Source organism: Vipera berus, assembly GCF_964194415.1.
Source record: "Vipera berus genome assembly, chromosome: 1".
In the NCBI taxonomy this organism is placed as follows: Eukaryota; Metazoa; Chordata; class Lepidosauria; order Squamata; family Viperidae; genus Vipera; species Vipera berus.
In genome coordinates this window covers 72345103-72486164 of record NC_138202.1, presented here as the reverse complement: position 1 = coordinate 72486164, position 141062 = coordinate 72345103, and the positions used below count along the sequence as shown (strand labels likewise).

The following is a 141062-nucleotide window of genomic DNA, read 5'->3' as shown; positions in this document are numbered from 1 at the left end:
TTCCATTACTACTCTCATGTGTATCACACACACTCCCAAAAGGAGTGACATGTGCTTTTAAGAGGGGCAAGTTGGAAACCATTAATTGGCACACCACGCTACATTTAGTGGTATTTTATGGATTTCAAACCCATGTCTGGTTTGTTTTCCTAGATGCTTTTAATTGTTTTTGAACTTGATCACCTGTGTCACGTTATTAAGATTCCAATGCTTACATCAGAGGAAATGCCGTTGGATAATGGAAAACCTCTGTGTTGATGTAAATCTTTTTTCCAGCTGGTGAGCTGAGGAGCATAGCAGTCAATTTCTGCTGGAAACTTGACTGTTATCCTTCATTTTTCATGGAAGTTCACAGAGTTCAGACCAAACATCCTGTTAGAACAAACATTCAGGCACGCATTTACACTGTAATGCAGATGACAGGCTGTAGGTAGCTGGAGATAACAAAAGAGGAAAACCTGGTTGCCTTCAGTGCTTTTTATTTGTAATCTGAACTGCATCACTAAGGAATTTATTGGAATTTATTTACAGAATGGTACTCGTATATATCTATATCTATATATATATGGTATTTCAAAGATTCTATAATTAATGCTGTGCAGGATGGATCTATATAAGTGTGTGTGTGTGTGTGTGCGCGCGCGCGTGCATGTGTGTGTGTGTATAGATATAGATCCATCCTGTACATTACAGTGGGTGTGATGATAGTATTTTAATATTTGTACAAAATTTAATTTAATTTCAATTCTATGTATATAACTGCATTTCTAAATTAAAATACGTTTTGAAGTGAATTGCCCATGGTGTGTCCTTTTTTCTATTCATGTGCAAGCAGTATTTTGAATAGATGAACTTTGAAGTGATTTCTGGAAAGAATACCTAGATAATGAACATTTTACTGAGATTCATAGCCAGAAAACCTATTGCTCCAATGGACACGTCACATTTTATTTAAGGCAATCATTTAGGTTCAGCGCAACAACTTTTTTTTATTGATTTAATTTGGAGGCTACCCTATTCCAGAATGGTTTTGTATAACTTACAATAGGAGGAGGAGGAAAGAACCACATATGCCTCCAGACAAACCACATGTCAATAATTTTAACACCTTTTGTGAACTCGGCAATTTGAAATTGCCAATACGCACAAAATCTAAAAACATTTTTGTCGCCTGCAGCTTTCCTTTATTACCATACTTCTCTTAATTCAGACAAGAGTTCCTTTAAGTATTCTCTTCTTGGCATTTATTTAGGTTGTAGAAAGCGTAAGAGAAAATGTGACAAAATTCAATTCATGGTGTAGTGGTTAAAATAATGGACTAACCAGGAAGGGCCAGATTTAAGTGCACCTAAGTCATGAGTTACTCATAACCCAATCTTCTTGGGTTTGTGGGTCAAAACTGGAGGAAGTGCTATGTATACCACCTTGAGCTCTTGGTCAAATGACAGTATATAAATCAGTATTTTTAGAAATCTTGAATTGCTTTAGAACAGGAGTGAGCTAATGTTTTTCTACAAATATCTTTCAGAATTCGTGGATGGGGCTGAAACTAGAGGACGCCCCTTCCCTGTGCCAAAACTCTTGGATGCCTTATTTTTTTGTCTGAAGAGGCAAGTGTTTTAAATGGTCAGATGAAATAACCCTGATAGGATACAATCCTGGATATGAATTTAAATGGTGTCCAGGACTTATAACAAGTGGTAAACAGTATTGGTTGGAAATATATCCACAATATAGTCAAAATTAATTTATATGTGAGCAGAAAAATTGCCACAGAAATTGAACAAAATTACATTAGGCTCCAAGTAAGGAGATTTCTTTTTGTAAAGAAAAAAAACTTCATCAAAGAATAAGAAGACAACACATATTAGAATATTTTAGTTTAATGGAACTGCAACTATATCTTCCAAAAGGAAACAGACTATCTGGACCCGTACCAGTCCGGTTTCAGGCCCGGCTACAGCACGGAAACGACATTGGTCGCACTGGTGGATGACCTCTGGTGGGCCCGAGATGGGCTGTTCCTCTGTCCTGGTCCTACTTGACCTCTCAGCGGCTTTTGATACCATCAACCATGGTATCCTGCTGCGATGGCTCAGGGGGCTGGGAGTGGGAGGCACTGTTTTACAGTGGTTCTCCTACCTCTCGGGCCGTTCGCAGTTTGTATTGGCAGGGGGACAGAGATCCACCCCGAGGCCCCTCACTTGTGGGGTGCCCCAGAGGTCAGTTCTCTCCCCCCTCCTGTTTAACATCTATATGAAGCCGCTAGGTGAGATCATTCGCGGCTTTGGGGTGAGGTATCACCAATATGCGGATGATACCCAGTTGTTCATCTCCACCCAGAGCCAACCCAGTGATGCCCTTGATGTGATGTCCCGGTGCCTGGAGGCGGTACAAGTCTGGATGGGTAGGAACAGGCTCAGGCTCAACCCCTCCAAGACCGAGTGGCTGTGGATACAGGCATCTCGTGTTGTTCAACAAGTTCCATCTCTTTTAATGGGGGGGAGGTATTCCCCCTCAGAAAGGGTTCGCAACTTGGGTGTCCTTGATTCACGGATCAACCTGGAAGATTATTTAACGGTCGTGACCAGGGGGGCCTTCGCACAGGTTCACCTAGTCCACAGGTTCACCTAGTCCACAGGTTCACCTAGTTGCGCCCCTTCTTGGACCGAGATGCCCTATGCACGGTTACTCATGCCCTCGTCACCTCTCGTCTGGATTATTGCAATGCTCTTTACATGGGGCTGTCCTTGGAGAGCACCCGGAGGCTTCAACTGGTGCAAAATGCGGCCGCACGGAGTGCTTATGGGAGTATCTCGGTACTCCCATGTTACACCACTCCTGCGTGAGCTGCATTGGCTTCTGGTTGCTCTCTGAGTGCATTTCAAGGTGCTGGTAATAACCTTTAAAGCCCTACATGGCTTAGGGCCAGGGTATTTGTGAGACCACCTGCTGCCATTGTCAACCTCCCATCACCCCGTTCGCTCCCACAGAATAAGCCTCCTCAGGGTGCCATCTGCCAGGCAATGCCGGCTGGCGGCCCCCAGGGGGAGAGCCTTCTCTGTGGGCGTGCCGACCCTTTGGAACGAACTACCTCCGGAGCTGTGGACGGCCCCTGACCTTCGGTCCTTCTGCCGTGACCTGAAGACCTGGTTGTTTCAACAAGCGGGTCTGGACTGACTACGTATTTTAATTAGGTTTTACTGGGTTTTAAATTGTCACGTTATCATTGTATTTACTAGTTTAATTCTTTTTACATTTTCATTCTATGTTTTTTCTTTTTTAATTTTTATTGTTGTGAGCCACCCTGAGTCCTTAGGGAGAAGGGCGGCATATACATTTAAGTAAATAAATAAATAAATAAATAAATGCAGCAAGTCAGGAAACCTGTCACAAGGTCTGAGAAATCATTGTTAATGAACAGTATTAATTCAAGCAGGAAAACCTAAAAAGGACATAAACGTTCCTTGTAAGCAAAATGCAAGACAAAGAATAGGATAGCCATAACAAAGAATGACCCCAACCCTGCTGGCCTTTTATAATGCCATGAAGATTTTGTTGTGTGCCCAACCTAGGGCCCTGAGTGTGTTAAGGAGTTTGTTTCTTGGTTGCATTAACACTTATGGTGCCATATATATTTATTTTGTATTGTTTTGATCGCTTTTAATTTGGTTTTATATTCTACAAAGTATGCTACCCAGCATCACTTGTTCAGCTGGGTAGCTAGAAAAATAAAATAAAAATGTGAAAGTTCAGATCTATAAAGTTAAAAAAAAACTTGGAAAGTGGGCAAAACAAAACACTTCTATGTTATGCCAAGAAAACTAATGGTAATGGTAACCATTTTCATCATCAGAAATTGACTTCAGCTTACAGCTGATTTCACAATAAACAGAATCTGACAAAGTCTTATATATCATTCAAACTTCAATACAGAACGGTGTCTCATATATATGTTAACCAGGGAGGGGATGTTCAGCCGTAGCAGGCAAAAATTCTCTGAAGGATCTGGATTCAGAGATGCTGACCCAGTCTTTAAGTTGTCTGTATACAAGCTTTTCCTCTACATTCACCTCTAAACCTTTCACATGTATGCTTTTGCTTACCCCTCCCTTCCCCCACTCCAACCCACTGATTTCAGCCATGCTGAGCATTCCTTGCAATGCAATGTCTACCCTTAGAGAAGCAAATTAAATGAGAAACGTGAATGCTTTGTGTGTTTTATAAATACCAGATTGACAGGATACAATGTCAACATGGCGTTTAACTTTTGTGAGAATCTAAACATGAGGAAGAAGAATAAATGGCATGCTCTATTTGTACAGAACATTACTGGAGGAAGGAGAAATACGTACTTCAAGGGGTGTCTTCCAGTTCAACTCATTCTTCTGCTGCTGTGGCTCTGCTGTGATTATAGCTGCTATCTGCCCAATGTCAGTGGGGACAAATCATCTTGATTTTGAAAAGATGACTCAGGTATTCCGGTGATGAAATGCTAATGGACCTTTATAAAGCCCAATACTTTATTGGCTAGCATCAGATATTTAGAAAAACCACTGCAAAATAATGATGATTGGGTTCATACTATGTTAATTGCAATATTCAAGCAACATTGAATCAAGGTGCCCTATTTTTACAACTTAAAGTAAGCTAAACCACCTACCCAAGTAGGCCCTAAAACAGGTGCAACTTGAAAGACAAGACAATAAAACACGAAGTCTGGATACTTAAGCTTTCACCTTTTCCTTCCCACCCCCCAACCTTCATTTTATAGCTACACACTCATTTCCTTATACATCATTACGGTAATAGTTTCATTCCTAGTTCCCACTGAGAGCTAGCCTTAGTTAAAATGTGGGATTATAACATTATTTCTTTACTAGCCTGTTTGTGCTCAACTAGGATTACACTTTTGAGCACAGTCCTTTAAGACTCCCCAAAAAAGATGAGTCATATCAATTATAATGAGTCTTGGTGGCGCAGTGGTTAGAATGCAGTACTGCAGGCTACTTCTGACTACCAGCTGACTGCAGTTGGGCAGTTCAATTCTCGCTGGTTCAAGGTTGACTCAGCCTTCAGTCCTTCCAAGGTTTGTAAAATGAGGACTGCTCAGAGCTGTAAAGCACTGTGAGGCAGTGTATAAGTCTAAAGTGCTATTGCTATAAATGTCAGTATAGTCAATAAACATAACGAGGAAGACAAAAATATTCTAGGGAATTTTTTAGATATCTGAAGATGCTGCCCCACAGAAAAGGACCAATATCTGTTTTTAGTTGTTTTCAAAGTCAGGATTCTTTCTAAGAAGCTGAGTGTTCCAGGAAGCAGGGTCTGGATGAATAGTGGAAGAGCTTTGTCTATTAAAGCAATTCCTTTAAAGAAATGGTGATGGCTGCCATTTTAGTTTTCAACCAGGTTTTCAAGAGTTGGGGATGTCCAGGCCCAGTTTTCCTGTAAGAAAAAGAGGCTGGAACAAAATGGCTCACCAGGCCCTTGTCTATGATACTAAAGTTCTAAAGCTTGGGGAAATCAAATTTCTTCCCACCTCTGGGAAGGCTAAGAAGAGCCAAAGTCTCTGGGGAGAGCAATGCAGAGCCAGGCAGTTCCAATGGCGAAGACTTATTGCTACATCCTCCCTAATTCAGAAAATAATGTTCGATAGCACAAATCAGCCTTTCCTAACATGGTGTCTTTTAATATTTCCTTCTCTGGGGAGCTGACTTCCCTCACAAGTGTACCTCAAGTAGCTCATATCATCTCTAGCAGCACAGCAAATAGCCAGAATAGGAATTTTGCTCAATATAACTGGAAGGTCATGCTGGATAAAGCTGATTTATTTATAAAGCTGCTATGTCATAGTTTAATATGGTAAACAAAATGCCAAAGTTGCTTTGTCAGTTGTACACGGAGTGCAGAATTCAGTTATCTTTATTGTTCTTTTGTTGGGTCTCTTCCCTGAAACATCTTAAGGTGCTGTGACATCATCTCTGCAGTTAAGCCTGAAAATCTTACAAATAAAGCCAGAGGCTTTTAAGATCCTGTTTCCTCTGTGAGCTTCATGCAGTGTGTGTGTGTGTGTGTGTGTGTGTGTGTATGTGAGAGAGAGGGGGGAGGGCAGTTGTGGGTGGGTGGCGACTGCAACTTCAATTGCTTTGCTTTTTTAAAAATTGTCCTTTGTCACATGTGCAAGGTCAGATTCTCCTGCATCAACTGCTGATTTTTCCCCTCCAGCATTTTCTCTATAAAATCTTGTATTGCAAAGTGACCATCACTTTAGTTTTCATGCCTGAAGGAGGCATTAAAATGCAGTTTGAATTAGCTCGCAGGCAGAAAGTATCAGCATTTCAAGTAAAGCAATTATTACTCTTTGGAAATCAGAGTGGACTGGTTTGGCTTAAGGCAGCCAAGTCAGGACTGGGCCACTAGCATGGTCTCCAGTCTTGTTCTTGGAATAAAGGAAGTAAAAGCCAGGACAGCCTCTCCCCTCCACCACCACCACCCCCCAGCAGTTTGCCAAGCAGCACATTATGCCACAGAAGTGACCTGTTGTGAAAGGCAGGCTTCAAACTGATCAGTCTAAGTGACAGATGGAGAGCAGGGAAGTTTCAATCCACAATGACTCTGAGGTGACATGGACTTTGTTTATACACACAGCATCAAATCCAACACCCCCCCCCCCCCAGCTCTCCTCTCCTTAATAGGAAGAGGCTTTGTTCTTTGGGACACAGCAGGCAGATCTCTAGGGGAATGGAGAGAATGTGTGTGGTGGGGAAGAGGGGGCAAAAAACACACCCTCCAAGGCCTATTCTCCAAAGCCTGTTGATAGAAACATTTCCAGGAAGGAGAGATTTCCTGGTAACTCACCAGAACAAAAAATAGTGTCTTTCCAGCATCACTAATTTTAATACAAGTGAGGGAAAGTTTTAACTTAGAACTTTGTTTATTGACTTGTTTTGCCTGGTGCTGCTCCCTGGATTAAATCGGGAAAGGATGCTTAATGCCAGCTGCTTTTATCTATGCATAAATACAATAATTTGCCTTTAAAATATTTAATTCATAATCTGTGTTATTAAACTGGGGCAGCTCCCATTTTATAAAGCAAGCAATAGCAGATCAGTGCCACCTTGTGGCTTCCCAGAATTTTTTACTTTATTTACTTATATTCTGTAGGATTCATCCTCTCTTCCCCATTCATCTGTAGTTACTGGATCTGCAATCTATCCTTTCCAATTTATCTCCATTTTTGTACTTAAAAGTCCAAAATGATCTTTATAAATTTAATAAAAAAAGGAAAAATAAAAATAATTGATGCAGCAATATACCAATGAGTGGACAAAGAACTTGCTGAGATTACAAAGTTGGTGCTCGGTAAATCATTGATGGAAAATTAACCATAAAAACAATGACTAGGAAGTTAGTTTTGTGGAAAAAAGAGTTTAAAAATATTTTGAATCCCTGAGTAAATACCAAAGTTTGCACTATTTTGTTATTTAGGGGTAGAAAGAAGAAAATCCACTAAAAAAAATCACTGCTAAGTATTTAGTTTCTAATCTCCCCTTTGTTATACTCCAACTGATATATGAAATTTATACATTTTTAAAATTATCGTGCATTTCACATTTCATCTCTTCAGTTAAATTCTTTTTTCCCTTAAAAACCAGGTGCCTGAATGTGCCTTGCTGCATAATACATAATATCAATGGAACAACTTCCGTTGTGAATATGTGCTCTCCACATATGGTACCATGTTGCCAGAGAATAATACTGCAGTGAAAAAGTAATACAGAACCTGGCAGTCTTATTACTCTCATCCAACAGGGTTCAAGCAAGGATGCCAAGGATGCTCCCTGGAGATACAATGGGTAGCGCCAAGAGGAACTATTAAGCTATGACTTCAAGAAGCAGGAGGCAGCGGGAGATCAGAAGGCTTCTGGGAGAAGAGATTTAAGACTTTCACTCTTTTACTCCTTGGGTTCAGCACTGCCACAGCAAAATCATTGTAGTATTCAAAATATATATTCTTTTTATCTGTCTGTCTGTCTTCTCTATCTATCTGGCTAGCTATCTGATTCTTATCCCACCTTTATTACTTTATAAGTAACTTAAAGCAGCAATCATACATAACACTCCTTCTGTCTTCTATTTGTACGTTGTTTAATTACAACTCACTGTGGATGATCAGCAGTAGCTTTATGCTTAACCTCTTCAGACTGCTAAACCCTTAAATGCCCTTAAATATCCTCTAATGAGAATGTTCTAAAACAGCAAAGTGCAAAATAGCAAACATCCCATACTGGAAAGGCGGCAACTGTCTTGGCAGATCTCTATTATGATGGGCACATGACGTGGATTTTGGAATTTGTTAACTGAGAGAGTTATTTTGTACTTTAGTTTGACTTATTTTCTCTCTTAAAATAATGTTCAGGTTCATTACGGATTGGAATGCAGGAAAACTTTTGTCCTATGGATGTATGGCTTAATAGCTTCTAATATTCCTAAACTGAAAAGATAAATTACAGAAGGATGGCTGGATACTATCTCCTGATAAGAAGAATTGCCTTAGTGTCAAAGGGCATCTGGTTATCTAACTCCAAATAAATTTTGTAGTTCATTTCCTGTGCAAGGAGGGGTTACTCTTATCTTGTCCAATCAACTTTCCTCTTTCATTTTTTGTTAACTATAAAAAGGAATGTAAGATGGGTCTTGACAGGTTCTCCTTTTCATAGGGAGATCCCACTTTATCAGGGTACCTTAATGAACTGCTTTTAAATGATCTTCCGACTCAGTTGCTTATTGGGAAGGTAAACTGAGGCAGAACCTAGGGCCAGATTTGGCTATCAGTACGACTAGGACTTGGGCTCCAATGTTCAGAAGGGATGTAAGTTTGGCAACTCTTTGGCTTGTTCTTAATAGATAATTTTCAACTTGTAGATTTTTAGGATATGGACATGATGTGTAGAGAAATGAGGGCTACAATCTACTTGCTTGTCCTTTGCTCCTCCTGGCTGAAAAAGCTACTTCTTGTTCTGGCACATCTCTGCAATTTCCTGCCTATCTGGATCTATAGGCAGTCTACTGGGTCAGGTGATTGGGAAAGTAGTTGCCAGATTCATTTTATCTGGTATATGGTCAGAAACCAAGGTTTCATCAGGTATGTAGTCAGCTTGCTAGATAACCTATGCCAGAAACTAGATGAGTGAAGTACAAACTCCATTAGTTCTCCTAGACCTCTTGGCTGCTTTCACTTTGAACTTCTATGGTTACAGAAAACTATTTGAGTGTTTCTGGACACTGCAAATCTAATTTGAGCAAGGACTAGTAAAGCAACTGTTTGTAACTGCAACATAAAGGTTTTTACAGGAAATACACTGGGGGTGGGGGAATAAGCAAAACCTAGTAATTTGCCTAAAAGGTAAAGGTAAAGGTTCCCCCGCACATGCATGCTAGTCGTTTCCGACTCTAGGGGCCGGTGCTCATCTCCGTTTCATAGCCGAAGAGCCAGCGTTTGTCCGAGGACGTCTCCGTGGTCATGTGGCTGGCATGACTAGACACCAAAGGCGCACGGAACGCTGTTACCTTCCCACCATAGTGGTCCCTATTTTTCTACTTGCATTTTTATGTGCTTTCGAACTGCTAGGTGGACAGAAGCTGGGACGAGTAACAGGCGCTCACTCTGTTATGCGGCACTCGGGATTCGACCCACCAAACTGCCGACCTTCTGATCGACAAGCTCAGCGTCCTAACCCACTGAGCCACCGCGTCCCTGAGTAATTTGCCTACACATACCTTATCAGGCAGACAGCGTTTTTCAAAGCAAAGATAGGAAGGAAGCACTCATCCTACAGAAAAAGAATATGGACTAGAGCAGGGGTAGGCAACCTCGGCTCTTTTATGACTCGTGGACTTCAACTCCCAGAATTCTGACTCAGGAATTCTGGGAGTTGAAGTCCATGAGTCATAAAAGAGCCGAGGTTGCCTACCCCTGGACTAGAGTAAAGGGACAACTAATGGGAAATTCCTAACTTCCTATTTCTAACCCTGTTGCCATTTGTGGGCAGTAGTTTGTGAGATGGTGAGCAGTGCTTTTTTTGTAAAAGAAAAAGGTGCCGGAACTCACACGTCATACAACCCACCTTGCCTACCCTACAATGTTCCATCCAAAAAAGGTGCTGGAACTCCGTTCTGAGCGTTCTATGAGAAAAAAATCCCTGGTGGTGAGAGTTATTGCAACTAAAGTCACACTTCCAACATTCTTCTGGGCTGTTTAGTGGGGTGGGACTCAGATATTTTCTCTGCAGTAATTTTAGTCCTTTCTTTTGGACACGTTCAAAAGGTGGTGATGGGAGCCTTATTGTTTGAACCTAGATCATTCATCTATGGCATCTCATAGGGCTCTTATCGTCCCCTATGCTATATGAAATCTTCATGGAAACTTCCAGGGAAGTATTTGAAACAGGCTATTAACATGATATCGCAGTGATGGCGAATCTATGATACGCACGTCAAAGGTGACACCACATGATGTTTTGGGTGACGGGCGTAGGGTTCACCAACACCTGACAACTATTCTCAAAAGCATGCCCCTTTCCCATGTGATTTTTGAAGGCGGCCGAAACCGCACAAGAATAGGATTGGCTCTCGGGCAGCCTCTGGAAGTTGCATGAAAGGGCCAGGCATCTGTGAGGAAACTCCAAGCCCAAACTTTGTGCAATGTCGCATGGTCGCACAGAGAGACGGACACTTGAGCTGGGTAATACTTCATTTGGATCAGGAATGAAGCTGAAGCAAAGGGGTTACCTGGCGCTTCTTATACCTACCCAGGTGAATGGTGACCAATAGATTTAAACCTGGGCTTCCCGCCAGTGCAGGTGGCCAATGGATTTAAACCCTGGCTTCCCGCCAGAGCTGACCATGCCCTGGGACTGTCAACGACTCGCTCTATTCAGGCTTTACCGCCAAAGCGGTTATAGCCTGGAGCTGTCCATCCCCCTGCTGTGCTGACATTTCCGTGTGTGCTTAACAGCATACACTACACTTTGGAAAATATATTCTAGAGTATTCGAATAGTGAATTAAAAGTATTGAACCAACCATCTATAAAAAAATATTGAATTGCCTTAGGGAAAAGCATAGAGAGAACCCCTCCATGCTTGGACCCTAGAACAATTGTGCCCCTATATAAAAATACCTGTTATCAGTCTCAAAAACTAAAAACAACAACAAAGAGACAGATCAGGAAGTAGGCTGTTAAGGAGGTATTAGTGCTCAAAACAAAAGCACATTGCTGTTTTTCCCTTGTTCTTATTCCCTGTGGCAGTCACTGAGAAGCAAGTTCTTTTGCCAGGCATTTCCTCCAAAAGGGTTCTTGTAGTTCGATAGAAATGATTATTCCAGCCATTCAGATATTCAGATGGCATGAAAAATATAACAGTCTGTTAAGAATAAAATAGAAAAAGTACAGTGGAAAGACTGTGTTTATCAGCAGAGAACAGAGCTTCAGTTTAGTCACTAATATACCAGTTATGGCTGTTGATTACTTGCATCAAAATAATGAACACTCTTAACTTGGTTATGCTGTGTTATGCTTTTTTTTGCTACACCGTGCAATGTTCTGTGTTAGGCAGCCATAGCACTGCTCTTTAACCTTGCTTTTATTTTGCAATTACATTTCTTTACCATGTTGCATTAAAGTGATATTTAAATGCCCATAGGAAGAAAGCAGACAAATTGACTGCAGCTCTAAAAAACCTTGCAAGGAACTGTGAAGAAATGTAGGATTTCATCCTGACCCTGTAACCAAGCAACCCAACATCAGTGTCATAACGGACACATGTAACCTTACTACTACTGCCACCAGTGCTTTTTTTCTAAAAAAAAAAAAAAGGTGCCGGAACTGTCATCTTGGCAGGCGCAGGAGGCGGGGGCGTGGGGGGCGGTGCTGCTGCAGTCACAGGTGCGAAGGGCATTGGCGGCGGGCTCCCTTCCCTGGGGCCGGAGCCGGCACGGCTGGTGCTGTGGGAGCAGCAGAGCCCACTCTATATGGCAGGGCTGCGCAATGCGGGCAGCAGAGGCGGTGCGGGCCAGGCGATGTTTTAATCTTATGATTTTAAATATATATTTTTTCTATTGTAAGTTTCCCCAAACCTCACCATGTGGATTGCATACAAATATTATATAATTGGTAAATAAAGGTAGAACATATGTTAAATATACATCAAATGATAATATGCTTCCCTACAAAGTCAACTCTTGCTCAATGACAGACCAAGGAGTTAACTCGGAAAGGCAAGAGGAAAATCTAGAAGAGGTCTGTGTAGCTCTTCAACATCTTCATCAACAATTTGGATGAGGGGATAGATGGGGAACTCATCAAATTTGCAGACAACACCAAGCTGGCAGGAATAGCCAATACTCCAGAAGATAGGCTTAAGATACAGGAGGATCTGGACAGACTCGAACACTGGGCACTATCTAACAAAATGAAATTCAATTGTGAAAAAAGTAAGGTTCTACATTTAGGCAGGAAAAATCAAATGCACAGGTATAGTATAGGTGGTACCTTGCTCAATAATAGTAACTGTGACAGAGATCTCGAAGTCCTAGTGGACAATCACTTAAATATGAGCCAGCAGTGTGCTGCAGCTGCCAAAAAAGCCAACACAGTGCTAGGCTGCATTAACAGAGGGATAGAATCAAGATCATGTGAAGTATTAATACCACTTCACAAGGCCTTGGTAAGGCCATACTTGGAATACTGCATCCAGTTTTGGTCACCACGATGTAAAAAAGATGTTGAGACTCTAGAAAGGGTACAGAGAAGAGCAACAAAGATGATTGGGAGACTGGAGGCTAAAACATATAGGGAACGGTTGCTGGAATTGGGTATGTGTAGTTTAATGAAGAGAAGGGTGAGTGGTGACATGATAGCAGTGTTCCAATATCTCAGGGGCTGCCACAAAGAAGAGGGAGTCAAGCTATTCTCCAAAGCACTTGAAAACAGGACAAGAAGCAACGGATGGAAACTAGTTAAGGAGAGAAGCAACCTAGAACTAAGGAGAAATTTCCTGACAGAACAACTAACCAGTGGAACAACCTGCCTCCAGAAGTGGTGAATGCTCCAACACTGGAAGTTTTTAAGAAGAGACTGGCCAGCCATTTGTCTGAAATGGTATAGGGTTTCCTGCCTGAGCAGGGGGTTGGACTAGATGACCTCCAAGGTCCCTTCCAACTTATTATTATTATTATTATTACTATTATTATTATTATTATTATTATTATTATTATTATTATTATTATTATTATTATTATTATTAATCTTGTAGAAAGGAAAGGCCCACACTGATAAATTAAAAATCTTTGTGGTCTGCAAAGGAATGCTGGTGGGCTAATCAATGATTTGGTGACTACAGGAGCATCTACAGTGTTGGAGCTTGTGGTCATGGTAAGCCATGGAGGCACTAGGCAACATGACTTTCAGGGCAGTGGTGGTGATTTTATTACTTTAAAAAAAAGTTTGTGCTCTGTCCAAGGGTGCTTGGTAGGCTGCATGTACAGTCCTGGTCTAGAATTTATTTTGGAGCATTCAACTATCTAGAGCAGGCATGTCAAACTCATTTTGTTTGAGGCAACTTTTTATAAAAGAATTGCCATTAATTTGTTTTAATAAAATAATTTAAATCAATTTTTCACTTGATTTCAAATTAAATGAATGAGATTTTTTTTAGTACAATTGCCAAATGCAATAAACTGGTTTTAGGTATATGTTACTGGAAGGAAAAAGCAACCCCTGTTGCGTTACTGATCCCAGAGAAACATTTGCATGTATGCAGGTATCCTTAGGGTGCCATAGTTATGGATGAGAAATATTGGTTGCAAAGTTGGCATTTCTGGATGTAATACAGATATTTTGGACTTATTTTTGTTTCTTTGCATGTTTGATATTTTTAAAAAGGCATATGCTACTGACTACGCTTATGCACATATGTAACATGATCACTGCTTGTCCAAAATTTTACTATACAGATAATACCCCCAGAAATTATTTTAGCCTTTTTAATAAATGTTGTTATTGATGTTAAGCTCACCAGGGAAAACATCATATATTGTTATGTATATACTAGGTTAATTATTTAAAGACTGAAGTGCAACATAACTAGATTCTAAATAATCTATTTTTCAAAACACACAACAGTCCAAACAGTAAAAGTAAAGTCCAAATTAAGAATATTTCATTCTTAAGAATTTTTTAGATTCAAAATAGTTTTCAAGAGTGTACAAAAGATACTATATTTTTTCTAGAATCAGCTAAATTAGACATATTACATTGAGAAAAATGTTTCTCATTTCTTTCCTGTTACCTTTGATTTCATTGCAGAGATGTTAACATAAGAAATAGATTATTTTGTTATCTAATTTTACCTTCCAAAAGACAGAAGCAGATGAAAAATGTGAGGTTCTTTCCTGTTGGCTTTTCTGAATTAGCTGTTTTAGATTCTAAAACTTTAGTTCCTAAAGAAGTAATCCTGTAAATAATTTTAATGTCCTCCTCTAGTGCAGGCTCTTTTATGACTCAAGGACTTCAACTCCCAGAATTCCTGAGCCAGCATGGCTCAGCTTGGAAACCTCTCCCTTTCCCCTCAGCATGGCTGGCTCAGGATTTATGGGAGTTGAAGTCCATGAGTCATAAAAAAGAGCCAAGATTGCTAGCCCTGCAATAGTCTTAGGAAAACCAATAAGGGAGCTGGGTTGTTTTTTTGTTTTTTTGTTTTTTTGCAAAAAAAAGGTTCCGGAACGCCGTTCTGAGCATTCTGTGAGAAAAAAAGCCCTGACCGCCACTGTTAAATACAAATATGAAAAAGAGCACAGATGAGAAGCTTTCACTTTTTTTTCTATTTCCTTTTCTGCCTGAAATCTTCAGTCCCATCTACTAATTTCTGAACTCAGTCTTGAATTTTCATTATGATTTAAGATAGACAAAACAATCTAGTTCTCAAAATTATTATTATTGATATAATTATTTCCAAAAATATTATAGTAAAAAGTCCTAATAATCCAAAATTGTCTCGTCCTTTAATCTGTTTATAATTTTCTTGGCTCAGGGTCTTATCTTTTTTAGTATTTATTTCCAGTTCTTTAAATTCTTAAGCTTATAGTTAACCGTTTATTGAAGAATGAAGGTAGTCTCACCACATGGCTTTTCAAACTTATCATCTGAAAGATCTCTAATAGCTTTCAGGTAGTTAAATAGGTAATTTCTGAAAATGATTGGAAAGTGAGTTTAATAAACCCAGTGTTATTTAAAAAGCTCCACCACAGATGGCTTTCCTTCATCTCCTGGTGTCCTGCTGTCCTGAGGTCTCCTCTCAAAGAGTAGCTGTCTGGAGCACATGTGGGAAATCTCCCATCCTCTCCTCATCTGAAGATGTTTCACAGAACTGGTCTATTTGCTGTTTCTCTAGTTTTTGTCAGGATTGTTGTCTCTGCTTGTTCAGAGATGTGCTAGTTCACCATACTTCCTCCAGAAGTAAACAGTCTTAAATTTTAAGTGTGTCAGCCTACTAAAAGGGCATCTTCTCATGATTTAGTCTTTTGTCTTTGAACACTCATTGGAACTTTGTTCATTAACTTTTAACTTTTTGATCACACAGGAGTCCCATTTAGAAGCATCACAGTTATATATCAAAATTGATGTTTGTTTTTGAAAAGATCTGATAGTCAGAGTTTCCACCAAGGAAACTTGAGGTTTATAGTTTTCTGAAACTAGAGGAAGCAGAGGCCCAGCATCAGGTCTCAGGCAAATTCTAGCCCATGAAACTGATGCTGTTCATTGTAACATCCTATTTTTATTTTTTAACACATTTTATAGGCAGGGTACAGTTGACTGAACATGCACAAAGTAAATTATGTACATTTTATACTAAGATTATAGTTAAAGCTTATTACTCTTCTCTACTGCTATTGCTATCCAAGCAGAGCTAGACTCTTCCCAGTCAGCACATTAGAAAGGCCTTCGTCACACAGGACCTCCCCCTCCACCCCATTCCCAGAAAAGCAGGCCATGCTATTTCACAACACATCACAACATTTTTAAGAACAAAGTCCCCCTAATATAAATTAGAATTGTAATGGTTTCCTAAAGCTCTCCTTTATGCTGATTCAATTCTTTCATCAGCTCATTTATAATATTCAGAGGGTATGGTTCATAAAAATATTAAAATAATAAATGGAAGTGAAAATATTACTTAAGCAGTGCTCTCTTTTAAATATCCAGCCCAGCCATCTTCAAATCGATGGTTTGATGAGTCCCTTAACTATACTACAACTTCCAAAGTTTCCTAGCCAGTTAAGAACATTCCTGGATGGCAGTTAAATATCTTCACAAAGTACAGTAAAAGTTGCACTTTTACTATAGGGCAGACATGTCAAACACAAGGCCCGGGGGCCGGATTCGGCCCGCAAAGTGGTTTCATGTGGCCCGCGAAGCCATCCTAGAAACAGGGAGGGAACGGCCTCCACTGCCTTGGCCCTGGCCCAGAGACCCTCCTTCCGTCAGAGACCCTCAGATCTGTCCCACTCCTGCCCAGGCCCCCATAGGCACCCTTGATGCGAACGATGTAGAGCTGGCCAGGCCCACCCAGTAGGCCACACCCACTCTAGCCACGCCCACCCAGTAGGCCACGCGCAACCTGGCCATAGCCACCTGGCCCACTGAGGGCAACCGCAATGCTGATGCGGCCCTCAATGAAATTGAGTTTGACAGCCCTGCTATAGGGAATCCTATGTCAGCAGTAAAGAGAATAGAGGGGCTTGTTCCTTAAGTATTAACGAAATGTCCCTCAATCATTACTGCATTTGTTGCTACAGTAACGTGATAGGCCAGAGAGCCTATCAGTAAATGAGAGTTTATTGGTAAATGATTGTAAATTTTATCCACCTAAGGAAAAATAAAATAAATGTAGGGTAAATTATTGCATCAACAGTGCTGACTACTGGGTTTTACCATACAGTATGATTTTAGGAAAAGTGGCACATTAAATCCAGTTGGGGAAAAGAAGGAGTTGACTGCTGATTAACCATAGACAGATATCTTTTAATTGCCATTTGATTTGCATTGTGCTTGGGAGCTGAATGGGGCTTGCCAGCATTTCTTTTGTGGCCTACAGAGCCTTCTTCATATAGGCTAAGCCACGGGTAGGCAACCTTGGCTCTTTTATGACTCATGGACTTCAACTCCCAGAATTCCTGAGCCAGCATGGCTAGCTCAGGAATTCTGGGAGTTGAAGTCCACGAGTCATAAAAGAGCCAAGGTTGCCTACCCCTGGACTAAGCCAACAGTTTGGGCACCATTTGCAATTTGATGAGTTTAAGGGATAGAGCAATATGTGGAGTTAGTTCCCTTTATAGTTCTTCCACTATAGGCAGAATCTTGCCAGACTAAAGCAACTGTTTGCATAACTATAGATAAATTCTGGGAACTGCTAAGGAGAAGCCATATTAACCCTCTTCCTGCTGACCAAACTTTCCAAACTTCACTGCCTCTTTGCCCTCTGGAAAGCAGCCCCCCTCCCCTCCCCCCCAATGCAGACTGCATTCCACCACAGATTGAAGATGCTAAAAACGTGCATTTCTCCCCTTCGGTATCCTGCAACTAATTCCCCAAAGGGACCTACTTTTGGAGTTTGCCCCTCAGTGTGCCACACAAATTGTAGTGCAGCATCAAAAGGAATTGTGCACCTCCGATTTAGAAAGTGGGTCTATTTTCCCAAAAACAAAAAGCAAATTGGTGGAGGAGAATGAGAGAAAATAGTTATTTGATTCTGCCACATGAGGATACCTATGACTATTACTTACTAATCCATTTCTGATTTCCTGACAGGAAAAGAGGTAAGTTGTGGCCATGGTAGTGAGGCTGGAAACTAAGTGATAAATTTGCAGAAAACAGATGGGTACTGAGAAAGCTGAGTGAAAGACCATAAACAAAGATATGGGTCTCAGGAGAAAAGAATCAGAATGAAGTCAAGGTTCAGCTGAGAGCATATATAGTAACCAGTGTTTTAAAGGAAAAACACTGAAGATGGGGTTATAGATACCAGAACTATAATCTTCATATTCAGCAACTGGAGAACAAAGGTGCATGCTTTCATTTGCAGGGAGTTTCAGAAATTAGATAAAGGGCAGTAATGAGTTTGTTGTAAAGTTTTCTTTTGTGCATACAGTTATACAACCAAGATTATGAAATCGCTTTTCTAGGTATGAAGGAGCCAGCTAGCTTTCCCGGTTCTTCAGGTATGCAGTTGCCAGGTGAGAATTGCAACTGCTCCTTCTACAAAGGTCAGGCATTCCATTGGGGAAGATAGCATTCAGCTGAGACTGTTTTATTGCAGCACTGAAGAAGAACATCATGGGAAAATACTAGAAATGGATTTTTGTTACTTTAGTTCAAAGGACAGACCCCTGACTGGATGATTTTCTTCTTCTTTTCTGGCTATTTTGTTCATTACTTTTCTAGCATTTTTTTGGAAAAAGGAATTACTCATTTTAATGGTCAAGACCAGGGGTAGGCAACCTTGGCTCTTTTATGACTCGTGGACTTCAATTCCCAGAATTCCTGAGCCACTGTGTAGCTGTTTACAGATTCAAAATTAAAAAATGGTAACAATGGCAAATGCAGACATTTGGAAGTTCTTTCAGTTACCTCTCCTCTAATAGCTGCCAAGCATTTCTTAGCCAGCTAAGTCTTTCTATTTTTGCTTTCATTTTTTTCCCTTACTCCGGAACACTTGTCAGACATTTTAATAATATTTAAACTTGGGACCTGTGACGTCCACTTTAAAATCTATCTTTTTTCCCCTTAGTACTTCATAATTAATTTGGAGGTATAGTTGGATCATTTCTTCCTGAAATACCCAATATTTTTTCAACACATCACTGGCACGTCTCTATTCTTCTTTGGAGTTGTATAATAATCCAAAGTACAGCAATGAGGGCATGGAAAAACAAATTCAACTAATTAACTTTACCTTAGAAGCCAACTTCACAGACAGTGAAGAGTGTAAATGGGTACTTGACTAAAAGAAATTTGAGAAAGGAAAAAGATACACAAATTTTCTACAAATGCCTAAGAATTGAAAGATGAATCAACTCTCCGCAGTTCAGAACTGCAACATTTGTAGTACTGCGATTCTTAGAGACTTCTTTGATCTCTGATACTAAATCACTGCTGGTTTTTCCTGTTTACTTGCAACTAATCTCGTCTAATTGCTTCCCTTTAGTCTTGTTCAAAATTAACTTATTCACAATGCTTAGTTGCATAACTACAGCTTGAAATATGGACATCACAGTATGGTTTGTTTTTCTCATTTCTGGAAGTAAGTGGTGTGATGCCAATAGTGATTTATTACACATAACAGTCCCTAGTATCTGTTCACCTTCTCCAAAAGTAATTACAACAGTCTTGTTATAAGTTTTGGATGCACAAACCTTACCACAAGGCATACAAGCTTGCAGCTGCTATGGCTGTATTTATATTTTAGATATCACTGGAATCCTCTAGCTAAGAACCCTGTGCAGCATATTGTGGCTGATGCATTTATAATCATACCTCTGCAAATATATCAAGGCAACTACAATTAAATATCGCCCTCTCGTGTTGAAAAGTAATACTGCAAGAAGGAAAGTACAGAATCCAGCAAAGCTTTATTTTATTTTTTTGTCAATCAAGAGTTCGAAAGGAACATCTGCAGACCATCCCCAAGAACCAGTCTACTGAAATCCTGAAAGTGAGACTGAAGGCTGTCCAAACCAATGTGAATCTGAGTGTATAGCTCAGGTAACACAAGCAAAAAGTCAAACTGTTTCCCAAATAAAAGCTAATACTGGACAGAACACTGTATATGCACTGCAGATTAATAACTAAAAAAGGTAAAGGTAAAGGTGTGCGTGCTAGTCGTTTCCGACTCTAGGGGCCGGTGCTCATCTCCGTTTCATAGCCGAAGAGCCAGTGTTTGTCCGAGGACGTCTCCGTGGTCATGTGGCCGGCATGACTAGACGCCAAAGGCGCACGGAACGCTGTTACCTTCCCACCGTAGTGGTCCCTATTTTTCTACTTGCATTTTTACATGCTTTCGAACTGCTAGGTGGGCAGAAGCTGGGACAAGTAACAGGCGCTCACTCTGTTACACGGCACTCGGGAATCGACCCGCCAAACTGCCGACCTTCTGATCGACAAGCTCAGCGTCCTAACCCACTGAGCCACCGCGTCCCTCTTAATTAATAACTAAAGCACTGCAAATAAAGAAAGCAATTTTATAAATAGATAAACATGCATTACCACCCCACACTTTCCTTTGGATCTGAGGCAATATAGTGGCTGTTCTGCTCTTCCTACAACTTGCATTTGCAGTAAGACTGAGTGCTGTAAACTTCCTACAGGTTTACCTTTCATACAAATAGGAACTGACCACTACTCTCCTGCCTAATAAGTCATCATAGTGTGGGTTTTAAGGATTTTTCAAACAATCCCATAGATTCTTAAATACTTTGTTTTTGAATTAGAAACTGTTAGAAGCTTGAGGTAGCTAGTTACGGTATGTTTTCCTGACGTGGTCTCAGAGTGTGTAAAATTACTCGTGCTCTGGAGCTAAAATGATTAATTGTATTGCCCTCTATTTCCCACCTACATCAGCTCAGATATTCCCATTAAAAATGCTAATTTAAGAAATCATTATCAATGATGACAAGTAGTCCCTTCAAAAGTCCTAAATCTGGAAAGACTTAAGAGACAAAATCTTCGAACTACTCTAGAAATGGATTATCTGACTGAACCTAAGTATAATATGAATCTAATTTCACATCAATTTCCAATAAAATGTCAAAGTAACCTCATTTAATACCTTGATGTGGTTTTTACATTTTCAGTATCAAAAGGTAATATTTATTTTAAAAAATCAAAAATTAATCTGGCAAACTTTCAATTTATTCATGCTTAAAATATTACAATAATTTTGTCATTCTATTGGACCACGCCCATTCTTCATTTTAGTGCACAAAAAAATTGATACATGACCGAAAAAGCAACGTATGCCCAGTAGTTCCCAATAGCTTCAAGGAAGAATTGTAGATGACAAATGGGGGTTCCCAACTCTCTACCAATTCTTCACTTCAAATTCTAAGACGTCTTGCCCAACTTGGCATTATCCAGGAGTACCTAAGCCTAACTATAATTTCCATACAGGTAGTCCTTAACTTATAAGCCTAGATCATAAATCTCAGTCATGTGACTTTGGGACACTGGAAATGGCGGTAAATAAGAGCCAGTTGCCAAATACCCTAAATACGGTCATATCACTGTGGGAGGGGTGGCTGTCAGAATTTCAGAAGCAGGTCATAAGTACCTTTGGGGAGTTCCATCATAATTTTGAATAGTTGCTAAGCAACTGGTCATAAATCAAGGACTACCTGTAATCCTGATCACTGTGAGAGGGTGACCATGTTCTCAGGAGCCACTACTTCAGCTCTGTGGTCTTGATATGCAGTTGTTCCAACCAGCTCGTCCTTTACTCCTATTTCCACCTCTGATGGCTTACACCAGAAGTGAGCTACTTGCCCTGAGAGCTTCCCCCCTCTCTCAGAGATGGCCATCAGACCTACGCCGCCGTTTCCTTAATGACGGGTCCTGGGACCCCGAGAGGTGGCATGGCGCCAAGAAGAGGCTCTTGGGTTTTCTTTTAAAAAATTTTGAAGGGTTAGGGAGGGGGGAGGGTCAGGCCCAGCAGAATGAGGGGAAGATCCTACCGGACCTGTCTCAGCCTAGGTTGGCCAATGGTCGCGGCAATATGAGGGCCGAGGAGAGTCTTGTAAACCAGGGGGATGGGACAGTGATACCGATCCCCACAGTGATTGGGAATGGCAGCAGATGGAGGAGCAGAGGGCCATATCGTAATCTGAGATCACGCCCACGCTATCTTCTTGCTGTGGCGCGCTCTGACCCTCTGGCTCTCGCCTGCTGCCCTGGGGAAGAGGGAGGACTGACTCCTGAGCTCAGGCTGATCTATTTTAATGCCAGGTCTGTTGTGAATAAAGCTCCCCTCATCCATGACTTGATCGAGGAGGAAGACGCAGACCTGGCATGCATCACGGAAACCTGGCTGGGCCCAGAGGGAGGGGTCCCTCTGACTGATTTATCCCCTCCAGGTTTCTGTGTGCTGCATCAACCTCGAGCTCAGGGTAGGGGAGGTGGCGTGGCGGTCGTTATCAGAGAGACCCTCCATCCGCGGGAGGCCACTGCCCCTCAGATAGACGGATGTGAATCCCTCCTCTTAAGATGGGGTCCTGGTGGTCAGTTGGGCCTACTTCTGGTATACCTCTCTCCAAGCTGCACAGCAACGGTTCTACCCAAGCTACCTGACGCCATCTCAGGATTGGCGGTCGAATTTCCAAAACTTATAGTACTGGGAGACTTTAATCTACCTTCCCTGGGCAGTGCATCAGAAGTGGCCCGAGAGTTCATGGCCTCCATGACGGCCATGGACCTGACTCAAATTACTCAGGACCCAACTCACGAGGGAGGAAACATGCCTGATCTTATTTTTGTCTCTGGGCAGTGGCTAAATGGACTAGGTGGGGTTACTCCAACATCACAACCCCTTTCATGGACAGACCACTACCTCCTGCGGTTGGGCCTCCGTCACGTCACCCCCCCGCTGTCAGGAGGCGGAACCGACCAGGTGGTTCCGCCCCAGGCGCCTGATGGACCCAGATAAATTCCAGATGGCGCTTGGACAGATTCCCACCTCCCTCTCCCACAACCCGGTCGAGTCCTTAGTTAATGCCTGGCAACAGGCTGCTTCGGAGGCGCTCGACCGCGTTGTCCCTTTGCGGCCTCTGACCCGGCGCAAGTCCCGACTCGCTCCTTGGTTCTCCAAGGACCTGCGGGAGATGAAGCGCCAGAGAAGGGGCCTAGAGAGCATTTGGAGAACCAGTTGGTCTGAGTCTGACCGAACACAGTTAAGATCCTTTTCTAGATCCTATCTTGTGGCAATGAGGGTGGCAAAGCGCGCCTACTTCACCACCCTCATTGCGTCCGCAGATAATCGCCCGGCCGCCCTATTTAGAGTGGTCCGCTCCCTTTTAAGTCAAGAAACGGGAGAGGACCCCCTACATAGACGGGCTGAGGAATTTAGTAAATATCTGGTGGACAAAATTGCTCAGATTCGGGCTGGTCTGGACTCTGACTGGGCAGTATCTAACGAGAGGAAAACGATGAAGTTGGCCAAGTACATTTGGGAAGAGTTCGATCCTGTGACTCCGGATGAAGTGGACAAGATCATGGGGAAACTAAGTGCCGCCACATGTTTGTTGGACCCGTGTCCCTCCTGGCTAGTCTATGCATCTCGGGAGGTTACACGAGGCTGGCTCCTAGCAGTTATCAATGCCTCACTGAGTGAAGGGTACTTCCCTGCTGCCTTGAAAGAGGCGGTGGTAAGGCCCCTCCTCAAGAAACCGGCACTGGACCCAGCTGTTTTAAACAACTTCCGTCCTGTCTCCAACCTTCGCTTCCTTGCGAAGGTCGTTGAGAGCGTGGTGGCACGACAGCTCCCTTTGAACCTGGAGGAAGCTGAATATCTAGATCCGTACCAATCGGGTTTCAGACCAGGGCACAGCACGGAGACGGCATTGGTCGCGCTGGTGAACGATCTCTGGCGGGCCCGAGATAGAGGTTATTCCTCTGTCCTGGTCCTATTAGATCTATCAGCGGCTTTTGATACCATCGACCATGGTATCTTACTGCGTCGTCTTGAGGGGCTGGGAGTGGGAGGCACCGTTCTGCGGTGGTTCTCCTCCTACCTCTCGGACCGTTCGCAGACGGTGTTGGCAGGAGGGCAGAGGTCGAGCCCTAGGCCTCTTAATTGTGGAGTCCCTCAGGGTTCGGTGCTCTCGCCCCTCCTGTTCAACATCTATATGAAGCCGCTGGGAGAGATCATCCGTAGCTTCGGGGTGAAATATCATCAATATGCTGATGATACCCAGCTATTCATCTCCACCCCGAACCAACCCAGTGATGCCCTCGATATGATGTCCCGTTGTCTGGAAGCGGTACAGATTTGGATGGGAGAAAACAGGCTTCGACTCAACCCGGCCAAGACTGAGTGGCTGTACATACCGTCATCTCGTTTAGTCCAAGAGGTTCCATCTCTGACTATAGGAGGAGAGATGTTACCTCCCATTGATAGAGCACGCAATCTGGGCGTCCTCCTAGATTCACGACTCAGTTTTGAAGATCACATTGGAGCCGTGGCTAGGGGGGCATTTGCACAGATTCGTCTTATATACCAATTGCGCCCCTTTTTGGACCGAGATGCCCTACGTACAGTCACCCACGCACTCGTTACCTCCCGTATTGATTACTGTAATGCTCTCTACATGGGGCTGCCCTTGAAGACCACCCGGAGGCTTCAGCTGGTGCAGAATGCAGCTGCACGGGTTGTGATGGGAGCTCCCCGATACTTCCATATTACACCCCTCCTGCGTGAGCTGCATTGGCTACCAGTTGCCCTCCGGGTGAGATTTAAGGTGCTGGTACTTACCTTTAAAGCCCTACATGGCTTAGGTCCGGGATACTTGCAGAACCATCTGCTGCCGGGAACAAATTCCCATCGTCCAGTACGCTCACACAGAGAAGGCCTCCTCAGGGTACCGTCAGCTAGGCAATGTCAGCTGGCGACCCCCAGGAGGAGGGCCTTCTCTGTGGGAGCGCCAGCCCTATGGAATCAGCTCCCCCCTGAGCTTCGGATGGCCCAAAACCTCCAATCCTTTCGCCACGGCCTCAAAACACACCTGTTCCACCAGGCTGACCTAGACTGACAGGCATTTTAATTAATTTATATTTAGTATTTTTAATTCATTTTTTAAATTCTCTAATTTTAATTTACTGCACTGATGTTCTCAATTTCATTTTTATCTTGATTTCTGTACTTATTATATGTTTTGTTGTTAGCCACCCTGAGTCCTTCGGGAGATAGGGCGGGATATAAATCCCATCAATAAATAAATAAATAAATAAAATCCCCAAAGAACAGTGTTATTATAGTAATCATTCACTCTGGGTTTGATGGAGCATTTAGTCAAAATATAAGGCACTAGGTAAGGGAAAACTCAATATTATTTATTCAGCTTATACTGCTTAGAACTGAGGATATCTCTGGCTTGTAACTTGGCCTGGGTTGGAAAAGGTCTGCATGCTATTTCTGCATTTATATTTGCTTTCTTTAAAACTGAAGCTTCCAGTTGAAATCTAAAATATTTACCAACTCAATCGGCAATCTGCTTAGAATATTGTGCAGTGAAATTGTCTTGTTTCAAATCTAAACGTGTACGCTCCACTGAATTCAGCCGAGTGCAGCTTTTGAATTTTAGAGGTGAAAATGCCGGTAATATTTCAAATGACTATATTCAGTCTTTTTATTACAATTTGCCAGAAGGCACCAGTATCCTCACAGTTTACTTTTCTTTTTATATCTCTTTTATACTTAGCTTTTATCCAATCTTAAAATATATTATTTCCATGTAAGGTGATAAGTGGTAAATGTGATCAGGTACACAATAATTTCTTCAGTAGCTTTGCGTACAGCAGCTGGTGACACAGCAAGCAAAGAAAGGGATAATAAATTGTGAAGTGTTGCAGTACTGAACTAACCTGATCTTTGAACTCCAGTGAGTGCTCCAGCTGCACATTAATGCCCAGAGCTACCAAGGGAAAAGGAAACTTAAAGGCATCTTTCTGGTTTCAATAACTTTAATGTGGAAGGACCACATGCTCTTTTTCTCCAGCTACAAAATGTTGCAAATTACAATTTCACCACACCATAAATTAGCTCAAAGGAAAATCAGATGTCCTATGAAACTAGCACACATACATTGTGCAATCAATGCACACTGTAGCAAAGCCCTTGGGTGGAGATCTTTTCCAGGCTAGGCCCAGGACCAGCTGGTATTCCAGCTTATCTGAAAATAGTATCCCTCATTTGGAATCCATTTTCAAACCTATTACAAAAAAGGGAATCTTTCCTTAAAGAGGTAGTCAGATGCACTCATAGCCTGTGGACAAACACAACTACAATATATTAGTCATTGTGTCCCTCTAGCTCAGGGGTGTCAAACTGCCGGCCCATGGGCCGGTTTCATCATACCGAAGCCGTGTCCCGCTCCATTGCCGGCATTGCAAAAAGAGTCGCGATACGTTGCAACACGTCACGTAACATGGCGAGTTTGACACCCGTGCTCTAACGCCCAAGGGAACACTGCAACAGTCTCATTGATCCCTTAATAGCACAAACTGTGTGAAAGAGGTTGCAGTATTGTCTGTCAGGACCAAATGTTTTACAGAACAAATAGTTCTTCTTTTGCTAACATTTTTGAGATTACACATCACTCACCTTGCCAAAACATAACATTTATTTCTAGGTATTCTAGTGCAGGGCTTTTCAACCTTTTCACCCATTGTACCACTTTTAGGATATGGCAACATCCGAGTACCACCAGTCGCCTAGCAAGGTGTCAAAAACTTGATGACCAAAAAAAAAGAAAGGAAAAAAGTAATGAAGTACAGGTAGTCCTCGACTTACAACAGTTTGCTTAGTGACTGTTCGAAGTTACAATGGCACTGAAAAAAGCACCCCCCAAGCCACAGCTCAGCAAGACACCTGCCTGCCCGCCCGGTGGCGCTCTTCCTCCTGTCCGAGGTTTTCATTGTTGTGAGCATTTCTGTTGAGGATTGGCAGCGGGGTGGGGTGGGGTGGGTGTTTGGTTTTTATTCCCCTCCCTCTGCTGGGTGGTTGCAGCAGCTTTTGGTCACTTCACATGACCCTGGGACACTGTGACTGTCATAAATATGAATCAGTTGCCCAGCATCTGAATGTAAATCATAAGAACCTGGAGATGTTGCAACATTCCAGCTGATCGGCGCTTCTTCTGGGCTCAGCAGACATGTCGGGATCAGTGCTGAGCTCCAGCTGGAGCCTGGCGTTGATCCTGGCGCTTCCGCTGAGCCCTGACAGCCCCGAAGAAGCGCTGATCCTGGCGCTTCCACTGAGCCCTGACAGCCCTGCAGCTCCAGCCATCTCTTGCTCAGGCTTGTGCGGTGCTGTCACCGGTTCAGCTCATTCCCCTCCCCCGCTACCACTTTTCTAGGATGGTTGCGTACCACCTGCCAGGTGCCAATGTACCACAGGTGGTATCCGTACCACTGGTTGAAAAGCCCTTTTCTAGTGGATTTGCTGCTAGCTGAAAAACCACATCCAAAGGATACTCCTAAATCACCCAGAGTCACTTTGGATAATGATATGGGCAGGATATAGATTTAATAAACAGACATTCAGACAAGTTTTTCTACGGAGAGGTATGGGATCTCCTTTGGCCCAGTGTTATTCAACATGTGAATAAAGAATCTGGAAGAAAGTAACAAATTCACAGATGGTGTTAAACTCAGGAAATTGGGAAATACTTAGGATAAAATCACAAATCACAACGGCCTAAAGACGATTTTGACATTGGGTCGCATTTAGTAGGAGTGATTTAGGGCTGCTGCAACGATGACGGCCTACTTCTGATTTAGAAAAAATCAAATGTACATCTGAAAGACTGGGGAGACCTGGCTTGGTTTTAACGCATGTGAAAGGAGTCTAAGTGGGCTACCAACTGAAAGTGAGCAAGCCTGGTATACAACGTGTTTAAGAGGACCGTGCGTTGTCGGGCTATATCCAGATCAGAGAAGCCAGAGGTCCATTATTCTTTTCATCGCCTAGACTGCGCTTGGAAGGACTCTGCCTACCTTGGGCAATGAAGATTGGACAGCTATCACAATCTAAGAGGACCTGGAAAGCAAGGCCTAAGGTAAGAGGAATGATTGATGACCTGACCATGTTTAGCTTGCAAAAAAGGCAATTATGAGGAATTAGGATAGCAGTTTAAGGCTAGGTGTGCAAGAGGAGGTGGGCCTGTTTTCTTTTGAAACGAGAGGCCTAAAGAGTTGAAATTAAATGAATGGAGATTCAGGCTCAATATTAAGAATTCCCTAATGGTATGAGCTATAAAACAGAGATATACAATAATAGATGCCCTCTATCTGTATGGATATTTCCTCATTTCCCTTAATTAAGATTCAAGCATGTCCTGGTGGCTTCATTTCTCTGCCCCATGTAGAGTACTCCAAATGGGAGCTCATGAGGGCACAACCTCTCAGTTCAGAAGCGGTCACAATCAGTACGCAATCTGAAGTTGTTTTCATAGTTTTAATTGGTATAGAGAGCATCCTCACGTTGGATTCAAAACATCCTTCCTACCTTGAAAGCAAACCGTTTTCAAGTTTGCAATCATAATTTCATCAGAATATGATTATTTCATGATCAATATGTATACTGCTTATAAAATAACGTAAGGAAAAAATATGATTTTGTCCCATTGGGATTAAAATCTAAAGATATTACAAAAGCATTCTCTGACATGGAGGTAATTAGTTCCATGAACTGGATGTCACTGAATTCATAGTACCATTTTTTTTCTTATGCGGGGGAGTTTTTATTCCAACATTCTTGTATTATTTATTTATTTATTTGGTTTATATACTGCCCTATTCCCAAAGGACTCAGGGCGGTTTACAAGGCAAAATTTAAAAACAATCCAATATAAAATTAAAATAAATTAAATTAAGTCTAGCCACAAAAATTAAATCACAATTTAAAAACATTAAACCCCTCAGTCCAGACCAGATAGCTCAAAGAGCCAGGTTTTTAGGTCCCGGCGAAATGAACGAAGGTCGGGGGCAGTCCGGAGTTCCGTTGGCAGTTGATTCCATAGGGCAGGCGCGCCCACAGAGAACGCCCTCCCCCTGTGGATCGCCCGTCGTCAATCCTTGACCGGTGGTACCCTGAGGAGGCCCTCCCTGTGGGAGCGCACAGGACGATGGGAAATTGACGCTGGCAGCAGGTGCTCCCTTAAATAATCCGGGCCCATGCCATTTAGGGCTTTATAGGTCATCACCAGCACCTTGAATTTCACCCGGAGGGCAACTGGAAGCCAATGCAGCTCGCGGAGAAGAGGTGTTACATGGGAGTATCGGGAGACTCCCATCACAACTCGCGCAGCCGCATTCTGCACCAGCTGAAGCCTCCGAGTGGTCCTCAGGGGCAGCCCCATGTAGAGAGCATTGCAGTAGTCTAGCCGGGAGGTCACGAGCGCATGAGTGACTGTGCGTAGGGCATCTCGGTCCAGATAGGGCCGTAACTGGTGCACCAGGCGAACCTGAGCAAAAGCCCCCCTGGCCACGGCTCCTATATGATCTTCCAAACTGAGCCGTGAATCCAGGAAGACACCCAAGTTGCGGGCCCTATCAATGGGGGGGTAACACCTCACCCCCCATAGTTAACGATGGAAAAGACTGGTTAGTCTGAGATGCCGGTATTAGCCAGTACAGATGATCAGGATCACGTAACAGCTGACTTACACAAATCTAATTTGATGCAAATGTCTCCATAATCCGTATCAAAAATTTTCAAGATACATAACAAACTAATATATGTGGGTGAATATTATGAAATGAGTTTGTATTATAAGCTGCATTTCCACAAGGCAAGGCTTTTTCACGCTACCTTGTGAATAGATATTTATGTTGTAATTTTTAGTATTGTTTCTCTCTTAACTGAACTGCAGGGTTTTTTTTGTGGGGGGGGGGGGGAAGAATTAGTCCAATTCCAATTTATGCAAAGTTATATAAGTACCTATATGGAGCAGTTAGATAACTTGGACAGAGTCTGTAATTACTTTAACCAGGTTATAATAAAAATTCAAAGCCTGAAAGGACAAATGTGTAACTAAAATTATGTTTAAAACGTAACTAATCTGCTCAAAGCATCTACCTTTGCTCCTCTGGTGTGTGTGTTTTTTTTAGAGGTTAGAGTAATTTCTCCTTTCTTTGGTCTATTAGCCACTAGACTGCTAAACTTTGATATTCTTTGTCATACGATGGTTATTCTGTTCTTGGTTTGAATATCTTGGTTTGAATATCAAATCAGTCTAATTTACCATTATAGTGGAGTAGTCCACACTTATGAGTCTGCTGTTTGTAATTCTTTTTATACTTAAAAATGACAACTTAAAAAAGCGCCAAATATTTTAACTCCAATTGTTCTTGAAAACTTCTTAGCAACAGGACCCAAACCATTCTTCCTCAGCAAACAACTATTTAAGTGCTTATCACATTCACAAAAAGAGTTTTATCCCAAAAGTTTTATTTATAGCCAGTTTCCAAGCTTCTATTGTGTTATTCTCTTGAAAGCCTAACACAGAGGTCCCCAACCTTTTGGGCACCAGGAACCGGTTAGATGGCAAGAGGTTTTTCCGCAGACTGGAGGGGGTGTGGTTTTGTGTGCTGCCTGCATTCCACGGATGAGGCTTTGCGCGACCCGGTTGTTAAACGCTTTTTATATATGAAAATTATCAGTTTACAACATAAAGCATATGATATATGCAGTACAATGCGAGAAAATTGCAGACCCCCACACTGAAGAAACAAAACAACCACTTAATGAATGCATGGCACAACTAAGAGGACAAACTTATCAGGAAAGATTCAGGAATCCATCTGCATCTAAAACAGGGGTGTCAAACTCAATTTCATTGAGGGCCGCATCAGCATTGAAGTTGCCCTCAAGGGGCCGGGCGGGTATGACCAGGGTGGGCGTGGCCTACTGGGTGGGCGTGGCTAGAGTGCTTATGGCCTAGTGGGTGGGCCTGGCCAGCTCTACATCGTTCGCATCAAGGGTGCCTATGGGGGCCTGGGCAGGAGTGGGACAGATCTGAGGGTCTCTGACGGAAGGAGGGTCTCTGGGCCAGGGCCAAGGCAGTGGGGGCCGTTCCCTCACTGTTTCCAGGATGGCTTTGCGGGCCGCATGAAACCACTTTGCGGGCCGGATCCGGCCCCCGGGACCTTGTGTTTGACATGTCTGATCTAAAAGACAAAAGGCCACTCTTTTGAAAACAGCAATTTTCAAGGTTGACTCAGCCTTCCATCCTTCCGAGGTAGGTAAAATGAGGACCCAGATTGTTGGGGGCAATTAAGCTGACTTTGTAATAATGCCGCTTGGGAGGTGTGTGAAAGCCCTAATAAGCAGGCATATACATAGAATGAAGGCTACTGCTAAGCTTGTAAGCCGCCCTGAGTCTTCGGAGAAGGGCGGGAAGCTTGTAAGCCGCCCTGAGTCTTCGGAGAAGGGCGGGATATAAATGGAATTAAAATGAAATGAAATGAAATATAAATGGAATAAAAAAAAATTCACATTCTGGACAGAGAGGACCACTGGTCTGAAATAGGGGTCAAAGAATGTTAAAATTGAACAGCCCTCTCTCAACAGAGGAGGAGGGATATGATACCACCTATCTCTTGTTTATTGCATACTCCCAAGAAGATTCCTCACCCATTTGCACTCCATTCAGGTGGACTCTCAGAGAACTAATGGCCAGATGACTGCAAAGATTATGAATCCTTCCATTCTCCACTAGGTCAGTTAGAACTAAAGAAGCTTTTTTGATGAGAAGGGAAATGTTTTGAAAACTCCCCCAAGAAACTTCAGTTGTCTTTTGGGGGAAAAAAGTGCCTTTGGGACCATCGTGATCTGGATGAACATAAACATAAAGCATATATAAATACATCAGTCAGAATTATATCTTATACTACGGTATAAAAATGGATTTCCAACTCAAGAGGTTTTTTTTTGGTAGATTTGAGGCTGTAACCTGCAGTTCCCTTGTCTAACTGTGAAACTAGTCAATCCAAAGGCATGCTTTTGATTCTAATTAAATTAGAAAAGCTACCTGGCACCTTTCCCTAGCAGAGTTGTGAAACTGATTATAGAGAAACTTGTCATTTACAGCCCCTACTATAAGTATGGCTTGCAAGCTTCTTTCATTAAGGGTAACAGCCAGAGTATTAGAACGGATTGAAAAAATACTGATTAACAAAAGTTCGGCGAGGAAGGGTGGTATAAAGCAGCGCGGAGTCCCGAGAGTCCCCCAATTTCCCCCTCGACGCTGCCTCCGATCCCGACTACTGAAAAATAAGGCCTGGTTGAGGTGGGAAACCGACGCAGCCCTAACGGCCCCTTGCACTCAACAACCCATAAGGCGAATCCACCTGGCCCCGCGCAGAGAGGCACAGCCTTCCGGCCCTTCTCCGCCTGCAGTTCCAGGTTTTGGGGTTTCCCCCCCCCCCCCAGACCCGGAAAGGTCCGTGGCGCTTTGGCATCCTTCTCCCCCATCCCGCGCAGCTGCGGTTGCTGGAAAGGACGCGGAGCGGTCGAGAGAAGCATCGGAGAAGGGCGGCCAAACAGCCTCCTTGCAGCCCTGGACAGGGGTAGGCAACCTCGGCTCTTTTATGACTCATGGACTTCAACTCCCAGAATTCCTGAGCCAGCTATGCTGGCTCAGGAATTCTGGGAGTTGAAGTCCATGAGTCATAAAAGAGCCGAGGTTGCCTACCCCTGGCCCTGGGAAAAAGGGGTCGCAGACCAGCGGGGCGAAAGATAAGAAAATCTTTATTGTCATATTTTTTTTTTACTGAGGGCACCCTGGCACACAATAAAAATTAAATTCTGTTACCTGCTCTCAAAAGCGTACCCATACACAGACATGCTATATACATACTTTTTTTATATACCTACACTAATTACTTATAAATATTAATCACAGGGAAGGAGAACGAGAGGCTCAGCGCGAACGGGAGCCTTCCGTTTCGGGCTTGTTTGTTCAATTGATGCCGAAAGCAGCCCATCTCACCCTACGTGATTTTTTCTGGAGGGGGGGGGCGACTCCGGCGGACGCCCAGGCAGAAGGCTGCAGCGCCAGACGCTCACCGAGATTAACCCCCCACCCCAGGACAGGTAAAAGACACAATTGTGCCAAAAAAAAGGAGTTACAGAAAAAGTGTTTTGAACGAATGGATTACGCGCTTTCCTCCAGTTTATCTCCCGTCCCCCACTGGGACTACCAGTTTATGAGCTGCAAGAATCCGGACAGCCGCTGCTTTGTTCCCATTCTTGTCCGTTGTAGCCCTGATTTCAGGTACCCTTTAACCTTGTCCCTTACGTAACATGGCCGTCGCTTGTTCTGGGCTTTCCTATCTGCACTCTTTTTCTGCCGGTATGTTTTTTTTTTCCAAAGTGCAAAACAACAACCTGCGAAAAGCCTCACTACCCTCCTTTGCAGGGGGAGAAGGAAGGGGGGGGGGAAGAAAGAAAAATAGATTATTGCGCATGCGCCCAACTACCTCGAAGCATTGGGCTTTTTTTCCTGTCTCAATCCCCCCCCCACCACTGACCTATTTTTTTTCCGCTTTCCACCTATCATTGAACTACAAGTATGTCACGTGCTTCTGCGGTCACGTGGGACGAGGTTCCATTTTGTGGCGTAGTTAACGCTCGACCTGCCCAGTCGAGGGGAGGACGTCGTCGGAGACGGTCGCTAGTCCGTCTTTTGTCGGTTGACACCTTCATTTAAAATTAAAAAAAAAACAAAACAAAACCCGAGAACAGACGATCGTAAGTGCCTGTCTATTCCAATTTAATGGGCGATCTAGGAAGAGCAGCTTGGGGAGAGAGACGTTTGCATTTGATAAGTATGGTTGAGTGGGAGAGAAGCTTAAACTTAGTTTAAACCGTGAGCGTGTGTGAGTGATTACATTTTCTCTTAACAAAAAAAGCCAGGAGACGGCGTGGAATGTTGGGGTGCGGCCGCGCCGCCATTTCGTGCGAGTAATGAAAAAAGGTCTCGGATTGATGGGCGGTCGTGTGCAAGGCGCATGCGCAGGTCCCCGTAACTTCGTGTTGGCTGCTTAGGCTGCCTCGGAGAAAGGCGACACCGAGGTGGCGTTTTCCAATTGGACGAAGGGAAGCGGAACTCGGCGGCGGGTTGGAGCGAGCGGTGGGCGGGGCTTGGGGACCTGGCGTGGCTTCTGCCTTTCCTGATGTCAGACTGCGGCAGCGGAGCGGGCGGAGGAGGAGGAGGAGGGACTGCGGCAATGAATCGAGCGGGCGGTGCCAGCAGCTGCTGATCCTTTTGGGCGGCGGCCATCTTTTTTTTTTTTTAGGGTTGAATTTTTTCGTTGTTTTTTCCCCTTTTAACTTGTTTCTTCTTCTACAGCTGCACTAAAGCGGTACCATGAGCGGTTGTCGTGTATTCATCGGAAGGTTGAATCCAGCCGCCAGAGAGAAGGATGTAGAGAGATTTTTTAAAGGATATGGACGCATCAGAGACATTGATTTGAAGAGAGGGTTTGGATTTGTGGTAAGCAGTAAAAAGATGCTTGTACAAGCAGCACCTGATAGCGATGAAATTGATTACTTCCTATGGGGAAAAAGGGCCTAAGGTAGTTTTGGGCAGCCATTTCAGACCCATTGGTCTTTTTAAGTATATAAGAATTATCTTTGCAGTGGCAATACACTTAGTAATATGTAGAACTGATAGTAAATTTTTTTTTAAAAAAACTTACAATGCAGTTCTTAATTTTTCTCACTTCGGGATTTGGAAATAAATTCAATGGACCAAAACATGCTGCCTGTTCTGTGCCTTTTAAGAAACTTGAAACAGTAACCAGAGATAACATTCAGTAAATTGCTGATGCATTATTTTATTTAACAGGAGTTTGAAGATCCCAGGGATGCTGATGATGCAGTCTATGAATTGGATGGAAAAGAGCTCTGCAGTGAAAGGTAACATTTCATAACCCTTTGATTGCATTTGGATGCTTTGTATATGTTTTATTGTATGCTTGACAATAGCAGTCAGTGCTAAAAAAACAATCTTTGCAAATATATTTGGCTCCAGTATGTTCAGATAGGCCTACGTGGTCTGAAACTGGAATAATTCATTTCCTCATATTACTGTCACATAGGATGTGACATTGTGGTGGACTGTTGTGTTATAACTAGGTATATTATTTTGCTTTCTAGAGTTACAATTGAACATGCTAGAGCCCGCTCTAGAGGTGGAAGAGGCAGAGGGCGTTATTCTGATCGTTTTAGCAGCCGCCGTCCACGAAATGACAGAAGGTAAATATGCAGAGTACATAGCTGATGCTCAATTTTAACTTTGTAGGTATAATTAATGAATTAACATTTTGTTTTTGCTAGAAATGCACCACCTGTAAGAACAGAAAATCGTCTCATTGTAGAAAATTTGTCTTCCCGAGTCAGCTGGCAGGTTTGTTAAACATGATTATCTTAGACTTCGTTTAATGGGTATGTAATATGTAATTTTTTTTATTAAGACGTAATTTTTATCTTAAATTTAAAACATTTATCAAAGTTATTAATTAATGTTTAAATGCATTGTTCAAAAGTAGTTTAATAGTATTTTAATGTAATTTTACCTTGTTTTAAAAATCCATTTTAACCACTTTAAAAATCCATTTTATTTGCCAGCCTATCTGTGTCGTTGGCCTTATGACGAGGAGTGCCTGTGGGTTATCCTAATCGTTCTGTCTTGGTCACTCTTGGTTGGGCCTGGTTGACTTTTCCAGTCAGCTCCTCCAGTGTATCAGTTGGCCACCTCTAGATCTGTGTTTGCCGGTCTAGACGTAATCGATGCACTTCCTTAAAGTGCCGGGTTGCAGCGATCCCCGAAAGTTAACGAGATCTGATTCCTAAGTTGAGAACTGTACCTCCTGTAACGCTTCGAAATAAGAGATCGTGATCGAGCGAGTTGAAAGATACGCATTAGGTGGTCCTTGGAATCCTGATCGCAGTAAAGTGATCCTTGGTGTAACTTCACAAGAGTAGAGAATGTCTGGATCCGTCAGTAGTCTGCTAATAGGGAGGGCTGTGCGATTAAAGGCTTCCATCGACTGGGTAGTTCTCTTCAAATGGTTGGCGAAGAGCCAGTCGGGCATGTACCGTGGTGGTATCTTCGATCGCTTAATGCAGTTTGCAGCTTGGCTAGCCTAGGGAAATGTTAATAAAGGTAAAGTAAACTATATTTTTAATGACATATGGGGCACAAAATAACTGGTTTTTGTTTTGTAAATGTTCTGTTTAGTTGTAAGACATTTCAGAATGCTTTCATACAATAAACTGTCTTGCATTCAGTTGTGTAAAATGTATAGACAAATAACTTACAATTTGAGCATTTTGCTTAAAGTAATATGCTGTTTTCATTTATTTCGTGCCCTGTTATATTCTATCAAATACAAGTGCGGCATCTGCTGCTTTTTAATTGTTAACATCTTTTTTTGCAGTAATAATTTTTATTATTGATAAGCATTTGTCTACCTCCTTTATCTAACGTAATTAATCTTGTGATAGGATCTCAAAGACTTCATGAGACAAGCTGGGGAAGTAACATTTGCGGATGCACACAGGCCCAAACTAAATGAAGGGTAAATATCTTAGAGCAGTCATACTATATTACAAAAGATAATCTGGAGGAAGGAATCTCCAAAGTAGATTTTTTTTAGAAGTTTTAAGTGTTGATAGTTTAATATATAAGCTGTATTTTTTTTAAATTAGGGTGGTTGAGTTTGCCTCTTATAGTGATCTAAAGAATGCCATTGAAAAACTTTCTGGCAAGGAAATCAATGGAAGGAAAATCAAACTAATTGAGGGCAGCAAAAGACACAGGTAAGAACTCAGCTAAGATACTTGCATATGTATATATATATCCACAGTTGTAGTCAGTGTAAACCTAACCTAACATGGATATTTACCTTTCTTAGTAGGTCCAGAAGCAGGTCTCGCTCACGTAGCAGGAGCTCTTCAAGATCACGTAGCCGTTCTCGGTCCAGAAGCCGCAAGTCTTACACCAGATCCAGGAGCAGGAGCCGTAGCAAATCACGATCAGTTAGTCGATCTCCTGCCCCTGAAAAGAGTCAGAAACGTGCTTCCTCCAGTAGATCAAAATCTCCTGCTTCTGTGGATCGCCAGAGATCACGCTCAAGGTCAAGATCTGTAGATAGTGGCAACTGAATTGTGCAGATTGCCTTGGAACTTTTAAATCATACTTGCTAATAAGTTGTGGTAAGTATGTGACTTTGGGAAAGGGACTGAACCAGGGGAGAAGAGGGTTGTAACAACTTTGTAAATGTGGACCATCAGAAAAGTTACTGAACTAATTGTATTCTCTTTTTGATAATTTTTTCTTGCTCACTTCATTAAATCAGAAGTGCATAGCTTTATGTATATTGCTAGAGTTCTTTGAAGAAACTAATTTTTTGTATTTAAAACTTAATTCTGAACATTTTCTCAGTATACTCTAGTAATTAAAATTTGGGATGTTAAATGTTTTAAATTGGTTAATTGAGCTTTACACCAGCTGTAAATAAAGCTTTATTTCAGGTTTTGGGAATAATTCCCAAGTATTAGTTTGCTGCCTTGGCCATATTTCCAAACATACTGGTCAGAACTCACAATAAAACTATTTAAAAAAATCTTGTGTTTTTTCTTTTTAAAGCTGTGGGAGAGCGCTGCATTTTACATGAGCTTACACTTAGATGTTACCTTATCTTTCAGAAATAGGGTTATAAAGCATAAGAGACAAAGCTATGGAGGTCCTTAGCTTACTAGACATGGTATAGTAACGTAAAAACTATTTTCCAAATGTTCCTTTCCTGTGGTGATATATTTCGCAGCATATTCTACTGTAATGCATTCTACAATTTCTACTTACAGTTGATACTTTGCAGTAGAATACAGTAGTGCTTTGCAGGTAATAAAAGGTTTTCGTGAAGTAATGGTATAAAATAGTGAACCATATACATGTAACTGAGATGTTGTCTTGGCTTACTGCAGCCAGCCTTGAAATGAAGATAAGCAGACTAGGTAATTTACTGTTATTTTAGTGTAACTATATTTACATGGAGTACTTGCAAACAACAATAGAACTGTTAAAACAGCCGATTTACAGGACTTAACTAGGATAAAAGTTGTTTTAAGTAGTTTTAAGTGCTCTGTTGTGAAATGAAGATAAAATAGATTATTTCAAGTGACTCAGTTGTGCGAGTAGTGATTACACCAACATTTTAATGTGGCAGAGTTGGCTATGGCAGTAGTTTGCCTGGCTTCTGTTTAATGTGCTTTATGAATATACCTCCAGTCAGAAATACAGCACTTGTGCCAAACTTTTTCAACATTGATATTCATGTAATAAAGTAATTGGCCAAGCATGTACTAAATGCAAATATTTTTACTGGTGAAAAGGAGTGTGAATACCATGACCATATTCTATCTTCCAAACTAGTTTTCCATATCAGAAGAGACACCGTGATCATCAAAGAACCCTTAATGCGAAGCTCACTTTTTTCTAAAGGATATGTTGTATATTTATGAGGCCTGCATTTTATCTTTTATGGTAAAACTAAAGAATTAAATGCAATTTGCATACTTTTAAGGAATTAATACGCTGCTATTAAATCCATTGCAAGGCATGTGCAATCAAAAATAGTTCGTACAGAGTTTCTTACCTCTTGGGTTGGAGGCCCTGAGTGCAAAAGTGATACTGCTATTGGTTCAATCGAGTGATTCAGCAATTCTATGGACCAAGTTTTTCACATTTTCTGATTTTTTTATACAGCTTTCAGAGTATGCTCTGGTTAGTGAAATTTGATGGTGTCTAGTCATTTCTACCTTTCCCAGCAAATTTTGATTGCATGACATGAGATGGGTGAAGGTGGATTTTTTTGATTTTTGCCTTCAGGCAAGCAGTGTCAGGACTCCTTCAAAATCATATTTTGGGGGCTCTGCCATTCTGATGGTAGAGGGAAGTTTGATTCTATTGGGAGGGGGCCCCCAGGGATGTATTCACTTTGTTCTCACTACCTTTGATGTATCACTGGGTGTGAAGAGGGGGAGGAATGTACCAGGAGCCCTTGTAAAAGGAAGACATTTTACAATGGTTTTTTTTCCCCATTTTGCCATCCGTTATTCTGGTTCCCATATCCTCTGTTCTGCTGTTCTTGGGAGTACCAGCTGAGGCAGGACCTTACATTGTATGTCTGGGTTTTGCATGCTCCAGTAATAGTCAAGAAAAGGCAAAGCATTTCTAAAATGGCAAGCTGTTAAAAACAATGTACTTAAAACAGCTTAATAGGTATCTTACAACTTTCCTCCAAATAAATTTTTCACTGGCATTTTTATACAATTTTGCCAACAATCAGCACATGTTCAGAAGTTAAGTTTTTAATAGTGATTTTCAGTGACTGCCTTATCGGTATTTTTATTTGGGCTGGCTGTTTCAGTGGTTTATTGTAGATTTTTATAAGAATGTGCGGTGGCTTAGGACGCTGAGCTTGTCGATCAGAAGGTCAGCAGTTTGACGGGTCGAATCCCGAGTGCCGCGTGAGCGCCTGTTACTTGTCCCAGCTTCTGCCAACCTAGTTCGAAAGCACATAAAAATGCAAGTAGAAAAATAGGGACCACTATGGTGGGAAGGTAACAGCGTTCCGTGCGCCTTTGGCATCTAGTCATGCTGGCCACATGACCACGGAGACGTCCTCGGACAAGTGCTGGCTCTTCGGCTTTGAAACAGAGATGAGCACCGGCCCTAGAGTCGGAAACGACTAGCACGCATGTGCGGTGGAACCTTTACCTAACAGTAAATGGAGCAATATGAGCTTGCAAATATTAGAAAAAGGAAGTACAGGGTTCTATGCATACTTAGTAGTTAATACAAGGAAGCATAAAGAGGGCAGCTGCTGCTTGTATTCGTTATTAACTATGGTGTTAAGATGCAAATGGAAGATGGCAGCGAGGAAAAAAAAAAGGCCAACTGCAGGTTCCATAACAGTTGGGCTCACTCAGCTTCTGTAATTTGTAAGACGTTTTAGTGCATTATCCCAGCCAATTGCAATGTGTCCGGTGAACCACTCCGTTCGCCTGTTGCGAGTGTTTTGGGAACACTTAATGCTTTGGTATTCACCTGATATTTATGATCCGGGCTGCCTGCATGTTCTCTGCTTAGATAAAAAAGTCAGGTACGGTCACGAGCCTAATATATTAGGGTGGATGCTGAAGTATCTTATCATGTATAAGAAAATTAGAACGGGAACCAGCTGTGGAGGATTCGGTAGGATTACAAATTACGCAGGGCAAACATGGCTGGGCAGTCCCGGAAAATCAAATCAAGTGAGGTACTTGAAGAGAAGTTAGGCCAGGGGTAGGCAACCTCGGCTCTTTTATGACTCATGGACTTCAACTCCCAGAATTCCTGAGTCAGCATAGCTGACTCAGGAATTCTGGGAGTTGAAGTCCATGAGTCATAAAAGAGCCGAAGTTGCCTACCTGTGAGTTAGGCAATATCCTTCCGTCTGCTGAGTAAAAGTACAGTATTTGCGACAACTTTTAAGGGTAACGTCGGAGCCGCGCAAATTCAAATGGCTCCTAGAAAGCAAAAAAGAGCGCTGGCGTTTCGGTGTCTGCTGCCATCTAGTGGTCGACTGGTTATTTGCTACCCAAATCTAAACGACTCCATTTTCACAGGACGGGAAACCGAATTCTCTTTTCTAAAGATCGGGGACTCCTCTTGCTCTCTGTATACGCCTCTGCTACGGATGGCATAAGAGGCTGTGTCATGTGAATAGCGAGGAAAAAAAGGCCATCGAGGTGAACGAGAAACCACTTCTCACGCTAAAGGACGAGGTTGTCACTTGTACGCTTTTGATCTATCTCGCCCCGCCTTTTGCGGCTCTTGTTTTGGAGAAACGGGGTGGGGTCATTTTTGTGTCGGCGCAGCCCAGTCCCTTGAAGCTTTTTCCTTCCATACCTTAAAGACATCTAACCTTTTTGTGGATATATAAATGAGAAATATAGGAGCCTCATGTTGTTGCATCAGATGGCCTAATAAAGTTTAAGTGGCAGGTTTATTCAGTTCTTGGTTTGATAAACAGCAAGCAGTAGTTTACTCCTGGCAATAACATTCTAGAAATTGAAGTCCACATGTTGAAAAAGTAGAAAAATACTGGTTTAGGGCAATTTAATATAAGGTAAGTCATTTTTCTTGGCAAAAATATAGAAGTGATTTGTCACTTGTCTTTTATGGATTTTCAGTCTTGTCAGTATTTTGAAATTTCTTAATAGATGTTGATTAAAACCGTGCCCTTTAAAGCTATAGTCGAAATGGATTTTGTTGAGAAGCTTTGAAATTCCTATACCGTATTTTTTTAAAAAAGGAACAAAACATACAAAAATAGCTACAAAGTTGGTATAAACAAAGGAAAAACAGATCTGAAATAAGCAGGATTGTATCATTTGTGCTAGTATTAAGAAACTGTTCTTTCATCACGGCACAATAGGGTAACCTACTTAGTGCTAAGTTGTCCATCCGATTGTCTAAAACTGGTCTCCACATACTTTATGATCTGTAGAATGAAAACATACAAAGAAGCAGAGGTGTTTAGTGTATGAGGACATGTGTGTTTCCCAATAATAATATTGACCTAACATTTGATGCAGGACTGGCAGAGTTCAGCAAAACACAGACATATGATTAACATTGACCAACTGGGTGACTCACTTTCTTCAGCATTCATTGTTAAGACAGAAGGAATTTGTTAAGTTGTAGAAGAACCACGTTTATTGGAATAATCATCGGGTGCCTGCTTTAGAAGAAAGAGGGTCCCTGAACAACAGAAAAGCAAAGTTTTTCACAGAAGCTGAGGGCTAAAGGTGGTAAATCCTAGGGATCTGATTGGCTGGCCAATTTGGGAAAGCTAGCTAGGTCTTTCATTTGTATGTACTTGGAAGGAGTTCTGTTGTTAGGCAAAATGCTCCTTTCAGGAGGGTAGCAGAGCTGGGGAAGCCCTTCAGAGATGGAAAATTGAGGTTTTCAGTTAAGAAAATGGAAGGTTGGGATTTCTCTAGGTTGCAGTTTCTCTATAAAGGTTGCCCTTGGGCTATGCTGGGAGTCGGTGAAGAAGCTTCTATTTTCTGGTCTAGAGGGGATTGCAGGGAGCTTCCTCAGGGACTGAGAAGGGATTAGTTTGGATCTGATGGCAAAGAGTTTAACCTTGTTCATATCCAAAAGATGGTGTGAGAGTGTGTGTGTGTGTGGGGGGGGGAAGAAATGGGTATATTATACATTTTCTTTGTTAGGTTTATTTATTCCCACTACAAGATGGTCTACTACAGTGTTTTTGAGCCTCAGCAGTTTTAAGATGACCTTGAACGCAAATGATTTTGCTTTTATGTCATTAAAGCAATACAACAAGCTCACCACAGATTTTAAAGGAAACTATGATACATGGTTTTAGTTCTTCTGTTTCCTACTTTTCTGGATCAAGTTACGGAGTAGAAGCAAAAACCAAAACAATAAAAGCAGTTTTGGAACAATATCGGGCCAATGTAGACAGAAATTATAATGGAACACACCAGGGAGTAAGGGCACCTCAGTTCTATTGCTTAACCACAAAATCACATGTGTGTGTGTGTGTGTGTGTGTGTATGAGAGAGAGAGAGATTCAATTGAGAAAAAGCAGGTTCCAAATTGTTAAGCAACTTGAGTTGTCAAAATAAACCAAAGTTAAAGTAAACTACCACCTCTCAGTTCTCAGCCCCTACAGCTGTGTTCTTATCAGAAAATTGTCCTACAGATGTGAGCAAATGTTTATTTTACTTATGTCAGACGCTTCACATCAGGTTAGTGTTAAAGCCAGCAGCAGACCCATTTATTTTTCCCATTCCTTAAATTAGACTCAGTGCCATGCCTAACACTGTTCAGTTCTGTGTGATGTTTTCACTGGCGGAATTTATCAGACAGCCTGTGTTCTAATGGCTATATAAACTGAAAAAAGTTCTTGTTATTTGATTTCTTTCATACTTTATTATAGCATATGAGATTCAGAGATGGGAAATAAGAGAGACACAGCATCTTGAGGGTGAAGACCGTCTTCAGAAAGAGAAAGCAGAGCTGTGTCTTTGGGCATTCAGACTTAAGATTGTTGGCAGCATCTATCTTGGAAATGGTTATATCAGCATCACTTTATATTGGGTAGCATTTCAGTGCCTAAACATTTGGCGTACAATTGTTTTTCAGAAATTACCAGTCTGTTCTCATAGCTACAACTTACATGTGCAAGTTGTTTCTTTCATCAAGATAGGTTAAAAAGAGGAGCAAAGCTTTTGTCTTAACCATGTTAAGATTATAGAGAAGTTTATGATGCCTTGTAAGAGCTAAATCTTGGTATAAGGAGATGGTGGGAGATTGCATGTTGGAGACAATTCGCTCAGGAGTCACTAAAGAAAAGATGACAAGGAAAAGGGACGAAACAAAAATGATAATAATGCAGCTGTTGTTTTAGAGGGAAAAATTTCCCTGGGGCAGGGGTTATGTTATGATCACCAGTCATGTTTGTTATTTCCTTAACCATGTTTTCCAAGTAAGTCACATCTGGCTGGGCTTGTCTTAAGCTAGACCAAGCTGTGTGATGGCTGAACACTATTTAAATGCAGTAACTCTGGAAGGTGTACAACGATTACAATAACATATAACCCGTGATGTCCTGGCTAAAGCAACAGGTACACACACAACTCAACAGAGTTCACCCAAACTCCTGGCCGAACCCAAATGCTGGTGGAAATGGAGCTTTATGAAAGGCTAACAGGGTTAGATCATAGATTCAACCACAAAATAAGCTCAGTTGTGGAAAGATTTGGATTGGGTTAAAAGATACATGCGCACCGAGAAAGCTTTACTTGTGCAATAATTGCAGAAACCACTCAGTTTGAGACAATATAAAAAGATATGCTAAATTGCCCCAGTGCTCACATATTTTTACAGTGGCAGCAGCTGGCTGACAACCTGAAAACTGAGCGGGATTAACCTAGCTAGTTGGTCCTTCAGGGGGAAACATCAGGAACTCTCACGGTCATTGATTAGAGTTGGAAATTCATATCATAGGATATACATATGAATATAGTAGAATATAGCAAATTATTTCCATATTGTTCAAGTAGTTCATTTCTTTGAAGGTCCCAGGAATTAAGGTCAACCCAAAGAGGATTTTGCTTTACTTCACACAGACAACAAACATAGGATGCCTCCTTAATGACTTCAGGAAATATTGGTAATGCAAATTTCAACTGCCTTCAGAGCTGAAGAAGCTTCTTGGATGAGAAGCGAAATGTCTTCAAAGAAAAACAAGGAAGTCTAATTGCCTCATGAAAAAGCATCTTTGGGACAACTATGAGCTGGATGACTAAGAATCTCCATTGACATGCAAATGTCTACAGTTTTCTCCTAAAAAAAGATAAAGAAAAATTACATGGTTGCTCTCCATCTAAGCTTTTTCTGAGTGATATTTTTTCACTTACTAGATCTTTGCTTCCCCCTTTAGGTCAGGGGTGTCAAACTGCCGGCCCATGGGCCAGACACGTCATGACAAAACTGTGCCCACCCCATTCATTCCTGGCGATGGGGAAAAAGCTCCGATATTTCGTGCGACGTCACATGACGTGTGAGTTTGACATGTCTGCTTTAAAGGATCTTGATGCATGACTACACTAAATAAAATAAATTCTGGTTATTTGGCTACATAGTTCTTCATTCATTTCAATCCACTTGGATGCTTTTGAATGCTGAGAAACAAATGTCTTGACAACAATGGACAGCTGTCTCCTCTTGACTTGCTGTGGAAATTGACACCTTTTGTAATAATACTTATGTCTTCCAAATGTGAATAGTATCTTACCTATTTGTTTGACAAATCTGTTTTGTAGAAGGGCATCCATTGCAAATCATGGATCAAAACGATTAGCTCAGATTAGTTTTTGTCAGATTCATTTCAGCTGCTGAACTGAATGTCAGTGTTCAAGGGCTGGACCTCAACAGCCACCAGATGGCAGTGCAGGATTATGTTTCTTGATTTTCAAGCACTTGGAAGTTAGATATTCTTGCTTGTCCTTTGGCCAACCAAATGTTTCATGGTTGCACTGCCATTTGAACCAGGGAGTTTCTGCTTCATAACTCATACTCCTGGATATCACAAAGGGTATGAATAATTTGCCAAAATGATTATTTTAACTAAAAATGTTTGTAGTTTTTAACCAGACTGCAATATTTTTAGTATGCCAATGATAATTGTCACTCATGCCTTGGTCACTACTGCAGTGTGCTTTGCATGGGATTGCCCTTGTATCTGACCAAAAGCTACAACTGGTCAAGATGGTCAGTGCCCTTGGTTTGCCCATATTGCATTTCTGCTCCATTGGTGCTCTGTTTTGCTCCAGGTCATTTCAAGACACTGGTTATCACCTTTAAACCCCTCCATGGCATCAGACCAGGCTATTGGTGGGACTGCTTCTCCCTGATGATATCTGCCTGTCCTACCAGATCAAATAAAAATAATAATAATAAATCAGTTTTGGTCACCACATTACAAAAAAGTAGAAACAAGGTTAATGGCAAAGCACATCCACCAATCAAAAAAGAGGGATTTTCAACAACAAACTCATGGAACAGGTGATTGATACTATTGTGGTATGCAATACATGTTCCATGTATGTGCTTATGCCCAAAGAACACCCAAATTATACATGCATTAAATGTAAACTATGTGAATACTAGAGGAAAAAGGGATCTAGAGGCAACTCTAGCCAAACTCCAATCTATGCAAGAAAGCTATACCCAAACCAAAACAAATAATGAACCAATAATTCCCAGAGGATCTGACCCTACTGATAAACCCTTGGAGGAAGACAAATGGAGGTATGTCACACATAGAAGGAAACACAATAATCAAAGAAAGAAGCAGCATATATCTAACAAACCCCTAGTGCCCAATCTAATCCAACCAGAAGCAGCCCCATTAAAACTGAGCAATTGATTTCTCCTCCTAGATGGAAATACACAGACCCACAACCTCCTCTTCAAAGAAAACCTGCAGACACCTAGCAAAGAAATAACACCAAATATCTCTTTAAAAGTTACATCAACAAACACACCTGAGATAAGCAGAAAATCACCTCAGACTGCACCCCTCCAAAAAGGAAGACGAGTGTTGGTGATAGGAGATTCTATCCTCAAAGGAACAGTCAGCCATCTGCAGACCAGACATACAATCCAGGGAGGTATGTTGTCTCCCTGGAGCAAAAATCAAAGACATGGCTGAGAATCTAATCAAAATAATTAGGCCCACAGATTAGTACCCTTTCCTACTCCTTCACATTGGGACAAATGACACAACAAAGAACCTGAGCACAATATGGAAAGTCTATAATCAACTAGGCAATAAAGTTAAGGAGCTAGGAGCACAAGTAGTGTTCTCATCAGTACTCCCAACAAAAGGCCAACACTCATTGAGAGAAAAAAGAATTTTAGAAATAAACCACTTGCTAAAGGGTTGGCGTCGCCAAGAAAACTGGTTTACGCGAAGGACTCCTGGCAAGAGATGGGCTGCACCTCATGAAAACAGGGAAAAATTACTCAGAAAAAGACTGGCCCAACTCATTAGAAGGGCTTTAAGCTAAAATTGAGGGGGAACGGTGACCAATCTTTAGAATCCTTAGAACACAAAACCAATCATAAATCTCAAGAAAACAAATCAAACAATGAGGTAGGGAGTGATGAGAAAAAAATAAAAACTCAAATAACAACTGGGAGATCCAGGAAACATACCTACAGACAGGCATAAAAGTCTTGAATGTTTATATACTAATGCTCAAAGCTTGGGGAACAAACAGGATGAACTAGAAGCAATAGTACACGAAGTCAGGTATGACATAGTTGTCATTACAGAAACCTGATGGGGCGAAACCCATGACTGGAATGTACTGATGGATGGATACAAATTGTTCAAAAGAAACATATCTACAAAAAGAGGAGGGGGAATTACACTATATGTAAGAGAATACTACATACTGTATCTACAGAAATGCACATGGTCAGAGATAAAATCCCTCCAGAATGTACGTACATGGGTCAATATAAAAGAGAAAAAAAGTGACATTACCATAGGTGTATATTACAGGCCACCCAACCAATCAGAAGAAATAGATGAACTCTTTGCCAACCAGTTAACAAATGTATGTAGGAAGCATACCACAGTAGTAATGGAAGACTTAAACTACCCTGATATCGGCTGGGAGACAAACTCTTCAGCGAGCGGGAGATCAAACAGATTCCTAACCAATCTAGCTGACAACTTTGTCATCCAAAAGGTAGAGGAGGAAACTAGAAGTAAAGCTATACTGGACCTAATACTTATTAATAAAGAAGAAGTGATGGAGTTGAAGTTGCTGGAACCTTGGGTGAAAGTGACCACGTCATACTGGAATTTAACATAATGCAAACACAAGCAATAGAAAATAATTCAACCTGTGTCTTAAACTTCAAAAGAGCTGATTTTAACAAACTCAGAGAGAACCTAGGAAACATTCCACGGATGAAAATCCTAAAGGGGAAAACAACTCAAGAAGCGTCGGAAACTCTGTGCAGCCATGCTGGTTTCTTCTTGAATTTTCTTATTTTTCTTTTTCAGTGGTATTGTGCTGGACTGGCCTTTTATGATAGTATTTTTCAAAGACCTCTCTGACAAACTGAAAGAAAAAAAGACAAGTACAAAAAATGGAAAGAAGGACACATAACTAAGGCTGATTATCAGCAGACAGTCAGAACATGCAAAGATGAAGTCAGGGAAGCAAAGGCTCAGAATGAACAAAGACTTGCAACAGAAATCAAGGATAAGAAAAAGGGTTTCTTTCAACATATAAATAACAAGGGATAAAAGTCAAGGAAACTGTAGGTCCACTAAAGAGACAGGTTGGCAAGGAAGTAACAGATAATAGGGAGAAAGCAGTGCTGCTTAACTTATTCTTTGCATCAGTCTTCACCCAAAAAGGAATTACAGCCCAACATACAAAAAAAACCAACCTACTGCAAAAGACAGACTAGAAACAAAAATTAAAATAAGCAAGAAAATAATAAGAGAGCTCCTATCCAACCTTGATGAATATAAATCACCATGACCCAACAGATTACATCCCAGAGTTCTGAAGGAGCTGGCAGATGTTATCTCAGAACCATTGTACCATATCTTTCAAAAATCCTGGAGCACCGGAGAAGTACCTGAGGATTGGAAAAAGGCTGATGTGGTTCCCATCTGCAAGAAAGGAAAAAAACAACAACAACCAAACCCAGGACAATACAGACCAATCAGTCTAACATCAATACCTGGGAAGATCCTGGAAAAGATAATCAAAGAATAGATCTGCGAACAACTAGAAGCAAAGTTTTAACTGGTAGCCAGCACAGGTTTGTTAAGAACAGATTGTGCCAAACCAATCTTATTTCATTCTTCAATAAAGTGACTAAATTAGTGGACCAGCAAAATGCTGTGGACATAGTATACTTAGATTTCAGAAAGGCATTTGACAAAGTAGACTACAATCTACTGCTTGGTAAGCTAGAAGTGGAATAGATAACATCACCACCAGATGGATTTGTAGCTGCCTGACAAAACGTACTCAATGAGTATTCCTCAATAGTACTACATCCACATGGATAGAAGTAAGCAGTGGGGTACCACAAGGCTCCATCTTATGCCCAGTACTCTTCAATATCTTTATTAATGACTTAGATGAAGGAATACAAGGGGAACTCATCAAATTTGCAGATGACACTAAACTGGCAGGAATAGCCAACACCCCAGAAGAAAAGCTCAGGATCCAAAAAGATCTTGACAAAGTTGAACAATGGGCCCTATCCAACAAAATGGGTTTTAATATGGAGAAAAGCAAAGTATTACATTTAAGTCAGGAAAAACCAAAGTTATAAGTACAGATTAGGTGAGACCTGGCTTAAAAACAGTAACCTTGGAGTCCTAGTGGACGATCACTTGACTATGAGCCAGCAGTGTGCAGCAGCAACCAAAAAAAGCTAATACAATCCTGGGTTTTATAAACAGAGGCATAGAATCAAGATCACGCAAAGTATTAGTACTGCTTTATAAAACCCTAGTAAGACCACACCTGGAATATTGCAACCAATATTGGTCACCATACTACAAAACAGATGTTGAGACCTTGGGAAAAAATCAGAGAAGAGCAACTAAGATGATCAAAGGCCTGGAGACTAAAACATACGAAGAACAGCTGCAGGACTTGGGTTTGGCTAGTCTAAAGAAAAGAAGAAATAGGGGTGACATGATAGCAGTATTCCAGTATTTGAGGGGCTGCCACAAAGAAGAGGGGGTCAAATTATTCTCCAAAGCACCAGAGGCAAGACAAGAAACAATGGTTGGAAACTGATCAAAGAGAGAAGCAACCTGGAATTACGGAGAAACTTCCTAACAGTGAAGCCAACTAACCAGTTGAACAGCTTACCTTTAGAAATCATGGGCGCTCCATCGCTGGAGATTTTTAAACAGAGACTGGATAGTCACTTGTCTGAGATGGTATAAGTTCTCCTGCTTGAGCAGGGGGCTGGACTAGAAGACTTCCAAAGTTCCTTCCAGATTCTATTCTATTCTATTCTATTCTATTCTATTCTATTCTATTCTATTCTATTCTATTCTATTCTATTCTATTCTATTCTATTCTATTCTATTCTATTCTATTCTACAGTATTCTATTCTATTCTATTCTATTCTATTCTATTCTATTCTATTCTATTCTATTCTATTCTATTCTATTCTATTCTATTCTATTCTATTCTATTCTATTCTACAGTATTCTATTCTATTCTATTCTATTCTACTCTACTCTACTCTACTCTACTCTACTCTACTCTACTCTACTGTTGAGACTTTGGAAAAAGTGCAGAGAAGAGCAACCAAGATGATTAAAGGCCTGGAGACTAAAACACATGAAGAATGGTTGCAGGATTTGGGTTTGGCTAGTCTAGAGAAAAGAAGGATTTGGGGGAACATGATAGCAGTATTCCAGTATTTAAGAGGTTGCCACAAAGAGGAGTGGGTCAACTTACTTTCCAAAGCACCAGAAGGCAAGACAAGGAACAATGGACGGAAACTACTCAAGGAGAGAAGCAACCTGGAATTAAGGAGAAACTTCCTAACAGTGAGGACAACCAATCAGCGGAACAGCTTGCCATCAGAAGTTGTAAGTGCTTCATCACTGGAGGCTTTTAAGAGGTGACTGGGCAGCCACCTGTCTGAAAATCTATAGGGTCTCCCGTTTGAACAAGGTCCTTCCAGCTCTATTGTGATTGATTGAAATTTATTTATTTATTTATTTATTTATTAAATTTTTAAATACAGTGGGTACACTACAGTTTTTTTTTCTTTTAAATGTTCCCATCTTTTTCTTGGATGCCCCTGACCCCTAGACTACAGCATCCTTCCTCTTGAGATCCACCCCCTTAACTTCCCCAGCCTTTACCCCAAATACTAGGGATAGGGAAAAATTGAAACTGAAACATAGTGCTTTTGGTTGCAGCAAGGTTGTGGCACTAGGATTCTTTATTTCTGTTTTCGTTTCGTTTCGTTTTTGTTTAGCTTTTATCTTTTTAAGTGCTGCTTGGTTTATATAATCTTTGTGAGCAGCCCGGAGTTGTGATTCTAGGATGAGAGACCACACAAGTATTATTTATAAATAAATAAATATAAGCAAGCAAGCAAGCAAACACACACATTTCTCCCTAATTTCATTCCCAGACACATATTTAAGTCATGGGAAGTGAGCAAATTTAATGAGACCAGAGATTGAAGATGGCTAACATAAGGATGCTGTTGAGCTGGGTTCTAGTTCTGCTGATTACTTATATATCACCACAGCGACAATATGGAAGGAATTTGCCATAGCCTTGAAGTGTTAGTATCACTTTATACTTCATGGGTAAGAACACGCTTGGAATGCTGCATCCAGTTTTGGTCAGTATAAAAGGACCCCTGAAAGAGTGCAGAAAAAAACAGAAAGAGTGCAGAAAAGAGCAAGAACAATGATTAAGGGATTGGAGGCCAAAGCATACAATTAACAGTTGTGGGAACTGGATAAATCTGGTCTAATGAAGAGGACTAGGGGGTGACATGATGTTCTGTACCAGCCTGCTACCGGCCCTGCAGAAAAGGCAACCCCTTTACAAACGGCAAGAGGCTGGAAAAACGTCTGCCAAATTTATTACTAACAAAAACAAACAAGACACGAACCAAGATACAGGAGCTTTGAAACACTATCTGAGCGGTTGCTTTCAGCAAACCAGCCCTCCCCCACACATTCCCTTTATAAAGAGTTCAGGGCGTGGCCTCTCTCTGCCTCCTTCCGAGAAGCCCCACAGCCTTCCTCTGTTTACTCCTACTTGACTGCCTCCTGCGTCGGGCGTCCTTGAACAGGGCCAGCTGTGGGTCATCTTCATCCACACTGTCAGGCTCACACAGCTGGGTCTCCATGGTGACCAAGTGGGAGGGGCCTGCCTGAGGGCTATCATCAGCAAGATCTTCAACACCCCCCTCCTCCTCTGAGTCGTCCGACCCAACTGCCGAACCCACAGGCTGACCCTGAATCACAACACATGATAGCAGTCTTCCAATATTTGAAGGGCTGTCATAGAGAAGAGGGGATTGACTATTCTCCAAAACACCTGAGGGCAGGACAAGAACTAACTGATGGAAGCATACTAAAAAGATATGCTATCTAGAATTAAAGAGCAATTTTCTGTCAGTGAGAACAATTAATCAATGAAACTGCTTGCCTTTAGAACAGGCATGTCAAACTGCCAGCCCATGGGCCGCATGCATCGCACCGAAACCACGCCCATCCCATTGCCGGCAATGGGGGAAAAGTCACAATACGTCATACACATGACGTTGCGAGTTTGACATGCCTGCTTTAGAAGTTGTGGATGCTCCATCACTTGAGGTTTTTAAGAAGAGATTAGACAGCCATTTGACTGAAATGATATAGGGTTTCCTGCTTAAGCCGGGGAGGGGGGGGTTGGACTAGAAGATCTCCAAAATCCCTTCCAACTCTATGATTCCAACTCTATTTTTTTTCAACTTCCAAGTCTAGCATACAGTCCAGGAGTTTAAGATTTAAGATTTAAGATTTATTGAGATTTTTATACCGCCCTTCTCCCAAAGGGACTCAGGGCGGTTCACAGGGCATAAATATAAACAACAGTACAAACATTAAAAGATAATTAAATTAATGCCCAAGTTAAAACCAGAATAATAAAACAAACCTATAAAAAACCCAAGTACCCCCATCAGGCCAGACCCGCTAGTTCGAATAAATGGGTCTTCAACCCGCGACGGAAGGATCGGAGGTCTGATGCCATCCGGAGCTCAACCGGCAGTTGGTTCCATAACGCCGGAGCACCCACAGAGAAGGCCCTCCCCCTGGGGGCCACCAGTCGACATTCCTTGACAGGAGGCACCCTGAGGAGGCCCTCTCTGTGGGCGCGCACAGGGCGGAGGGGAGTCGACGCCGGCAGCAGGTGGTCCTCGAGGTATCGCGGACCCATGCCATGTAGGGACTTAAAGATCATAACCAAAACCTTGAACCTTACCCGGAAGACAACTGGTAACCAATGCAGCTCACGGAGCAAAGGTGTAACATGGGAGTACCGGGAAACTCCCAAGACAACTCTCGCGGCCGCATTCTGTACCAGTTGGAGCCTCCGAGTAGTCTTCAAGGGAAGTCCCATGTAGAGAGCGTTACAGTAGTCTAGGCGAGAGGTCACGAGCGCATGAGTGACCGTACACAAGGCCTCCCGGTCCAGATAGGGCCGCAACTGGCGCACCAGGCGAACCTGGGCAAAAGCCCCCCTAGTCACGGCCACTATGTGATCCTCCAAAGTGAGTCGTGAATCTAGGAGGACTCCCAAGTTGCGAGCCCTATCCACAGGGGGTAAAAGCTCACCCCCCATAGAAAGAGGTGGAACATCCCAGGTGTCTCGGGAAGCCGGAATGTACAGCCACTCAGTCTTGTCAGGGTTGAGTTGAAGTCTGTTCCTCCCCATCCAGACCCGAACCGCCTCCAGGCAACGGGACATCACAGCGAGGGCATCACTGGGGTGGTTTGGGGTCGAAATAAAAAGTTGGGTATCATCAGCATATTGATGATACCCAACTCCAAAACCACGAATGATCTCACCCAGCGGTTTCATATAGATGTTGAACAGGAGAGGCGAGAGGACCGACCCCTGAGGAACTCCACAAGCGAGAGTCCTAGGGGTCGACCTCTGCCCCCCTGCCAACACCGACTGCGAGCGTCCCAGGAGATAGGAGGAGAACCACTGAAAAACCGTGCCTCCCACTCCCAATCCCCTGAGACGCTGCAGCAGGATACCATGGTCGATGGTATCGAAAGCCGCCGAGAGGTCTAATAGGACTAGGACAGAGGAATACCCCCTATCCCGAGCCCTCCAGAGATCATTCACCAGAGCGACCAATGCCGTCTCCGTGCTGTGCCCGGGCCTGAAACCCGATTGGTAAGGGTCCAGATAATCCGCTTCATCCAGGACCAGAGGGAGCTGATGCGCCACCACACTCTCAACAACCTTCGCAAGAAAGCGAAGGTTGGAGACTGGACGAAAGTTGTTCAATACAGCTGGGTCCAAGGCAGGCTTCTTGAGGAGAGGTCTCACCACCGCTTCCTTCAAGACGGTGGGGAAATTACCCTCACTCAAAGAAGCAGATATAACCGCCTGGAGCCAGCCTCGTGTCCTCTCCCTAGCTGCATAAACCAGCCAAGAAGGGCACGGGTCCAATAAACATGTGGTGGAACTCAGCTTCCCCATAATCCTGTCCACTTCATCAGGGGTCACAGAATCAAACTCCTCCCAGATAACATTGACAAGACCGCCCGTGTCCTGATCGTCAGACTCTGCCCAGCTGGAGTCCAAACCGGTCCGAATCCGAGCGATTTTATCCGACAGATGTTGACCAAACTCCTCGGCACGACCCTGCAAGGGATCCTCCCTCACCTCCTGATTAAGAAGGGAGCGAGTCACCCTAAACAAGGCGGCCGGGCGATTATCTGCGGACGCGATGAGGGTGGAGAAGTAATTACACCTCGCCTCCCTCATCGCAGCGAGATAAGACCTAATGTAGGTTCTTAACCGCAATCGGTCGGGTTCAGATCGGCTGGACCTCCAGCAGCTCTCTAGGCCCCGTTTCCGACGCTTCATCTCCCGGAGCTCCGCGGAGAACCATGGAGCTCGCTGGGATCTGCGCCGGGTCAGGGGCCGCAAGGGTACAACCCGGTCGAGTGCCTCAGTGGCTGCCCTTTCCCAGGCTTCCACTAAGGCATCCGCCGAGCTGTGAGCAATGGAGGCAGGTGGAGACCCCAGCGCCGCTTGGAATCTCTCAGGATCCATTAGGCGTCTGGGGCGGTACCATCTAGTTGGCTCCGTACCTCCACGGCGGGGGGTGGCAAAATGGAAGACCAGCCGCAGGAGGTGATGATCGGTCCATGACAGGGGCATAATAAATGGAAAGCCCCCACCAAGATCATCCAACCACCGTCCAGATAAGAAAATCAGGTCAAGGGTGTGGCCTCCCTCATGAGTTGGCTCAGAAATTACCTGCGTCAGGTCCATGGCCGTCATGGAAGCCATGAACTCCCGAGCAAGCTCAGATGAACCTCCCAGGGATGGTAGGTTGACGTCTCCCAAAACTATAAGTTTGGGGAACTCAACCACCAACCCTGAGAGGACATCGAGCAGCTCGGGCAGGGCTGCCGCTACGCGACTAGGCGAAATGTACACGAGCAGCAAGCCCAACTGCGCCCCAGAGCCAAATCTCATGAAGAGAGACTCACACCCGACTATCTGAGGAACGGTGGTCTCCCGCGGACATAAGGTCTCCCTAACGATCACCGCCACACCCCCACCCCTACCCTGAGCTCGAGGCTGGTGTAGCACCCGGAAGCCTGGTGGGCAAAGATCAACCAAAGGGACCCCACCCTCTGGGCCCAACCAAGTCTCCGTGATGCAAGCCAGGTCCGCATGCTGCTAGTTCCCTAGCAGTCTTTCATTCAAGTATCATCCAGGCCCATCTGTGGTTAGACAAGATTGGCTGAGTGCTGATACCTGCTGAGGCTTCCTAAAATGGTGACATTAGATTCAAAGCAAGCTCACAAAGCAGAAATAGTTCTGCCAGTATGAAGAAAAAGGTAGCCGCAAACAGAAATTATTGAATGGCCCAAAGCCATTGGTGATTCTCTGGTGAAGGGAAGAAGTTGGTTTTCTGGTGCAGAGGTTGGTTTTAATGATTCTTGTCTATAGAACAGGTGCCATTTTGACTTTTGATAAAAGAACAGTGATTCCACTGGTATGGGAAGTGGATAGAAGATATAAATCTCTCATCTTAAACATTATTGTTAAGGGAAAGAAAGCTCCCAGTTTGATCTGAAGCCAACAGCACTTGGCTTTGCATCAGAATGTATAATTCAGGTTACAGTAACAAGAGAGTAATTATGCCCCAACAGATGCCTGTGGTAGCTTTTTTGCACTTTATTTTTCCATTATGCCCAAGGACATTGCTGAAGTCATACATGCCTCCAAGCCATAATGTGATTCATTTGATTTTCAATTAGTAGGTTATGTGGCTCCAATCACTGTAGTTTGAAAATTAGAGTTTACAGCTGGCTGCTGCATGAACTCAGCCAATTGGGGTTTATTCAGCAAACAGTGCTTAATGCAATGTGTGGATCTAAGGAACAAGTTTATCTTTGAGACAAAGTTTGTTGAGGTAAAATGAGCGATCAAGGTTTGTTGTTGCATGGCTTTCATATCAATTGACAGCTGAACAGGTGAAACTCCTGGAAGGAGGATGGGGGAATGTTTTTTGCAACCTTTTCCAAGATAAGGATTGCACTTAGTCCAAGGGAAATATGCTCCAAAAATGCTGAGTGGTTAGGATAAAAAGAAAATTGGGTATAGTTTACTTTTAAATTGAATTAAAATTAAATACGTACAGTCCATTTGAATACATTTCAGTCATGTGTATACTAATTTCTCTCTATTGTCACATAAAAAACAACAATTAGTGGTAATTTTTAAAGAGGGCTTTCATGAGCTACAATTGGCCTTAGGCCTCAGGTTATAAAGCTCGGCAGTAAACTTAATTCAAAAGAGATTGAGAGAGAGAGAGAGAGGAGAGAGAGAGAGAGAGAGAGAGAGGGAGAGAGAATAGAAACTGTACAGGCAACTGGGGAAAATTCAGGCCTAGGCATTCCATTCCATTCTCCAGAGTGGCTGTCACTTGGGGGAAAATTGACTTGTTTTAATTACACTTGAAGGCCACCATCATTAGAAACAAAAAACGTTTATTGTTTTATACCCATCTGTTCATTTTGACAGCAAGGGGTGACAAAGGAAGTCATTATTTGTTCAAAGGAGTCTTTGGGGAAATGTTATTGTAAACAGAACTAACAAGATTAGTACCAATTGGGGAAAGCATATTCTGTCCACCACAGGGATATGTCTTTTAACCAGTTAAAGCCTTCCTAGTGGCATTATGGAGAATGTATCCTTACAAACAGTTTTTCTCCAGTGATGATTAGAAAAATGCCTCCAAGCTCCCTTCCAACACTATTGTTCTATGTTCTATGTCTACAAACTGGGCAGGGCATTCTTGAGGAATATATAGGAATCAACTTTTATATAGCTTTCTTCAATCTTGACTCTTTGGAGATTCCTGTGTTGGGGGAAATTGCTGTTCTCATCTCAGTTGTTGTGTTCTTTAGTAATGGAAGGAGATAATCCTCAGTAAAGCCCACATTATTTGTTCTGGTTCTAGTTTCTAACAGGCAGTGCAATGACTGTATTGTCATGTGGGATATGAAAGATGGCAGTTCTGTCTTCCCTAAAAGACTTAAACTGGATGCATCCCATGAAAGATGTATCTGCCATGTCCTCTAAAAAGATGAACATTAACAGAAGCTGCTTTTTATACCAAAACGTACCTAGTGGGATTTGTGAATTCCTCTAATCTATGTCTTTCTTTCTTGCACATTACAAAAGCACACCTGAAAGCACGCCTTTCCTACTATATTCGATAATATATCGTATATATCAGGGGTCTTCAACCTTGCCGACTTTAAGACTTGTGGAGTTCAACTGCCAGAATTCCCTTTGCTTTGCTGGCTGAGGAATTCTGGGAGTTGAAGTCCACAAGTCTTAAAGTCGCCAAGGTTGAGGACCCCTGGTATATATAATATCCTGTGTATGCAGGAGAGGATACAGATCAATAATATCTACAACACTTGTCTAAAATCTCCATTAACCATTTTTGGGAAATGAGCCTTGCATCCAGTACCTATAACTGTTAATCAAATCATAATATATTTCTATCAGGGAAAAGGAGGGTTATTTTCAAAGCCATAAAATGTGCATGGCTTCATCCATTTGGTTTGACAGTCTTATCTGAAGAACTAGAAAGCGCTTCCAGGGAGGTGTGGAGAACTAAAAACATCTTTGAAAGAGCAAAGACCGACTGCAGCAAAAACTGAAGAACTGGTGAGCGGACCAGTTATAAACACTTTTAGATTTCAGGCCTCCAGAGTATCAGAGGCAATAGAAATCCTCAATGGCTGGCTGTAGTCCCATCCAGGAGCATTCCCACTCACATTCCTGTATGACAACTAGAGGTTTGTATCTTCCTTCTGCAGACCAAAGCTTATGAAGCCAAAATGCTAGAAGGACAAATTTTAAAAGTCTACATATAAAAATATTCTGGACCTAAATGAGTATTATTAGAAAATGTTAGTTGCGAAGTCATGTCCGACCCATCGCAACCCCACGGACAACATTCCTCCAGGCCTTCCTGTCCTCTACCATCTTCTGAAGTCCACACCTACTGCTTCAGTTTCCATCCAGCCACCTCATTCTCTGTCGTCCCCTTCTTCTCTTGCCCTCAACCTTTCCCAGAATTAATAATAATAATAATAATAATAATAATAATAATAATAATAATAATAATAATAATAATAATAATAATAATAATAATAATAATAATAATAAGTTGGAAGGGACCTTGGAGGTCATCTAGTCCAACCCCCTGCTCAGGCAGGAAACCTTATACCATTTTAGACTCTTCTCCAGTGAGTCCTTGCTTCTCATTAGGTGGCCAAAGTATTTGAGTTTCAACTTCAGGATCTGGCCTTCTAAAGAGCAGTCAGGGTTGATCTCCTCTAGGACTGACCGGTTTGATCGCCTTGCAGTCCAAGGGACTCGCAGGAGTCTTCTCCAGCACCATAGTTCAAAGGCTTCAATTCTTTGGCACTCAGCCTTTCTTATGGTCCAACTTTCACAGCCATACATTGCAACTGGGAAGACCATAGCCTTGACTATATGCACTTTTCTTGACAGGGAGATGTCTCTGCTTTTTAGTGTGCTGTCTAGATTTGCCATGGCTTTCCTCCTGAGGAGCAAGCGTCTTTTAATTTCTTGGCTGCAGTCCCCGTCTGTGGTGATCTTGGAGCCCAGGAAAATAAAATCTGTCACTACCTCCATTTCTTCCCCATCTATTTGCCAGGAATTGAGAGGGCCAGATGCCATGATCTTGGTTTTCTTAATGTTTAGTTTAAACCCAACTTTTGCACTCTCCTTCTTCTTCTTAGAAAATAGGGATTATTTAATAGCAGTAATGACAGAATTACGATTCTCCCTGATCTCAGCTTCCAGTTCCTTTTTAAAAACAAAAACCACGTGGATTACTTTATGGTACAATTGTAGATTTATTATTTCTTTGCTGTTCATTCCCAGGGCTGCTTTTATGCCATAAATATTGATCTTATTGCACTGAATTCCATCCATTATTGTTTGCTAGAAAAACATGAAGGACATGAAATCAGCAGAGCAATATGAGAGTTGTTGTTGTTAGCTGCAAAGTCGTGTCCGACCCATCGCAACCCTATGGACAACGTTCCTCCAGGCCTTCCTGTCCTCTACCATCTTCCGGAGTCCATTTAGGCTCACGCCTACTGCTTCAGTGACTCCATCCAGCCACCTCATTCTCTGTTGTCCCCTTCTTCTCTTGTCCTCAATCTTTCCCAGCATTAGGCTCTTCTCCAGTGAGTCCTTCCTTCTCATTAGGTGGCCAAAGTATTTGAGTTTTAGCTTCAGGATCTGGCCTTCTAAAGAGACTACCATCCTCTATATTTGCTCAGCAGACTCTATGACATCAAAGCCTTGGAATCAGACCAAAGCCATATCCGGTCCAGTCCTCAGTGGCTAACCAGAAGCCCTGTGAAGCCCAAAAATGTAATAGTAACATCTCACTTATGTTCTCTATCAACTGATATTCAGAAGTGGTTGAAGTACCTCTAGTACATTCAGTGAAGTGTCTTTTCTAATATATTTATGTAGAATTGCAGCCTAAAAGTGTTAAACAGAAGTAGTTAATTTATCACCCATATATATATATTGCCTTTTGGACATATATAAGTGATATGGCACCCTGGTGTTCCTCTCATACTCCCTGTCAAGTTACCACTCAAAGTTCAGTAGCCTATTATCAAACTGCTCCCCAAAGGAAAATCAGAATTTCTGTCGTCTTACTATTAATGACATTGAAAACACCATGATCTGCTCTGTTTTTTCTTTGAAAGAAAGGGGTCAAAATAAAATAAAGGTGTATTTGCCGCCAAAGGCAGGGAGACCACAACCATGTTAAATACTGTGTAGATAGATAGATAGATAGATAGATAGATAGATAGATAGATAGATAGATAGATAGATAGATAGATAACCTTTATTGTCATTTTTACTGTGGGCACAATGGCACACATTAAAAATGAAATTTAGTTGCTTGCTCTCAAAGTGTACACACATAACACACATTTAAACATACTATATACAACATATAGAGAGACCTACACCCTTACATATAAGGAGGGCTTTTTTTGTCATAGAACGCTCAGAACGGAGTTCTGGCACCTTTTTTGGATGGAACCTTGTAGGGTAGGCAAGGTGGGTTGTATGACATATGTGAGTTCCAGCACATATTTTCTTTTACAAAAAAAGCACTGCATATAAGTAACGTATAAATATTAATCACTGTCCATCTTGAATACATAACGGAAGGAGGAAACTTTAGAGTTCACAAGGTTAATACTGTATGGAACGAAACTGTGACTGAATCTGGATGTTTTGCTTCGGATACTACGGAGCCTCCTCCCAGAAGGTAACAAGGAGAGGTTGTGTAGCGTCCCAGACAATCTTGCAGACCCTGCTCAAGCAACGCTTATATACTATGTCCTGGATGGGAGGGAGGGAACTGCCAATAATCTTTTCAGCCATCCTCACCACTCTCTGCACCGCCTTCCTGTCTGAAGCAGTGATGCTTCCAAACCAGCCTGTGATGCTGTAAGACAGGATGCTCTCGATCGTCCCCCTGTAGAAAGTGGTAAGGACAGGGGAAGAAGGAAGATGCGCTTTTCTCTGCTTCACCAAGCGACCAAGCCAAGCCAGGTGTGAAGGAATATGTATGGGAAGTTACAGGTTTGTAAATTCATGTATCCTTCTAGATGTGAAATGTCCCCACTAAGGTAAAAAGTAAAAAAAATATGACTAGAATATTTATAGGTGGTAGGATTTATGTTCTTTTTGAATGACATCATGAGGAAAGAGGCAAAAGTCTTTCATCATTTTCACTTCTCCAACAGCCAAAAGTAAGACTGGAGGAACATGGCTATTCTGCAGACATAGAAAAACAAATACTTTTGTATATGAACAGATTTAGATGTGTACATACTCAGGCGCTTGAAAATTACAGAAGGAGACTGACTTTAACATTAATTGCAACATTCACATGTCTTATTCTTTGGCTTTTTGAGACTGGTTACAGGTATTTATGATTTCCACCAATAAGAGTTCTTTGGGTACTGTATAAAGTTGGTTAGCTTTCTTCCAAGGGATGTTCAGCAGAAGCATTAATCTATGACTCCCAGCATGCTGGTTAGTAGAATGCTAGCTGGGGACAGCAGGAGGTTGAACATTTAAAACTGGGGAAGGACTTTTCCTGCAGTTCACATATCTGAGCTTACATAAGTGTTCTGTATGATTCTAAATATAATTCTGTATATAATCTAGCACCAAATACTACCAGATACCCCACATTTCTGTCTCTCGGTTAATCAAATTCTAATTTAAATTTAATGTCAGGATTGATCTGAGACCTGTATGAAACTTGCAGTGCTGTGAACAGATTGTTCACATGCTTCTGAGTCTCTATAGCTCCCAGAAAATCAACAGCCAATCAGCACTTCAATTTTCTAACCAATCACTGAGCACAAGAACAATAAGCCAATTAGTACTTATGTGATACCAGTTACTAAGTGTCTCATCTTCCTTTTCATTGTTCACATACAGTCACACTTCCTTTTTTGTGGAAAAGAGAAAGAAAGAAAGAAAAGAGAAAGAAAGAAAGAAAGAAAGAAAGAAAGAAAGAAAGAAAGAAAGAAAGAAAGAAAGAAAGAAAGAAAGAAAGAAAGAAAGAAAGAAAGAAAGAAAGAAGAATCTGTGGAAAAACCTCCTTTGCTGTTCAAGCTGCTTTTGGTGATTTGACAGCTACTCTTTATTTGGATCACACGCCATTTATGCCACCACAGCAGTATTACAGGAACTGGGAGCCTAGCCAAGTAAAACATGCTTTCTGGTGACAGGGCTGCCCCCGATGGTACACAGGGCAGGCATTCCTTGAAAATGAAAATAAGGCAGTGATCCAATGCTACTTCTCTGGTGATAGGCACTGCTTGAAAAATGCAAGCTCCTTCTCTGTGCATGGATGCCACTGGCACAGAAATAATTAAGTTAGCCTTAGTCTATTTTTGCAATAGAACTACTCTGTTTGCCTTTAGTTATTTAAACAGAAAAAAGAAAGGCGAAAGCAAAACAACAGTTTCCATGTATTGTAATAGGTATGTAATTTAAAAGAATATGGATGATCAAAAACATGAAACCCTGGGTCAAAGTCAAATTAATATGTTTGATTACTTCTTGGAATATATGTTTGGGACATTATGACATATATCTATTTTTTAAAAAAATCCCTCCTCACCCCTAAGTGAGGTTGTGCCTTCCTCAATCTCAGATCATCTGCCAGGGGCTTGGAAGTTTGAGGCTTCTGTGCAGTATTTTAATTGTTCCTAGCACTGCACTCTTCTGGACAGAGAGCTTTAATGTTGTTCCTGGGATCTGTTGGAGCCACTCTCCCAGTTTAGGAGTTACAGCCTTGAGTGCTCCTATCAGCAGAGACCACTTTGGCCTTTACTTTTTGCATGGTCTTTAGTTTCTCCTTCAGGTCTTGGTACTTCTCCAGTTCCTCATATTCCTTCTTCCTGATATTGCCACTTGGCACTGCTACATCTATCACCACCTGCTGTATCGTGGTCTTTCAATCAGAATGTAGCTGGAAGGGACCTTGGAGGCCTTCTAGTCCAACCCCCTGCTCAGGCAGGAGACCCAATACCATTTCAGACAAGTGACCGCCCAGTCTCTTCTTAAAAACCTCCAGCGATGAAGCATCCACAACTTCTGATGGCAAGCTGCCCCACTGGTTGATTGTCCTCACTGTTAGGAAGTTTCTCCTTAGTTCTAGGTTGCTTCTCTCCTTGATTAGTTTCCGTCCATTGTTTCTTGCCTTGCCTTATGATGCTTTGGAAAATAAGTTGACCCCCCCTCCTCTTTTTGGCAAATACTGGAATACTGCTATCATGTCCCCCCCACCCCAGTCCTTCTTTTCTTTAGACTAGTCAAACCCAAATCCTGCAACCCTTCTTCATATGTTTTAGTCTCCAGGCCTTTAATCATCTTAGTTGCTCTTCTTTGTACTTTTTCCAAAGTCTCAACATCTTTTTTGTAATGTGGTGACCAAAACTGGATGCAGTATTCCAGGTGTGGCCTTACTAAGGCTTTACAGTATAAAGCGGTACTAATACTTCACATGATTTTGATTCTATGCCTTTGTTTATACAACTAAGGACTGTATGAGTGAGAAGTGCTGTGCTAGTTAGGGAGGGCATGTGAGGACATATATCCTTTGGGAAGGATATATGGGGTTTTATGAGTGGCCAGGGTGGCACAAGTACAGAGGGGCTGGGGAAGTTGCACAGATGGGGGAGACTTATCTGAGCGACTTGCAAATGGCAGTGCTGAAGTGACTTTTACAGGAGTAATGCATCCCCGACATTCTATAGGTTAGCCTATTTGAGGTACCTTAGTTCAATAATTGTTGCCCTGTAATGTACTTTTTCACCCATTGGAGTGTAATCGAAAGTTACAAACAAACCAATACGAGAGTTTTAGTGTAAGATGGGCGCCAATAAATTTTATTTATAAATAAATAAATCAAATGTCCAAGAATCTCTTTCTCAGTTTTTCTGTTTTTGAAGTGGAATAGTTTAAAAGTGTCTGTAACAAATATATTAAGGCTGCTCTGAAAATTATCCAGATACACACTGAAGATACACACTGAAATTCATGGGGAATGTAGCATCTCTCTATTGTTCATTAAAGAAGCCAGCTATTTGAGCCATTTATGCAGGCCTGAACAGAAAGTAGATTACTCTCACAGTAACTTTTAACTAACTTGCCATGGTTTACAATCAGTTCACCTTAATGATTTTTTTTCTTTCTTCATGTGTATTCAGATAGTATAGTATAATAAATCAATATTATAAAATCAAAATATAACGTAACATAACATCACATCACAACACAACACAACACAACACAACATAACATAACATAACATACATATCTTCCTTGAACTAAGTAATTAGTGATATTTATAACATTGCCCAGTCCATAAACCTCTGGTATGTTTGCTAATGTTCTTTGCTGTTTAAGTGCTAGGGTTCAACACTTAAAGGTTTAGCCATTCTTCAAACCTTTGGACTGAGCAGCATGAAATAAAATCATCCAATACATCACTTTTAAAAATCCCAATCATCATAAGGAGAAAAACGTCATTTATCACAACCGGCATATACATGTGCCTCTTGCTCTCTATTTTATGCTGCTTTTCTTTATCAGATCTTGTTCTGTTGCTTTCTTCTTCTACTCCTCCAATTTAAATGAAAAAGCCATAGTTCAAGAAATATATTGCCACTTCCTCCCCTTGTGGTCCTGGTTCACACTTCAAAATACAATTCTCACACATGTTGTGCCTATAATTACCTTTGGTCTTCAGTGCCCATCACTTTCCAATAGGCATCCTTAGTGAAGGGAGAGAGAGAAAAGGAAAAAGGGGGCTGCCACAAAACCTAATTCAATCATGGTGCCCCATGCTCAATTGAACAGCCACAACGGCTCAGAAGGGGTCCTTGTGCAAGGAGAGGGCAATCAGCCGAGTGTCCAGGGAAAGAATTAATTGTGGCTGACAATATGTAAACAGTGCCAATGAATAGGAAGTGCAGGTGTGAGCTGCCAAGGCCATCCTTGGGACTTTTTCACATGAATTTTAGTTCCTTCACTGCTGACCTGCTCCTTAAAATGTGATTAGTGTTGGCACTGGGAAACCATTCAGAAGGTCAGGATTTTGTAGATATTAATCACTTGGAGGGAGGAGGAGTGGCAAGCGTGGAAAGTGACTATGAAAGGAGAAAGTCTTTTTAAAAAGAACAGGGCATAACAACATCAGAAGAAATCTGTTAAACTTTTAAGAGGTCCAGGGAGGTTTTGTTCAGGCTTGTGATGTAGTTAACTCTATTCAAATATATTGGGGGCTTTTAATTTAGGGACTATAGAAGACTTTGATTTGGGTTTAAGGCATACTTTCTTGAGAGTCAGTGCCATTTTAGTAAGGGGGCTATTTTCCATCTAAATTAATTTCATGTTTGTGCTATAGAAGCCACCGCTTGTTTTACCTTTTGTTAGGAAGTGTTATTTTGTTGGGAAATAACTGTAAAGCAACCCATACAACTTGGTTGCCGTTTGACAATGACCCTTTCTTGTTCTCTCCTTTTCAACTATTTCTGCCTGACCTCCCTACGAAAGACCACACCTGCAAAACATGTGGGCATCTATCTCCAATTATAAGAACATGGACACAACCTCTGCAAAGTGGAGTGGGAAAGTCCTTCTTTTTTTTTTTTACAACCTCCTTGAAACCCTTGAAACTCTATTTCTCTACATACCATAATTAGTCTGTGATTATATTAATCGGTTACATATTTGTTGACACTGGAGTAAGTAGAAGGAGACGTTATAGGTTCTTCCGCTCTCCTTTTCTTCAGTGCAACTTTATCTTGCTTTCCCCATATGTCTTCTAATTTCCAAACTGCCCACCTCCATCTTGTGGAAATAATTTTGTAAATGAAGGGTTCAAGGAAAGGAATGCAGCACATCAATTCCTTTGACAATACAGTACCCATGTGCAAACACAAGTATTCTGTTACATTTTTGGGGATGATATCTATCAACCAAAAGATAAAGGTTAATATATACCACAGGGCGATACTGCAGAAAGCTGATTATAAAAATTTACTTGATGAGTAATTTTACTTGGCATCATGTTAGTGGCAGTGACAAAAGGGAAACTGATAAATTTACTGAAATATTTTAAATTTAACTCTAAACCTAAGGGTGCGATTAGTTTTAGTGTTTTTTTTAAAAAAAAACTTGCATATTCATTTTAAAAGTTGTAAAGATATTCTTATGCCATGAAGGTTTTTTTTCACCCTTTGATCACACTAGTTTCAACTACAATATTTGATTCAAAGATCTGTTTTTATGGAAACTCTGGAGTAGACTTCATTCAAGTCTTAGTTTGTTTGCAAAATGGGTTGAATATTATGCCATGGGATTAGTCTCAGGAATTAGTTTTATTCCATAAAATGTAAAATCTATATTTTATTTACCATATGGATATTCTTACCCTGCTGCTGCCATGGTGTATGTGGATTAATCCATGTTATGCTTTTATTTACTTATATTTGTATTTGTTAGTATTATTTGATCACATTTCATAAATTAATATTTCCGTTGAAGAATGAGCACATTCTGTTTTTAAATAATTCATACCTAGCAAACACATTTCTAGAAGTTACATTATTTCCTATAATTAATCCAGCACCTCCAATCACAGAATGGATTCAGGGAATCAAAACCATATATTCAAGAATATGTATATATATATTCTCAGCTGGTATAATTAGGTCACTTCAGTCCCATCTATAATGTCAGCCAATGCAAATTCTCAAACTACTCATTCATTCTTTAACTAAAGTATGAAAAGAGAGTGTGCTGCTCTTACTGGCATGATCTACAACTACTTGGAGTTCTCACCATGTGATATTATCTGGCCAACCTCTCTAGGCTCAGCAGTTAAGGAGAGTTGGACTGCTTGGATGGGAGCCCACCAAAGATTTCCAAACTGTAAGCTAGACGAAAATGTTGGAAAGCAGACAAACCACTATACACTGTTGCTAATAAAAAACATGGACATGTCCACGTTGTCACCAGGAATTGAGGCTGAATGTAGGGAATCCTATGTTTTTATGGCTACTGAAGGTTCACAGAGGAAGTCAGGAAAGATCATAAGGAGGCCTTCAGTGAAGAGAAAAGGCAAAAGCAAAGGAAACAGAACCTTGGATAGCTCCATGTAAATCTTGAGTTGAGTATCTTCACTATTAGAGTAGAAAGATATTGTCTTATAACACTGTGAACACTTGGTGACCTACTTGATGCATGGAAACTTCATGGTCTTGAAGACACCCCTGGTGCTCTCATGCTATTATGAACAATCCAATAGTGAAAGTGATTGCTGAGCTCATGTCAGAAATAAGAATTGTGTAATGCCTCTCCATCAACCTGTATGTTTCCCAGCATTTGATTTCCATTTGGAGAGTAAGTATGTAAGATGACTGGCCTGACTTCAAATCTGTGGATTTCAAAATGCAGTAACAGGAAAAGCATAGAATATAAAAAATTAACTTGTTTTCTAATTAGGACAGTTTTCCAATTCAGTAAAGGTTTAAGTCCTATAGTTACCCTCCTCAAGTCCTGCTGGGTTGCCTCATTGTGGCACTGTGGGGGTTTGTGAGAGGAATAAATGAAGAATGCCAAGAGTGTATGGCAAAGTAAATAAACCCAATGGGTTTATCAAAAGTGTGAAGGTCATCCCAGCTGCTCAGCCAAAGGAAGCAGGAATCTATTTTGGGAAGCAACAATATAGGAAGATGCTGGATAGAAAATATCATTTTAATGACAGTGGCAAAGGTATCATTTCATACTGTACAGGAGGAGGCAGTGGTAAATTATTCCTGTATTTTACCAGGAATCCATATGGATAGGCAATATAATGTGATTGATGGTATACACTTAGTGCTGGACAATAGACCCTCAAGTTGGATGGCATTCAATATGCTATTGAGGAAGAATGGAGGATCTTTTTGGATTACTAATGTTAATTATGACTTGGCTGTATTAAAGATTGCAAGATGTCTAATGGTGCTAATGTTGCCACAAGAAAAAAATAAAGCACACAACTGCAAAGGTAGAATTACAGTGCAAGATGAAACATAACAAGCCTGGGAAAACTCAACACAAAGAGAGATGAAATTAATTGACTACACATTAACATCCTAGCCTTGGAAAAATTGAGATGGACACTTTGTCAGATAATAACAGTGTTTACTACTCAGAACACACACAAACACACATACAAGAAAACAAAACCCAAAAGCCCAAAGAAGAATGGTGTGGCTTTTATAGTCAGGAAGGGTTTAGCAAGAACAGTGCTTGCTACAATGCAGTCAATGACTAAATAGTATCAATTAGACTTCATGTTGTTGTTGTTAGCTGCAAAGTCGTGTCCGACCCATCGCGACCCTATGGACAACGTTCCTCCAGGCCTTCCTGTCCTCTACCATTTTCTGGAGTCCATTTAGGCTCACGCCTACTGCTTCAGTGACTCCATCCAGCCACCTCATGCTCTGTCGTCCCCTTCTTCTCTTGCCTTCAACCTTTCCCAGCATTAGGCTCTTCTCCAGTGAGTCCTTCCTTCTCATTAGGTGGCCAAAGTATTTGAGTTTCAACTTCAGGATCTGGCCTTCTAAAGAGCAGTCAGGGTTGATCTCCACTAGGACTGACTGGTTTGATCGCCTTGCAGTCCAAGGGACTCGCAGGCTTCTCCAGCACCATAGTTCAAAGGCCTCAATTCTTTGGCGCTCAGCCTTTCTTATTGTCCAACTTTCACAGCCATACATTGCAACTGGGAAGACCATAGCCTTCACTATACACACTTTTGTTGGCAGGGTGACTTCATATTAATCTTTTAATCAGACAATCGTTGATGTTTATGCTCTAACCACTGATGCAGGAGACGAGGTGGATGAGTTTTATGATTACGTTCAATTTGAAGTCAACAGAACGTTCAAACAAGATATGCTGCTATACTATTTTTTCTCAAAGTTATACCTTTTAGCAAAAAGTTTTGCTAACGGTAATTTTTCTTCTGCATGCCAGCAGAGTTGGCACACTTTGAATTCCTTCAACTAAACAGCACCATCTATTGGGGACCCAGGAAGCATGCCTTTTCTATCATACTCTAGGACGGGTAGGCAACCTTGGCTTTTTTATGACTCATGGACTTCAACTCCCAGAATTCCTGAGCCAGCTTGGCTGGCTCAGGAATTCTGGGAGTTGAAGTCCATGAGTCATAAAAGAGCCGAGGTTTCCTACCCCTGCCCTAGGATGAAGTTCCCCCTGAGATCTGTGTGGCTCCTACCCTGTTGATGTTCCATAAGACACCTCTCCCAGCCTCGGCTTAAGGTCGATGGCACCCCTAGTTGGAATTGAGCAACCAGATCCACCCTATTCTGTTTTGTGGTTTTTATGTGGTTTTTTTTAATGATTTTATTGCTTATCATATTGTGGGCTGTTTTGTTGTTGTTTTGGGTTCTTGTGGCACTTACATGGGATCAAATAAATAAATAAACAAATCCCCCCCCAAATCCATTACTATTGCAATTCTTGTGTTCCTGTCCTCTTTACAAGGATAGAAAGGCACTCTCTTCCTACAGTCATCCTACTTTAATTCTAGATGTTTCACTTTATTCCTTTCTATATTCATTTCCCCCCCAAGATACACTCTTGACACTACTAAAATAATGATCTGTTCCACATGCAGTCCCAGAAACATACTTATTTTCTTCTATTTTATTTATCAATTCATGTCTTTTACCATTCCCTCCTATTATTTTCCAGTTTGGGGTCTTTCCTTTAGCCTGGTCATAGTGACCTTTGCCACTCTTCATGGCTTTGACCAACTGAGGTTTTCACATAAGTAAAATAGAGAAGGACTAGACTTGGTTATCAACCTTTCTCATATCGGTGTCAGATGCAGCTTTCCCAACAAACAAGGACAGTACCTATAAAATTTGACATATTTTTCCCAGTATGTCACAAGAACTTCTGAAGCCCCCTTTTACTGCCAGGGGACCCTATTCAATGCAAGCTGGATTCTCTACTCTCTAGGGACATTGCCTGCACCCTACCAACTGTGTATTGATGCACACTTAGAATTCTTTCTGTTTAGTACTGTACTACTTTTTACATGCAAAGCAGGCTTCTCAAACTTTGTTTCCTTCAGGGGTACCTGTCAGAGGTCACTAGTGACCAGTGGGGAAATGCTAATTAATAAGGGCCAAACCAGGTGAGGCATGTCCTCCTCCTCCTTCTCCCCACCTGTCCCTCTTTCTCCTCACTAATATGCTTCCAGAGCAGAACAGAACGCTTTTTGTCACAACTTTTAAAAATTTGTGCATAGGCAATTGATTGCCCATCCCTGCTGCAAGAGGGGTGCCGGCAACCAGTAGCCCAGATCTCGGTCAACAGTCTTTGGCCCGGTTGTGGTTTGTCTCTGTTGAGAAGGTGGCTTCCCCCCCCCCCCGGTCCTACTTTAACTTAGGAAAATCAGCACACGCGACAATAGTCTGCAGCTCAGCGGGTCATGAAAAACCAGACAATTGAGTGAGCTACTCTGGCGTTTTAGGGTGAAACTGGGGAAAAAAGGAAAAGAAAAAACAGGCGCTGCTCAGCAAGAACAGAAACAGGTTCTGGAGGCTTTCTTGGAAGGGTACCATCGGAGGCGCGGGCAGCGAGGAGAAGAAAGGACCAAGCCCTCTGCTTCCACGGATTATGCCGCGGGGGGGGGGAAGGAGGGGGGAAATAAAAAGCCCGGGGAGGCTGGGAAAGAGCCCTCGGCTTGTCAGTCATCCGGTCCGGCTTAAATTGGCCCCGCCCTGCCCCGGCAGTGGGGTTTATAAGGAGAACCCTGCCTCCCAATGGCTCAGGCTGAAGCGTTTAACTTGTTGCGAGCGGAGGGGGCAGAGCGTCCTCGCTCTCATCTGCGCGCAGAGTGTATGGCAGGGGGATAGAGTCGCCGACGCTCGGCTTTCTTCGGATCGTAGCTTAAAAAAAAAAAAGAAGAAGAAGCAAGTCGAAGCCCCTTAGAATTAACGTCTCGATCCGCTGTCGCGCAGTGGATTGATTGTCTTGAGGCTGAGCTATCCCTTCCTGCTTCCCGAGAGACCATGCCTGCCAGATTTGGGGGCTTGGTGACTGCCCGTTTGCTTTCGCTACTGCTGCTCCCCCAGGTCCACCTCCACAGAACGACGGGCCCCCGGGTGAGTGTAACCCCCTCCGCCCGCCCTCTTGTCCCCTTTTGGTTCAGGAGGAGGAGGAGGAGGAGGAGGAGGAGGAGGGTGCTTCAAACAAACTTTTCTGATTTAACTCTCTTCGCGCTGACCCCTGGATCTGGTTTTACTCCCTTCTTGACAGGGGTTCCTGCAGTTTAAATAGGGGCTTGGAAGCTTCTTTAAAAAACAAACAAACTCGTTAAGAAACTTATAAAAGAAAAAAACAACAACAACCCTTCCTCTCCATGTAAATACCTACTTGGTTCTAATGGAGAAATAATTTACACTTTTTGTTTTCTTTCAAACGACACGGTCCTCTTCAGAGCCCCAGTGTATTGAAAGATGGCTTTTTACCGTTATGAAAAGCGGCTCTTGTAGAGCAAGTTGGATAGTTCTTATAGGAAGGAAAACGTGGCTGTGAGGGTTTTCCAGCCCTGGTTTTTAATATTGTGGTTTTAATGCCAGGGATAAATTTGTGCGACCAAAGAGCTGTTATAAGTGAACATATGGTTGGGTTAAAATTTAGCATTCTCTTGTTAAATTTGCATGGAACAAAGGATTACCATGCAGTCTAAACAAATCACTAGGACTTTGTTTTATTTTCCAAATGAGGATTAAATAAATGTTGGTTTAAAAATTAACCTTTCCCCAATCACTGTGATGCCTTAGTTTCAGGCTTGGTGGAGATAAGTCTGTGTTTTAATTTACGATGGAAGAATTTGTTCAATTTAAATGCTTCTCTCCCCTAAAGTTTGTTTTAAAGAGCGACGTAATCTAGTTTTATAGCTAGCAGTCTTGGGCATACTTTGAAATAAATTCTAAATAAATTTTGCTTTAAAGAAATTTGGACAGAACAGCATCTGGTGAAGTGAGCTTTGTGCCTTTTATAAAATGTGTTAGCCAGAAAAGGTGCTTTCAGGGCCCTGCTTTTTTGGCTCCTGAGTTAATACAACGCTTCTCTAATGGATGGAATTGGCCCTTCTATATTAAGTTTCAGTTCTTAGTCCTTTTTCCCTGCCAGCCCCTTAAAAATATACTTTAGGACTGAAGTTGATAAAAATGACTTCTGCTTATCTAACTCCACTGCTGGATATGCATTTGTGTGTTAATTCTAATGTCCAGGGCTTTTTTTCTCATAGAACGCTCAGAACGGAGTTCCGGCACCTTTTTTGGATGGGTAGGCAAGGCGGGTTGTATGACATGTGTGAGTTCTGGCACCTTTTTCTTTTACAAAAAAAGCACTGCTAATGTCTAATCCAAGTTTATAGAGTTTTCATGAGCTGAAGTTGCAACTGAGAAGGCAGGCAGAGATTTCAAGAATTCAATGGCAATGGTAACCATCACTGAATGAAAGCTAGAAGGCTGCACAAATATCTGTCATTGTAAGAATGTTTGATGTGTTGTAAGGAGGAAGGAAAAAGTATCCTGTCTAGCCCCTTTTATGACCAGATGTGTAGCCATAGTTAAAATGTGGCAGATTGAATCCAATACATGCCGTAAATCCTTAGAGTCAAGAATTCCAAAGGCAGCAGAAATTTGGGGTTTCTATTTAAGTCTTCCCAAAGGATGTATTACCTAAAGTTTTACTGCATACCAATTTAAGCCATGCTATTATGTAAGATAATGGCAGCTCCCTTTCAACACTTGAGGGCATGTATAAGAATCTAAGCTTGGACCCCAAATGGTGGTATCTGAAGGGCTGAATTAGGAACAGTTGAGCTGAGAAGTAAAACACATGGAGGTTGGCCTATATAGACTGCACAAGCTTGTCTATCAAATTAAAACCAAATACAGCTTTTAATGTATTTGACTTTACAAGCCTTTCTAATTGCTCCTTGCACTATATCTTTTTTTTTAAGTTTTAAGTTTATTTATTTATTTATTGGGACTTCTATGCCACCCTATCTCCCGAAGGACTCAGGGTGGCTAACAACAATAAAATACAAATATTAAGAAGAAATTAAACTATACCTAGCCCCAACTAAAACCAATGAAACGTTAAAACTGTTAAGTTGAAAAGCTATTTCAAAAAATTCTCAGGTCATTGAAAGGCAGCTGCTCATTTGTCACTTTCTACTTGCCACATGGATTCAACAAAGCCTTTTCAATTAGTACTTTAATATCTCTTTTTCCCAGCTGGGTCACAGCCAATATTTTCCTTCCATCTTTGTTGAAGAAGATCTATGTCCTTTAAAACTCTTACTTGTTTCCTCTTCAGTGTAAAACTGTGGATTTAATGATGTTTAACTCATAAATTTTGTCTCTATTCCTTCCCAAGTGATTTGTTTGAAAAGTATGGTGGCTTTGTTTTTCCCCCATTAGTTTGTTAGCACATTGAAAGTGAAAGGGGCTTATCTTGTTGAATACCCTTTATCTTACTGATTAGGTTCTGTTCTGCCAATAAAGCTGTCAGTATTCTCCTGATGCAGTGCTTTATGCTCTTATCTGCATAACAAAACATTATTTGAATAATTCATTGTAACCTTTTTTTGTGGTGATAAAGTCAGGCCAGTATCTGCTTCACTAAACTGCATCCTCTTAAGAAATTGCTTCCAGGTTTTTGTTTTATAAAGGAGAGAGGGCAATGGAGCAGATAAAGTTAGCAGAATTGCCATAGCTTAGGCTTGGGAACCTGGATTTGTGGAACATTAGTACTTGTAATTGAACTAGAAATTGTGAAAGTATTCCAAAAGGCCCCAAAATTATAACATTGCTTTTTATTGTTTTCCATGGATATGAAAAGTCTTGAGTATGGAAAAAAATGACTAATTAATGAACAAGCTGATGAAAAGTTGTATGTTGTATCTACAGACTCCCTACTTAATAAAAAAAACAGCACTTTTTGCTGTTCTAAATCTAAATAAAATAAAAAATATTTTGAATTATGAGATGTCAGACTCCAACCTTAGGATGAATCAGGTAATTTTCAGATTCTACTGCCCCATTAGATGCTGAAAAAAGGTACAGATGTGTCTGTGTGTATATATATAGGGGGGAGGGGCTTTGAGAAAATTCTTTTTAAAAATACATATTTATTTACTGAATTTGTACTCTGCTACAGTAAAAAAATATACATAGAAAAAAAGTAAAAGATCCATTATAAAAACTTAAAAGAAATATCATGCATTGTTCAGTCTAATGGCACCAACATATTCTTCTAGGGTTCTCCCAAAAATTGTTTTCTGTAAGTTGTTGAAAACTAAGTAGAATGGGGTCAGATTGAATTATTGGGGGGGGGGGAGAAGCCGAGGAGGACTATTACAAATGTAAGTACACCTACTGAGAAGAGGGTCTCTCTGACCTTCCATTCTACCTTTACCTTGTGGGAATGGGGAATTACAAGCACATTCCACTGAGAGGTTTGCGGTGGGTGGGTCAAAACTGGGCACAGAAAGTGATCCTCAAGTACTTGAGTGTCGAGCCACTTTTCTTACTTTCTGTATGAAACTACTCAAGCTTCCTTTTGAACTGGATTAAACCAATACAGTGAAAATCCAGGCTGGATCGGGGAACTTGATACCTCTTATATAGCCAATCAAATTAGGGTAATAATAGAGCCTCAGGTTCATTAGAGAAGATGAGGTTGTCTTAATGCAGGTGTGCATAATTCTTTCCAGCCGAGAGTTGCTGTTGGTACATAAAGCCAGACTTAAATAACCAAGCAGGGTAAACAGAATGTAACGGGTGGGACTAAAGTAAAATTGTAATTTGCATAACATTAAATTCAGTTATTATTATTACTGCTTAAGCTTGGAGGAGCACTAAACACTGAGCCTATGGCTTTGGGAATATGTAACCTTGGGATTTAAGGTTGTGTGCACCTTTGTTCTAGTTAACATATTAAAATCATGAAGCTTCAACTACTAGGGGATTCCTAGTGCTATCATCAAAGGACATCACCCAAGTAATCCATTGTTCCCTCTTCAGTGTTTTGAAAAAAGAAACAAAGGGAAAAAGGAGGATTTCTAGTATGAGGAGAAATGATCTGGAGTCCTGACAGATGCTACCAATGAAAAAGATCTATTCTGGGAGTCTCTTAGGACAGATAACACAACTGAGGTTGCCAGGAATCTTTTTTTTCTTATATATTAGATAAGCACAGATAGTTTACCCAAAATCCAAACTTGTACAAACCTCTTCAAATTGATTATCCTGATTTTTTTAAAAAAAACTATGCAGCAGCTGCATATTAAAACAGTGCAAACTTTTTTTTCTCATCAAGCTGAAGTCTTGAATGGATATGATAAGAATGAATGGTGACACAGGAATGGTGCTGAATTAGACAGTCACCAGACAGAAAACCCAGATATTTCACTTTTTGATAATTTTAACAGTTTCTGGAGAGAAGAATGCAAGGAACTTCAGCTTTATGTAAATCAACAGGGCAAAATGAAAACCTGGTATAATTAATCCCACTTGAATTCATCTGTTTGTCTTTCCCATCCCTCTTGTTGTTGTTAGCTGTGAAGTTGTGTCCGACCCATCGTGACCCCATGGATAACGTTCTTCCAGGCCTTTCTGTCCTCTACCATCTTCTGGAGTCCATTTAAGCTCATGCCTACTGCTTCAGTGACTCCATCCAGCCACTCATTCTCTGTCATCCCCTTCTTCTCTTGCCCTCAATCTTTCCCAGCATTAGGCTCTTCTCCAGTGAGTCCTTCCTTTTCATTAGGTGGCCAAAGTATTTGAGTTTTAGCTTCAGGATCTGGCCTTCTAAAGAGCAGTCAGGGTTGATCTCCTCTGGGACTGACTGGTCTGATTGCCTTGCAGTCCAAGGGACTCGTAGGAGTCTTCTCCAGCACCATAGTTTCCCATCCTTTTTGTGCCCTAATTTGGCTTATCTACTATATCAGACAGTGGATTTCTGTTAGGCTACTGTTTGTTTTTTTCTCATGCACAGTGAAACTTTTAAAGATAATTTGAGCATAATTTCTAAAGAGATTAGAATGTAGGAAGAGTCAGTGGGAAAAAAAACACTACGGTGCAGGAAAACCTTGTTCTCTTGATTATGTTTTGGATCCATCCAAATACTATACATAGAAAATGGGCACAAAAAGCAGTGCAACAACTGGAATAGTTTTCTTCACTGGAAATAATTCTGTTACTTCTTCCATACTGATTTTGAGTATGCCATGAATGCTCTAGTCTAGTATACTCAGGCCACATTATCTGATTCAAATAGGAGCACAGCCTGTTTTTCCTCTGCTTTCTGGAGTTTGGGGCTGAGAGTTGGGGTTTCTTGTATCACATTAAGCTCCACAAACATATATCCTGAGTGATCAGATTGCTTCATATGGATGAGTAATTATATTATCAATTCATGTCTGATTCTTTGATGCTTTAAAATAAGTATTGTTTGGGAATTTTCTTCACTTTGTTCTGAATTGTCTTGCCTGAATGCATTGGTTTTGGAATTATCCTTTTAAGAGAGTTCTCCGATGTTGTAGGAATGATGTAGCTTTTGTTTCAGATTTCTCTGAAACAATGTCATAGATTTATAACCAATTGTTCTTCCTTGAAGAGAAATTTATATACTCTTGACCATTTGGCTGTGACTGGTGATTGTGTTCAGCAGCATCTGGAGGACTAAACATTCTTCATAGCAGCAAGTTTCTTGCAGCCATTGGCCAATCAATAAATACAATTGAAGTGCAATGCAGTAAGATCCACCACATGATCAAAGTGTAAATAAACAAAATTGGATTAACACTGTTGATAGTTACAAAGGCAGAACAGGGCACCTCATCTTAATAGTGATATAGAAAACTTTTCAACTGCTTTAGTTACATTTGCACATATCTGCAGGGCAATAAATAACACAGAATCAATCATTTCTCTCAGGAAACCTTAGAAATAATGGGTGTACAAGTTCCTTACTCCTGAGAGGGCACAAGCAAGAGTTTGCAGGGCTCCAGGGTCACAGAAGCAACCATCACTGAAAGATGTTTTGCTAATCTTTTCTCTAATATACAGGTAGTCCTCAACTTATGACCACAATTGACCCCAAATTTCTGTTGCTAAGCAAGACAGTTGTTAAGTGATGGGTTTCCCCCATTTTACAACCTTTCTTGCTGCAGTTAAGTGAATCACTGCAGTTAATAACATGATTGTTAAGCAAATCTGGCTTCCCCACTGACTTTGCTTGTCAGAAGGTCACAAAAGGTGATCACATGACCCCGAGACACTACAGCCCTATTAAATACATGCCAGTTGCCAAGCATCCGAATTTTGATCACATGACAATGATAGTTTCATCTTTTGCTTAATTATTGCCCCTTTGTGAACAAGTCAGTGTTTTAATGCAATCCATAAATCTTTCTAGATAATGATAATAACTTTATTGTCACTTTGAATGTACACCAATTGGCATACATCAAAATGAAATTTCATTGCATACAGCTCTCAAAGGGTCACCACCTCCAATATATACTCCTTGTTCGTGGCCCGCTCAAATTTCACATTGTCCATTTTAGTCTCTAGGGAGTGAACGATGGCACACAGGACAGATGGAAATGGGGCTCCATGTGGATTAGCCCTCAAATTCGCTTGTATTCTGACAACCTCGCCTTCTTTCCTTTTTCTGATCCTGACTCTTCCACCTTTTCCTTAAAGAGGCCTTGCTTTTTTTCGCCCCTGGAGCATGCTGCCGCTGCCACCAACTCCTCCAAAAGCCTCTCTCTCTTCCTCTGGGCCTGCCGACAGACTCATCCAGTTCCTTCGCTCCATAAGCTCCAGGTCCTCTCCTCCTCTGCCTCCTCTGGAAACAGCCCTGATTTGCAATACAATCCATCACTGGGCCAGCAGTCAGATCTTGCTGCTGGTAGAACAAATTCAAACAGCGCCAATGACTTTTAAGGGTCTCACCAACAGTTCCAAAACAACTAGAAAATTGCCATGCCAGCAAAGATTGTCGGTCGTATGTCGTATGTTACCTTAGTTCCACCATGTTGCTCCAACACATTAAAAGGTTACATTTTGACAAATGTTTTATCTGTGATAATTGTCTGTTTGCTGCTTAACAGAATGTGTGGTTGTTTTGAACTGTGTCTCTTGATGTATCTATCGATGTGTTTTATAGCTTTTTATATCATAAATCTTTTCTAAGTATAAAAGTATCTAGCATAGCAGTTCCATGTAGTGATGGTGTGATAACATAAAAATCTTTTACTGCATCGTAGTGCACTCATTAGATAGGTAGGTTCTGGGAAATCTCTTTTTTGTCCTTTCCATATTTTTTCACCAAGGAACACAAGGTACTTTACTGATAGAGAGAGTAATAAAAATGCTAACTCCTCTAAAGTGATAAATCAAGCTTTATAGAAGTTTTAACTCCTACTGCAAGGGAAGCATAACAAAGTATCTGCATTTACATTCAAATATTAGAATGATTTTTTTTGAAAGCCCTTGACAAAAGAGAATCTTAGTGTGTTCTTTAGATTTAAGACTTCTGTATGCAATAATTGCTTATACGTTTTATTTAATATAAGATTAATTAAGGCCAGAATGCTAGAAAGTCCTAGCTTTAATGCATACAATTGCTTTGTTCTGTTTGGAATAACAAAGGACTGAGCTTTACTCTCTGCAAACAAATGATAACTAGAGATAGGTCATTTCCTGTTGAAGTTTGGAATTCTTCTTCTGGCTTCAGTATTTGTGATAATTGTTGACTTCTCATGTCTGTTTCACATTCTGACTCCTCAGTAACAAACAGTACCAGCAGAGGCAACCTATTTGGTATGTCACAATCGGAGCGTTACACTTTAGCATGAATTTTATACAAATAATTGAACTCCGCTTTCCATTTGGTTGACTATTCATCCAAGTTACAGAAATACTTTTGGAGTTCTTCACAGTAATTTTGTCTATAGTCTGGTTTTACCCAACTGGCCAGCCCACTACTTTCTTGTAATTTAAGAACATTTATGAACGAGTTAAAAACCATCAGTTTTAGAACAGAGTGTTATGGACTTCATTTCTTCCTTCTTTCATGTGGGAGCTAATTGCTAATTTATTTATCCTCATTGCTTTCCCCTTTTTAATTACCTAGCATCCCATGGAATTGCAGGTTTGCTTATCTCATGATAGTTACATTTATTTAAGGGCTTTTGGTTACGAACTTGTCAAAGGTTTTTTGAAAATCCAAGTATGGAGTGGTGACAGGGCCTCTTTTGTCCACAGGCCTGTTGACACTCTGAGGAAATTCTAACACATAGTGAACCAGGTTTTATTTTTGCAGGATCTATGGCAATTTTCCTCTGGGCAGTTTTTTCCCCCTACCATAGTACTTGGTTATTTTTATTGATTACTATTTTGACAATTTTTAAGCTGTCTATCTGTAATTTTCTGAATCACCACTAAATCTTTTTTAAAAAATAGTGTCACATTGACAAGCCAGTTTTCTAGGCACTGGCTTGATTTAAAGGACAATTTTCCTATTTTGGTAGTTGGTCAGAAATCTCACACACAAATACTTGAAAAAAATCTTGGGTGGATGTAATCAGGACCGTTTAGCAATTTAAGCTTCCCAACCTGACAGGGCAAAACAGCATATTCTTTTGCTAGCACATTGTAGTGAAGTGTTTTTTAAATATGTTGGTATTTTGTGTGCATATTTCTTACACAGAAGCTGGCTGCTAGGAAATTTAATATAATTTCTTAAAGTTGGCTAATGTCGCCTTTCTGGAAAGTTTTTATTTATTTGATTCTTGACTATACATATTGTTGGACAAATACTAATTCACTTATTTTTAACTACTTCTGTAGTTTTTTTTATAAATTTTGCTTTGTGTTCTCAAAGGTCTGTGAGCAAGACTGCTATTTCTAATACAAAGCATAGGCCAGTGATGGCAAACCTTTTAGAGAGCGAGTGCCCAAACTGCAACCCAAAACCCACTTGTGTATCGTCGGGTGCTGGTTGGGCGTGGCCCATTGGGTGGGCGTGGCTGCAGTGGTAACAGCAGACTGGGTGGGACTAAAAAGTTCAATCAATTCCAACTTTGCGAGATCTTTTTTTTCCTGCGAGAAGTTGAAATTGATTGAACTTTTTGTTTTTTTGCACATGGTGGCGGAAAGCAAAAAGGTTTTATAAAAGCCAGCTGAAGGCCCACTAGGAGTGGGGCAATGGCGCGTGTGCCCACAGAGAGGGCTTTGCATGCCACCTGTGGCACGTGTGCCATAGGTTTGCCACCATGGACATAGGCTTTGAGCAAATAAACAGCACGGGAACAAGTTGACTGCATTGCATTTTTGTAAGAAATACACATGTAATCAACCTAGACACTAGAAGTAGGTTTGCAAATGGGATGGACCTCTCATGTCACTCTCTAAAATATGTAGTCTAATCTGTAGCACTTGACCAAGAAACCAGCATAAATTCTATTTGAAATTAAGGATATCATAAGTGTATCATACATTATGCTATAAAGGTAAGAGCTTTGGATCATTTCTGGGACATGCACATGTGTGAAACCTGATTTTTCACTCCCAGCCCAGGTGGTATGTGCATAAGCTCTTGGTGTGGTAAATGCTTTATTATGCCTGTTCTCAACAAAGCTGTCTGTATTGCCACCAATTCTGCATGTTTAGAAATATCTATGGTCAGCAAAATATCTATGAAATGGTGACGTGGAGGCTCACCCATGACTATAGTAAGTAACAGTAATTCTACTTAAGAATTTATGTATCATATCAAACAAAAGCAAAGCACATATATTCTGTCAATATAAACATGAGCTATATTGAAGTGAGTTTTTCCATATATTCTGGTCTGTGGACTTTGAGCTAGCATGCATAGTGTATCAATTCCCTCATCTTTGAGAAACAGAAAATAAACTCTATATTTGTAAAGTGGCATTGGAATTGCCCTAAAATTTGAATGAGATTGTCCTAACGTTAAACCTCTTAACTAGATTCTTATTCCCACTTGAGAGGAATGTTTTTGACTTGGCTTACAAAATAAACATACTTTTTCCTTTTTGTGGACCATAGCTCTAAACAAGAATACTTGAAGGACAGCCAATGAAAAGCATATAAATCATTCAGGCAAGATTTGTGTGTGTGTGTGTGTGAAGAGGATGGCTTCAACATCAGTGTTATAATGATGTAATGTTTACATTATTGTTCTCTATGGAGAATTCTCATGCTTATTAATTTGCCTCAACAGATTATGAAGCTTCTTATGTATAAGATGGTCTTAAAAATTTAGGTATAACTATGTTTTCTTGACCTATTTTAGAATTCTACCCGTTTAGTATTTTTTTGCTTCTTTATTTGAATTCCTTGCCTGGGCTCGTCCTTTTTACTAAAATTACAAATAGCTTAGTAAACAAATCACGGAATAGTTTGATATGTGAATTCAGTCTAACAGGATTAGAAATATGGCATAAAAGGAAAATGTATGTGAAGTCAGGAACTGATTTACAATACATTTGTGAAAACTGAATGCGGTCAACTCAGTCTCCTGAGTTACTCAAAGCAAATACATTTTTCCTGTTTGCAAGCATTTCTGTATCTCTCTCCAGACAGTCTGTACTTCACACAGTTTTCCTCCATATTCTGTTTTTGCCTTTTGTAAACTATCTCATCTTTTCTCTCACAAGGAACCATGTAATTCTGTAATATTGTAAAAGGGTGTTTTTGGTTCTAGTTTAGACTGCTTATGCAAAAAAGAAAGGAAGATTGTGTCTTGAGATCCTTTTCCTAACATTATAAATTAAAGGTACATCACCAGAGTTTCTGAACCCTCTCTTGATTATATAGGGACACATCACTTGGCTTTTAAACTCCCAGTTGTGCATTTAATCAGTCTTTGTTTGTTTAGAAAATAAATCCCAGGAACTCTTTTTTAGAATGATCTTATTTTCATCAAAAAGCTGCGGTAACTTGTGAAACTAGCTGAGGACTAGGGAGAGGGGAATTTGTAAGCTTTCAACTTTTCATTCACAGTTGTTTGGGAAAAATGCTGCTTCAGATATAACACCTTGCAAATAAATTTGTTTTTGTAAAACTGTTCCCTCATTTAAAAATATGTGATCGATTTCCTTTTTAATCCATTGTTTGACTTTCAGTTCTATGAAATTATACAGGCCATGTGTGATTTGTTGATGTTAATGATGATTCCTTTTAAAGATTGCATTTAATTCTGAGTTACTTTAATTCAGGAGTATCAAACTGGCGGCCCGTGGGCCAGATGCATCATGTGCAGGCCACGTCCATCCCAGCTCCGCAAAGGCAAAACATCACGATACGTCATGTGATGCAAATGAGTTTGACACCCATCTCTAATTCAACAGATTTCTGGGTCTGATTTTAACAAAGTCTGTATTGAAGTTACTTATTACACAAATCTAAAGGAAACCCAGCAGCTGCTCATGTCTATACAGTCAATTTCCTTTTAAACTTTGTGAATAGAAGTTTAATTTGAAAGACTTAAATATTTGGCTTCCATTAAATTAGATGATATCGCAAGCATAGGTATTTTCCTGTGAGGCTTCACTTGCTATGGGCAATTATTGGGTTGTCCCAAATGAATCGGTGAAAGGCATATTTCAGCTAGGCCAGGGGTAGGCAACCTCGGCTCTTTTATGACTCATGAACTTCAACTACCAGAATTCCTGAGTCAGCATAGCTGAAGTCCATGAGTCATAAAAGAGCCGAGGTTGCCTACCCCTGAGCTAGGCAGAAGGAAATTGGGGTTTTGCAGAAATATTTTGCTCTGCATTAATCTGAAAAGCTGATGATATTTGAAACTAACATTAACGAACCCTCTTTGGGAACTACCTGGTGATAGTTTTCTATTCCTCCTTCACTCAGATTTCAGTTAATAATCACTGTGATGAAATGAGTGCAAATTGCAGATAATTGTGACTGTTGCTTTGGGGCAGTTGCTGATATTATGCAATATTTATGACTAGAGAAGGTCTTTCTAGAATATATTTAATATTGTCCTGCAGCTGGCTACTTTTTGGAAAGAAACATGAGGGGTTACAGGTAGACTGACCTTTGAAACCCAGGTTAAATGAATGATGCCACAAAAACATTGAGAGGAAGGGACAACAGGGCTCATAGAATTATGAAGTTAGGAAGCAATTTACTTTGTTTAGGACATCAATATACAGTATGTCTGGTAGACTGTATTAGCATAGAATTCTCTTGTGAGAGGAAAGTATTGAGAATGTGTATATTAAGTTGGGGATGGTTGAGAAATCTGTGTGCTGTCTGATGAGAGAATAAACATTTTTGAATTGTGCCTGTCTTCTTGTAGTTATCCCCCACCCCCCACATCCTTGTAACTATTTGCCTCTGTTTTTAAATTATAAGTTTCCAAATGAGAAACTGGATTACTTGATATTGCATCACATCCCTGTTCTTTGAGCTTAGGATTGTTATAAGACATAGTTTTTATTATTCTTTTCTCCAGAAAGTATTCAGCTGCAGTGACCACAAGCAGTCAGATCCAATTTTTGTCTCCTCTACAAAACAATAAATATTCTGTTGGTGGTCTCCCATGCAAAATGTAAAACATGTGCTGCACTGTTACCTTTCTGTGAGTTTAAATAGGCAGTGATTAGTGTGGGTATAGCTCAGTGAGCAAACTATGCAGCCTTTCAAAAATATTTCCTCAAGTGGCAGAAGACATATGGCCTCCTTAAATCCTACTCTAACTTGACATAGATCTTATGCATTGTTACATTTAGGTCTCCATCTCCTGGTCCCTGAATTCAAGTAAATCCCTTTGTCTTCCAAACTGGGCAGCTTTCTGAATTTTAGGACTTTGATCCCAAAAATATAGGCTTCAACTCAAAAAATAACTGTTAACAAGACAAAATATTATTGAATATTCTGAAACAATTCACTGCTACAAGCCTCAAAGTCTTATGGAGATTATAAGTATTAGAAGAAAAAAGAAGAATCTCTGTAGAGACACTTCAAAAATTGACAATGCTATTCACATTGGGCCCTATCCACAAGGCATATTTTGCTAAGTTGGCATTGATTCTGAACTGTTGTGTCTCTGTGATGTTTTGGGGCTTCTGAAAAACTGTGTAAGTAAGTTTATTTTATTCATTTTCCTTCATAAGCTGGAAAAGTATTATTAAAGCTATATGTACATGCATACTCTTTACACAATGTAAGCACTTTTGTGGTATATGCAGAAAATATGCGGAATAGTAATTAAAAGAAATTAGAAACTAGATCTAGTTTCATGGTCTCTAAAGATTAGTTAAATTTCTTTAGAAACAAATTGAAATCTAACTCTTACTAAACCTCATATATCCTGTGTGTGTTAATGTACTAAAGGTAAAGGTTTCCCCGCACATGCATGCTAGTCGTTTCCGACTCTAGGGGCCGGTGCTCATCTCCGTTTCAAAGCCAAAGAGCCAGCGCTTGTCCGAGGACGTCTCCGTGGTCATGTGGCCGGCATGACTAGACGCCAAAGGCGCACGGAACGCTGTTACCTTCCCACCGCAGTGGTCCCTATTTTTCTACTTGCATTTTTACGTGCTTTCGAACTGCTAGGTTGGCAGAAGCTGGGACGAGCAACAGGCGCTCACTCTGCTACGCGGCACTCGGGATTCGACCCGCCAAACTGCCGACCTTCTGATCGACAAGCTCAGCGTCCTAACCCACTGAACCACCGCGTCCCTCGTTAATGTACTACATGTACATGAATATGTCTCTTCGTGGGATATGGACAGAAGTACATACCAAAAAATTCGAAGGGCATTAACCTTAGTGCGCTGCAATGCTTTTCCCACAGCAGCTTTGGAGGGCTGATACAAAAAAAATACTACCGGTATATGAACTGAGACTTTGCCCCTGTGGACAAGGGACCATTGAAACTATAGTGCACATCCTACTATATTGCATCTTCTATAACAGAGGTCCCCAACTTTTTGAGCACCAGAGACTGTTCCATGGAGAGAAGGTTTTTCCGTGGACCTGAGAGTGCATGGTTTTGGGTGCTGCCTGCATCCCACGGATGTGGCATTGCTTGTTTGTGTGGGCCGGTTGCTGGCATGTCGTGGTTCGGTACTGGTCCATGGACCGGGGGTTGGGGACCCCTGTTCTATAAGGCTCACGGACTCAATTTATAACACTTTACTTAATAAAATATCTGAGAAATACTGATCTTTTTTATTTGTAACTGCTGTTATCAGATGAGTATTAAGTAGTTTCTCTGAATGTGGCCAAAATCTGCTATATATAAAACTATGCAAACTAACTGCTCACTGTTAATCCATCACCAATTACAATGTATTACTCTCTTTTAGTTTGTACTATTATTATTGTTTTAATGCTTTTATTTGCTGGTCTGTGATCATAATAAAATTTGATTGATTGATTAATTTGGACAGAAGTATGTTGGTTTAGAAGGCAGCCTTTAGATTAGAGATCTCAGTCTGCATAAAATAGTGTGAAATAGAATAATATATAGCATATTGACTAAAATGTGCCAGATTTTAGCTGGCCTGCTCCTGACCTCCTTTCCTGCCTTTCTGTCTTGCTATGTGGTCTTGACAAAAAGAAAAAAAGCCATCTTGAAAACTTACTGCTAATAATATACCAATCTGATATGAAACAAAACATCTACAGCTTTCTTCAAGAAATTTTGAAACCGAGCTTTCTTCCTGCTGATGGAGGGCAAGTCTTGCTGAACAGCAGAGTATCTGTTTTTCTTTGAGGCATTTTGTTTCAGAAACTTTTCTGTAATTGTCCGTGATTGTTTGCTTGACATTTTCAGATTTACTCTGAAATGGCCCAGATTACTCATAGAAAATACTGTCTCTCTGGGACTGGGCCAAATCTTCTGGTCTACTTTTCAGATTAGCTTCTTCATTTTTTCCCCTGGTGAAAAGAGATCAGAGCCAGGCCAGCTTATATCTGCAGGAAATTTTACATTTTTCATGCACATGGTCAAATTCAAACCAGTTCCTTACCAGCGAGAAAATTCACTGGTTGATCTGGGTTCTGAAAGGGCTCTGAGGGGGCTGGAGGACTCTGTAAATTGTGGGTTTTGCTGGTGCTTCTAGAACAGGGTGAGTGAGATTTTAAAAATGCAGGTCTACAAAAATGATTCTCATTCAGAGAATAATATCCTAGGACGCTGAGCTTGTTGATCAGCAGTTTGGTGGGTTGAATCCCGAGTGCTGCGTAACAGAGTGAGCGCCTGTTACTCATCCCAGCTTCTGCCAACCTAGCAGTTCGAAAGCACGTAAAAATGCAAGTAGAAAAATAGGGACCACTACGGTGGGAAGGTAACAGCGTTCTGTACGCCTTTGGCATCTAGTCATGCTGGCCACATGACCATGGAGACGTCCTCGGACAAGCGCTGGCTCTTCGGCTTTGAAACGGAGATGAGCACTGGCCCTTAGAGTTGGAAACGACTAGCACACATGTGCAGGGGAACATTTACCTTTACCTTTAATGGTAATATACAAAGCATTCCAAAAGTGCGCTTTATCAAGGCTCCTAAGGTGAACAAAGCACCCTTCAAAGGGTTAAAGCCGTGACTTCTGGAAGACTCACCACAGCTGTTATGAAGACTTTCTCTGGCTATTAGCTTTTGTGTATGTACATGCACAGCTGCTTTGCTTCTTTGGATATATCTGTAGGTGTTCGTGCATGTGTAGAGAAATAGGCTGCTCCTGCTTTTATACTTGGCCAGAATCCTTTGTGAAATGCTCCTTTGAAGCTTTGCACACAGCCCTGTTGTATAACACTTCCTTGTAAGGTTGTGGTCAAGTAGTTAGAGGAAAAGGGGTTTTTTTTGGGGGGGGGAAGAGTTCTTCTTTGTGGAGCCATTCTTGCTCTTATAATTTTGGATATTGTCTCTTGTTTTATATGCTGTTCTGTTTAGTTGGCATGGTATGATGGGTGTGTGACTTCTTTTTCTTCTTCTATACTTCTGCCTAGAGCAGAGGTCCCCAAACGTTTGGGCACCAGGGACCCGTTACATGGAGATAGGTTTTTCCACAGACCGGAGGGGGCATGGTTTTGTGTGCTGCCTGCATCCTGTGGATGGGGCTTTCCATGTTTGTGCAGATCGGTTGCTGGCATGCCGCGGCCCGGTACTGGTCCACTGCCCGGGGATTGGGGACCCCTGGCCTAGAGAGTATCTCTTTTTTTTTCTTTTAACACCAAAAAAGCTTGAGAAATTGTATTTAGATGATGCTATAGTATCAAGCAGGGAAACAGTATTATCTGTATATTTGTGTTTGCATAATATTATACAGAGTTAATTTGGTATAATGTATGGGAAATTATCTGTTGGTCAAAATTGCTAAGCACATTGGTTTGTGCTTAAATTGTAAGCCGCCCTGAGTCTTCGGAGAAGGGCGGGATATACAGTAAATGGGATTAAAAAAAAATACTTATTCCAATCATGGTCCATGTTACACCAAACAGTGTTTAGATCTAGAATCAATCATTGTTGTAAATCTGTATATTCATATGCAGCTCATAAAAATGTGTTTAATATTAAGCAATTAACATTAAGCAATTGCAGTTCTAGAGATTATAATTATGCAGTGCTTAAAAATGTACTAAATGTTATTGGCACAAATGGAAATTACTTATTAAAATGTGAAGATGTGGTTATTAAACAGCAACAGAAGCATTAGAACAGGACTGTAACTGGGGGTAAATACTTTACCAAAGAGATATTCCAAAATAATGTAGGGGTTGATGCTGCACTATTGTTTATCTTGTGATGCTTGTATTGCTACACTAAACCTGGTCTCTGATTTAGCAACAATTACTGTATGACTAGGATGATACAGTTGCTGGTAAACTCTGCAACAGCAAAAACATGAAGAACTCATTAAAATAATTGTCTAGAAGTAGGCCTAAACATGAAGATAGAGAGGAAACTTCTCAAATATAAATATTTGATATTGCAATATCTTTCAAAATCAGTATAAAAACCCCAGTGGTTTTCACATACATTTGTATCCAAACTCCATTTAATAATAGATCACAGGCATCTTCAAACACAGCATGCAATCATAGGATGACTTGTTTCCATTCCTAAACTACTGAAAATCTCAGGAGAAATCTATCAAGATTTTGACCAAGATATTTTTTTAGAAAAATTTTTTTGACTGTAATTTAATTTATGGCCATTTGGGGGGAGCAATAGACAACATAGCATTTGCGGGTACAGGATTGTACTTTTTAACCCCACATGTGAGCTAGCCTTGCCCAGCCTGGCATCCGTATTTGCTAGGATTCTAACATCCAGCATTTTTGGTGAGTGTTCACAAAAACTAGGAATAGTGGAAGTTACACCCAGTGCCATTGTATGCCATCAGCTTGGAAAGGCTGATCTAAGTTTTCATATTACACCCCTATGTAGTTGAGAGAGCTACTGAATGTGTGGAAAGCAAATAGAAAGTTCTTTGTCTAGGATAATTTCACGTTCATGCAGAGAATACCTGGCCTGTTTTAATATTTGTACATCATGTTGCCAAGAGATTTGCATTGGAAGCCATATGGAAGAGAGGTATCTGGCATGTGTTTATTACATACAAGGCTAATTTAATTTATCTTGAGGCTTGTTATGGCTCAATGGAACCTATCATTCCAAAAACTTTAACAAAGCAAATGAACAATTATCTTACTTGAAGGTATCTTAAGTTGAAGGTATTTGCTTTTGTTAAATTTATTGGAGTGATAGATTCCTTTTACCCAAGCAAATATGGCTCCTACCCTGACTCTTTTCTAAAAGGTCACCTGGTGGAGACTTCTCTAAAACTAAAAAGTATATACAGCAGTTTGCAATATTGTTTTCTCAATAAGTGATATGTTTTACTCAACATAAAGAAATGCAAGCTTCAGAGGACTTTTTAAATTGAATAGTTATATATTTGTTTCTAAACAGTACAGCAAACCCTTGATTGATCTATCTGTATTCACCCAATGTTTCCTTTCTATTAATCCTTTTACTAAAATAAAACAGAAGAGCTCCAAATTAGGAAAAGATTTAGTATTGGCAGCTACGGTATATCAGGCCAGTTCTGTGGCTGGGGAATTCTGGGAGTTGAAATCTACACATCTCACAAGGTTGAAAAACACTGACCTAGAGGAACATATTTCCTATTATTAAGGAATAGCCAAACAACACACCCATTCCTACAGATTTACAATAGTGAAGCAGTAAGATACAGTTGAAAAGGAGATTGTGGCGATAAAACAAGATAGTGTTGATGTGCAAGTGCTTCAGTGAATCAAGCAGCAGGAAAGGCTTGTTGCAAATTTTTAGTATCTGTCAGCTGTTAAAAGCTAAATTTTCTGTTTTTAAATACTGCAGAGAAGTACTAACATATTCTGTTTTCTTTCCCCGAACACGGTTCCTTTGTTTTGTTTTAATCCATCACGTCCTCTTTCCTTCTTGAATGGTAGGGATTGATCCCTACTTATTTCTGCTGTAGTACAGAGACTTTGGGACACCTGATTATAATTTCACAAAAGCTCACATATGCCCCTTAGTTGTATGTTATGATGTACGTGGGTACGAACGGCTAAACATCTCTTCTTTATGGGGACCTATCCTTCCTGAGTCAAATTCTAAAAGTGGTTCCAGCTGTTGAACAGCTGCAAGCAATCTGCCCTTTTCTCAGAGACATTTGAAGTTCTTTAATCAGTGTTTGTTGTTGTTGTCAGCAATAGTGCTGAGGTGTGGAAAGATGGAGCAGATGGACTCGGGGGGGGGGGGAAAAGCATATTTAACTTTAGGCTGACCTCTCTTATCTTGCATTTGCTCTCTTCCCAGGTCAAAGGAGGCTGGAATTAGTCTGGAAAGTGGCCATAAACATGCACCTGTGTAAATGCACGTTGAAAAGGAAGGGGTTTAAGGGCAAATGTTATCTTGGAAGGTTTCCCAAAGAGTTCCTTTCCTCTAATTGCCACCCAAGGACAGGGGCACTTTGAATAGAAAGTGAACAATTGTAAAATCTGGTATTAGGGTTATTATTCCAGCAAGACATATTCAGTTACAGTAACCACATGTGAAGGCACTGGCAAGTATGTTATTTTTCTGGTGTTAAAACATCTCTTTGCTCAGGCTTCTATGGTTTGAAAAACTAATTCTTATAGGCTTCTTACATCCCAATTTATACCCCATATACTAAATTGGAGCATCCATGAAATTTGCAGGTTTTGGACTCCTATAAAGGCTATTCTTCCAAGATCATGGCATCCGGCCCTCTCAATTCCTGGCAAATAGATGGGGAAGAAATGGAGGTAGTGACAGATTTTATTTTCCTGGGCTCCAAGATCACCACAGATGGGGACTGTAGCCAAGAAATTAAAAGACGCCTGCTCCTCGGGAGGAAAGCCATGGCAAATCTAGAGAGCACACTAAAAAGCAGAGACATCACCCTGTCAAGAAAAGGGCATATAGTCAAGGCTATGGCCTTCCCAGTTGCAATGTATGGCAGTGAAAGTTGGACCATAAAAAAAGCTGAGCACCAAAGAATTGAAGCCTTTGAACTATGGTGCTGGAGAAGACTCCTGCGAGTCCCTTGGACTGCAAGGCGATCAAACTGGTCAGTCCTAGAGGAGATCAACCCTGACTGCTCTTTAGAAGGCCAAATTCTGAAGCTAAAACTCAAATACTTTGGCCACCTAATGAGAAGGAAGGACTCACTGGAGAAGAGCCTAATGCTGGGAAAGATTGAGGGCAATAGAAGAAGGGACGACAGAGAATGAGGTGGCTGGATGGAGTCACTGAAGCAGTAGGCGTGAGCTTAAATGGACTCCAGAAGATGGTAGAGGACAGGAAGGCCTAGAGGAACGTTGTCCATAGGGTCACAATGGGTCGGACACGACTTCGCAGCTAACAACAACAAAGGCTATTCTTAAACTTAGGCTGGCTACAGGCAGTCTAAGTTTTTTTAAGAATACTTCTCCTTGTCTTATAACATACAGAAAGGATTAAAGTTTATCATGTTTGAAATTTTAACATTAAAATATGAACCTCATCTCTTCAGTTTTGCCATTTGACAGTTTCTTCCATTGTTTGGTTGTATCACTCCTTTCTCCTTTCTTGTTATGATTGTCCAATACTGAAATATGTCAGCAGGTTGTTGCAGAACTGCAAATTTTTTATTTAATAAAAGAAGGAATTTGTTTTAGTGAGGTAACAACACTGCTTAGCAACAGCAATCCAGGCAGTCTCACTTGGCAGCTGTAACCTGAAGACTACCTTTACAAATCTTCTAAAAGCACCAGGAAGGAGTCATTCACAATAAATTAAAAATGTTCAGAATTTGATATCAGAAGGCATCTATTAGTGATATAATTCAAGATTTGAAATACTAAGAGCCACATCTCTTATTGCAATTTCATTTTTTCAGTTATATTCAGAACTGAAGAACCATGCAGAAATGTACAAAACAGTAAAGCAGGGGTCTTCAAACTTAGCCCTTTTATGACTTGTGGACTTTAACTCTCAGAATTCCTCAGCCAGGCACGCTGGTTGAGGAATTCTGGGAGTTGAAGTCCACAAGTCATAAAAGGGCCAAGTTTGAAGACCCCTGCAGTACAGCATTTTAAACAGATCATTATTCCCTCATACATCCTCAATAATTCTTTTGAAATCAAATCCAAAATATTGCACAGTTCTATCATAATCTGTAGATTTTTTTAAAAAAAATTAACATTCCCCCCCGCCTTTTCTGTTGTCTTTAGTTTTTAATAAGTGACCACGACCAAGATCCTCAGTGTAACCTTCAGTGCTCCAGATCTGCTGTCAAGCCTCTCTGCGCTTCCGATGGCAAGACCTATGAATCAATGTGTGATTATCAGAGAGCAAAGTGCAAGGATTCCAGTCTGAATGTGGCACATCGAGGCAGATGTAAAGGTAAGGAATTAAAAAAGGCACATCTGGGATAGATATATTGGACGTGGTTTTTTCATAGCTCAGTTTGATGCTGTTTAAGCTACATACATAAACTGGAAATATATCTTTACCTAAAAAGAATTATTCAGACATCTTTGGCCAATAAAAGGGCCTGGAGAGGAGGCTGGGTATGTTAATAGAGAGTAAAAGATTAAAATAAGGATTGGCAGAATATGAGGCTTTTTTTTGAGGGGCTGCAAGCTAATGTGCCACAGAAATGACTGTCATTTTCAGATCAAATTAACGATGTAAGATCAGAGCATTATGATGGTCATAACAAACATTGGGAATTGAGATGCCATTCTTAATCTTATTTGTGAAAAGGATTCCACAGTCTTCTAACTGGTAGAATTTGTCATTTTCTGGAAAAGTTAAGTTTGAGAGGTGAAGGACACCTGAATAGCTTAGAACAGTGGTTGTCAGCCTTTTCTTCACCATGGACCTCCTTTAAATGCCGTTTATGGCCACAGAGCTCCAAGACTTAACTCAAAATTTAAACTATGTTTCTTCAAGCCTTTCAGGCCCCCTTGTGATGACATCACCGCCCCCCAGGAGTCTGCAGATCACAGGTTGAGAACCACCGGCTTAGAATATTGTAAGCCATATATGCATTCATGTCTCAGGCAAATGAATTAGATATTAAATATATTAGTGTGAAATTGCCTGTAGATTCTACTAGTTTTGGACAATTATATTCTCTCTTCATATGATCATCTTTGAACTTCAAATCCACTATCCCTGGCTAACAGGATTCCACATGCACATTTACCCTTGGACTCCTTTTTTTGGGTGAAGATATTTCTAATATTTTACATCTTGCACATAGGAAAGTGTACCCGATGCTCTGAACAATGTACTGAATGGGGAAAAATATAAGGTGCTTCTAATATGCAGGTGGTTATATATAGAAATCTATATAAGTGAGACATATTTTGAGACTTCTGCTCCCTTCTTAAATTGTCACTTAACTCAGGGTAGCAATCTGGTTGGAAGGAGTGTCTTGATATGCCATTGCCAGGGGTAGCTGATTTCCCCCCACCCCCCCTAGGAGTTTTACCTGTTTTTAGTAGAGTGATGTCATAAATGTTGGAAACATATTGACAGAGAGGCATTTCCAACTAATTTGGATCCTTCCTACTGTAAGGGGGAATAACTGCTTAACCATCAGAACTAGAAGGACAGGATAATTTGAAGTAGTCCTCTATTTTTATTGATATTGGTAAAAAAAGTCCAGAATAATTTAAAAGGTAACCTCTTTAGCATTCATATGTTTGAAGCTGCTTTAGACATTACTTATTCCTTGCTTTCATAGAGGTTTTTTTAAAAAAATAAAAATATCACCCAGAATAAAATGATTATGATAGGAATGAACCTTGACCTATACCTTGTTAATGTTAATTCCAGCTGCTCCGCTTATATACCTAGGTCTACTGTTATAATCCCTCATTATTTGACATGCTGGTGGTTAATAATTAAACATATCGGGAAGGCTCTGTATATAAATAAATGTTCAGCAAAGCAGGATTGCTTTTCTTTTGCACTTATTTTCATTGGAATGTCATATGCTTTTGATATATTGCTTATCTTTATTTAAATTCTGAATGGATTTTCTTCATAGATGCCGGTCAGAGCAAATGCAGATTAGAAAGAGCCCAAGCACTGGATCAAGTGAAGAAGCCACAAGAAGCAGTCTTCATTCCAGAGTGTCATGAGGATGGATCATTTACCCAAGTAAGACCTTTATTATGATATCCAAAGTTTCATAATTTCTCTTACATACTTAACTAATAAAACATAATGAATAGTGGAAAATCCATAAACAATTGTGGGTGAAGCAGTGTCTGACATCTATATTTTGTACATGCACTCATATTTTATGAAGATACGTGATAGACCATACAAATAATTAAGGTGGATGGGTGGTAATTGGCCCAGAAAATTTGAGGCTCTAATGACTCAGGAAGTATTTGTGAATTTTGAAAAGGAAAGTTCACAATTCCTTCCTTCCTTCCTCCCTATATGTGCTAAGTAATTGGGAGCCAGACACAAACTCATAATTACAACAGGCTCATCTAACATAGCAACATTGGGAGAGAACTAGGCCTTCAGGGTGTCCCAAAGGTATTTTTTCAAAAGGCAACTGGACTTTATTTTTCTTTGAAGATGTTTTACTTCTCATCCAAGAAGCTTCTTCAGTTCTGACTGAATGGTGGAGGATGAAAAGATTTATATTCCTTGCAATCATCTGGTCGTTGGCACTCTTTCTGAGAGTCATTGAGGCCCCCTGGAGGTTTACCTGTGCCCTCAGAGTCGCCTGAATAATGCAAATAGGTGTGGAACCTTATTGGAACTGCTGAAAGGATTGTAAACAGGAGATAGGTGGTGTCGTATCCCTCCCCCTCTGATGAGAGAGAGCATCTTAATGTTAATCCTAATGTAGATGGCCTCTTTGACCCCTCTTTCAGACCAGCAGTCCTCTCTATCCAGAATGTGGACTTTGATATATTCAAAAAAGTGACCTTTGTCTTTCAAAAGCTGATGGGCTGCTGAATCTTATCCTGATTGGTTTGTTCTCTTATGTTGTGCCATGAGTGGTGGTTTGTTTCTCCAATGAACAGATCTGTACATCTGTACAACTAAAAAGCCACACACAACAGGCACCATATAAATACCACACACAGAATAGCCCAAAGCACACACACTGCTAGAGAGAAGTTCCCTGAGGATGGGCTCCACCATAAGTCCAAAAGCTTGGAAGTCTAAACCTCTGGTCCTGGTGACCGACTCAAATTGGACCCTATATCTATTCACTCTAAGAAGTTACTTTCAGTTGCAGAAACATAGCTAAAAAGAGATTTTCAGGACATTGCCATTAATTCTGCAAGTGGGTTCAAGCAGCACACTGAGCAACAAAATATAATCAAGCTGCATCCACTAAGTATTAGTGGATAAAATTGGAAGGTAACGTCAAATAGTAATATAAAAAGACAGCACACAGCACAAATTAGGGTTTATAGTTTCCTGTAAAATGATTAAGAGCAGTACCTTCTCTTGAAATAATATTAATGTTTGAACTATAAATATTGCATGCTGTGCAGCATAACAAACCATTACGCTAATATGCATGAAGTATGTTTACTTATTCCTGAAAATATATTTTTAAATAAAGGAAAGTTATTGGATTTATACTGAGCCAGAGGCATATTGCAAAATTAACCATCTATTTTCTCAAACAGGTCCAGTGCCACACCTACACTGGATATTGCTGGTGTGTCACTCCAGATGGCAAGCCTATCAGTGGTTCTTCTGTGCAGAACAAAACTCCTGTATGCTCAGGTATTAAAGGCAGAGAAAAAAAGGTTTGCATATTTTGAAAGGAATAAGCTCTTTGCATTTATAATCTTTAAAATTCAGTTAATACAGCTCAACAGTCCAAACTGTACTGTGCACATGGTTGTCCATCTTGTGGCTGAAACATTGCTGGTCAAGAGATAACAATTGGAGTTACAGGTGGTCCTTGATCTATGATCACAAATGAGCCCATAGACTTTTGGTTGAAAGTTGTTACAGTTGTAAGTCAAGTCACTGGGCTTGATTTTACAATCATTTTTACAAGAATTGCTAAACTAGTCACCATGGTCATTAAATAAATAATATGGTTGTAACTTAGAATCTAGCTTGTCCAGTGGACCTTTTTTGCTATTTCTTTGCTGGAAAATGGCAAAAAAGTTGCAAAATGCAAACATGTGACCATGGGACACTGCAGCCAGTTGTAAATGTGAGCTGGTTGCCAAGCACCCATAATGCTATCATGTGACCATGGGGGGGGGTCGGGCGGCAGGCATAAATTCGAGGATGGATTGTAAGTGCAGTAAAGATTTGAGCCTGTTGTAACTTCAAATGGTGGTTAAGGGACTGGTCGTAAGTCAAGGACTATACTGTTAAACATATATTGATAATAATAGTTTCTTGATTCTGTTTGAGTACTGTGCTTCTTTTTTATAAATAAATGGTATATTGTTACTTGTTATTGTTTGACAGAAATCCTTAAGAATGAAATAATTTCAATTCTTACCATGTCTGGAAAAAATTTTTTCTGATAATTTCACAGTGATTAGTTCTAGAAGAGCCTGATTTGGGTTTAGTTGGATAGCGCAACTCTTCAATCGGCCATTTATGCTACATTGCCTAATTCTGTTGCACATCTATGGTAAAAATATCCATTGGCTTTACAGTGTTCATTTTAATATTAATTATGGTTCTGATCAATAACCAAATTACCATGGTTCATTGGCCATGCTGTTTATCATTCCTTCATCAGGTTGGTCACATCACCAATTTTCCCGACTGCCTTTTTTTTTGTCCTTGTAATTCATAAGTTTATTTCAAATTTAATCCAGTAAAAAGGCAGACCTAATACAGAACTGGCAGGCAAAGCAATAAGTGTAGAGATGATTGCTTGGATCCAGTTGTCTAGCTACTACTATGGGCATAGTGCTTTGAAGCTTGCCTATAGATTGGACTGTATTTTGGATGATACCAGTGCTCATATAGTAACATACTTGCTTTTTGTTTAAGGCTCAGTAACTGACCGGCCATTAGGACAGGGTAATTCTGGAGGAAAAGGTGAGTAAAGTTCTATGCTATAATGAGGTGAGGTTTTTGAAGGTTTTCCCATTTATCATCTGTCCTATACTGGAACTTTTAAGAAGAACATGCAGGTGTAATCAAAGGGATGCCATTGTAATATATTTCAACTACTATGCTGCTTTCCTGGACATTAATGCTGCATCTCAAAGTATTACTTAAAAATAAGAATCTTGGCAAAAATCATGCTAACTTTGAGGACATCTAGTACTCTTTCACAAAGCATGAAAGACTTACATGCTCAACATAAGCCTTATACAAGGCACAGGAGTTGTTCCAAGTTTAGGTTTTATGACTTAGTATTTATTTCTGAGACAGTGGCAACTTTGCCTTAGAGGTAGGTTTTTCCCCCAGCTCAGCAGAATAATCAGGTCAACCCAAATGCTACTCTCAACATGCCATTGATTTTTCATTTCCCAAAAATAATTCTTTACAGACCAACAAAATCTTTGATCTTTATATAGACCATTCTCTATTTCACTTGAAGATCAATAGTTTAAAATGATCAAAAATTGGTTAGTCAAATCTTTCAAATGACTTCAGCTGGGCTTCCTAGAAGACAATATAGAAAATCATGTAGTTTTGTATTATATTTTCCACATTTCTGCTATGGAATATTAGAATATTTCCCCTTTAATTCAGCTGTAAAGGCTAAATAAACAAGTCACATACATTTTGGCATTTTTTATAAGCCTGGCCCTTCTAGAGCTGACTCAGAAATCATACAAATTATCAGCTTTTGCTAAGATGAACAGTACTAAGGAGGATATGTTTCATTAATGTAGTTATGAGATTTATAATTGATGCTTATTTTCCAGAATTATGAAATGTGCTTAGGAAAAGAAGTTTGGATTATTAATTTTTTTTCTACATACATTGAATATTACTAAGGCCTATATTTATTATAGAATTGCAGTTATCCAGAGTTTCTGGAAATAGTCAGGATATACAAATTTCTTACATAATAAGTAAGTAAAACATAGCTACTCAGTTATAATTACTGAAAATGGCTTCTGGTACCTATCAGCTGACATTCTGCATAAATATATGTTGGCTATTATATAATAGTTATTATCCATAAACCTAAAAGGTACTGTCATCTAGAAACATGAACGTTTTAAAAGCTGTCTGGCTGATTGGTGTTGGAAATAAAGTTTCTGATGAATTGAAACAGTGGTCTCATCCAGCAAGGTAAAATTTGTTTTTCAAAGCCATTTTCAGCCTGATGGTCCCCATATGTATTTGAACTACAATTTTCAAAATTCCCAGCTACCCTGAACGCTGTCCAATTTTTACATGAGAACTGTTGTTTTAATGCTTTCAGACATGAGGTTTTAATGGTTTTAGCCAGTGCAGTCCAGACAAGTAGAATGTGGCTTTTTGTACTAATCCTCCCTTAGTTTACACCAGTGATTGATGGGAAATGATGTCAGGAAGATCACCATTCAGGTAAGAGCTATCAAAAGACCTTACTGCTATATAGCAGTCATGTGGTAATAAAGGTAATCAGTATGTCCTTGGGTACCATTTTGTATAAGGTGGCAATCAAATGATAGGGAGTGAAAATGTGGTTTTCCCTATGCCCTGTTTATAATCACTGCACTACAAAAAAGGGTTAGGGAATTATACACGTAATATACTATGACATTCATTATTGCTTCAAGTTTTCTCTTATAAAAACATGTTGCAAACCTCTATCTGTAGCATAAAGGAGTTTCTTATTTCATCTGCTCCTAAGTTTTGATTAAAGAGGATAATAGAAATTTATTTCTACCTTTCTTGCAAACCTTGTTTCCCTTTGTAATGATTTTGTGCTGCCAAACTGAGAGGGCAAGAGCAAGAAACACAATGGATTCTAAACTGGATCTTCTGCCATTTTGCCATGGGAAGGGTGGAGAAGAAGAGAGGAAAAAAGCAGCATAATTTGTTCAACTCTGGGTTTCAGCGTCTCTCACCTTGGAAGTGAGACTAACAATTGCGGTTTTATAAGAATCTCTTGCTCATTCATCTGAAGTCTTGGATTAAGGCTTTATGACCTTTAATCCTTCTCATATGTAATTGATGCAAAGCAGAACAGCTCAGCTCTTTTCTGCCATGTGCTGAATGGTGAATGGACTGAAACTTGACAGTATTTCTATGTCTGTTTCCATCGGGGTTTTTTGGTCCTGCCCTTTCACTGAACTTTCCCATTTGTTTGCCTGAAAGTAAATGGTCAGAGTTCCCGCCTCCACTTCATCTCTACTGTTACTTAATCTACCTTTTAGAGAGAGCAGCCTTGCAGCTTATTAATGCATATATTTCAGTTGGAAGTCTTCTGCCTTACATGCTCTCACCTAGTTTCTTTACCAGTTTGGGGACCTCTTTAATAAGCCTGTCACAATGATTACATATAATATTTCCCAGAAAATTATTAACATTATCCTTAAGTTCCTAATTCTTGCTGATTGAGAGTTAAATATTTTGAAACACAGCAATTTTCTGGTTAAACAGTGAAATATTTGCTCTTGGGTTAAGTGTTAGTCTTCATCCTCAGCCTGCTGACTTGCTTTGAACTTTTAAGTTTTGAGTTTTTCATTTTCTTTCTATAGTTCATGTTTGTGAAACAACTCAGCTTCCATATTTTATTGCATTTTGGTTATACAGCTGCAATATTTATTTGTGTTTTTTTTATTCTGGAACTCGTGTCACTGTTCATAGTATTCTAAGTTTTTATTCAAAAACCATACAAGGTAGGTTGGGCTGAGAAAGAGTAACTGGGTCAAAATCATCTGGTAAATTTCTATGGTTAAGAGTGGACAAGAAGCTGGGTTTTCCTGGTGCCAGTCCAATGCCTTAACCATTACAGCACAGTCGCTTGCTTTGCATGTTAGTATATCAGAGAGTGCAATATTCTGAAATAACTTGATTTATATGAATGGTTTGGTCTAGGATTAATCTCACAAAAGAACACCTCCCAATATTTGCATGTTTTAAAATCTTGTGGTTTTGGGGGAGCTTGACCATCATATACGAATTTCCAGTCTGAGGAAGTTGATGATCCCTGGCCCAAGAGCCAATAAACAGAAACTAAACAGTTTTGTTATAACTGAGTTGGTTTTTCAGTTGGAAAATTAGGAAGATAGATGAGGTTGCAGTGCTTTGAAAAAAATAATGATTCAAATGCTTCCTTGGTTTAAAGATGTCGCTACGGGAAAGGGCTTACACATTGTTCCAGTTAACTTACCAACTGTTATTTTTTCTAGGCTAAGATACTCTTACCTCTATTACTTTTATCCTAATAATGGGTAACTCTAACACCCTTTGAGCTGCTATTATTTAAGATGGTCTAGAACAGGGCTTTTCAACCTTTTCACCTATTGTACCACGTTTAGGATATGGCAACATCTGAGTACCATGTCGCCTAGCAAGGTGTCAAAAATGTGATGACCAAAAAAAGAAAAAGAAAAAAGTGATGAAGTACAGGTAGTCCTCAACTTACAATAGTTCACTTAGTGACTGATGTTACAATGGCACTGAAAAAGTGCCCCCAAGCCACAGCCCAGCAAGGCACCTGCCTGCCCGCCTGGTGGCGCTCTTCCTCCTGCCTTTATTTTATTTTATTTTATTTTTATTACATTTATATCCCGCCCTTCTCCGAAGACTCAGGGCAGCTTACAAGCTTAGCAGTAGCCTTCATTCTATGTATATGCCTGCTTGTTAGGGCTTTCACACACACCCCAAGCGGCATTATTACAAAGTCAGCTTATTGCCCCCAACAATCTGGGTCCTCATTTTACCTACCTCGGAAGGATGGAAGGCTGAGTCAACCTTGAGCCTGGTGGGACGCGAACCTGCACTAATTGCAGGCAGCTGGTGTTACTTAAGGAGGCATTAGCCCACTGCTCCACCAAGGCTCTGTCTGAGGTTTTCATTGTTGTGAGCATTTCTGTTGAGGATTGGCAGCGGGGGTGGGGTGGGGTGGGTGTTTGGTTTTTATTCCCCCCGTCTGCTGGTTGTTTGCAGCAGGTTTTGGTCACTTCACATGACCCTGGGATACTGTGACCGTCATAAATATGAATCAGTTGCCAAGCGTCTGAATGTAAATCACAAGACCCTGGAGATGCTGCAACATTCTACCTGATTGGCACTTCTTCTGGGCTCAGCAGACATGTCGGGATCAGTGCTGAGCTCCAGCTGGAGCCTGGCGCTAATCCTGGTGCTTCCACTGAGCCCTGACAGCCCCGAAGAAGTGCTGATCCTGGTGCTTCCGCTGAGCCCTGACAGCCCTGCAGCTTTAGCCATCTCTCGCTCAGGCTTGTGTGGTGCTGCCACTGGCTCAGCTCATTCCCCTCCCCCGCTACCACTTTTCTAGGATGGTCGCGTACCACCTGCCAGGTGTCAATGTACCACAGGTGGTCCCCGTACCACTGGTTGAAAAGCCCTGGTCTAGAAGCTGTAGGTTTTGCAGAATGCAACTGTAAAATTGTCAAATGGAATCATATGACACTATAACTTTTTCTAACTTCTTAATTGGTGCACAATTATTTTGTACACCACACTTAAGGAGAGGTGCATGAAGGAAATAATAACATTCTGACTTGACAGGTCACTGTGATATGTTCTCTCCCTAACCTAAATTTAACCCTATCTTTTACTGTTGCATTTATTTGTCTTATTTTTTTTAAAAAATGCATTTGATTGTGGTTATATTTGTTGCTTAATTATAAACAATGGTGAAAACATGTTTCTCCAACCTGTACCTATGGCTAGCTCCCTTTTTTTCCTGTAGCTTTTGACTGAAGTGCTATTAGTAGTTGATTTATAGACTTCAACCTTAATCAGTAGCTTCATGCTTTTCTGTGGGCAATATGCAGAAGTCATTTTTTTTCTCATGCTATTTACAACAAGGTAGTTCACATTCTGTTTTGTAGAAATTTTGTAAATATCAACGTTGGCACAACATTTTCAGAATTTTTAAAATGTTTGAGGGAAAACAGATACACACCTTAGATGTTCAATCATTCTCTGTTAATTCAATGGAATGTAGCATTCCACAACGGTTAGCAAATTCCAGAGGTTCCAGAATAACTGAATTAACTTTTGACTGCATCTGGAGAGTCTTTCCCCCACTACCCAAGATAGATTTGTTTATTAAAACTGGAATGTGATGCGATAATTATTTCCCCTGTAGAATATCAGTGCCAATGTAAGATCGATCTTTTTCTTTGTGTTAAATGAGTTGGAAGCAGAACAGAAAATGTGTTATCTTTGTCTTAGAATTCATGTCAAATTAAATGAATAACTGCATATATGGTTGGTTGCTATCAAGGGTAAATGATCATTGACACAGTCTTGAATATATTTTAATTTCTGTTTAAAAAGAAATAGAATGAAAAACCATTAGATGTGAGTTTTCTAGTTATGTGTCTGAAAAAGAAACACACACACACACACACACACACACACACACACACACACACAGACAGACAAACACAGAGGTATGTTTGTTTTCCACTATGCTGAATGTGACAGAATAGCTAGGTTAATTCAGAAACTTTATTTACCTATTTATTATAATTGACTCAGTCTAAAAGAACTCTGGGCAACATTCAAGAATAAGAACAGAAGTTTAAAAGAAAAACATAACATTTTAAAGTAAGCCCTGTAACAGGTAATACCACTGAATCAATTGTTATTGATGGCATACTGGAATTAAAAGGAAAGTGATCTTAAATCTTTAGCTTAATGACCATTGATAAAAAAACCTATCTATTCTATGCATTTCTTTAGAAAAAGTTCAGTAGATACAGGACATAAGTTGCATGCCTTGAAAAAATTCTGGAATGATTGTAGAGAAGACATCCTATAAATGGAAAATGAAAAAGTATGCCAGAATTCAGTACTTGAAGATATAGATTGTAAAAAAAATCATCACCAAAATATGCCCAAATATAAAATTATTTTATTTATATTATTCGGTTGACCAGAATAGAGAACCTAAAGGTCAGTTTCTCCAATGATCTTTAGAACTCCGTGTTAGGTCTGGGCAGAGATAAGTACAGAACCAAAATTTACAAATGTATTAAATTATGTAAATTCCTTGGGGATAGCAGTCCAGGCTGCTTCTGTGGGTCTGGTGTGAGAAGAAAGAAAAAAGTGTGTTTGTGGGAGAGGGCAGGCAGGTGGGTGGGGAGGAAAGAATTGAGAAGCAAAAGTACACTTTGCTGCTATATTTCTTCCTGGCTTCATTGAACACAGCTGGAGATGCAAAGAGGGGTATTATGGCTTCTGAGCATGCAGGTGGCAGATTGTGTCTGGGAGGAATTAGGCCAAAAATTTGGACTATTTATTTAATCCTCAGGAACAGCCTTTTTTCTTGTCTGTTTTTCTTTTCCTGTTGAACAGACTGCTTTACAGGGGGAACGTGTGGTAATTAACACATGCAGCCGTGGGTCTTCAGCCATATGGTTGAATTTCAAATGGCCATTGATCTGCACCCCTGCCCCCATTTTGCAATCTGAGGCCTTGAAGATGTGAAGAGGTTTTATGCAGAGGTTTTACTCATGGGGAGGGGGGGAGGAGGGAGAGAGAGAGAGAGAGAGACAGAGACAGAGACAGAGACAGACAGACAGACAGACAGACAGACAGACAGACAGACAGACAGACAGACAGACGAATAGCTTAGAGGCACGATGTGTTCCCTAAAGTGCCCTTTGGTTCATTCAGTCAGGAATAATGGGTCCTTTTCTAATAAAGTTTGCTTACACAAAAACAAGGTTTGCTCACCTTCACATTGTTTAGAACCACAGGGAGAGGGAGATAATTTGTTGCTGCACTAGCACTATTTAAAAATTTCCCACTCCTATGTAACAAGTAGTCTTCCACTTGTCTCCATTTGATCTCTGCCTTCATAGACTAGGGCACCAATTAGCTAAAGCTGGTTATGTTTCTATCTCAATTACAAGTAAGAGATGGGGGGAGGGAGAATATTCTGGGGAGACAAAAAAGCCAATTTGATTTTTTTTTAAAAAAGAAAAGTGTTGGATATTCTCTGTAGATTAACCTTGCTTTAGAACAGATTTGAACATTATTTTTTCAGGGATTTTCTTCCTGTGGCAGGTTCTAGCCAAGTGTTAGTGGGATGTGAGAGGTTGAATCTTTGGCCCTTGTACAGTGGGGTGCCTCATGGCTCAGGCTTTTCACCTCTCCTTTTAACCATCTATAATAATTATCTACATGAGAATGCTTGGAGAGGTCATCCAACAGCATGGAGTGCAGAATCATCAGCATACAACCTGCTATGCATCTTCATTCCTGGACAACCAAGTGACAATGCCTTGGTGCTAGCCCAAAGCCTGTAAGGCACTGATGAGGAGGAATCCGTTTCAGTTCAACCCAAGCAAGATGGAGTGGCTCTGGGTTTTGGTGAAGTATCATTTTTACTCTTGTTGTCATGGTTACTCCCCCAGACAGAGCTGGTAATGCAGCCTTGTAGGCTCCTCCTGGACTCTCGACTCCTGCTCAGATTTGCACAGATTCACTTTGTGTGCCAGTTGCTCCCATTCTTGAATCAGGAGGTCTTGATCATGGTGTTTCATGCCCTGGTCACTTCCTGGCTGGGTTTTTGCAGAAAATAGGACAGCCTTTGAGCTGCATTGGCTTATAGTTTCTTTCATGATACTGGTTAGCGTCTTTAAAGACCTGAATTGCACAAGGCTAAGTTATCTGTAGGATCACTTCTCCTACCTACTCACTAGATCTGATATGGTGTGTGTGCTTCAAATCCTTTCCTTCAGATGTTGCCAACTAGTGGGATCTAGATAGTGTGTAGCTGACCTTACTCTTTGGAACATCCCCCCCCACAATATCTGATGGGGCTTCTATCTAGCCTTCTGAAAAGCCATAAAGCCCTGCCCCCCCACCCCCCAGCATTGAGATAGTGTGAAGCTGGAGCCTAGAAGAGTTTTGGGAGATATGGTGAAGTTGGGGGCCCTAAGAGTTTACTGTGCTCTTTTTTAATTCTTTTTTTTACTATTTTTATTCTTGTTTGTGAGCTGTCCATGGTTATATTACATAAGGTTGGCAGCTATATAAATCTGTTAAATAAAATCAAATAAATAAACACACTTGCATGGAAACATCTCTCCATGAGTTCTAGCTACATTTTAAAGTTATTCAGATCTTGGCATCTGTGGCTTCCAAGTATAGTGTCTGGGCTTCTGCAGGGTTTTTCTTAGTGTGCCCTATTGAGTGTAATTCAAATGGATGGGTTTTTACACCATGGTAAATCATAAACCATGATTTATAAACTGAAGTGGCAGGGTTTACATTTCACGCTGTTGGGCTAGGTTTCATATCTTTTGCCCGAAACTGCTTTTTATTTGCTTGGAAGATATGAACTACTCTAGTTATGAACTATACAGTTCCATGGACTCTAAGAGCCTAACATCAGGAAAGTTTAAATTTTGTTTTGAAAAACAGTGAAAATTGTAGACAGTTTTTTTTTGTGAGTACCGTGTTTCCCCGAAAGTAATATCTGTTCCGAAAATAAGCCCTAGCTTGATTTTTACACGTGCACCCAATATAAGCCCTATGCCCAAAATAAGCCCTAGTTTTGGGGTGAGGCCCATGTGTAAAAATCAAGCTAGGGTGGGGAGGTGGAGGTGCCACACGGCCCCCACACCTGCTTACCTTAGGATGGCAGCAGCCAGGCCTCCCACACCCCAACACCTGTTGTGCTGGTGCCTGAATTTTTATGTGGCTGCTTGCAGCTGCACACCATGTGACACATCATGACACTGCCTCTGGTTGCAGTAGGAGGCTCTGAGGCTTGTCGCACCGATTGCACTGCTGCCACCACTCAGGGCACAATGCCTGTGGCACACCTCACCAGTTGCACTGCTGCCCGCTCGCTATCGGAGCAACAAGCCTCCTGGTCTCCTGCCACAACTGGCAGCACCAGTGCAATTGGTGCGATGCAGCATGCGGCTTCCTGTTCACAGTTGTAGCTAACTCCTGCAACCAAACATTCACTTTTACAGTGACTTTATGCACTGCTTGTCTTCCTTTGAGTTATCAAGCTTCTGACATTATTGAAAGTAGGACTTCAGATTTCTAAAGACAGTGCAGATATGTCATCTTGGGGATGGGTTTGGGGGGGTGGGGAGGGAGAGAGAGAAACTATGCAAAATTATGCCTATTGTATTTGCCTCTAGAAACCAAAAGACATCTAGCTCTAACTGCCAATATTCTTTTTTGTTCAGAAAGGCCAGAACACATATGGATGTATTCATTCACTCTTAACATATGCAAATAGTCCAAGTTTTGTAATGTACTTTGCAAACCTAAAAATAAAAAAAACATTTTTTACGAGGAAAATATGTAAAGAATGCATAAGTGGACGAAACAGTGCAAAAGGCATTAAATTTGTTTGCAGCTTTAGCAAAATTGCAAATAAAATTGCATATATTTTGGAGAAAAATGCTCCAAATGCTAGTATGAAACTTTGTTTCAAATCTCAAATTGCTTAATGGGATGGAATGCCTCACTGTACAAATGAGAAAATAAAGAATTTAGATAATTGACACAGATTGACTTACAGAAATGAGAAACTGAAAGAAATAACTATTGGCTCACCCATTCTTTGTCTCACATGGAGCAGACTTTAATAGAAGTGCATTAGCAAATGGAGAGCATAATGTAAAAAAAAGCCAGAGGACTAAGGAATGTTATATACACAATCTGTGCTATTATAAGCTTTACAGTAGATTTCATACAGTATCTCTGTAGCTGTTAATTGGATACAGGTAGTCCTTGACTTGCAACCACAACTGAGCCCCAAGGCAGCTGTTTAAGTGAATTGTTTCCCATTTTGCAACCTTTTTTTTGTTGCCACAGTTGCTAATAGAATCACTATAGTTATTAAGAGAATTGTGAGATTGTTAAGCAAACCTGGCTTCCCCCATCGACTTTTCTTGTCAGAAGCTCCCTGAAAGATTGCAAATGGCAATTCTGGGACCCTGGGATGTTGCAAGCATCATAAATATATACCAGTTGCAAGTGCTCAAAGTTTGATCATGTGACTGTTGGGGATGCTGCAAGAGTCAGAAGTGTGGGAACAGGTCAGAGGTTACTTTTTTCAGTATTGTAACTTTGAATGATTGTTAAACGAATGGGTGTAAGTTGAGGACTATCTGTACCTAATTCCTATGTAATTTGGGAATAAATACAAATAATTTCATTCAATAGCTATGCACGATCAGCATGGCTGTCAGATGCGATTATCATTTTAAATCACACTGTTAGCTGAATTGCTGCATGGTCTAAAGCAGAGGCCCCCACAACCTTTTGGGCACCAGGGACCGATTCCGTGGAGAAAGGTTTTTCCATAGACCAGAGGGGGCGTGGTTTTGTGTGCTGCCTGCATCCCACGGATGGGGCTTTGCTTGTTTGGGCAGACCAGTTGCTGGCATGCCGCGGCCCGGTACCGGTCCACGGACTAGGGGTTGGGGATCCCTGGTCTAAAGCCATATGTAAAGCTTGGCAATTGAACTTCAGTGCCATGTCACTTGTACCCAGGATTTTAGGAGTCAAGATTTTCAAAGCAATGCCCAAAGGATGCCATTTGTAAGAAGAAAAAGAACAGATATTGGTCCTTTTGACATAGCCCTTTTAAAGAATTTCTATCAGAGAGAGAGAGAGAAAGAGAGAGTGCTTTGTCTGCAGTCAGAATAAACTCATTGTACACACAGACAATTAACTCTTCAAGTGATTTGCCAGCCTCTTTAAAGCCACTATAGGCTACTTTTCTGTTTTGAGTTCTATTCAGACACTTAAGCGCACCATTTTTGTTTTGTTTATTATTCAAAAAAAGAAGAAAGTCCTTCATCAGAATAGTTGGAGCGGATCAACATTGTGCTTCCAATGGCATTTATCTCCAGCCAGCAGTGAATATGTCAATCAGAAATCAAAAAGCCAAACAGAAGATGCTTTGAATTGTGTCATCAGGGGTCGAAGGGACTTCCAGCTGCCTATGCATGGGACAGCCTTTCTTGCACACCAAAGAATTGTGCTGTCTGTTGCAAACACATACTCACTATGCTGAATTACAAAGCCTTTGAAGCATGAAGAATATTCCCAGTTCACTTTGTTCATATCAGTGCCCCTGCAAGGGAGCTCTGAGGAGGGCGAGGGAAAAGGAGAGTGGGCTAATGTATTCTAGAAATACTTTCTGCCTTGGTGGATGGTTCTTACATCATGTTGCCTCAATTTTCACTGACAGTGTTTGTAAGAAGCAGATACAATTTATTTCAGAATTTTGGATGTCGTGTTCATCATGTTTTGATTGATAATGATGATTGATAATTATGCTCTGAATCCCCATTTAACCTCAAAATAACAAACAAGTTTGTAATCTTTTTTTGGCCTCTGGGCATAATTAGAGTTTTGGACCAAAAAAAAATCCATTCTGGCCATTTCCACAAAGTGACTACTATGAAGGATGTTGTTAGTGTCTTCTTGCTGCTTCTGTAAACATATTTTCATGTTCCATGTAGTTGGTTCTTTTTATTTCTTCCCCTTTCCTAAGGCTTAAATCACAACTTCATCCAATTTCATAGCTGTAGTTCCCTAATATTTATTTCAACCTATCATGGGTTCTTGTGTCTGACATAAATCCTCAGCATTTAACAGCGGCTGTTTCCTTGCTTGTATTCAGAAACAGATTGAATAGAGGGGAAATAGGTTTGGGGCTGACAGCTGTGGCATCTACAGTTCTATATTGAAAATTACAGACCAACCTCTTGTGATATCTCCTTATGTGAAAGGAATCCTTATCCACTGGCCTTCTAAATATCTTTCATGCTATCTGTTCATATTGCTGCTTTTTTATAATTTCTGCTTCTTCTTTAGAATAGTTGATTTTGCTTTTGTATCTTTGCTTTTGCTTTTGAATGTTGCATCGATGTGTTTGTTTTATAGCTTTCCTTTCTATTGTCTCGCTCTGGGCTCATTGCTAATTGTCATTTTAGAGCATTGACTTTAAGGTGTATTACTTCTCTATTAACAAAGGAGAATATTAGTTCAGGATTGAAATGAAGGGGGTTCTTGGTACTCTTTGAGCTTGGTTGTTTTCTTGCAGACTTTCATTACCCAAACAAAGTAACACCAACAGTGTTAGCCTAGCACAAACATGTCAAACACAAGGCCCAGGGGCTGGATCCGGCCCGCGAAGTGGTTTCATGTGGCCCGCGAAGCCATCCTGGAAACAGGGAGGGAACGGCCCCCACGGCCTTGGCCCTGGCCCAGAGACCATCCTCTTGCCAGAAACCCTCAGATCTGTCCCACTCCTGCCCAGGCCCCCATAGGCACCCTTGATGCGAATGATGTAGAGCTGTCCATGCCCACCCAGTAGGCCATACGCACTCTAGCCACGCCCACCCAGTAGGCCACGCCCACCCAGGCCATACCCACCCGGCCCCCTGAGGGCAACCACAATGCTGATGCGGCCCTCAATGAAATTGAGTTTGACACCCCTGGCCTAGTATGAATGACGTTACTTAATTTGAGTAATGAAACATCTGCAAGAAAACAACCAAGCTCAGAGAGCACCAAGGACCCCTTGCGTCTCTACCTTTTTGGAAAATCCCAATTCATCAGTGGTGGGATTCAGATATGTGAACAACTGGTTCTCTGTGTGGATGCCACTTCCGGAAGTCCATTCTGGGCGCTGGGCAAGAAAAAATTAGCTACCTGGTCTGCCGAAGTGGTACGAACCGGCTGAATCCCACCACTGCAATTCATGGTCCTGAGTATCAACAAGGAGGAAAAAAAAACGTGTCATGCCTTACATGTGCACAGATATGTGAATGTGACAATACATGTACATTCTAATAAAAGTGAAATTCACAGCTATGAAAATTGAACAAAATAAAATAAGTTTTTTAAAGTATAAATCTTAACCCATCCTGATTAAATCCTGCAATACTATAACATGTAATGTACATTTTTATCACCTTTTCTATATATATATATATTTAAAAATATTATTACGATAGTTATATAACTCTTCCCTTCTCCCAGCTCTTGGTATTTCTTTGTGGGTAATTGGTGCACTGAATCAATATTTTTAAAATAAAATGTCTGTAAAACTCAACATTAGTTACTAACAATCAAAAACTGAGGAAAATTCTGCCTTGCACACTAAGTATTCTGTTATGGTTCTGTACTGTATAGAGGTTTGGGTATTTAAGGATTTTATATGTGTCCAGGCATTTATTTACTTGCTTGTAACAAATATCCCAAAATGCCAGTTCAGATGGATGGATGGATGAACCTATCCATTCATTCATCCATGTTCTTAGTTAATAAAAAAGAGCCTTGGTGGAGCAGTGGGCTAATGCCTCCTTAAGTAACACCAGCTGCCTGTAATTAGTGCAGGTTCGCATCCCACCAGGCTCAAGGTTGACTCAGCCTTCCATCCTTCCGAGGTAGGTAAAATGAGGACCCAGATTGTTGGGGGCAATAAGCTGACTTTGTAATAATGCCACTTTGGGGGGGGGGCGAAAGCCCTAATAAGCAGGTATATACATAGAATGAAGGCTATTGCTAAGCACATTGATTTGTGCTTTAAATTGTAAGCCGCCCTGAGTCTTTGGAGAAGGGCGGGATATAAATGGGATTTTAAAAAAACAAACATAGGAAGGAGGAAGGGGTGTGTATCTCTTTCCATGTTTATTGAAGTACATGCAATGGAGCACTACAATGACAATATTGTACTGCTGATATATCTGTAAAATGGAGACCTCACAGTCTAGACCCAATGTTTGTAAAGTGAGACAAGAAGCTAATATGGCTTTATTTCTAGGCATCTGTGGACAGAAACCGAAGATTAATGTAAGCAATTCCTTCATTCTGTAGTGAATTTTAATATAATTTAAATGTTCTTTGATGTAAGCTAGAATTACAAACATGTATGAACAAAGAAAGGGAACAATAATGTATTTTATTTATTTATTTATTTATCGATCCTCTTTCTCAACCACTCATGTCCTTCAGAGAGTGACTCTGGGTGGTGTACAATATGTTTTAGATACTCTTCTGTTATAATTTACATTAGTATCAAATCATTTACATTATAAACTTTAGAAATAATATGGTCATTACCAACTTTTTTCTGAACTTTTCTGAAAACGTGATTCTAAATTTAATGCCGCTAAGGTTAAAAGATTAAGAGTCTTCAAACAAAACTAATAAAAAGTACTTGGGAGAGCTGGGATTTTGCAGTCAAGTTGTTTGTTCCAATTCTCCTGTCCATTATTTACCAGGATGGGAAAGGCTCCATAAATCCAGCTTTTTGGTGCAGAGAGTTGTATACGAGTTTGTGAATGGACTCTGTCCCTACAGTCCCAGAAACTTTTAGAGATGATATATTTTGAGGTCACTATACCCACAAAATCTTGTAACATCTTAGAAGAGGTCCTTAGGAAGGGCTAACTAATGTGAAATAAACTTAGTGCACCTGAATGATTTTCATACTTCAGCAATACAGAAATTGTTGATGATAAAAGTATAAGTGGGAATATTATCTACTTTAAAAAATAGAATTAAAGAAGTATTTCAGTATTTTGCTAACCTTTTAGCCAGTTCCATAAAGTTCTTTGCCTTTATGTTCTGATTTGTACTTTTTTCTGTCTCTGTGTATGTCTGATTTTCTTCTGATGGACTTGGCCGGGCCATGTAAAAATCCCAAATTATTCAACAGTACTGGAGAGTAGATAGTATTTACCTCAATAATGGTAGTTTCTTTTCAATTTTTTTTAACTCTCAATTCAGATGATGGTTCAAAACCAACACCCACCATGGAAACACAACCAGTTTTGGATGGAGAAGGTAAGAGCCTCTGAAGTAGCTTTTTTGATTTATGCTATCTCTAAAATGTAATGTTCTGTAAAGAAAATGTGAGGCATGGCTACGTATTATTCAAAATATTACTTTAAGACAAATTGTGTTTTTAGATAATTGCTTTTTATACACATTCTTTGTGGATTGGTCGGAATCATGGTGAGATAATTTTGTGACATGATTGCAAAAGAAAATTAATATGAGAGTTTTGACATTAGAAAAGAAATTCAGGTTATATGATATTCTTTATTTTACATTTTCCTAAAACTCCTACAAAGTCTGTATTTTGAATACAAAATTTATTATTTCCTAATTCTTCAGACATTCTCAAGGTTGCCCACTTCAATAATGAAACAGCAGATTTACATTTGAAAATGGGACATTTTGGGAAATTTCACACACAAAGCAATTGAAAATAATAAGTTTTTTACTTTCTGATTATCTTACTTACCTATCTATCTACCTACCTACTTATATTGGTATTTCGTTTAATATGCTTTTAATGTGCATTGTTTTTTCTTATGATCATCTCCTGGGTCTCATGGTACTTTTAATATAAATAATGATCTATTTTTTTAAACAAATTATAAGCCTATCCTTGTGTTTCAGAAATTACAGCCCCTACACTTTGGATTAAACACTTGGTCATCAAAGATTCCAAACTGAACAGCTCTAGTATGAAAAATTCAGGTAATGGTTTTTTTAAAAAAAGAGATTTAAACTTAAAGGGAAGGGTATATATATTTCCTCATTTGTGTACAAACGATAAACACATTGCTAAATAAATACAATTTTATTGAAATTTGAAACAAAAAATATTTTTTTAAAAAAAGTATGATAAGATAGACTAAAAATTTTGGCACTGAGGTTATCATATGCACAAAAATGGAAAGATTTGGTATTTACTGACTATGAAGGAATGATTGGTGAAAGATGATGGAATTTGCAGACATGGCTAAATTGACTTCTTTGATCAGAGAAAAGACAATTAACTAAATTTATTGCTGATTAGAAATCCCCTTGTAGACATTTTGTGTGAAGCAGAAAAAAATGAACATTTTTATGATTATAGATTATAGGGTGGATTATAGAAAGAAGAGAGTTATGTAAATTTATACTTGTGTTTATAACTCCTGTAAAGAAAATTGGAAGAATTTCTTTGTATCTCTTTTCTTTCTTTTCTAATTTTGTTTCATTTTCTTGCACATTTAGTTTTTTTATTTTTTATTTTATTTTTCTTACTGCATATTAGCTTATATTAGTTTTTATCTTCCTTTTAAAAAAATTGGATTTAATTGCATTTAAATAATCAAATAGTGTATAACAAATTGTATCTAATGATGGTCACTGAGGTGTATCTTTTCAGTGTAGGTCTGGCATTCATGTTTAGTGTGAGTCATTCTTGAGCATCATATTTTTTTTTTTTATCATCTGGATAGTCAATATTTAGTATGAAAGGAAGCTTCTGCTACTTCTGGCATAAGAACTTCAATTTCTTGTTTTTGGTTGGATTTTACCATGTTTTCCATTTTAAGGAATGTAGTTAGTTTATTAATATAAGTTCTGTTTTCTAAACTTGTTTGCCTCTTGCTACTCTGACATTAGAATTATACCTTTATTTTGCTGCATCTTTATGAACTGAAATAAATTTTAGTTGTAAAACAATGTGTTCTTTAAAAGGATGTTTCTTATAGAATAAAGTATTTAATTATTTCCATTTATAAATTTATTTATTTATTTATTATTTGGATTTATATACCGCCCCTCTCCCGAAGGACTCGGGGTGGTGTACAGGGCAATTAAAACACTATATACAACACATAATATACAAAAATTAAAATAAATTAAACCAAGTAGCCCTAAACAATAAAACACAATAAATCCCTATATCCTCACTTGGAAGAGCATTCCAGAATCCAATGGGGTTTGTGTATGTGTGCGTATGTGTATATATCTATCTCTATCTGTATCTGTATCTATCTCTGTCTCTGTATCAATACAGTAATGGTAAATATCTGTAGCTCGGGTGTAGGATGAGGGTGAAGGTTTGTTCTTAGAGCTTGTGGGTTGGTTCCTGAACGTTTCGTTACCATGCTAGGTAACATCTTCAGCAGAGTTAGGGGATGTCAGTGTTCTTCTGTTTATAAGGGCTTCAGGTGTGGGTGTGTCAAATGAGGGTCTGTGATGGGTCTTGTGATGGGGGAGGTTACATCAGGTCAGGGTCATTGGGAGGTGAACTGGCGTGGGGGGGGGCTTGCCTGGGTTGGTTAGATGAACTCATGAGCATGGTGGGTGGTAATGTGGCCTATAATTTTTGTATTGCTCCAGTTTAACTTGTGCTGTTTGCTTCATGAGTTCATTGAAGTCTGGCACTCCACAAACAATTCCATCAACAGACACATTGACTTATAACCAGCCTACGAATCCCTCAGAATCCAAATCAACCACACAGCCAACCAGAGACAGCACCAACCCACAATGAAATACGCAAGACCCCTCCCACCAGCAGTTCACCTCCCAATGACCCTGACCTGATGTAACTTCCCCATCACAAGACCCATCACAAGACTCACTGATGACTCACACCTGTCCCATCACAAGACCCATCACAGACCCTCACTTGACACACCGACACCTGAAACCCTTATAAACAGAAGAACATCGACATCCCCTAAACTCTGCTGAAGATGTTACCTAGCCTGGTAATGAAATGTTCAGGAACCAACCCACAAGCTTGGAGAATGAACCTTCACTCTCATCTATATCTATATATATCTATATATCTCTGTCTCTATCTGTCCATACACACAAACACATACACATATATCATGAATTTGAACCACAAAATTTAATGTTCTCATTTGTGGATATAGAAATACATTGGCTAGGAATCAGTGGAATTTGTATCTGCCATAGATGGAGATAGCAATTTGTTGTAAGTCATAGTGCAAGGATAAATAACCAATACCTGATCACTTACAGGTTATGTATTCCTTCCCCTGATAGTTTCTTAACTCCCCTAGAATATATTATTTGGATTAAATAATGGCTTCTTCTATAAAAGCCTTGGACTTCTTCCTTATTCTTTTATTGTGAAATTATTTGGGTTTGGCTAAAGACAGGTTTCAACCATGTAGTCATTCTACACTGTTAGCCTTTAAAGAAAACCACAGGATGATGTAATGATGAGACAAATGGAAATATAAACTGCTCTTTGAAAGCCAGCAGTAGCAGTCAGGTAAATATGTTACAGTTGCTAATGATTTGTACATTACGTTATTTGGAAGGAAGACTGAGTAATCTATTAGGGTTAGAAGCTGGATACAGGTATATGTTTGTCTCTTTGTTTTTTGTTTTTTTAAAAAAAATCACCTCAGCCTTGGCATTTATTTCTAAAACCGTGCTATTTGATCATGTTCTACTCTGGCATTCAGAAATCATTTGGTTACCTTTTGTAAACTAAAAACATAAATTGACAGAAATGTTTTTTTATCATATGAATTAAGCATGCAAAATTCAAGAATTAATTGATAATAATAAACACTGAAGTCAAAAAGAAGGTTAGAAGCGAATACATCATTTGACTAAACAAGATCTTAAAGTCCAAACTCAGTGGAGGAAATACTATCGAGGCAATTAATATTTGGGCAATTCTAGTCATGAGATACACAGCTGGAATAGTGGACTGGACTTGAGCAGAACTAAAAGCCCTGGATAGGAAGACCTGAAAAATAATGACAATGAATCATGGCTTCTTACCAAGGAAGATATCGGTGTGGAATGTTGCAAATACACCAGACAGTTGAAGAAGAAAAAAAAGACATGGGAAGAATATTTGAAGGATGCTAAAGAAGATGCACTGAAGTTAGTATACCAGGAAGACTTATTGAGTATTGGAGAAAACAAACTGGCCTTCAAGAATAACAAATGCAAAGTAGAAAATAGACATGGCAAGGTAAAACATGACATGGCCAGCCCAAAATATTAACAACAACAACAACTTTATTGATTAGCCCTTGGGCCATATCAAAGTGCAAAGTTCCAGCAACAAACCGTCACCAAAACTTGATAAAAGCAATCCAAAATGGAATTTGATAAAATACAATTTAAAATGGAATTAAAATAAAATACAATTTAAGATGAAATAGTAATAAAATACAAATTTAAGATATAGATAAAATATGATAACATTATATTTCGGAGTCGCCCTTGCAATCTACCCCAATCAGTCCCACATATGCAGATCTCTTAACTGGATCATTTTGTTTAAATACTGTGCTACGTTAAATGTTATTTTCAAGTTCTGACCGGACATAAGATAAGTTATTTTGATATGGGGATCCCAATGGGTCATTCGTTTGGTATATAGACCAAGATACCTGTCTCTCACCCTCTTATACAGACAACAGTCAAATAGGATGTGAGCCAGGTCCTCTACCTCTGCCGCTCCGCAAATGCAGAGACGGTCATTGTACGGTATAGCATGAAATCTCCCATATCTGACCATTGTATCAAGCTGTTCGAATCTCGCTCTCGTAAATATCTCCCTAAGATGTTTTGGGATACCAGGAAGACTTATTGAGTATTGGAGAAAACAAACTGGCCTTCAAGAATAACAAATGCAAAGTAGCAAATAGACATGGCAAGGTAAAACATGACATGGCCAGCCCAAAATATTAAAAAAATAGGCAAGGCATATATAACAAGACCTGTCAATGGCTAAAAGATGGGAAATTGAAAAAAGAAATAGAGGAGCTAAATTGGGCTGCACAAGACCAAGCCTTAAGAACAAATGGATATAAAACCAGAACTGAGAAGGAAGCCATAGACAGCAAATGCTGCCTCTGCAAAGAAGCTGAAAAATCATGGACCACCTTGTCAGCTGCTGCAAGAAAATCACACAGGCTGACTACAAACAACGGCATGACAAAGTAGCAACAACGGTGCATTGGAAGATCTGCAAGAAATACCATTTGCCTGCAAGCAAGAACTGGTGGGAGAATAAAATAGAGAAAGTAATAAAAAATGAAGAAACTAAATTTTAAGAATTCAAACTGAATTACATTTGAATGAAAGACTGCATTTCTGGTGTAAAAATAATTACCATATGTATAATTTCACTGAAATGATTGCAGTATACAGTAAGTTGAATTGATTTCAGTTCCAAAGTACGTGGAAGATTTTAGAGCAAATCCTGCCATTTATATGGGCAGTGATAGAAAAACAACTTATGACCCACCCTTCAACAGTGTTAGGCTTCCAAATGCAACTTAAAATGCTGTGGCTAATCCATAAACCATTTTATGATTTGGTTCCAAGCTGCCTACAGGATTGCATTCTTCCATGGGAAGTGGCCCGGCCCAGTGGTGGCTGGGGAATTCTGGGAGTTGAAATCCACTGGTCTTAAAATTGCCAAGTTTGGGGGGCCCTGCTTTAGAGTTACCTATTACAGCCTTTTGGCCTTGCTGCTTGTCATGCTAAAACCAATAGAGAAAATTGAATCATCTGCTTTGGACTCATTTGCCAGTTCTACACTTTGTTGGAGAAAAGTGATTGAGTTAAAGGACCATATTCATTTTAAGCTACTACCAAGTTGTTTTTAGCTGACTTTGGCTGTTTTCAGATGTTAAGCAGGGTTATCCTGACTTGTATAGGTATTCCCCGACTGAAAACATTTCATTTAGTGACTATTCAAAGTTGCAACGGCACTGCAAAAAGTGACTTATGACCATTTTTCAACTTACATCTGTTGCAACATCACCTTGGTCTCATGATAAAAATTCAGATGCTTGGCAGCTGGTTCATACTGTATTTATGACGGTCACAGTGTCCTGGGGTTATGTGATCAGCTTTTGCGACCTTCTGACAAGCAAAGTTAATGGGAAGCCAGATTCACTTAACAACCGTGTAACTAACTTAACAACTGTAATGAATCACTTGGCACAAAAATGGAGAAAAATTCACTTAACAAATATCTCATTTAGCAACATTAAATTTTGGGCTCAATTGTGATAATAAATTGAGGGCTACCTATATATGGATTGGGGACCACCTGGAAATTCCAAGGCAGGTGAACAGATTTGGAATGTAACACTGCCAAAGACTGGATGGACACAATCATCAAGAATCAAACTCAACCTGAGGAGCTTTATCTTTAGCCCTTGAAAATGTGTGGAAATTTCAAAGAGTTTGAAGAAGCTGCTAAAAGTGCTAAATGGTGAGGTTTATTTAAAACGTATAGTGCTTAAATTGCAAGATTTTTACTGCTTTCCAATTAGTTTCCAAGTCCAATTTAAGGTCTATTGCAACTATTCAAAGCACTAATGTTGTGGAGTTTGAGAAACTTATTTGAAATAGAATCTGGAGTGTAACTGAAACAGCTTTTATTCTACAAACAAAATATAAGGCAAATCCTGACATCAGTGCTTTTATTTGAGTTGCGATGACCTGTGTCCTTTCCATCTGTTTCTGCCAGAGAGAACAAGTCCTTTTTCTAATAGCTGACCATCTGCATTTGCTTCCTCCTTTTCTGTGTCCATCATTCAGTTATCCGTAGAATAACATGTCATATATTTCCCAAGAAGAAAAACACAAGTTAGAAATATCAGGATTTGCTTTTGTTTGACCTCAGCACTCAAATTCCTCTGAAGAAATCTGGCCACCTAGGGCTACACACTTCTGTAGATTAAATGGCTGGAAGTGTAGAATCTAAGTCAAGATAAACGTCATTTATTTGTCCCTATAAATATGTTATAGCTAACCACTGATTTACAACTGAGAGTTGTAAATCATCCCAAAGTGGCCAGATCTCAAAAGGCCATGAACCACTTGAAAAGGTTTTACTGAGCACACTGAACTTGCAGTGGCAATGGAGAAGAAAAGATAGAATATTTTCTCCTCTGCCTTCACCATTGCCATAAAATAAGTTTTACCATGAATGCTTACCAGCAGAGTTCAGTCAGATTTTATCAGTGTTTGATCAGATTTAGTCAATTTTTCTTCCATCTGCATTTTCCTCCTGTAGTCACTCATGTTCATGGAAATAAACAGTGCTTCCTTTTCACAAACAATGCATTAAAGATTCATACATCTAGAAATTTTTTTAGTTCCAGTAGAGCATTTTTCATGCCCCCCCACCCCTCCATTTCTTATTATCAAAACCAATGAATAGAAACCCAAGCAAACTGTTGAAGGGTTACTCAATTTGCTTTCGCTCTATTTCAATAAGTGAACAGCAGGGCTTTCTTTGACAGAAAAGATGCAAGTTACAATCAAGGAAGCAGCTATTGAACAAGCTATAGGCAGGTTAAATCTAAACCGATCTAGCTGCGTTACGATTTACAGTGATGTGATATATGAACCAGGCGGGGGTTCATTTTGTTTTGCTTTGTTTTTAAGGTGGGAGGCTGATAAGATGGGAGCTCTTGTAAAACTTCCAGAATAGCCCTGAATTCACGATTTCTTTTTCAGAGAAAATTAATTCATGTGACCAAGAAAGGCAGAGTGCACTTGAGGAAGCCAAGCAGAATCCGCGTGAAGGAATTGTTATCCCTGAATGTGCCCCTGGAGGACTGTACAAACCGGTGCAGTGTCATCAGTCCACTGGCTATTGCTGGTGTGTTCTGGTAGACACAGGTCGCCCCTTACCTGGCACTTCCACCCGGTAAGAACAATTGGCTTCCAATTTCACCTTTAGATGAAATCAAGTCACAGCATGGAGGTGGAACGGGTTTTTGAGGAAGCAATCGCTAAAGAGGATTTAGATCAAGGGTGGATAACCTTTTTCAGCCTACAGTCCGATGAAATGTAGCATCCCTCTATAAGTATGAAACAGATAAAATAATCACCATTTAATTTGTTTTGTGTCTGAAATGCATGTATAAATGCTTAATTAGTGATTAAATTGGAGAAAATTTGCTAGCTTAAAAATTGTAATTATTTTGTTTACTTCCAGCCAGGTGTCAATCTATAACATAAAATTCGTTAATGATTGTTGATATTTTATTAAAACAAATGACTTTGTTTAAAATTGGGAAACAAATATTAGATTGAAGCCCTATATAATTCTTTTGAGTTTAGATAATCCAAACTTGCAAATGACTGATTAATACATGGAGTTTGACTTTTATTTATTTTCCTGGGATCTTCTGTTGGAATACCCTGGCCCATATTTACTGCGCCCTAGTAAAATAATCCTTTTAGAATAGAATAACAGAGTTGGAAGGAATCGTGAAGGTCATCTAGTCTAACCCCCTGCTCAAGCAGGAGACCCTACACTTTCTGTCAAGTGGCTGTCCAGTCTCTTCTTGAAAGTCTCCAGCGATGAAGCACCCACAACTTCTGACGGCAAACTGTTCCATTGGTTGATTGTTCTCATTGTCAGAAAATTTCTCCTTATTTCTAGGTTGAATCTCTCCTTGATCAGTTTATCTGTCTCTACATTCTTTTTGTGGCTTTCAGAAGTTTGATAGTTAACAGTAAGATTTTTTTTTTTTACAGAAACATCTTAAGCCTTTAATATTGTAGTACAGTTAGTCCTCGCTTACTAACCAATTATTCAGTGACTGTTCTAAGTTGCAGTAGCACTGAATGAGTGGTATTTATGCTTGGTCCGAAGACTGTTATTCAGGCCCTTGTCAACTGACAGTCACAGGACAGTTGTAGTGTCCCACGGTGATTGCTATTTGCGATTTCCTGTCCTGGCTTCCAACAAGCAAAGTCAGTGGAGAAACTGACAAGGAAGGTCACAAGTAAATCTCCCTGGCCTTCCTGTCCTCATACAGCAGGGTAACCTTTTCCCCCTGATCTCCCTGGACCACACTTGGCCTACACCAGGCCCTCCCCTGCCCCCCCCTCGTACTACTACTTTCCTTATTTGGGACTCCCACTGTTTTCCACTTAGTGTCTCACACGTCTTAGGGTTATGGCAGCAACTGGGACTGCATGGATTGTCTTTACAATCACATCACTTAGCAACAACAACAACAATCCCGATCTCAATCGCCTTTGTAAACTGAGGAGTACCTATATTTACCTACAATTAGCTTTTGGTTACATTTTATCTCTTAACATGTTTCAGTATTATTATTGAAATGGGTATAATTTTTCTTGATTGTATTTTTTGCTGGTCTGTGACCAAAATAAAGATTCAGTTAACACCGCATGAATAATAATAAAAGAATTTGTTATTTTTGCTATTTTTAATGAAACCCGCAAGGCTTCTTATAACATATAATAAAACATAAAACATAGATACAATTAAAATGAAGATTTAAATAAAATTAATATTGTTAAACTCGGCTAATGATTAATGGGAACGGTAGCTTTTGATAGGTATTTTATTGAGACATCAGAGTTGAATGAACTAACCTGGGGAGAGCATTTGATAGTCACAGAAATAAAAAAGGCCCTCTCCCATGTGCCGAATAACTGTGCTAATCTTCAGAAGGACCTTTCCTGTTGATTTGGGTATATTCCTTGTGGGAGAGATGGTTGTTAGGCATATGGTGTTAGCCTACAATGTTGGGTTGAAAATATATTAACCATAATGCTATGTCTTTAAGTTGTTAATTGGCCAATGGGTGTGTAAGTGTTCTCATGGCCATAAGAGGAAGCTAGGAACGTAGCTTCTCTCTCTCTCTGAATTCACTGATCTCTACTGTTACTGTTTTTGCTCTGCTGTTGGTTTACTACTGTTGTAACCTGAACTGTGTATTGACCTCTGGACCGGTAAGAAGACTTTGTATTTTGGATTGCTACTTGGACTGTTTATTTTTGACTGTGCATTTTTGTTTTTACACCACCTCAAAGTAAAATACTTTTTGCTTTTAGAACTCAGTGTATTTCTGTGTGTGACTTTTACTGCTCTCAGTGCCCTTCCTTGTCTGTGCAACTCTTTGGTAGCACAAGGAGACCTCTGCACAACAAATTCCTTAACACTGGTTATGGGCCCAGGCCTGTACTGAGAGTAAGTACACACAGTTTTCCTAGCTGAGTTTGTGTTAGCTTTTTGGTGTAAAATGGCACAAGAACAGTTGTCAGGCATCTCCTGGATAACCCGGTTGGATGGGACAAACTATGTTTCCTGGTCCACGAAATGCTGCTTGCTTTTGCGCAAGGAAGGACTATGGGCTGTTGTAAATAACCCACCAGATACTACTGCTTGGGATCCAGATGACGAAGAGGATGCAAAGAAGTTAGACAACTTTAAACGAAGCAATGAGAAAGCTCTTTGCATTATTGGACTAACACTGAATGACCAGCAGCTTGTCCATATTCGTGGTGAGGAGTCTGCTGCTAGGTGTTGGGATGTTTTGCGAAGGCTTTATGTTCGTGACAGTGTGGGTGCACATATACACCTTACACGTAAGCTGTTTAGGGCTCGTCTGCAGAAGAATGGAGATATGCTGACCCATTTAAATTACATGAAGGCAACTTTTCAAGAGCTTCATGAAAAGGAGCTGATTTTTTCAGAGTTGCATCAGGTCTACATTATTCTGTCATCTTTGGATGAGAGTTATGATGGATATGTTTCTTCTTTGGAAGTCCTGACCAGAGAGGAACTGACATTGACTAACATTACTGGGAGACTGCTGGAAGAGTCCAGAAGAAGGCGTGACAGAGACCAGCTGAGAGAGACACAGCCACGAGAGGAGCAGCAATTCACCACTGCTTACAACGTCAAGAAATGTTATTCTTGTGGGGCTAGAGGGCATATAGCCAAATTCTGTAGAAAGGGTAAAAAACAGAATGTGAATAGCAGTGGGAAGGCTAAGAAGGGCATTGGTTTGGCTATTTCTGGTAAACCAACATCCAGAAATAATGAATTGTGGGTTGTTGATAGTGGGGCTTCACAATGCATTACTAAAGTGAAAAAGAGGTTTATTACTATGAAAAACAGCAACCAATATGTTTCACTAGCAAACGGTTGGAGGATGAAGGCCTCTGGTGAAGGTAATTCCTATTGTCCATGCATTGATGAACAGTTACCTATGTTATATATACCTAAACTAAGATTCAACCTGTTATCTGTAAGGGAATTGGTTAAAGTTGGGTTTGTGGTAACATTCAGAGGGGAGCAATGCACTATTGAGAGGAATGGAACCTGTGTAACTGCTAATTTGAAAAATGGTTTATTCGTTCTCACAAGTAACCAGGTTAGTACAGTAAAAGCTAACTCAATATGTGAGAACAAGAAGCCACATGATGAATGTATACATTTATTGCATAGGCGGTTAGGGCATGTAAACTTTAACTCACTACGTAAAACAGTTGAGTTAGTAGAAGGAATTAAACTGAAGCCATGTAGTAAGTATTTGAATTGCAATGCCTGTAATCAGGAAAAGAGTAAGGCAACTCCTGCACACAGGATAAACGGCTTCAAAACAACTGTACCTTTGGAAGTTGTGTTTGCTGATTTAATTGGACCCATGAAACCAAGTTTAGGAGGGTCATGTTATATTTTAAGTATATTGGACCACTACTCTAGATATGGTTTTTGTTATCTGCTTAAGTCAAAGGCAGACACTTTCCAACAATTTGCAAACTGGCTGAAGTTCGTGGAGAGAAAAACAAAGAGAAAGGTTCAGTGTATAATTACTGATAATGGTACTGAATTTACAAATAAGCGTTTTGTTGATATGTTACAATCAGCTGGTATTGAGCATAAACGTTCAGCCCCATATAGGCCTCAACATAATGCTTTTGTTGAGAGACGTGGGCAAACGTTACAAGCCATGATTAGAACTATGTTAAGAGATTCTGGCTTAACAGATAGACTGTGGGGGGAGGCAGCAAAATGTGCAAACCATGTTCTGAATATAGTTGTTAATACTTCTACTGGTAAAATACCATATACTATATGGCATGGTAGAAGACCAAACCTTGATTACCTGCACACGTTTGGCACCCCAGCTTGGGTCCACATTCCTGCACAACTCAGGAGTAAAGGCCAACATAGGGCTAGGCAATTATACTTCGTAGGTTACGAAGCTAACCACAGATCCTATCGTTTCTGGGAACGAGGCACAACTAATGTATATAACAGTGCGAGTGCAAGATTCCTTGAGCACGTTGGTTGGGATAGGTTAGAGCAAGAAACTGTTAATACTGATCCTCTAGTGTTTGAGGACTCCTCTGATAACGTAACTAGTAATGATAATACATCTCCTGTAAATATAAAAGATGAAGAGGAGATAGGGGAGATAAAAGATGAATCAGAGGAAGAAAAGGAGCCAGAAATTCAAAGCCCTGTAATTCCTTGGCGTTCAATGCGTATCAGACATCCACCTGATCGCTATGAAGCTAGTATAGTATGTCAAGTTAGTGTAGAGCCTTCTAACTATGATGAGATCAGGATGTATCCTGAAAAAGAACAAGCATCATGGAAAGCTGCAATGAACAGGGAGTTGAAGTCTTTGCAGAATCTTAAGGTTTATCAGAAAGCAAAACTGCCACCTGGTGAGCAAGCTATAGGTTGTAAATGGATATATAAAATAAAGAAGGGAGTAGATGGAACTATAACCCATAAGGCACGTTTGGTTGCACAAGGTTTTGCCCAAACTACTGAGGATTATGACGAGGTGTTTGCACCCAGTCTAAGGGCAACTACTTTAAGAGCAGCTTTAGTATGGGCGGCTAAAAACCAATATATGGTTAATCATGTAGATGTTGAAACTGCATATTTACATGCTCCATTGCAACATACTATTTATTTAAGAATACCACCAGGATTGACCAGTGATAGAGACCATGATTGTTGGGAGTTAAAGAAAAGCCTCTATGGATTGAAACAATCAGGCTATGAGTGGAACAAATGTATAGTAAATGAGTTAAGTGCAATAGGTTTTGTAGCCAGTAATGCTGATCCTTGTTTGTTTAGAAGGGAACACAACGGAGCATTATCTTTTCTCTTATTATTCACAGATGATATTGCAATAATAACAAAAACTGAGTTAGAAGCACAAACTATCATTTCAAGATTGCAAAATAAATTCACAATTAGAAATCTTGGAGAAATTAGCCACTATTTGGGGTTAGATATTGTGAAAACAAATAGGGGTTTTAAGATGTCACAAGCCAGTAAAATATCTCAGTTATTAAAGAGATACAATATGGAAATGTGTAAACCAGCAAAAACTCCGATGGCTATGGATTTTAAGGACACTAATGTGGAGAGTCCTGTATTTGATAAGACTATGTACCAATCTTTGATAGGAAGTCTTATGTATCTGAGTAATTGGACTAGACCTGATATTTCTTACTGTGTAAACCAATTGGCTAGGTACAACAATAATCCAACTGTTAGACACTGGCAATCAGCTAAACGAGTATTAAGGTATTTGAAGCAAACTATTCACTACTCGTTATATCTAGAGCCAAATCGTGAGTTAATCCTTACTGCATATGCAGATGCGAGTTTTGCCTCTGATACAAGCACTCGTAAATCTACCTCAGGGTTGGCTATAATGTTGGGTGATTCTTTGATTGGATGGAAGTCTATTAGACAAAAACACATAAGCTTGTCTACAATGGAGGCTGAATTTTCATGTCTATCAGTGTTATGTACAGAACTGCTAGTGTACAAACAACTATTGTTAGATATGAGTTTAAATGTAAATGATCCATTCATTGTGTATGAGGACAATCAAGCTGCAATAAAGATGGCTAATAATGCTGCAGTAAGAACAAGATCTAAACATACTGATCTTCGTTATTTAAATGTCAGACAATGTGTCAAAGATAAATTAATACAGTTAGAGTATTGTCCATCTGATGTAAATATTGCAGACCATTTTACGAAGGTACAAAGTGCTGTGAAACACAATGCTAATTGTGAAAGAATGTGCATAAGATTGTAAGAGTTATATATTATTCTACCCAAAGGGGAGAATGTTAGGCATATGGTGTTAGCCTACAATGTTGGGTTGAAAATATATTAACCATAATGCTATGTCTTTAAGTTGTTAATTGGCCAATGGGTGTGTAAGTGTTCTCATGGCCATAAGAGGAAGCTAGGAACGTAGCTTCTCTCTCTCTCTGAATTCACTGATCTCTACTGTTACTGTTTTTGCTCTGCTGTTGGTTTACTACTGTTGTAACCTGAACTGTGTATTGACCTCTGGACCGGTAAGAAGACTTTGTATTTTGGATTGCTACTTGGACTGTTTATTTTTTGACTGTGCATTTTTGTTTTTACACCACCTCAAAGTAAAATACTTTTTGCTTTTAGAACTCAGTGTATTTCTGTGTGTGACTTTTACTGCTCTCAGTGCCCTTCCTTGTCTGTGCAACTCTTTGGTAGCACAAGGAGACCTCTGCACAACAAATTCCTTAACAATGGTTCCTCAGATAAAGAATCCAAACTGTTTAGAATCACCTCATCTGATAGGCAGCTGGTAGCCAAGGTAGATATCTCATGTGGTTCTGGGCGATTCTTGCATCTTGTTGTGATCAGCAGCCTAGTTATTGCATTTTGTCCTAATTGTAATTTTTAGCTCTTTGTAAGAAATATTCCCATATCAGTAGTGGATCACCATGCAACTGGCTCAAGAAGAGTAGCAGTTGGCACTAGTGGCAATTGTGCAAATATCCTCCTCATCACTCCAACCACCAAGTACAGTGACAGATGGGTTCATAGAGTATCCCAAACTGCAAAGTTCTTTTTCTGAGGCAGGTGCCTGCTTATCCCAAACAGGCTTCCCTTCAATCTTCATATGTACTGATTAACAGTGCCTCCATCATATCTGAATTAAATTTCAACTTGTTTTCCCTCATCTAAGCCCATTTAGGAAATATCCACCTTCATCAGGCATTTGGAGCAGGCCATTTTATCTGATCTTCTATGTCTTCTGAGGTCTATAGCAGCCAACGGTTTTAAAATGATCTCCATATGATAACAGTTACAGAAAGAACCTTCCCTTTTGTTCCATAGGCTCCAGCTAAATGCCTAGTCCAGGGGTGTTCAAACTTGGCCCTTTTATGACTTGTGGACTTCAACTCCCACAATTCCTTAGCCAGGCATGCTGGCTGAGGAATTCTGGGAGTTGGTCCACAAATCATAAAAGAGCCAAGTTTGAAGACCCCTGGTCTAGTCCTTTGAGTGCTCTACTGTATTTGTGAGGCAAGATATCAATTGGAAGAAATCCATCGTGGCAGGCATGAAATCCTGAGCCACTTCTGACATGCAATCTCAGCATGGAAATTAAATTCCTCAAGACATAATATCTAGGATAGTCCTCTGTTGTGGCAAAGATTGTCCCAACTAGTTCAGGAAGGAAGACTTTCTTTAATAGGGTGGATAGTGCAGTAACAGTATTTCCCACTATGATGGTTAACCTAATACAACAGCCCACTAAAAGCCTGGCAGCTTCTGATCAATGAGAAGAATTTTTTAATAGAAGTCCCAGAGGGAGGAGTTGGATCACAGGGAGACTACTTATATTTAGTCTCCCCCCCCAAAAAAATCCAACTCCTAGATTTGATTACTTTTTACACTTTCAGAATCCCAGTCTGCTTTTCCAAATGCCCATGGAATAAAATCATGTGAATATAGTATTGTTTTGAAAGGGATAATATAGAAAATAAAAAAATGAATTTTTTGGAGTCCCTGGTCTTCTGTGCCTTGTATTTCCACAGGAGTTGGAGAATATGAAAGTTATTGTCACACATGCTTTAAGAATGTACTGGTTTTTTTTTAATATTTCCATTCTTTAGATATGAGAACCCTGTATGTGAAAGTGGTGCTCGATCCAGAAGTCCAGAAATTGATGATCCTTTCAAAGACCGAGAACTTCCAGGTAAAAATGAAGGAATAATAAAAGTGGTAAGGATGGGAAGGGTCCCATGCATTGGTTGGATTATAATTAGCCAGTGGACTAGAGAGTTTTGTTTTGATGTTAAATCTTATATTTATATGATCACTTCACATCATATAATGTCAATAATGGTGACAACCAGGGCTTTTTTTCTCATAGAACGCTCAGAATGGTGTTCTGGCACCTTTTTTTGCAAAAAAAAAAAAAGCTCCCTCTGGAAGCCTATTGCAGGGCTAGGCAATCTTGGCCCTTTTTTATGACTCATGGACTTCAACTCCCAGAAATCCTGAGCCAGCCATGCTGAGGGGAGAGGGAGAGGTTTCCAAGCTGAGCCATGCTGGCTCAGGAATTCTGGGAGTTGAAGTCCTTGAGTCATAAAAGAGCCAAGGTTGCTTACCCCTGCACTTCAGTCTTTAAATAATTAACCTAGTATATACATAACAATATATGATGTTTTCCATGGTGAGCTTAACATCAATAACAACATTTATTAAAAAGGCTAAAATAATATCTGGTGGTATTATCTGTACATTAAAATTTTGTTTAGTCACAATCTTTCACTTTTCACATTCTGGAAAAGCAGTGGTCATGTATCCTAGCAAAAGATGTTACATATGTGCATAAGCGTAGTCAGTAGCATATGCCTTTTTTAAAATATCAAACATGCAAAGAAACAAAAGTCCAAAATATCTGTATTACATCCAGAAATGCCAACTTTGCAACCAATATTTCTCATCCATAACTATAGCACCCTAAGGATACCTGCATACATGCAAATGGTTCTCTGGGATCAGTAACACAGCAGGGATTGCTTTTTCCTTCCAGTAACAGATTGCTGGGAAATACCAAACATGGCCTTAAGAATTCCAATGTTTGTTACAAATTTTTCTGGATGTGGTTGGAAAGAGGCCTAGAAATGCCAGCACAAATACATCACGCTTGCTGAACGTGCACATGCAACTAATTACAATCTTCAATTTTATGTGATATATCCAGGGCTTTTTTTCCCATAAAATGCTCAGAATGGTATTCTGACACCTTTTTTTGCACACACACACAAAAAAAAGCTGAAGGAAACTGTTCCGGAGAGCCAAATTCTCCTCAGGCAGCCAGGTTGCAGAGCAGCAGAATGCATCGCAGCGACAAGCCTTCAGATGGCTCAAATCGAAGGAAATGTGATCCATACAGGCTAATTTAAAAGTGGGAGGGTAAGAAGGGCCAAGTGTGAACAGGTTGCTTAGCAACCTGCTTAAACTGTCTCTGTAACTTTCAGCTCCTGGTGCCTTGCCTTTTTTAAGCTGGGAAGTTGAAAAAAATGCTAAAAAGAAGGCAAAAGAATGCTATCAAGGAAAATGTATAGATATAGCCAGCAGATGTTTAGGGAACCTTTATTTTTCATACACTGTTCGAATTTTGTTTTAATGCCATGGTGATACACAATCAAATGTAATCAGTCTTTTTTTTTAATCCCAAAGCATCTGTTCATTAAATACAGTATAACAAAGTTTTGGATGATGGAATTATTTTTTATCTAAGGATAACTAATGATAACAGCTCTTAAATCTGTTATTTTGTTTTATTTTTGCACAAAAATTATATAATTTGCATTTGTATTCATTTACAAATAGAATATGTTGTTAAAATGTATTGGTGCTGAAATAATTAGTGCACACATATACCTAAAACCAATTTATTGCATTTGGCAATTGTACTAAAAAAAATCTCATTGTCAATCAATATAATTCATTTAATTTGAAATCAAGTGAAAAATTGATTTAAATTATTTTATTAAAACAAATTAATGGCAATTCTTTTATAAGAAGTTGCCTCAGACAAAATGAGTTTGACATGCCTGCTCTAGATAGTTGAATGCTCCAAAATAAATTCTAGACCAGGCCTGTACATGTAGCCTCCCAAGCACCCTTGGACAGAGCACACTTAAAAAAAAGTAATAAAATCACCACCACTGCCCTGAAAGTCATGTTGCCTAGTGCCTCCATGGCTTACCATAACCACAAACTCCAACACTGTAGATGCTCCTCTAGTCACCAAATCATTGATTAGCCCACCAGCATTCCTTTGGAGACCACAAAGATTTTTAATTTATCAGTGTGGGCCTTTCCCTTCTACAAGTTGCACAGACCTCTTCTAGATTTTCCTCTTGCCTTTCTGAGTTAACTCCTTGGTCTGTCATTGAGCAAAAATTGACTTTGTAGGGAAGCATATTATCATTTGATGTATATTTAACATATGTTGTACCTTTATTTACCAATTATATAATATTTGTATGCAATCCACATGGTGAGGTTTGGGGCAACTTACAATATTTTTAAAATCAGAAGATTAAAACATAAAAGCAAGGCTTTTTTTCTCATAGAATGCTCAGAATGGCGTTCCGGCACCCTTTTTTGCACACACACACAAAAAAAGCTTTTGCACAAGCTATGCTACTCCCTCTATTGGCTTTCGAAAGCCTATTGGCTTTTGAAAGCCAATAGGAATTGCTGCTGAGCATGCCAAAAGACCTGGCCGGCAAACGTTGCACCGGCAAGTTGTCTGCAGCAAAGGCGAGTTGGCAGGAACTTTACATCCCTCCCTGCTGCCCAACTACACCATCTCAACTAGGTAAGTAAGAGAGGACAAGGAGTGGGAGGTGGGTTCTGCGCAGTCCATGTGCACTCCTTCCTTGTGCTCACCTGTGTCAGCCAGGCTGGTGGCCTACCTGGTGCTGGACTTGGGCCACCGTTGCCTTGCCCTGCATGCCTAAGTGGCCGCCCTGCATTGCTTGGCCCGCCCCGCCTCCGCCACCTGCCCCGCGCAGCCCCGCCATATAGAGTGGGCCCTGCTGCTCCCACAGCACCAGCCCGCCACCAACACTCCTCACACCCGTGGCTGCAGCAGCGCCATCACCCCGCCACCCCCCCACCTCTTGTGCCCGCCAAGATGAGAGTTCCGACACCTTTTTTTTTTTTTAGAAAAAAAGCACTGGTGACAACAATGCCATAAAATGTATGGAAAGAGGTAATTCCCATTGCCACTAAAATTAATTTGGGCTTGAACTGTATTTCTAGTTCTTTCCCATCAATTTGGTTTGACTCATATATTCAAGGAATTTTGTGTACAAATGTTGATTAAATGTGAGGAATGTAGAAGGTATTCATAATGAGGGAATAATTGTTCAGGGTTTTCTCTAGCATGTGCAGTTGCTGATTTACATTCCTTCATTATTGCACAATGATCATGGTGGAACTGTAACATCCTGTTTTTTGTATAGTACTGGTAGTCCTCAACCTATGACCACAACTGATCCCAAAATTTTATGTTGTTAAGTGAGATGTTTGTTAAGTGAGTTTTGCCCCATTTTTATGACTTTTCTTGCCACATTTGTTAAGTGAATCACTGTAGCTGTTAAATTAGCAACCCGGTTGTTATGTGAATCTGGTTTCCCCATTGACTTTACTTGTCAGAAGGTCGCAAAAGGGGATCACGTGACCCCGGGACACTGCAACCATCATAAATGTGAGTCAGTTGACAAGATCTGAATGTGGGATGCTGCAACGGTCATAAGTGTGAAAAATGGTCATAAGTCACGTTTTTCAGTGCTGTTGTAACTTTGAACGGTCACTAAGTGAACTGTTGTAAGCTGAGGACTACCTGTATTGGCAATGTATAATTTAGTAGCGTGCTAATGGCACTCCATATTTCAAACCTGTAGAAATTTCCAATGTAGCTATATGTTCCTGCCAGCCAAAGCTTCATTGTGTGGACCCTATGATTGTATTTCAATGAAAAGTACACAGATATCTGCATTATGATTTAAAACAGCTTTTCCCAACTAGTCAGCCTCCAGCTCTGTTGGGATTGTTACTATCCATGCTGTTTGAGACTTCTGGGACTTCCCAAGAAGTTAGGAAAAGTTAATTTAAATTTCTTCATTAAGGACTGAAATCTATAAACTCCAGTGATTGTGCGTGATTGACTTTTCAAGTGTCCATGAACTTGCTGTTTTCTTTTGCTATTATTTTTTTAAATTTTTATTGGGAGATTTAATGTATATTAACATGAAATACCCACCGTGTGCATTTATGCAACTATGTTATAATTCCACTGGAACAACCGAGAGCATTTTTCTTAGAGGAATCAGTCTTTGCCTCCTTCCACATTTATTGTGGAAGAAGAAAATGCCTGTTGCTAGTGAAGAACCAGTTGAGATCTCAACCTACTGAAAATATTTCATCAGAACTGTCTGAAATATAACATGGCAACAATATAGACATGGGGGGGAAAAACCATTTTGTCTTCTGTTTTTTTTTTTTTAAATAAGTTGCTCTCCTTTCCAGGTTGCCCAGAAGGGAAAAAAGTAGAATTTATTACCAGTTTACTGGATGCTCTCACCACAGATATGGTACAGGCTATTAACTCAGCAGCACCTGGCGGAGGTGGAAGGTGAGTTCGGAAGCATTCAGTTGAAATAGAAACGAGACACCCAAAAACCTGTGTCTAGCCTAGACAATAACACAATTGCAGGAGGATGATACAAGTAGAAACCTATGCTCTATGTACTGTCTTAGGAAAATCAAAGAGGCTTCCTCATATACAGATGGTCCTTGACTTATGTTCAACTTGAGATCGAAATTTCCATTGTACATTGTTATGGTGTAAACCACAAGCTGATGGGACTGGATCTTTTTATGATGAGAAATTGAATCACTATGGTTGTAACTTGAGTCACACAATTGGAAACCACTAAAAAAAATAGCAAATTGTGCTAATGTAACTATGGGATACTGTTTGTAAATTGGAGCTGCTTGCCAAGTGTCCATATTGTGATCACATAAGCATGGGGAAAGGGCAATAGTCATAAATTTGAATTTAGGCCATAACTGACTTTTTTTGGGAGGCCGTCACTAATTTGAATCACTATTACATAAACGATTGTAAGTCGAGGACTACCTGTATGTTTCCAAGTATCACTTCCCATTTTCATTGTGAAAGTGATAAGTTCTTGCTTTTTGCTCTTGAGACCCAAACAAGTTAAGGTTTGTACAATTCATACTGTATATAAAATGGGTCTCTTCTCTACAAAGGAGAACAAGTGAACCTTCTTCCATTTTACCTCACAGTTTTTCCTGCTTGGGTTAAGTTTGCTACTGAAGTCAAGCAAAAGCAATGCAGTGCAAAGAGTTCAAGAAAAGGAAGATTTCCCCCCCCCCCCACACACACACAACACTTCCCTCAGTTTTGGGTGGATTTATGCTCCTGAACTATTTCTGTATTTATTCTTATGACCTTTAGTCTGAACCTCTGATAAGTTATTTAAAATATGGTTGTACATGACTTATCTTTTGGGATTTTGGTTCTTCAGTAAAAATCTGTTCTGTTCTCAGTTGGCTAGTCAATATAAGCTTGTTTACGCTTGCATAGATATATGCCATCCAGTTGCTTCCACATGCTTGAATTAACATTAAGATACCTTCACAAATTCTTCACATTCGTATACATTTTTATTTGTTCTCACTGACTTTATCTCTCTGTGTTTGGTATTAACAGCTCTGTTCATGTGTAAGCTATTCTTTTCCTACATTTTTCATTTATGTCTATTATTGTACTATTAAAAGGGAAAGAGCTGGAGGTTTATGTTTAATTTCCCGAGATCAGTACTTTTAAAATATTTTGTTCTTCATTCTGTATTCTGATCTTCCTTCAACAATTCTGCTAAAATAAACATTGGGTTTTTTATTAATCATATTGATAGCTGATTATCTGCAATCTCAGTCTTTCGATACCCATCAACGTAACAGAATGTTTAACATGCATTGCTAATATTCCACATTTTATTTTATTTTATTTTTGTGAATGGTGAGAACAGCCATTTCATTGACTTTAGAAAGGCCGCTAAAAACTTGAAAAAACAATAGTAAAGAAAAGCCTAACAACAAAAGATGCTGCAGATTGCTGGCAGTTCTTGAAGAGAAGAATAGTTTCCTTCTCAACAAGCCCTCACTGAACCCGCCACTTAGGACAATTTTTGTCCTGTTTCCAACCTCCCCTTTTTGTGGTTCTACCACAACTACAGAGGATTCTGGAAGAAGTGATTCTTTAGGCCTCTTTCAGTCAGGGTCCAGACTGGAATATGGGACCAAATAGCATTGATTATACTCTTGGATGGCCACTGGTGGGGGCAGGAGGATGGAGGTGGAGTGTCCATCCTGCCTCTTCAAGAGCTGTGGTGGCGCATTGGTTAGAATGCAGGCTAACTGCCAACTGCCAGGAGTTTGATCCATACCAGCTCAAGGTTGACTCAGTCTTCCATTCTTCTGAGGTCGGTAAAATTGTTAGGGGCCATATGCTGACTCTATAAATCCCTTAGAGAGTGCTGTAAAGCACTATGAATAGTATATAAGTCTAAGTGCTATTGCTACTCTTGACGTCTCAGTGGCTTTCAATTCCCATTGACCATGGTATCCTTCTGGACTGGATCTAGGAGGTAGGAAGGGGCAGCTTTGTGACGTGCTTCCTCCAGGGTCATTTCCAATTGGTGTTGATTGGGGAAAAGAGGTCTGTCCTGTAGTCTTGGAATTTTGGGGTGCTCCAAAGCTTGATGCTCTGGGCACTGTGAGTATGCCTCAAAGGTGCTAGCTGAGAAGGAAAATTGGGAGTAGGCACTGTTCAGTCACCACTCCTGTGTGGTAAATCAAATATAGGTCGTGCTTAACATATAATTATTCAATTAGCGATTGTTCAAAATTAGTGGCTTATGACTGGTCCTCCCAATTAGAAACACCGCAGCATCCTCTTGGTCACGGGATCAGAATTTGGACACCTGGCAGCCACCTTGTATTTTACAACAATTGCAGCATCCCAGGTTCGTGTAATTGCCCAGATGGCTTCCAACAAGCAAAGTCAAGGGTGGGGGGGACCAGGGAAGCAGGATTTTGCTTAATGACTAGAGGATTTACTTAATAGCTGCAGTTATTTGCCTAACAATCATGGCAACAAAGGTCATAATTCTCTTAACTATCTTGCTTAGCACCAGAAATTCTGGTCCAAATTGTGGTTGTAAGTGGAGAACTACCTGTATGTGTTCTGGAGTTGTCTTATCAGTGAGAGGGGCAGCATATGAATTTGATAAATAATATAATACATAATAATGTGAGAAAATAGAATTGGCACCAATAATATCTATTTCTCCTCCTTTTATTCTCTTACTGATGGAGGGTATCAATTTAAAAGAAGCAGGGGGGGGGGAATGGCTCTTTAGCCCATCCCCAAGTTAAAATTTCCTCAATGGATCTAGACCACTATTCTCTAACCCTATTGGATCCTGGGAAAAATATCTTTCTGAAGCTCTTGATATCATTAAAGTGTTTGTGTGTGTGCATGTGTGTGTGTGTGTCTGTGCATAATATTTTAAATCTATACATGGCACTGATTATGTTTTATCTTAATCTTTGTTCATGAACAATATTTACTAGACAGAGAAATGTTGTCTAGGTTCATGCATCTATTCTATTTGGAATCTTGCTGGATCTGAATTTTATAGCCTGTAAGTGAAACAACTCTTGTGTGCTAGTTTTTCTTTCTTTCTACATTTGGGTTATATTGAACCACGATGTTAACCTAATCTCGCAGAAGACAAGATCACAAATGATGCTGATTAACACAGACTTTGTGTGTTTATGTGTGCGAATCTCTTTCTGTTCCACTGTTTTCCTGCATGACCTTCCTTCATTGCTTACCACTCACAAAACAGGTGTTCACTCAACAACTCGCTGCCTCTTGAAATTCCCATCAGATAGTTTGTTTAAGATAGGTGTTTAGACCGAAGACATCTTTGTATCCAACATCTTTAAAGTGATTTGCAGAGGCAGCATTTTCAGAGATAATTGGAAGATGATAACGAAGATCCACTTAGCATTTTCATTTCATTTCAGAATTTTTAAAACCCTTTAATGTCCATTATCTCAGAAGTGGGTGTGGGTGTAGGTGTATGTTTGATTGGTTGAATTAGGAGCTGCTTAAATTTGTATCTTTTTCAGTCTTTTGTGGTCATGCAAGGCTCCCCTAAACATTTCTGGAAAAAAGAGGTCCAGTTGTCCCTAGAAGCAGACAGCTGACAGAGTTGATAAGGATAGGAGTGTGTTAAGGATCTGGCTACCAGATTTTGTCTGTGTTTCTGTTTTATATGTGTCTACGAGTGAGAGAGAAAAACATCTAGCCTGATACCATTATGCGTCTTCCAAGGTTCCCCGAGCCTGATCCCAGCCATACCCTGGAAGAGCGGGTGGTACATTGGTACTTCAGTCAGCTGGACAGCAATAACAGCAGCGACATCAACAAAAGGGAGATGAAACCTTTCAAGCGCTACCTGAAGAAGAAAGCCAAGCCCAAGAAATGTATACGACGCTTCACCGACTACTGTGATCTCAACAAAGACAAGTCCATCTCGCTACAAGAATTGAAAGGCTGTTTGGGGGTCAGGAAGGAAGAAGGTTGGCCTGTCTTTTATGGATTAGGATGAACTAACAACTGGCTTTGGAATTCCAGCTGATTTGCTTTATTGTCCAAGTCGTTTTGTTTTGGTGGGATTGTGGCTTTTTTCTTGGGCCGGGGGGTGGGGGGAGGAGAGGGGACAGCCGTTTCAAGGGAAGAAAAGGGCCAAGAAGCTGGTAATCTCGATCATTTGGAGACAGGTTCTACTTCTTTGGTTAAGTGCAGATTTCCCTTGAAATAGTTCCACTTTTTCCCCCAAAAAGTTATTATACCTCACAATGTCTTTCAAGAGAGGCAGTTTGGTGTAGTGATTAAAGCATCAGGCTACAAACCAGGAGATGGTTCGTTTGAGGCCTACCTGAGGTACAATGCCAGGAGGGTAACCTTGGGCCAGTCACTCTGAGTCTTAGGAAGAAAGCAAAGCCAAACCACTTCTAAGAAAGGTTGCTGGGAAGACTTCATGAACCTGTCTAGGCAGTCACTGGGAGTCAAGATTTTTCAGCTGTACAACTGGTTTTGAAATGCTACTGTTTACATTTGTTTTTGCTTTTCTCTTTGGATTGAAACCATGATGTGTTAGGGTAAAGATGAAGCAAGCCCCATCCTGAGGCACATTGCTAAGTACAGATTCCCTGGGCCTAATAATTCACTTGCACAGTCATGGATTTTCTGGATTGTGTATGTTGTAAACCCTATACCGGGGGTAGGCAACCTTGGCTCTTTTATGACTCATGGACTTCAACTCCCAGAATTCCTGAGCCAGCCATGCTGAGGGAAAAGGGAGAGGTTTCCAAGCTGAGTCATGCTGACTCAGGAATTCTGGGTGTTGAAGTCCATGAGTCATAAAAGAGCCGAGGTTGCCTACCCGTGCCCTATACCTTCTAGGATGAAATTAAAGACCAGTCTTTATACAGCACTGGGTCCTGTGCAACTATTTACTTGAAGCTCAGCCCATCTGTAGAAAGACTCTGTAATGGCAATTTTCTTGCTCTCCCTGCCTCAATCTACCCTTAGCCTGGAGACGTGCCACCTTAGGGGAAAAAAATGAAACAAAATCCTTTATTAATACAAAAGGATATGTCCTATATTCAGAATTGCCCAGCTGTTTCCATTTTATTTTTCTGCAGATATTAATGAGTTCATTGCACAGGAGAAGCCACTATTTTGAAGAAATTTAATAATGTTCATTGCTGTTTCTCTGATCTCAGTAAGATAGATGCTTATAAAATAGGCCTTGTGATGTTCGTTGAGTGAATTGCTCATTATATGGATTTACATTTACTAGTTTTATAAAACTAATCTAACCCAGGCAAGAAATTGGTTTAATGCTCTTCCTAATTCTAATGTGAGGTTTTTTCAGGTATCACTGTCAGATTAGTCTTTGTATCTTTTTAAAGTGTAAAGCAATCACAGGACCAATATGTAGAATTAATAGACAAAAGAATATTCTTTACATTTACAGGCAGCATTGGCAGCTTCCCTGATGGAAAAAGGCAAGGAGTTAATCCTTTCAGTAAGTAGTTTTTATTGTTTTGATCACCTTCCTATCCCTAGATCTCTCTTAACCTGCCCCTTGGGGCATTTTAAGCTGATGTAACTCAGAGAAGCTAACTTAACAGGCCAGCTTGTGTTGCCCTCTTAGATCAAGAAATCCAGAGAAGGAGGCTCAATTTACATCTTTCTTCAAATGCTTCTGACTTGAAAGAGCCTTATTATTAACTATTTATCTTATAACAATCTATATAACCTGGTATACTTGAATTACATACATTGTCTCAATAATATCCAAAGAATATTTTTGCTTGCTTTTTAGTTGAGCAGGATAAAGGAAACAATTATTAAGAATATGTTAAAAGAAGTTTGCAATTACCTACACAAAGTTATGCTCAACTGAAGGCGAATATACGTGTCCCAGGATAATGTTACAGGATCCAATCTTGGTCAGTCACTGGGAACAGAGGTTTAGTTTTCCGAGCTTTCGGATCCATTGGGCTCCAGCCCAAGTCCAAAAGCATAGAACAATTAATCAGCGGAACAACCTGCCTCCAGAAGTTGTGAATGCTCCAATACTGGAAGGTTTCAAGAAGAGATTGGACAACCATCTGTCTGAAATGGTATAGGGTTTCCTGCCTGAGCAGGGGGTTGGACTAGAAGACCTCCAAGGTCCCTTCTGACTTTGTTATTCTGCATTCTGTATGACTAAACCTCTTGTTCTGGTGACTGAACCAGATTGGATCCTGCAAAGTTATGCTCTTTCACTTTTTAATCAATGAGTAGCATAAAATTAAAATTAAGGTTAGTATACAATCATGTACGCGAATCAAACTTGTTACTAGTTGTGTTTTTAAAAACAAAAGGAAACAGCATTGTAAAATACAGCATTGAAAACTGTTTCCTTTTGTTTTTAAAACCACAACTAGTGACAAGTTCGACTGTCTACATGATTGTATACTAACCTTAATTTTAATTTTATGCTGCTTTTTACAGCTTCATTGTATCCTGCTTTTCTCAACCCAAGATGGTATGGGCAGGAAGGAATTAAGAGGTTTTTTTTAAAAAAGTGTAAATTATTGTAATTATTTTAAATTAATATAATCATAAACACCTATTTTTTGTGAGATATGTGCCTGAAAAAAGCATTTCTCTGTAAAAATATGCATATAAAAAGAGACTTGTATTTCAAACAAGAATTTACCTTGGTATAATTTATAAAAGAAAGAATAGCATGACTAGATAGATGACTAGATTTATTCTGATGTGTGTCTGACTGGCATTTTCTCCATGATACTTTAATATTGCATATATCCGTGAAAATCAGAAACACTTTTCAAATGCGTGCAGTTGGTAAAGGGTGCTGATTTCCAAAAGAAATTAAAATAATCTAATTTTAGCTATGCAGAGTGCTTCTCTTGCAGTGAATCTTCTATCAGTCTTTCTATTTAAAATTAAAGGTTTTAAATATATTTAAAATTGGAGGACATGCCTAAGGAAGGTTATGTAGCTCTTAGAATCTCCTAATGGTTTTCCATTATCTGCTTCCTAGGGCTGAGACACAGTGATTGACTCAGCTGGTTTTGTGCTTAGGCAGGACTAGAACTCACAGTCCCCTGGTTTCTAGCCCGCTGCCTACACCTAACTTGCTCCCTTAATCAGTTGATTACTTTTAATAGGATTTAATTGGTTTGTCACCTTTTGTTTTCTTCTCTGTCTACAACTTCAGTAGGACGTCTTGTTTAAGAGGATATGCCATGGATGGATGAATGGAAGGATAGGATGCATAGCCATCTGAAAAACATGTGGGACTGGCAACACCCTGTGTAGCAGAAGTGGCAGTCACAACATTTGCACTTTGTTAAAAAAAAAAGAAGGAAGAAGAGAAAAATTATATGTCTACATATAATACAGGGTTGTTGTTTTTTTAGTAATCTGAAGAAAAGAAGAACCACCATTGAAATTTGGAAAGAAAACTGAACATCTACTTGTGATTTAAATCTTGAGGATTGCTTGGACTTGAAAAAATGTTTAATATACTGTATATAAAATGTAAATTACACAGTGATTTTCTGTTGGTTATATGACTATTTGATTTCTGCCCAGTTTTCCCCCCCTCCCTTTTAAAGAAGCACAGCAGATTCAGGAATGCGCTGATCTTTACAACCTTTCAAAATTCTTCCATATCTTATTCAAGTAAGCCAAAAATGGTTGCACATAGACATTCTTTAGAACAGACATGTCAAACACAAGGCCCGGGGGCCGGATTCGGCCCACGAAGTGGTTTCATGTGGCCCGCGAAGCCATCCTGGAAACAGTGAGGGAATGGCCCCCACTGCCTTGGCCCTGGCCCAGAGACCCTCCTTCTGCCGGAGACCCTCAGATCTGTCCCACTCCTGCTGACCATGCCCACCCAGTAGGCCATACACACTCTAGCCACGCCCACACAGTAGGCCACACCCACCCAGCCCTTTGAGGGCAACCGCAATGCTGATGAGGCCCTCAATGAAATTGAGTTTGACACCCCTGCTTTAGAACCTCATATCTGTGTATTTGGGTGCCATATTTGTCATTTATTTCTTCACCAGGCATTTATAATGCTTTCTAATGAGCCCTGGTGGCACAGTGGTTAGAGTGCACTACTGCAGGCTACTTCTTCTGACTGCCGGCTGCCAGCAGTTCGACAGTTCGATTCTCACTGGCTCAAGGTTGACTCAGCCTTCCATCCTTCTGAGGTCGGTAAAATGAGGACCCAGATTGTTGGGTGCAATATGCTGATTCTGTAAACCGCTTAGAGAGGGGCATAAAGCACTGTGAAGTGGTATATAAGTGCTAGTGCTATTGCTAACACCACCCAGTCTTTGTTAAGTGATGGAAGGTCTGCCTTCATTACATTCATTATAGAGAGTTACTGGATGGTTCTTTATAAAATGTTGCAATTCAGTGATGAGAAAATAATCTGAATATGTAATCTAGGGCAGTGGTCCCCAATCGTGGTCCATGGACCGCTAGCAGTCTGCAGCCCATTGGGAACCGTGCCACAGAAGCGTCTGGTGAGCACACGAAGCTCCATTTGTACAAGTGGCAGGCGTGCGTGCAAAACCATCCCCCCCCCACTACCACTGCTGCCACTCCTCAGAGTCAGAAAGCTTGGGGATCACTGATCTGGGGAATATTCAAGAAGTGTAAAAGTCAGCAGTGTGAAATTATAAATGGGGGTAGGGACTTCATGGCTATCCAGATATCGTTGGGCCTTAATGTACACATATTTAGTCAACACAACCAGTGCTCACAGGCAGAAAAAATGAGACACAACCTCTCCCAGTTCAGGAATCCAAAATAAAGCAGGCACAATATAGCTGTCTAACCCTGCCTTGAGCACCTCCTATGCACGAAGCCCACCCTGGATACTTGGTTCCTTGAATGAACCGTTCCACACACACACACACACACACACACCCATTCAGAAGGAATCTCCCTTCTGTTCATTATTCTGGAACAAGAGAGGACTTTGGAATATATTTTGTGTGAAGTGTTCCCAATGTGGTGCCCACCAGCTGACCATTGTGAGGTCAGACTTCCTGCAGTCCAGCAGGAAGCTCAGTGTTTATATTCTTAATTTCTTGGCCCTGGCTGTTTTAATGTTTTGGGAAAGCAAGAGTGAGTTGCAATAAAGGATTTTGGATTGTGGATCTTGAAGGTTTACTATACATAGGTGGAAGTTTGAAACTGGGTAAAAGCATTCTTTTTAAAATCTGTATGGAATCATTTCACAGGTTTACTGTAAAATTATTTTTTGTCTTATGGATCGCCAGCACCCTCTGCTGATTTTTCTGATGTATCACATGCAATGAATGTGTCTTCAAACTCTTCGTTACTGTTCTGTTTACTTTGTTTTGTTCACAACAGTTATTCTGTCTGCAATCAAATTACTTTGTTTGAATATGTAGTGTAAAAAGTCTACTTTGTCCATATGAATGAAGAACAATTTGTAAAAAATGTTGTTAAAAGTATTTTTGTTCACGCAGGTCTTCCTCTCAGCCCCTTATAGTTAACATTGCCAAAGCATCAGAGACCATGCCAAATTCTTCTGCCAGTTTGTCTTACTATTTTGTGAAAATGAATATTGTTTAGTTCTGTCAAAGGATATACTGTATCTGATCAGTGGCTCCTTTGGTTTGGTAGTCTTTCAACCAAGGAACTTCTTTTGGATTAGAGCAGGGGTAGGCAACCTCGGCTCTTATGACTCATGGACTTCAACTCCCAGAAT

At 40.2% G+C, this 141062-nt stretch overlaps 2 protein-coding genes across 6 annotated transcripts; both read left to right on the top strand.

The window, feature by feature from the left end:
• Positions 1-33420: 33420 nt before the first annotated feature.
• Positions 33421-37392, top strand: SRSF5 (serine and arginine rich splicing factor 5). Of its 5 annotated transcripts, none has more exons than XM_081344045.1 (9): positions 33431-33580; positions 33742-33904; positions 34182-34325; positions 34680-34750; positions 34991-35089; positions 35171-35240; positions 36341-36414; positions 36545-36655; positions 36751-37392. In XM_081344045.1, exons 3-9 carry the CDS (start codon positions 34200-34202, stop codon positions 36998-37000), a joined length of 801 nt encoding a protein of 266 aa, XP_081200171.1. In that variant the 5' UTR covers positions 33431-33580; positions 33742-33904; positions 34182-34199; the 3' UTR covers positions 37001-37392. The 5 variants fall into 5 exon arrangements, with proteins under 5 accessions (XP_081200172.1, XP_081200171.1, XP_081200170.1 ...); XM_081344044.1 differs by having other exon boundaries at positions 33742-33962; XM_081344043.1 differs by lacking the exon at positions 33742-33904 and having other exon boundaries at positions 33432-33580.
• A 2730-nt stretch (positions 37393-40122) lies between these two features.
• Positions 40123-138803, top strand: SMOC1 (SPARC related modular calcium binding 1; the record flags this gene model as incomplete). The annotated part of the gene is made up of 13 exons (XM_081327128.1): positions 40123-40158; positions 91256-91427; positions 93085-93197; positions 94703-94802; positions 96045-96092; positions 110925-110981; positions 111603-111683; positions 118464-118656; positions 126708-126790; positions 131149-131254; positions 135053-135300; positions 136764-136814; positions 138522-138803. 13 exons carry the CDS (start codon positions 40123-40125, stop codon positions 138536-138538), a joined length of 1305 nt encoding a protein of 434 aa, XP_081183254.1. The 3' UTR covers positions 138539-138803.
• Positions 138804-141062: the final 2259 nt, after the last annotated feature.

Coding starts and splice junctions, on each gene's coding strand:
- SRSF5 (XM_081344045.1), top strand. CDS start 34,200: ATGAGCGGTTGTCGTGTATTCATCGGAAGGTTGAATCCAGCCGCCAGA. Junction 34,751..34,990: donor AAAGAGCTCTGCAGTGAAAG/GTAACATTTCAT, acceptor TTTGCTTTCTAG/AGTTACAATTGAACATGCTA. Junction 36,415..36,544: donor AGGCCCAAACTAAATGAAGG/GTAAATATCTTA, acceptor TTTTTAAATTAG/GGTGGTTGAGTTTGCCTCTT.